Raw genomic sequence first — 144,179 nt, forward strand, 5'->3', positions numbered from 1 at the left:
TTGTGCCGCTCTGTATAGTAACTAATGAGCTTCTAGGTTTATTGTCACAGCATAACCACTTGAGCCCCAGAAGATTTTACCCCCTTCCTGACCAGGGCTTTTTTTGCGATTCGACACTGCGTGATTTTAACGGACAATTGCGCGGTCGTGCGATGCTGTACCTAAACGAATTTGACGTCCTTTTTTTCCCACAAACAGAGCTTTCTTTGGGTGGTATTTAATCACCTGTGCGATTTTTACTTTTTGTGCTATAAACAAAAAAAGAGCGTAAATTTTGCAAAAATAATATTTTTCTCATTTTTTTTATATGAAATTACCAAAAAAAATGTAAAAATCTAAATTTTTTAACATTTTTGGCCAATTTGTTTTCTGCTACATATGTTTGGTAAAAAAAAAAAAAAAAAAAAATATCGCAAAAAGCATATTTTGATTGGTTTGCGCAAAAGTTATTGCGTTTACTAACTAAGGGAAAGATTTCTGTCATTTTTGGTGTTTTTTTTTTTAACACGTAACGGTGGCGATCTGCAATTTTTTTTGCGGTAGTGCGACATTGCGGCGGACAGATCGGACCCTTGACTGACATTTTTGACACTTTTGGGGTTACCAGTGACATTACTGCAGTAATCAGTGCTATATATATGCACTGTTACTGTAAAAATGACACTGGCAGGGAAGGAGTTAACTTTATTGGAGAAGGAGGGGTTAAGTGTGTCCCTAGGGGCGTGCTTCTTACTGTGATTGGACATGGCTACTGGTGTAGGAACAGAGATCAACGGTCCTACATAGTAGAACCGTATGATCACCATTCCTACACAGGGGAGAATGACAGGTGGCTTGTTTACATCAACCGCCTGCCTTTCTCCCTTCACGGCGGACGATCGCGAGTGACCAGCGGACATCGGGTCCGCAGGTCACACGCACGGACTTCCCAGGGAACAAGCCGGGGTGGGCGCGCGCTCGCCCGCTATTGGCTCACAAGGAAGTGACAGGCTAGTGACGTACCGGTACGTCACTTTGCCTGGCCGGGGCTGACCGCCGCAGTATATATACTTGCAGCGGTCGGCAACCGGTTAAAGCGGAGTTTCACCCATTTTTGTGTTTCTTATGTAGCAGGTTTTCCAGGCCTGTGGCCTGATGTGGGTCTGCCATTGTTACCGGTTACCTCTCCAGCCCATGTGAGCTGCGACCCTGGGTGTGAGAACTGAGACATGGATGACTCCGGCATCTTGGTTTTGTGGTTTTTATTGTAGAAAAGGGGATGGGAGAAGGGAATGAGTGGGATACTCCTTTAGGCTTAACTAGCTACACTTGGGACTTAATCCTAGAAAAATACCCGTTGGCGCTTCCTTGACACCAGCCAACGCTCACTAACACTGAGAACACACTCTAGCTTGACAGAGGTGCTGAATCCTCGACAATAAGTCCAGAAGACCCAAGACTGTGACTTGTAGAATTACTGACACTGCTGTACTGCAAAGTCACTGAATACTCCCCTCCCGCCTTGCACTGGCTTGAGGTAATATGCTGTAGGGTTCTGTAAAGCTGCAACTGTTAACTGACACACTCTGTCCAATTTAGGGCCCAGATGCAGGTGCCCCCTTTAACCTTGAATTCTTCGGGGTTCACCGACTATTAAACTTTAACCACTTGCCGACCGCCGCACAACTATTTACGTCGGCGGTCAGCCCCTCACAGGCAGAGTGATATAGGTCTACGTCGCTAGCCTGTGAGGGTCTAGGGAGCGAGCACGTGCTGCCAGAGGCGTGGTCACGGACCCCCCCCCCCCCGCGCGTGACCGGCGGACCCGATGTCCGTCAGTCACTCACGATCGTCGGTGGAGAGGGAGAAAGGCAGGCGGCTGATGTAGACAAGGCGCCTGTCATTCTCCCCTGTGTAGAAACAGTGATCATATGGTTCTACTATGTAGGACCGTTGATCACTGTTCCTACACCTCAAGCCACAGCCAATCAGAGTTAGAATCACGCCCCTAGGGATACACCTAACCCCTCCCTCTCAAAAAAGTTAACCCCTTCACTGCCAGTGTAATTTTAAAGTAACAGTGCATATGTATAGCACTGATTACTGCAGAAATGTCACTGGTAACCCCAAAAGTGTCAAAAATGTCAGTCAAGGGTGCGATCTGTCCGCCGCAATGTCGCAGTCCCGCAAAAAAAAAAAAAAATCGCAGATCGCCGCCATAACGCGTTAAAAAACAACAAAAATGGCAAAAATCTTTCCCTTTGTTAGTAAACACAATAACTTTTGCGCAAACCAATCAAAATATGCTTTTTGCAATTTTTTTTTTAACCAAAAATATGGTAAAAAAAAATTGGCCCAAAATGTTAAACAATTTAGTTTTTTGCTTTTTTTTTGGGGGGGGGGGGGATTTCATATAATAAAATGTGAAAAATCTTGTTATTTTTGCAAAATTGACGCTGTTTTTTTGTTTATAGCGCAAAAAAAAAAAATAAAAAAAAAAATAAAAAATCAATCGCGCAGGTGATCAAATACCACCAAAAGAAAGCTCTGTTTGTGGGAAAAAAAGGACGTCAAATTCGTTTAGGTACAGCGTCGCACGACCGCGCAATTGTCCGTTAAAGTCACTCAGTGCCGAATCGCAAAATAGGCCCTGGTCAGGAAGGGGGTAAAATCTTCCGGGGCTTAAGTGGTTAATTAACTTTTTAGCGCTCACCTACCCATATTTATTGTTCTGTTTCATCACTCATTTATCAGTCTTGCACTTTGGACTACCTCTTTTGCACACCCCCTCTATTAATCACCGCACCATATTTTTAAACACGTTTTTTCAGTTCAATATCTCATGACCATTTTAGTTAAATTTTTTTCTGATTTTTAGAGGCTTGGACACATATTCCCTGTCCTCTTTGTGGGATATTACACACCTGCTGTTGGCCTCAGTCCGGTCCAGTACTTACCAAATGTTGGAGGCATGTGGTTCTATGTCATTATGTGACCTAGGCCGGTTCACCCTGTGTGGTTGTCCCTTATTTCAGGACCGTTGTCAATGGACATATCTATTATTTTAATTATTGGTAAGCAAAATGTTATATACATCTGTTTGTATATGGGAGCTTTCTGCCACTATACATATGTTATGTTTGTGGCTATTGACCCCCATAACATTCTATTAATTAACTCTGCTTGTCTTGTTGTTCAGAACCATAAAATAGGTAAAAAATGTCACTGGTCCCTGAAGAAGCCAATCATATCGGCGAAACATGTAGGACCCTGTTGCCCTTCATCTCTGCGGTTTTTGGTTCTTATGTATTTTTGTATTCCTTGTGTGTTCACAACTTGTTTTTGATGTATTTGTTACATCAATATTTTTAACATTTTTTCATGTGATTGTCAAATAAAGTTGATGTTTTATCTAATATTGGTCCATATTTCATATGTGTTTCCACCATATGTCTCTGCCTTCAAAGTCCCAATTTCTTGGTGGGTTTATGCATACACACCTCCCTCTCAGCCTCTGAGCATGATGGAAGGTGTTGGCATTCCCACATCCAATTAGGGATGTGGCAGTGACAGGTGGCCCTATGTGAGCCAGTGTTTGCTGTATTTTGGCATACAATAAGACTTGTGTTGCAATTGTATATTACATTTTTTTTTTTTAATTGCCTTTTTTTCTCCCCATGAAAGTGGAGTTACCCTTTACACAATCCACTCAATTAGTAATAAGCCAGGCAGGCCTTGAACTACATAGTTGATTGTGGATCTGAAGGCAGTTGTACAATCAAATTGTAAAGTGTATGGTCAGTCAGAACAGTTTCCAATAGTCTCTAATAAGCATGGATGGCCCTGTACATTAATGGTGGACAGGTCCAGAGTTTACACAGCAGGTTCTCCTTTCTTATAGGCCCAGGTAGGGTAGCACAGTGGCTTAGTGGTTAGCATTTCTACTTTGCAGCACTGGAGTCTGTGGTTTGAATTTTGGCCAAGACACTATTTGCATGTTCTCCTTGTGTTTGTGTGGGTTACCTCCAAAACTTCAAAGACAGGCTGGGTTTCATTGGTTCCCATCCATATTGGACCTAATATGTATGTACAGATTGGCTCTGCATGAATTATTACATTCTGGTCCCAAGCCAAGCAATTGGTGAGGGTTGAGGAAAGACCTGGCGACCTACCTGGTAAGAGATTTTCCTAAAGTGTGTCAGATATGGCCTACAGAATTACTGAAAGTCAGATAAAACTGATCAATATATACATATGCCTAAGCCAGATCATTTGTTATATTCCAACCAAGAAAACATTTTTGTAGCATTCAGCTGGTCATTCCATACAAGACAACACAGCAAATGTCATCAACAAGCTTTTACTGTATTTTTATAATAAAAATAAAACATGTTTCTGCAATTTGGAGTATCAGATGTCTATTACAACCATTATTTACAGTAGAACTCCAGTTATTTAGTACATTGCACACAGACACAGCCCAAGTCTGATGTATTCCTACATTACACTGTCATATGATGCTCCAAAACAATCCACCTTCCTTATTTGAACACATTTAGGACTTTTAAAGCCCAATTCTTTTAGGGGACATCTGAACAATATACTGCAGGGCACAGCTCTGTATTGAAGGAGAGTAGCGCAGCCGAAGGTACTTTTTTTATCATTTGTTTTTTATTTTGTACTCTGCCTGGGCCCATTTTAATTAAAAGCAAATTATTAAAAAAAAGGTGCCTGCAGCTGAGCTTTACATTAGTCTGGATTTGCAGTAATCGCATTAGATGCAGCATATAATAAGTCAGAACGCCCTTTAACTTGTATCACTTTCAATTACAATGGCCCCAGGGCCGGACTTTTTCTGTGGGAGGTTTCAGTGCGTTTTCCAAGTTGCTTACAAGATGTATTTATTTTTCCCCCACCTGCTTCTGAAGGCTAATCCATCCCAAACGGACATTTCAGTGCTGTGTGGATGTCGGCACGTCATGGCATGCTGGCTGTGCCTACGAAGATCTCACTGTTGGTTACAAACGTTCCTGATCAGAAACCTTCCTCCTCTCCCTGGAGGGAGTCAAGGGATGTCTTTGGATGTGAATACCTTGATGACTGGAGCAATTTGTGAAACAATAGAAATATAGGTAGTGTAAAAGTACTTGTTTCAGACCAAGGATATATAAATATCATTAGGCCACCATACTGTAGCTCCAGTAGAGTTTTGTAAACTCTGCACCTTCTGTAGAAGTGTTTTTCCTACTGTTAAGGTGAGGATTGAGGTAAAGGTTCATTTTAAAAATGTGAGGCTTATTTAGCCCCCTTTACACTGGATGCAAGCCATCCAAGGCCTGGCAGGAAGGGCTCTCAATCTTTCTGTACTGGGATTGGCTGCACAGTGCTGACACCATCAGAAGCCCACCCTTCCGACTCCTGATCATTAGCATGGGACCATGAGTTATTAGTCACTCCTAGGGGAGGTGACAGAACGCACCCCAGAATTACACAGCCAGGCAAAGATGCAGCAGCTGGGTGTTGGGGCCCACCTGCCCCATAGATGTGTATAGCGGTCGTAAACAGGGTTAATAAGAACATTAATAAGAACATAATGCAATAAGTAGTGCAGTAGCCCACAGTTCCACTTTTCCTACCCCCCCCCCCCCCAGCATTCTCCTCTACCACTATTAAAAGTTTTTTTCCCCCTTGCTGCAGCTACCTATTTCGGACGGGTACACGGCCGCTTCACTTTTGCCCTCGCCCCTGCACTGCAAGCATTAAATGCTTGTTAACTGTAGGCATTAGGCTGTATTACCTACCATATTCAGATCCAGCAGGCTCTGGCACACTCTTCTTCTCCCTGACACTCCAAGGCTTAAAAACGGTCCCTCTGCATGATCACGTACAATGTAGGACTAATAGTCTAGCAGAGGGGGTAGGTAAGTGCTTTAGAGGCTGCGGGGGGACTGGTTTCACAGATGGAGAATATCTGCAAGAGTGAGGAAAAAGGTGTGACATCTTGTTTCTCCAGCCCTAGATCTAACAGGTATTTGACCCTTGCACTTTGGCAGCACTTTTATTCTTGTGATTTGAACCATTTATGGCCAGCAGAATTTTCTTTTCCTTCTCCAGTGCCAGGACTCACGGTTTGCTCATTTTACAATTATCTAAAATAAAGACTAGGTATAATAGTAATAAGTAATAGGTACTTCCAAATCTTTTTCCTCCGTAGTATTGGCCAACAATGTACCCCCACTAGCAGAGGATTCCTTTTTTCCTAGGTGCATTTTTTTTGCATTTAAATATGTTGAACTGCAACTTCACTTTAAGCAATCTTCCTCCAATGCCAAATCATGTTCCAGACCCCTCTAGGATAACAACCCTATTGCACACATTTGTGTCATCGCCAAAAGACATACCTTAGCCACCAAAAATTTAGGTAGATCATTTACATGTAGAATAAATAGAACAAGACCTAGTACAGAGCCTTGTGGTACACCACTAGTGGTTGGTCTCTAAGGCTTCTTTCAGACATGGTACAGCGGTATAGCAGTAGCTGACTAGCCTTTAGGAGGCACTACTGCCACCTCCTGAACTGGTTTATTGTTCATTTGGCTCGCAAATGAGATGCCACCCTCATTGAACTTAATAGGCGAGTTTGACAAGCAGTGCCAGCTGTCAAATTCTGCATCCATAGTTAGTGGCGTATTTAGGTTTTGTGCTGCCCTAGGCCTGACTAAACTTGTGCACCCCCCCCAATTTAAATATGACCCACCCCTTGTTGTATAGGCCACACCCCTTCCTGTTTATGACCCGCCCTGTCATCTTTAAACCACAGACCACAGCCACAGTCTATCAGTGCAGCCTCATCAGTTCCCATAAGTTCAGCCTCATCAGTGCCCATCAGTACAGCATATCAGTGCTGCCTCATTAGTGCCCATCAGTGCAGTTTATCAGTACCCACCATTGCCGTCTCCTCAGTGGCCATTAGAGCAGCATATTAGTGCCCATCAGTACACCCTATTAGCGCTCATCAGTGCAGCATATGAGTGCCCATCAGTGCCTGGGGGCAGAAGGGAGTAGGCGGAGCATTTGGCTGCAGTGCCACACTTATTAGCATTGGCGGCCATCAGGCCTGTTGTGTTAAGTGTGGTTGGTGGCCTGCGGTCTGTCCGAATGTCCTGACCGGCCAGTATTATCATACTGGTAGGTAGCAGTGTGACTTGCCTCCTGGACCCTGCCCTCCGGCCCAACTCACCACATAAGACTGGCACTATACAAAAAGTGTAGTGCAAGCCAGCGGGGACCCTTTTCGTGCCGGGAGGAGGCTGTTTTTTTTTTTTTTTTTCGTGCAGGGTGCAGCTTTTTGCTGCCCCCCCTACAAAGTGCCGCCCTAGGCCTGGGCCTTGTTGGCCTAGGCCAAGATACAGCACTGCCCATAGTTAAAAATGCAGCAGCTGTGAAGCAAAGCATCATGATATATTTACAGCCATGTCGGGCTGTATTGTCAAAATTTGGGTTGGCGGCTCAGGCACCAGTTTTTACTGCCCCTCGTCTGAAAGAGCCCTTAGACGACTGTTTACCCACTTAAGACCCTGTGAGTAAATCCTAGTGTGCAAAATAAAAGAAAAACACAGTATTAGCAGCACTGATGGAGTTGTAAAAAAGAAAAGAACTGTCTAAGGACAGCATAGAAGTAAACAGAACTGAAACAGACAGTTACTAGTTATCAAGTACAAGTTCACAGTAGGTTACTATAGGAGACAGTTACAACCCTGTCAATTATTTCCTTCCAAATAATGCATACACATTACAGTTCAAGTTCACAGGAGATCCAAAAGAACAATTAACGCCAATATTGTAGCTGTGCAGGACTTGCAGGTCTCAATAGTCATTATACCAGTTGGAGCATCTCTGCAGTGCCAGCTCCCATTCAGTCATAGTATTCTCATAGTCTTTAAGTTTACGCTGTGGTTCAAAAAGAAGCTCAGGTTGTCTCAGTTTCTTCAGTTCCTCCTTGTTAGACCAAATACCTTAAAGAAAGAAAGAAAAAAAAAAAGTGCCAAAATTAAGTATTTAACCATTTCCAGACTGCCTTCCGCATATTTACTGCGGCAAGGTGGCCCAGCTGCCTAAAACGACGTACCTGTACGTCGCTTGGTGCAGTAGCTCTGCAGGGCATGATCGCAGGCTGATTGGTCAGAGGGGGAGCCAGTCAGTGGGTCTGCCGGCCACCCACAATTGTTCCTGGTAGAGGCAGAGCTGCGATCTGCCTATGTAAACAAGGCAGATCGCTGTTGTGTCAGAGGGAATCAATATACACTTATTGGGATTTTTTTTTTTTTACCAAAAATATGTAGCCGAGTACATATTGGCTTAAATTGATGAAGAAATTAGATTTTTTACATTTTTTATTGGATATGTATTATGGCAGAAAGTAAAAAATATTGATTTTTTTTCAAAATGGTTTGTCTTTTTTTGTTTACCCTCCTTGGCGGTATTCCCGGGTGTGGCTCGGGGTTAATTTTCAGTACCAAAAGCGGTAACCCCAAGCTACACTCGGGATTACCCAGCAATGTTACTCACCTTCCCTGTGATCCCCCGCCGTCCTCGCACTCTCTCCCCGCTCTGTGCACGGCCGATTGCCAGCACTTACCTTCCGGTTCCCTCCTGTGAGCGTTGCAACGCAGGGGGGAGGAACCGGGGGCACATTCAAAAGTATAAATACACTAAATGACATGATACAAAGCTGTGATCCTAACGGATCATGCCATTTCAGCACAGGATTGCACCTGGATGCTTTTCCAGTGCTTTGTGCCTGGAAAATTTCGAACGATCATGGCGTCCAAAAAGCGTTTTTTTTGCGCAAAAGAGCTTTTTAGACAAACTGGAAAACGTCGACAGCGAAACTGAGTTACTTGAAGAACTGCACGATAGCGATTCGTGGGAAAATTCGTCATCAGGTACGGAAAGTGACGAGAGCGACGATTCTGATGTCTCTTTCTGGCACATAGCTTGTGGAATTTGGGAAGTATATAAAATGATTTTTCACAATTTCCAACGGAGCGATGTGCCAGAAAGAGACATCAGAATCGTCACTGTTGTCACTCTCCGTACCTGATGACGAATTTCCCCATGAATCGATATCGCTCAGTTCTTCAAGTAACTCCGTTTCACTGTCGCTGTTTTCCAGTTCGGTACTTGTATAATGAGAGAGAGGGAATCCAAATATGGTGTAATACATTCCTCTGTTAATCACAGTAAATAATTCACTTCCATTTTAGTAGACATCAAATCGCCTATTATGTTTCCTGACAAGGCTGGTGTATCTCGCTGATGGGGAGCAAACGCCGGTATCAGGCACTGTATCCAGCGTGCGTTCCATCCCTGCCGGGAATGACGTGCCGAGAGACCGGATACTACGTCGACACGTTTCGCCTCTCCCACAGGGTGTTCTCACAGACAGAAATTACAGCAGTGCTGAGTCACAATTGACCACTTGTTGCACAAACTTTTCAGCACTTTGTTTTTGGAAGAACACTCATGAACTTTCACTGTTCACATGCTCATTTATGAAATGAAGTTGCACGAATAGCACTTTATTTCTGAAATATTGGTGTGTTTTAACTGGCCATATGATATATTCACAGTTTCACTGGCCATTTGCTTATTTATTTACACTGTATTTTTAAATATTAGAATTATTTGCACGAGGGTTATATTATATTTTAATAATTATTTAGTCCCAATAATGTGAAGCACTTTGAGGTTGTTTTATTAATGTAGAGTGCAGCCATCTCATTTTCTCAAGTGTTGGTATTTATTCATTGTTTAATACTGTGATGACCAACAGCGTACTTCTGATTGGTGTTTACATGTCGTATTAGCGTAGGCTTTTCTATACTTGCTTATTGAATCCACATTGTATAATTTTTAGGGTGCATACAAATAATATAATTGTGGCACGCCATTTCATTTATTTTTACATATTTATTCATTCACATATAATTTATTCAATTATATCACGATTTGCACTCTAGCACCTTCTAATTGTTATCAGCTTGGGGTTTGCGCTGTAGGGGTTACTTTTTATTCAAATACCACCAAAAGAAAGCTCTATTTGTGGGGGGAAAAAAAAGGACATCCATATTATTCGGGTCATGCGTTGCACGACCGTGCAATTGTCCGGTAAAGCAACGCAGTGCCGCATTGCAAAAAATTACCTGGTCATGAAGGGGATAAAACCTTTCGAGGCTGAAGTGGTTAAACAAAGTCAGTATTTTATTCAATACTGTGGCTGGATTATAAAAATATGCCTTTTCATATGGTCATTCCTAGATCTAATGCATGATTCTGGTACTTATTATTTTAGCAGTGTTTGTGAAATACTCACCTACAGCTAGTCCGGCTAGAAACGCTGCTCCAAGGGAGGACATGTCTGTGTGTTTTGGTTTATCAATAACTTGGCCAAGCAAATCTGCTGTCATCTGCATGACAAAACTGTTGTTGCTTACTCCTCCATCAGCCCTGTGGGGAGAGAAATAAATCAAGTCATCGTGATGCGAGAAGCAATGCCAGATACTATGGTCCTCATATACAAGTGATGGCGAACATTGGCACCCCAGATGTTTTTAAACTACATTTCCCATAATGCTCATGCACTCTGCAGTGTAATTGAGCATCATGGGAAATACAGTTCCAAAACATCTGGGGTGCCAAGGTTCTTCATCACTGTCATATACTGTATGTCTCACAACCCGAACTTCATGTTGCCCATTCACTGTACAAATTTTGACTGATTTCTGAGGAACTGGCCAAAATATGCTCAAAGGGTGGCCCCATTCCACTCGACATTCCTCGACTGACAAGTCAAAGGAGGCGGGCATAAAAGCAGTAGCCAATCAGATGCAACCGCTGTTTAGGTATTTTGATACCTGGCGGGGGGCCAGCTGTCACAATTTAATAGCCGCAGTTGAAGTTTCATTCATCCATGCCCCATAGCATGGATGGAGGGACGTGTTCAACCTGTATGTCCAGTGTTACCACAGAACAGTTCCAACACAGGCTGACATAAGTTAAGGAAAACCTTCCGTAACAGAAGCGAAGGGCTCTTTCACACATGCGTTAAATCTGAAAGCACATCAAAGCACCTAAAGGGTTAATGAGCATTTGGGAGGTGTTGTACAGGCGTTCATATTGCATCAGGCAACACTTCTCACACCCATAGTAGAAAACACGCTGGCAGATATAGAACTCTAGCTGCTAGCAATAATAAGAAGTTAGACAAACTTTAGACCAAAAATAATAAATAGCTTGCTGTGGTGAAGGGGATACTGTGCAAACAAATGATAAATCTGTTATATAAAGTCCAAAAATAAAATCATAAAGACCAACAGTGTGCATGATAAAAAAAAAATACATGATGAAAATCCCAAATCACCACTGCGTCAAACAAAAATGTGTATTTTAGCAAATCTTGCAATCCCCACATGGACCATCACCCGCCCCCCCCCCCGTGAGAGAATAACTCTTACTGGAACACAGATAGACCTCACTACAGAGTCAAATAAGCATATGAATGACAATCCCATCATAAGGGGGTCCAACCCCCGCTGCTTGTTAAGGTTCTGCAGTGTATCCCACTCTCCAATATGTGCTAATATCAATGGTAACCATATACCTGTAGTTGACGAGGTTCACCAGGAAAAAAAAAATGGATTTTTGTAAGAACTTACCGTCAAATCCTTTTCTCTGAAGTTCATTGACAGACGCAGCACCATCTAGTCAGAGACTATAGGGTTATGACCCTCCTATCAGGAATAGGCACTAGGCAGGAAAAAAGCTTAACCAGACCTATGGGGGCTGTCCCTGCAGGCATAACCCCACACACACTGCTATCAAACAGTTTAGTTGCAAGAGGTGTTTAGAATAGAAGAAACCCCATTCACTCAGAAGTAGAGCTGCGTCTGTCGATTAACTTCAGAGAAAAGGATTTTACGATTCTTACAAAAATCCAGTTTTCTCTATTTTTCATCAACAGACACAGCTCCATCTAGTCAGAGACTATAGGAATGTCCCAAAGCAGAATATTAATAAGGGGTGGGAAGACCACGCAAACGGAACTGTAACTCTGCAAAGGCTAAACTTAGCCAGGTAACATGAAGCTCAACCGGGAACAACTGGAGCTCACCCTGAAAACACAATACACCCTCAAAGAGAAACAAAAAAATCATTCTCTTTAAACAGCAGCCTGCAAAACCTTACGACCAAAGGAAGCATCCGAAGATGCCAACACATCTACTTTGCAGATTTTTGTAAACGTATGCACAGACGACCAAGTTGCCACCTTGCAAACTTACAGCACCGACACTTGATGGAGAAAAGCCCAGGAAGGACTCAGCGCTCTTGTAGAAGGCGCCTTCAATGGGAAAGGAGGAACCTGACCCTTCAGTGAATAGGCCTGAACTACCATCTGCCTGATCCATCTGGACATGGTCGCCGCAGACACAGCCAATGCCTTACAAGATCCTTTGGTAAGGATAAAAACAGCATCTGATTTTCTAAAATACTCAGTGATCTCCAGATAGACCCTGATCGCCCGAACCACATCCAAAGAGTGCAACGCAAATTCCTTAGAATGTTTGGGCTTAGGGCAGAGTGAAGGCAACACAATATCTTCATTCAGATGAAAATCAGAAACAACCTTAGGAAGAAATGACTGATTAGGTCAGAGTACCACTTTATCTCTGTATCACCAGATAAGGTGAGCGGCAAGACAACGCCGCCAGTTCAGATACTCTGCGAGCGGAAGGGATAGCCACCAAGAAGGCCACCTTCTGGGACAACAAAAGCAGAGAAATCTTCCGAATGTTCTCAAAAGGAGGCTTTTGAAGAACAGATAATACCAGATTGAGGTCCCGAATCAAAGCATGCGTAGCTAACGGTTGGTTATCTGTTCCGGTAAGAGATTGTCTCAAGGGGTGCGATGGTCTACGTGGTGATTTGGAAAAGCATTAATTTGGCATTTTCATCATGCATTTTTTATTATACACACTATTGGACTTTATGATTTCATTTTTGGACTTTATAGAATTGATTCACAATTTGTGTTTGTGCAGTATCACATTCAGCGAGGCAAGCTATTTATTTTTAATACTTCTCAAAAACACCCTGGGTGTGTGTGTGTGTGTGTGTTTTTTTTTTTTTACAAGGCTAAAATGGGAGATACAGTAATCACTTTTGATGGTTTGCATTTAAGGTGCGGTTGTGGCACATTTCAATAGAAGTGCATGGAGGCAGTTGAACGCATCAACGCTTGCTAAAGTCTGCAGGCAGTGTTATTTTTGCCTCGTAGCAATTCAAAGCAACGCTAACACTGCAGTGTGAACACCTCTTTATGCTCCCCATTGTAACAATATTGAGTGCCATTGATAGGCGTTTGGGAAGCATTAAAAACGTGACCCAACCGCCGATTTTCAATGCCTGTGTGAAAGAGCCCTAAGGGGAGGGAAAAGACCCGTAAGTGTTAACTTACTTAACTGAAACAAAGAAAAAGGAGTTCTCCTGTCTTTCCAGACATGGCTGTTTGTGGCAGAGCATAAATCTCAGAACTGGATGGACAGAAATACAATTTTGCAGGTAACCGCTCCCATAAATGCATTTAGCGGTTTACCAAAAGCTTAAATGGCAACTCCACTTTTGTTGAAGAAAAAAAAAAAAACATTCCCCTCTGGGTGATCTATGTACATTGCAGGGATTTTACCAAACTTTGTTGCAGATTCCTACCTTTTGTTATTCTGAAGAAATCACTGTTTGTCCCTCTGTGCTGAGTGGGCCTAATGGGAGTGGTTTCATAATTATCTATCAGCTGTGGCAGCTGCAGAGCTCTAATGAGGGAAAGCTGCTGGGCCTGCATCCCTTTAAACGTGTTCCTATTAGGAGTATCTCACCAAAAATTAAATTTTTGTTGCAGGGGATGCCAGAAATCTGATTTGTATCTTAGGCAGACTTCTGGGAAAATCAGTGAGCCAATTGCACAAGCAGGAAAGTATGTTTCTGGGGTGTGGTCAGTACACATTCTGTGTACAGAACACCTCAAGGTAGCCATATTGCATTGCATTTCCAGAAAATAACAGCTGCAGACTGAAAAGGAAAGGTTATTTTTTTAGAACATTCAATTACAATAGGATTTGTGTCGCAATTGTATACGCTATATTGTTTCTCTTATTTGCTGATATTTTTTTCCCTCACGAAAGTAGTTCCCCTTTAAAGTAGAATTGCTGTCAAATCCTAAAAATGCTCCATTCACCCCCCCTCCTAACACCTATTCTGACTAACTTGTATAAGAAAAGATGTGTATACTTCCCTATTTTCAGGCCGCTCCAGTCCAGTCACGTAATCTCCCATGTCCACCAGTGCCAACTGAAGGAGAGAGCGCTGAACAACGGCTGGGAATAGTGATCACCCATAGGCTTCCAATGGCTCATCTGCGGTCTGTGTTTTCTCCTCTCCCCTGCAGCTGGTTGATACAGAGGAGATTGATCATATGATGAGACCAGTGCGGCCTTAAAATAGGTATGTATCTTTTCTTACACAGGTTCAGTGTTGGGATGGCGGAGGGAGAATTTTTAAAAAGGATTTGACCAGAATTCTACCTTAAGTTAAAAATGGAATACATATGCAGAAGGCCTTCTTGCCAGCCAATCTACTCTTTCCATAGGTACTAAAAGCTCCCCAAAAGAACACAAGTTGACCAAATTATGAATTTACCTGATCTTTGAGATTTTAATGGAAGTCTCTCTGCGCATTGTATCATAGAGCTGCTTGTTCCTAAAAGTAGAATTTGAAAAAAAATAAAAGATGGTTTTGTCAGCCAAAGAAAATATGTACACCAATGTTTTTTAGTTACCCAGCAGCCCCCCTGACATGCAGAGTCCTCTAACGATCCAGCGCTGTGCCCGGCTTCAGTTCTTCTAACCCCTCTCCCTGCTCTCAAAAGCTTGGCTGAGAGCAGCAGGAGCCATTGGCTCCTGCTGCTGTCAATCAAATGTGAGGAGGGAGCAGGTGGGGCCAAGCCACGCTGTGTGTGTGTGTGTGTGTGTGTCAATAGACACACAGCTCGGCTCCAAAATTGAGCCCAAACATCCCCCCTATAGCAAGTGGTTGGCTATGGGGGCAGATGGCAAAGAGGAGGAGCAGACAGTGCTGGTGGGGACTCCAGAATAGGAGGTAAGGGGTTGCTTTGCACAGAGCAGGTAGGTGAAATATGTTTGTGACCAAAAAAGTCAGATTTGCTGATTTAAAGTAGAAGTAAAAGGCAAAACCTTTTAGTTTTGCATAGTCAAGAGGGATTAGAATCACTGTCAGTTTTTATTGCTGTCTGTGCCCCCATTGGGGAGATGCCTTCTCTCTATTTGTCCTGTTCGCTGTGATCACCAACAGTTAAAGAAAATCTCCAAATTTAGGTTGTCATCTGAACAGGAGTAGATGGGAAACCTTCCAATGGGAACATTAGTTCTTAGGACACTGCTGATAACCAGGGATTCCCTCACACTTTGTTTTGGCTGAGGGACAGGACGTGAAGGGAAATCTCCCCAATGACAAAACAAAAAAAATTGACATTGATTATATACCCCTCCCTTACTCTATGCAAAATGAAAAATCAATCATTCAGAAAGACGTATGCAATACAATTTTGTAATTCCAGATGCAGTACAATGATCACAGTGGGTTGCTTGCTCTGCAAATCCTCCAATCAGAAAAGCCCTTGCCTTCTATTTACAGAAGGTATTCTGTGAATGGAGGAGGTTCAGATAAACATGCTCTTCTCCCCTCCTTCAATCATTTTACTCCATACAAGGCTTTTTCCAAGTGAAGGATGTGCTGAGCAAGCGACCCACTGTGACATCTGTATTCCAGTCGGAACTGCAAGTCTCAGGACCGGGCACTCACCACTGACAGGAGACGTGGGTGAAATAAAAGTAAGAAACGCTGCAGCAGCCACAGATGAGGCACACCTCATTAAAGGCACATTACTTTTCCTGTGCAAATGTACAAACCCTGTTTTTGGCCATACTTTGGCTTTAAGGCTTTTACATAGTGTCCATGCCTGAATGCCATTAACCATTCATTTAATGATTTAATTTGTTACCTTAAGCAGTTTTTAACAGTACTTCATAGTAAGAAGTAGTAAAAATAACTACCGAAAGAGGTGTGTCTGATGTAGCTGAAGTTCCTATGCATTTTTCAGATTCCTCTATTGCTGACATATCACCCTATAACATATTCCATTTACTCATAAATCATCCAGTCTTCAATATGGTCAGAATATGTTTGTATACATCTATAGTTGTATTCGGTTGTACTGGAATGGACATTGGGATTTTGTAGAGTTGCAGTTAATGCTGGTTTTTAATAAAGTGAGCTGTTAAAGCTGGAGATTCTACATGGTGCTAGATTTTTCTGGCAGAGATGACAATAGACTTGCAGATATCATTGATGTCACATCTGCTAGTGCATGATAATGTATGCTAAATGTATCCTCCGCTCATATACTGATCTTCTCCTAGTCTTTCCATAAAAACAATTCAATGCAATGAATCCATCACTCTGTTGAAATGCACTGCTCTGTAATAGAAAAAAACAAAAACTATTTGTTTTTACCAGTATGAAAACAGTAATACTTTAATGCCCCTTTCACACATGGTAGTCCATCAGCAGACTCAGTTTCTCTCAGTGGGGTATCGATCCGCCGATCCCCCGCTGAGCAGGCGGATGGCAGCTCTGTCTCCGTGCTGTGTGCGGAGACAGAGCTGTTAGGTCCCCGCTGTTCTCTATGGAGGAATTGGATGGGATCGGATCATCTGTCCGTTCTCATCCGATCCACAGGACGAATGGAAAATAGGGTTTCCACCCATCCAGATTTGACGGACCAGATCGGACATCAGTGGACATGTCTCCGCTGAAATCCGATGCCCCATAGAGATGCACGTGGCATCTGTTCAGATCCGCATGAAAAACCGACAGGCGGATCTGAACGGTCTGCTAGTGTGAAAAAGGCCTAAAAGATGTATGGGTTTTTTTTTTTTTATTATTCATACTTCCCTAGGTAGATCGGTCCGATACCGCATCTGTCCCCTGGCACCTGTAACACAGATAACGGAGCGATCGAACACTGCAGATTGCTCGGTAGTCACAGCTCCCCAAGCAGAGAGCTGCTGACTGTCAGTCGCCACTCTCTGCTCTGCCCCCCCTCGCTCACTGGAGCACTGGGCTGTGGAGGGGTGGGAAGTGGCCAGATCAAGCTCTCAAGCGGCTCGCTAGGAGGATGTTAGTCCAGGCATGTGGGCGGATCCCAACTCCATGGTCGTGATGACGCCCAAGCCTGGACAGGCTCTGATGTCAGCAGAGAGCGGACTTCAACCCGCTTTCTGCTGAAAATGGGTCACCAGAGTACAAAACGAACTGTACTCCTGTGATCCAAAGGAGAAGTACAACCAAACAAGCTTTGGCTGTACTTCTCCTTTAAGGCATCCTCCAAATATAGACAGAAAAACAATCCAAACAAATGTAAGCTGGGTATGCCCACTTAAATTTGACATGGTTTGGAACTCACTTGCATAGGGGATCCTTGAGCAACTTTGCTTGATTAGGTATAAGCAATATATTTAACATTAATGGGTTCTCTAATCTTATTAAAAAGGGGAGATGGAGATGCATTCTGACTGCCCGTCAGATGACACAGAATCAATCTTTCGTAGACTAAGGTGCATAATGACAGTGGAACTCTAACAATGCATCAAAGAAAACAAAAGCTGGGCACCATCTGTGCCAATATATATATATTATACATACACCCTAGCTAGCCTTTCTGAAAAACTGGACCATATTGGTACAGCATACAAGACCACTCAAGTTAGAGAGAAAAAAAAAAGCAAACATAATATTTATTGTACAATTATAAATCGAGATAAAAACAGCATCAAGCTCCTCATAAGGAGAAAAAGCCCTCAATATGTGTATGTATAACTAAATAGCTCTGGAAGCTAAATCAACCACATATACAAAATTTAAAAAAAAAGGTACAAGTCCAACATGGTAGGATGTATGTTTCCGATGCCTAAAGGTCAACGCGTTTCGCCAGATATTTGGTTTCTTCAGGACCCAGACAAGTGATGAAGGTGAGCTATAGCATGGCTTTTACCAGTATCTGAATCCTAAAATCACAGTATGTGGTACCAGTGAGACCAACACATTCTAGAAATGGTACTTCTTGTAATCCACAGGATTAGAGGCAGATCAGAATCTATAAAATTCAACTATAAATATACATAGTTTAACATGCAAGAAACCACAGCAAGAGGGAATTTTGTTGCTTCCAAATTGCTGCTTGAAGCACTATATTTAAAAGTGCATCTACAGCCAAATTTTTTCTTTTTTTTTTTTTTAGCTTGAGATAAAGCAGGGTCAGATTTTTATATCTAGGGTCAGACTGAATCTATTTTTCCCGATGACCATAGTCACCTCGAATGGCAGTGACGAACAAACCAAAATTCTGAAATGTCATCAGAACAAGAATGGAAGGGAAATAAATCTTCCAATAACTACACTTATCTGGAGACCACTGACTAGGATGGCATTTCCCTCACTTTCGAGAGTTTTTCTATAATCGGCCTATTCTGCACTATTAGAGGTGAAGGGAAATCACTTGAATAGGACCCCTCTATTTTCGATCCAAAATGAACCAAAAAAAGTTCTGGCTTGAGGTACACTATATAACATTTGCTAAAATAACACCCTCTAGCACCAACATTCATGCCCTTATTTCATTTATTTAGCAGGCACCCATCTTATCTCTGTAGAGGAGATCTTCGGTACTTTTGACTTTTTTTCCCCAGACATTTTTAGAATAATAATTTGCTACATATTTTATCACAAAAGTTTAGATGTTTCATTATATGGGTGGGCCCTATTCAAAAACCTCATGGTGGATGTAATAGATTATACTACTAGTTACTTATAACTAGAATTTAGTTGTTTCTACAACAGCCCTGCATCTTAAATCAAGACTCCACATTTCATTGAACATCATGATCACATTCCTACATACAACTGCCACCATCAAGCCAAATAAAATCGATGTATGTTTTCTAAGTATGTTGCCCACTTACTTGCACTAAAACAAGCTCTTTAGGTGTGAACTTTTCTTGGGCACTGCATACATTTCCAACATACATGACCAGTAGGGATGCTCCGATATCAGTTTAAGACTGAGTAGGAGTACTGAGACTTTTTTTCAAGTACTCGCTGATACCAATTACCGATACCTATTTTTAGACTAATGAAAAACTATTACCGTTTCTTTATAGTTATGAAGAACAAAGCCCCAGTACACACCAGCGCGGCTTTAAAATCACTCTACTTCAGTGTGATTTCAAAGCTGCAGATCAGTGCAATTTGGTCCTCTAATTTCATTGCGGCTTGCTAGTTAATTTAACAGAACTCAATGCAAGTCGCAATGAAATTGCAAAAATAGAATTTTTGTAAGAACCTCCCATAAAATTATTTTCTCTGAGTCCTCTGACAGTCGCCGACAGTCGCCGCCCACTCATACAATCTGCACGTCTGGGTATTGGCCTTCTCCTCAGGAATAAGCTAGACAGAAGATTTTGTTAGAATATCCACAAAACTTTGCACCTACAGGGGGCTGTCCCACTGGTCAATACCCCCAGCTAGCTTAATTCCCAATTCAGTTTGGTAGCAAGTAGTATAGAGATCCATGAACCCCAAAAGAGGTGTGGGGGCGGCGACTGTCAGAGGACTCAGAGAAAAGAATTTTACGGAAAGTTCTTACAAAAATTCTATTTTCTCATACGTCCTCTGACCGTCACCGCCCACTCATACAGTCTGCACTTCGCTCTAAACGTAACCGCCAAAAAAGGCAACGCAGCACCCAGGAAAGAAAAGGAATCACTGGACAACAAGAAAGCTCAACAGGAGCGAAAACCCAGGAAAACAAAAAAGGGAAACCCCAACAGGAGGAGACAGGCAAAAAACTACTGTGTCTCCTCTAAGGCACTGCCGCACTCAAATCTTTGCGGCCAAAGGAGGCATCCGCTGATGCCAAGACATCAAGTTTGTAAAATCTTGTAAAGGTATGCACGGACGACCAGGTCGTCGCTTTGCACACCTGAGTCACCGACGCCTGATGGCAGAAGGCCCAAGGCGCACTAATCGCTCTGGTAGAGTGCGCTGTGACAGGGAAAGGTGGAACCTGATCCCTAATTGAATAGGCCTGAACAATCGTCTGTCTGATCCATTTAGAAATGGTTGCTGCAGATGCAGCCGTGCCCTTCCGAGGCCCCTCAGGAAGGACAAAGACAATCCAACTTTCTGAAGGATTCAGTAGAAGACAGGTAAACCCTGATCGCCCGGACCACATCCAAGGAATGCAAGGCAAACTCCTTAGGATGCTGAAGCTTCGCACACAGCGAAGGCAAGATAATGTCCTCGTTGAGATGGAAGTCTGAAACCACCTTCGGAAGGAAGGACTGATGAGGTCGCAAGACCACTTTATCCCTATGAACAACCAGATAGGGAAGTGGCAAGACAGGGCCGCCAACTCCGACACTCTGCGAGCAGATGTTATCGCCACCAGAAAAGCAACTTTCCGTGACAGCACCGGCAGAGGAATCTCTCGGATGTTCTCAAAGGGAGGACGTTGCAAAACGGACAGAACCAAAATTCAGGTCCCAAGGGGGCAAGGGTGCCCTCCTAGGGGGAGCCAGATGCCGCACCCCCTGAATAAAGGTGCGGATCAAGGAATTTGACGCCAGAGGGCGCTGAAAGAGAATGGCCAGCGCAGACAACTGGCCCTTAACAGTGGTCAGTGCAAGACACTGCTCCACACCAGTTTGCAGGAAAGCCAACACCCTCGTCACTGAAAAGGAGCGTGGATGGAACTCCTGCGACTCACCCTAGGCAAAATAAGCCTTCCAGGTACGATAATAAATCTTACCCGAGGAGGCTTTCTTGGCCTTGAGCAAGGTAGGAATGACCGCCGACGAGAGACCTCTGTCTCTCAAGACCTGGCTTTCAACAGCCACGCCGTCAAAGCCAGCGACTGTAAAGCAGGATGGAAGACCGGCCCTTGAGACAGAACATCGTTTCTTAGCGGGAGCTGTCAGGGAGGCTCGACGACCAGTTGCATGATGTCCGCGTACCAAGACCAATGCGGCCATTCTGGGGTCACCAGAAGCACCAACCTCGTTTCCAAGACCAACCTGCGAAGGAATCTGGACAACAACTGAATCGGGGGAAAGGCATAAATCAGCCGATACGGATGCAAAGGCACCACCAACGCGCCAGAGGGTCGCGCGTTTGTGCCACGAACCTTCCTACCTTGTTGTTGAGACGACACGCGAACAGATCTACGTCCGGGGATCCCCACCGCGCACACAGCATTTGAAACACCTCCGGGTGGAGGGACCATTCCCCTTGGTCCAGGGTCTGGCGACTCAGATAGTCCGCCTGCCAGTTCTCCACACCTGGAATGTGAACTGCGAAATCGCCAGGACTTGCGTCTCGGCCCAGGACAGAATCTCGGCCACTTCCTTGGCCGCCTGGGAACTCCTGGTGCCCCCTTGGTGATTGATGTAAGCCACCGCAGTTGCGTTGTCCGTCTGGACACGCACTGGGCAGCCCTGAAGTTGATCCGACCCACGGAGCAAACAGAGCCTGATTGCCCGCAGTTACAAGACATTTATCGGCAGGGAGGATTCCCCCTCCGACCAAGTGCCCTGGGCACATAACTTGCCCAGAACTCCACCCCAGCCCGACAGGCTGGCGTCCGCGGTGACCACAGTCCACAGCAACGGGTGAAAGGACTTGCCTTCCGTCAGAGCCGGAGACTGGAGCCACCACAGGAGATCAGATCTTACTTAGGGGCTCAAGGAAATCCTCCTTTCCAAAGACTGAGGACGTCTGTCCCACCTGACCAGAATCTCTACTTGAAGAGATCTCGTGTGAAACTGTGCAAATGGGATCGCCTCGAAAGCCGACACCATCAAGCCCAGGGACCGCATACAGGTCTGAAGCGAGGAGAGCTCGTTGTCCCTGGAGGGATCTGACCCCGTCCTGCAGGATTCGGAGCTTGTCCTCCGGAAGAAAGACCTTCGCCTGGGCGGAGTCCAGAATCATCCAGAATCATCCCCAGTTAAGGGAGACGAACAGAAGGGGACAATTGATGAAAATTGATGGCCCACCCGAACTCCTAGAGCGTCTGAACCGTGATCGACAGATCGCGCAACAGAGTGGCACTGAAGCTCGACCTCAATAGGAGATCGTCCAGGTAACCGAGGATAGCAATCCTCTGTACCCGTAACAAGGCTAGAACAGGAGCCAACACTTTGGTAAACACCGTTGGAGCCGAAGCGAGGCCGAAAGGCAACGCCACAAACTGACAGTGCTCCTCCGCTATTGCGAATCGGAGGTACCTCTGATGACCCTCATAAATAGGGATGTGTAGATACGAATCCTTGAGGTCGATGGAAGCCAGGAAATCCCCTGGACTCAGAGATGCCACCACCGACCGGAGGGACTCCATTCGGAACTTCTGAACTCACACAAAGCGGTTTAGATACTTTAAGATCAGAATCGGACACACCTTGCCCTCCTTCTGGGCACTGTGAACAGATTTGAGTAAAAACCCCAAAACCTGTCAAGCTGTGGAACCCGGGACAACCACCCCTTGGGCGAGGAGATCCTGAACCGCCCGATGGAGATCTCGGAAACGAACGGGGGTTAAATGAAGATTTGAGGGGAAGAATCCGTCTGCTGGGCGAGATTGAAACTCGATCTTGTACCCTGAACGAATGAATTCTTGAACCCACCTGTCCTGAATCTTGGCCAGCCAAGGTTCGGGAAACCAGTGCAGACGTCCCCCCACCCCTGAAATGGGTGAGGGCGCCCCTTCAGGCTGAGGCGGACTGAGCCACTGTGCCAGCCTGGGCGGCTTGACTTGCCCGCCCAGAGCTTCTTCTGGCCACTAGAGGCCTTGAAGGACTTACCTTTATCTTGTGCCTTGAAGGCACAAAAGGACCCCTGGTTAGGTTTAAAGGAGGGACCCCGCTTGCCGCGGAATGATTTTCCCCCGGACACCTGGGGCAGCAGAGTGCTCTTGCCTCCAGTGATCCCCTTGACAAGTTAATCCAGAGAGTCCCCAAAAAGACGACTCCCCGCATAAGGGATGTCAGACACTCTTCTTGGAAGACTGGTCAGCCGACCAGCTTTTTAACCAAACGATGCGACGAATCGCAACCGCTGAAAGGCCGCGTCACACAGGTATAAAAATAGCCTGACCCATTTGATCCACCATCTCCAGAGCAGCAGGAGAGGCGGAGTCAGCAATCAGAGTGCGCTTAAGCGTCTTGGCCCACTCCACAACAGCCTGAGAGACCATTACCGAAGCGAACGCGGGTTTCAGCAAGGAACCCGCTACCAGATAGATGTGGCGGGAAAGTTTCCACCCGCCTATCCGCCGGGTCTTTAAACACCGGAGAATCCTCTGCGGGCATTAAAGTGGCCTTATTTAACCTGGACACAGTGTGGTCCACCTTAGGAGCTGCAGTCCAGCAAGAATCCACCGGATCCGCAAAGGGATAACGGTACTGAAATCTCCTTGGCACCACAAAATTACGTTTTATATGGCGCCATTGTTCAATCACGGTTTCGTTAAACTCTTCGGGACAAGGAAAAACCTGACCCGATTTCTGGGCTTTGCGGGTCCCAAAGGAAGACAGCTTACCCGACAGGTGGGGCTCATCATCCAAATAAGTGCGGACACCGCAGCGCGGTCCCGTGCTGATCCAGAGGAGGAATCCTCCTCCTCCACATCCGACTGAGAGGACTGAGACCCCTCAGGGGGTACGCTGTCCGTGGCAACCAAATCTGGCTCTGAATCAGAAGACTGAGAGGGCATAGGCCTTTTCTTAGAAGCCCAGTCAGACATCAACAAATCCACTTTTGACGCTAAAGTCGCAAGTGCAGCAGTAAGTGAGACTATAGCAGAGCAGAGGATTCAGGAGTACCTGAACCCTCTACCAGATCTGGGGGGAATTTGCTATCCTGGGACTCCATAATAGCAATCTCAATTTAAATGACGCTGGCCCTTTTTCCACTTAAGCCCCGGAAGACTTCCTGACCAGGGGGTTTTTTGCAATTTTTTACTGCGTGACTTGAACGGACAATTGCGCGGTCGTGCAACGCTGTAGCTAAACAAATTTCATGTCCTTTTTTTCCCACAAACAGAGCTTTCTTTTGGTGGTATTTGATCACCTGTGCGATTTTTTGATCATGCGCTATAAACAAAAAAAGAGCGTAAATTTTGCAAAAATAACAATATTTTTCACTTTTTTTTATATGAAATTCCCCCCCAAAAAAATGTAAAAATCAAAATTTTACCAATTTGTTTTATGCTACATATGTTTGGTTAAAAAAAAAAATTGCAAAAAGCGTATTTTGATTGGTTTACGCAAAAATTATCGCGTTTACTAACAAAGGGAAAGATTTTTGTCATTTCTGGTGTTTTTTTTTTTTTTTAACGAGTAATGGCGGCGATCTGCGATTTTTTTTGCGGTACTGCGACATTGCGGCGGACAGATCGGACCCTTGACTGACATTTTTGACACTTTTGGGGTTACCAGTGACATTACTGCAGTAATCAGTGCTATACATATGCACTGGTACTGTAAAAATGACACTGGCAGGGAAGGGGTTAACTGTATTGGAGAGGGAGGGGTTAAGTGTGTCCTAGGGGCATGTTTCTAACTGTGATGGGACATGTCTCCTATTGTAAAAACAGATCAACGGTTCTACATAGTAGAACCGTCTGATCTCCATTTTTACACAGGGGAGAATGACAGGCGGCTTGTTTACATAACCCGCCCGCCTTTCTCCCGCTCTACCGACGATCGTAGTGTGACTGGCGGACATCGGGTCCACCGGTCACACGCGCGGACTCCTCTGTGAACGGGGCGGGCGCGCGCCCGCTATTGGCTCAAAAGCCGGTCCCAGGCTAGTGACGTAGACCTACGTCACTCTGCCTGGCCGGGTCTGACTGCCGCAGTAAATATACTGTGCGCAGTCGGCAAGCGGTTAAATCGACGATACCCGCAGTCCCCACCGCAAATTGAGAGCAAGTCCTGTGCTACAGAAAACTGCAAAAAATGAATGCTAGCAAGAATGCAGGCCAGGAAATACAATAAAAGCCCCCCACAGTGTGCTATATTTGCCCCACGCTGTTGAACGATCTGAAGAGAAGAAGGAGGAAGTAACCTCACGCCCCTAGAGGCAGAAACAGCCCTGAGCCACAAAAAAATGGTTGCCAATACAAGTCTATAGGAAAAGCTCTGGGAAAATGGCCGCTGTCCACACAAGGACAGTTTGCCCACACTAAAGGTGGCGCCCGATCGGCGCCCAAAGCATAATAGAAAATGACTGCTGCCCTCACTATGAGGCCAAACAGCCTGCCCACACCCAAAATGGCGGCCGCGCGGTTTTGCGCCAAAAGCGGCCCCCACACACCATGTACTGTTCCCCAAATAGTTGCACAAGCACCTCAGGGACATAGGAGACCCCCGCAACCCCCCATACAGCGGTGGAACCGCCACAGCGCCCCCGCAGGGACCAGGAAGGGACACACAGGGACCGCACCTACAGACATGAGGGGGACATCACAGAACCCATACCGAACTGCCATCCCCATAAAGCAGAGGGCCCACATACACACCCCAACAGAAAATGCCAGAGACAGAGGGGTAGCATGGTACTCACCGGTCCAGCGAAAACGTGGGTACCGCTCTGACAGGAAGCCTCCCACCCTGAGTGAGGGTGCCGTCAGCCGAAGGGGATGCTAGAAACACGCAGGCGTACCGCAGTTAAGACATCCCGGCGAAGATAGCAACTTTGCAGGCTCGACCCTGAGGTCAGGGACATAGTCGTTTGCGAGGCCTGGGCGTACCAATAACCTGCTAACACTCGATGGCAGGCTGGGATTCCCTAAGGCTCTAGAATAACCAGTGCGATTCCCAGCTCCGCAAACGCTGTAGTCTTCCGAAGTCCAACTAACTAAGCACAGGAACAAATAAAAAGCAAAAAGCTAGCTTTTAAAAGAAAAAACACTTTTCTAGAGAGAAAACATAAAAAGAAGAAAAAAGCTGAGACCGCAGCCCCAGCCAGGGAGAAGCCAGCCTACTCCTAAGCTAGGCAGCAGCAAACTGAATTGGGAATTAAGCTAGCTGGGGGTATTGACCAGCGGGACAGCCCCCTGTAGGTGTGTCTATACAAAGTTCTGTGGATATTCTAACAAAATCTTCTGCCTAGCTTACTCCTGAGGAGAAGGCCAATACCCAGACGTGCAGATTGTATGATTGGGCGGCGAGTTAAGTCGCTGCGAATAAAGTTGCTGCAACTTGAAGGCATTGGTTTTAGTATCGGAGCATTTGCACAAGTACAAATACTCATGTAAATGCTTAGTATCAGCACTGATACTTGTATTGGTGCAACGCTAATGACTGGAATTTTCTCTAGGGTCTCTGCTATAAAAAAAAAAAAAAAAAAAATCGATATATTGTTTGGGGGTTCCAAGTAATTTTCTAGCAAAAAATACTGATTTTAACTTGTAAGCAACAAGTGTCAGAAAAAGGCTTAGTCTTTAAGAGGTTAAACTGACCTCACTTAGCGCCGGTTCACATTACCGCGACGCTACTTGCAGGGGCGACCTCCGAGATCGCGGTGCGAGCAGCGCGCCGCGACCTCGGAGCGGCCGCTACGGACTTCATAACATTGAAGTCTATGGCGGTCGCCTCCTGGTCGCCCCAAAGAAGCTCCGGACCCTTTTTCTAGGTCGGAGCGACTTGTGTCGCTCCTATTAGAACGGGTCCGCAGCTTCCCTATGGGAGGCGACCTGCGGCGACCTGTATAGTTATCTAGTAGCCTTAACAATATTGATAAACATTTGCCAGAGGCTTTTTTTTTTTTTTTACTGCAGTGAGTGAGCAGAGAACAGCTCTGTAAGAATCGAGAACATGCTGTTTTAAGATCGTGAGGGGGGTGAATCGAGATCGCAATTTTTTTAATGATTAAATCGTGCAGCTGTAGCGGGAGCCAATGGCGTTCTGCTGCTGCCTCAGCCAATGAGGAGGAGAGTCCAGGGCAGCAGAGTCTCTCCTGCAACAAAGCTGGATGGAGATGGGACTCCGGTAAGCATTAGGGGGGCTGCTGCCACAAAAAGGTTTTTTATCTTATCTTATCTTAATGCATTCTAAAAACCTTCTGCCTTTACAACCCCTTTAAGGTTGTCATTTGTTAGAATACATAAACATTTCAACTTCTTGCAGATTAAGCCCCGGTTCGCACATATGCAATGCGGGAACCAGCGTGATTCCAGTGCCAGTTCCCACATTGCATCTTCCCCGCAGGTAGTTCACACTGCCCTCTGAACCTCTGCGGGTGTTAACACTCATGCAATCCGATTCCAGTGCGGGGGGGAAAAAGAAAAAAAAAAAGGCTCCTGCACTATTTTTGTGCGAATCCAATGCAAATTCAGCCATAGAACTGATAGAACTGTATGGCTGAATTCGCAATGCACAGACATCGCATGTGATCTGCACAGCATTGCGGTGCGAATCACATGCGATGTCTGACATCGCAGTAGTGTGAACCTGGGCTGATAGAATATTTTTTGCTTTATAGGTTAACTAAAAAACATGCAGATAATGACTTGAGCATGCCATGAATCTATACCTGAATGCCACAGATTCCAGTATAGCCCGAACAAGGTGGCTTTTGCTGGTGGAAGGCTTTAGTCCCATGAATGACGCACATGCATAGGGATCGTTCACTGGAGCCTAAAAGACAAAGTGCTGAATAAGGGAACCCACTCTCTGCCTCGGCATTTTATGTTTTATAGTAATAGATGAACACTTACATACATGTACCGGCAGCAGGAAGGGAGAAAACAGACAAGTTACAAGCAGACAACACAATCTATATGCGTAATCTCTGTCTCCTAGAGCGAGATGTACATGCATATAATACAAATTTACAAATGCAACAAATGTAGCCAGAGACATATCTCGAAAATTAAGAATGATGTTTCTGCTTGTTACAGGAAATTTGTGTTTTCCTTGTGCATTGACCCTTGCACCAGGACCTGAAAGAATTACCTCCTACAGTGTGGATACAATGCAGCCAAGCCAGATTCGTTACAGGTGTGGGTGTTAGAAAGAATATGCCACATATTTCAGCTATTTCTGCACTGCAAGAACCAGCCCACACAACAAACAGCTATGTCTAATAAATAAAGCAAAGTACAATGCAAGAAAGGTCAATATGTAGTTTGTCTCCCATGACACCGAGCTACAGCGCCACTGCTGATTAAGATTGAAAGCAAACATCTTACTGCTGCAATCACTGGACACATATTATACCTGTAAACCTGTAAATGAGGGTACAAAGTAAATTCCTCCAGAGTCTGGGACACTTCTAGCCATTTCTTCTGTGTCTGCGACATCTGTGTAGAGATCTTTAAGAGACAGGAAAGTACTGAATAAGCCATCTGTTCACAGTTATAACATCAGTCATATGGGAGTATCATTTATAAAGTTTAGTAACTCTGGTGCTACAGGGCCACCAGCTATGATGTAAATCTGTCAAGTGCATTTTACAACTTAAAAAATCCCAAGTCAACGAAACTATGCATATACCATAACTGGCCGATCCCTCTGGAAGCTGGAAATCGCCACCATAATCCAGTGATCTCCACTTGTTTCCAGGTGATGTCACTGCCCTAATGAATCCAATCAAAAAATGATTTGCATTCATTCAGAAAAACATTCTCTTAATGGCGCCCGTGTCGAGGGAGCCGACCTCCTATGTTCATAATGCAACAGGGCAGCCGCTCAGCATGGGACCCCAGACCCAAGTGGAGATTACTGAAGTAGTGGTGTCTACTTCCATCTTCCAGGGGCATTGGCCAGGTACAACATGGTATATACCTAGTTACATTGGTCCAAGCTAGACCAGTGTAACCATGAATAAAATATCCATACCCGGAATGCTTCTTAAAAGTGTATGTAAACCCTAACAAATAGCGGTTACTTGTTTTCTTTTGGCCTGTTAAGAGTCCATTCACACTGCCGCGACTTGTGAGGCGACTTGTGTGCCCTCAAGTCGCCCCAAGTTGCTTGACATAACAAAAGCAATGTTAATCATTGAGTGCCGTCTTAATTGGCACTACTGAAGTCGCTCCAACTTCAGAAAAGGGTCCGGTAATACTTTGAGGCGACTTGTATCCAACTTATCCCATATACTTCAATGGGAGTCGCCTCCTTATCTTATTTGAAGCGACTTGTTATCAGACTTTCCAGGAAGAAGGAAAATTAACCATGTATTCCCCCACATTGCAGCCATGCCTACAGTTCCTATATACCATTATCTCTGCCTGGTCTGTGTGAGTGGCACTGGTGGACACATATAAGGTGCACTGGTGGGCAGTGGCACTGGTGGACACTGATACGTGGACACTGATACGTGGCACTGGTGGACACTGATACGTGGCACTGGTGGACACCGATACGTGGCACTGGTGGACACCGATACGTGGCACTGGTGGACACTGATACGTGGCACTGGTGGACACTGATACGTGGCACTGGTGGACACTGATTCGTGGCACTGGTGAACACTTAGTGTGAGGAAAGGGATATGCAGTGTAGTTAGGGTACTATATAGCAGGGATGGGACTCCGCTCCTTTTATGCCAGGGTGACAGAACTCATCCATGTCAGGGTGACCGCCATAAGAAAAAGATCATTTTGCTTAGAATTATTAGTAGAGCAGGGATGGGGCTCCTCTCCTTTTACACCTGAGCGTTTGTTTCAGGCGTTTATTGGGCTTTTTTGTGGACGTCTTTGGAGGCAGGCATGACATCTGAACTTCTGTGTAGGGGTATATACACACACACACACACACACACACATATGTATATATACACATACACACATATAGGTGTGACAGGAGCGGAGCCCCTACCCTGCTCTAATAAAAATTCTAAGAAAAATTATCTTTTTTCTGGTTCTGCACATGCTACAGAGCTGAAACTTCACAGGTACACTTTTTAGACCCCCCAGACACTAAATCCAAAGAAATTTTTTTTCTTTTTAATTTTTTCAATAATTGGCTCTCTATCAAAAATGACAATTTAAGAACTTTTTTTTGGTGGGCAATGAGGAAATGACAACACATCATATTCTGATTGGCCAAATACAAAGTCGTACAAAGTCGTCTATCATACAAGTCGTGCTGAAGTTGCGCTAAGTCGCGCTGAAAGTCGCGCTAACAAGTCGTCCCTTATGAAGGGACTTGGAGGTCGCGGTAGTGTGAACCGGGTCTTAAACCTACTATTGAAAAATGTTTTGTTAGAACTCTTCAATAAGTGCCAAAATATACCTGTTCATCATGTCCAGAATCCAATGCTGCCCTATGTCCTGTACACTTTGAAGTGTTATCGCAGGTAGTATGATGTTCCGGCCCAGCTCATCTATGTGGACCACAGGACATCCCCTGTATGAGGAGAGTAGAAGGTGTTCTGTGGCCCCAACACTTCCTGTCCTATGGTGAAAACACTGCTCCTCTTTAGATGTGCTTTAGAGTGCTGTCACCCTATGGCAGGAAGTATGTTAATTGCAGGATCACCAAGTAAAATTGAAGGGGAGAAAGTCTGAAAAAAGAAAACTAATGTCCACATGTTTGAATGGCAATGTGCAAAGGATTGATTTTTGCACAAGGTAGATTAAAGCTAGGTTTGCAAGGGGATACAACTGTAGTAAAACATTGTATATATGGAAGATCCCCAAAAGTACTGGAGGAGGGATACTTTAGCTGTCTGCAGTATTTTCTGGAGGAAGGACACCACCTGTAAACAGATCACCTCTGAGCCATCCTCACTTTTAGGTCAGCTGACCCAATATTGCAGAATGTGGCCATATACAATGATGTCACAAGTATTTAGCGCAAAATGTCTTTATACAACTGTTAAATACTAAAATGCAGGGGTGTTACATGACCAGTTTAGATAAAGGTTATTTCCCTTTAAATCCAAGAATAACCCTGCCCATATAAAATTTGTGGAACACTCGTTATAAAATCAAAACCACAAGGGGGGGATCAGTCTGATCCTCTCTGGTCATTTGGCTTGCAATATTATGAGACTTACGACTTACTTAGCACTTACTAAGCTCTTGTGCCCACTTTATAGCAGTTCCGGTGTCTGACGCATTGCCCTCTGCTAAACATACCACTTCATTGCCGATCTTCCAGCCAACCAAGGGATACAGACCTGTCAGATGGGAAACAAATAGGATTTCTTCTTCACCCTTTGTAAGTTTGGCATACAACTTCTAAGAAAAGCCACGGTTCCCAAACCTTACTTACCTTAGATTGTCAGTATGTACAGTTGTAAGTTTCTTTATTTTTTTTTAAATAAAAATATGCCCTGAAAAACCCAGTGCAGAAAAGCTAGTTTTTGTTGTCACCACCTACCTGCTATAGAGGTGTGCAGATTGTTCCCTGTGTTGATTGTTATAAATGTTCCTGTTCCCATTGTCAGCTTTACATCTCCCACATCAAAGCAACACTGGCCAAACATGGCAGCTTGCTGGTCAGCCACCTGTCAGAAGAGAAGACGCAATTACTAGATTTTTGGGTGCATTAACCATTTCTGACAAATCAGTGGCATCTGAGTACACCGGAATATTGTTTGTTTAAGAACTAGTCATAATCACTCACCAGTGCCCGTATGGGGATTGGCGTTCCAAATATGCTGGGATTTACTACTCCAAAGCTGTGGCTGCAGACACAGAATATAAAGTCATAATTACCATGAGGGAAACTTGCAGCAGAAGCACGGCATGAAGATAAAGATGTGGAGTATGTCTGCAGTTACCTGGTGTCCTCAACAGGAGGAAATATTGAGAGGGGGATGGACAGTACAGAGCAGAGAAAAGAGCTCCAACTCATCTGTAACAGAAAAGGGAGGTAAAGCATTGAAAATACAAACTGGGGTGTACCCTCGCGCTATCACGCTCAACAGTATAAACTCAGGAGAATAGCCGCAAACACCAGAAATGACAAATTCCTTATGTCAAGTAAAGCAAATTGATAAAAAAATATACATACAAGATTTCATACAATAGGAGATTCAGCACTTGTGCACTTTATTATATATTTCTGTTTCACAAGTTTACCATTTTTATTCATCGCTCAGGCACTTTCATTCATACGGATTCAGCACTTGGGCACTTTATTATATACTAGACATTAAGCCCGTTAAATTAACGGGCGCTAGAACATATGGCTGACTGAGCGGGGGCTGCGCGCATGGTACAGGGGAATGCGGGGCTGCGCGCATGGTACAGGGGAATGCGGGGCTGCGCGCATGGTACAGGGGAATGGGGGGCTGCGGGCATACTACAGGAGATGCAGTGCTGCAGGCATGGTACAGGAGTACCATGCCTGCAGCATTGCATCTCTTGTAGTATGCCTGCAGCCCCGCATAATGGCAGGCAGTGCAGCAGTGGAGGAATCTCACTTACCTGTTCCTGATATGTGCTGGGGAGGATGTGGGAGCTCCTCTGTGTCGGAGGCCGGGTCCCGGGTGTTGGGGGTCACCCCCAATAATGGTGCGGTGTGAGGGCCGTTCTGAATTCCTATGTGCTGGGGGCGGGCACTGACCTTTTTAGGCTGGGGGAGCTCCTCTGTGTTGGAGGCCGGGTGTTGGGGGTCACCCCCGATAATGCTGCGGTGTGAGGGCCGTTGTACTGCCGATAGTTTCAGTAGTCTCCGTATGTGCTGGGGAGGCGAAGTTTCCGATCAGTTGCCTTATATTTAAAAATGGCGCCACCTGGCGCCACGCGTCACTGCGTATGCGCCGCCGCTCGGGAAAGCTCGGATACGTTCGGGTATTCCTGGAAATAGCCGAAGGTGTACGGCTTTTACTGAGCGGCGGCGCATGCGCAGTGACATGTTGGCGCCGGGTGGCGCCATTTTTAAATCTACGGCAACGGATCGGAACTCCGCCTCCCGAGCACATACGGATTCAGAACGATGGCTGCTGAAACGATCGTCAGTACAACGGCCCTCACACCGCAGCATTATCGGGGGTGACCCCCAACACCGAGGAGCTCCCTCAGCCTAAAAAGGTCAGTGCCCGCCCCCAGTCCCAACGGCTGTCCTGTGGCACATGCGCAGTAGCGCATTTCCATGGACACAGGGAATCTGGACGCAGGGACACTGGGGTTTTATTAATATAGATCTCCGTTTCACAAGTTTACCATATTTTATTCATCGCTCAGGCACTTTCATACATACAGATTCAGCAGTTGTGCACTTTATTATATATTTCTGTTTCACAAGTTTACCATATTTTATTCATCGCTCAGGCACTTTCATACTACAGGAGATTCAGTACTTGTGCACTTTATTTAATTCTTATCCACAATTTTTCCATATGCCATTAATTTTGGGATATTTCATTTGTGATTTAGTCTAAGACCTAGCGCGCCTGTCTTATAGTCCTTTTATTATTCTAGAATAGTGCAGCACTATCTTTTTTATATCAAAGCATTAAAAATGTTCCTTTTTTTTTTTAAACTACACAACAGCTATTCTTCGAAAAGACAGGAAAGAGCAAGTAATACAAAGTCTGAATACATGATTTTGCCAGGAAAATCTTCCTCCTTGGAGTGGGGGTGTACCAGTGATCTCAATATGGAAGTGACCGTAGTTTGACAACATGACCTGGAAAAAAACACCCGGGGAGGGAATGGGCATTGTGAAAATTCCTGATGATTCAGCTATAAAATTTAACGGCTTTGTGTGTTATAGGCAGGGGGTGCTGCGTAACATAGAAAGCTTAGAACCACAGGTCTGGTTTGCAGTACAAAACTTCAGTGTTTCTGTTTAGAGGCATCTTCAGGGCAAAATCTATCCTTTACTATACTTTAGAGCAGAGTGCACATAGTGACACCTTCCCATAGTTTATTTTACTGCCGAGTATGCAGAGAAACTTGTGTTCAAAGGGATAGATGCGGCCCTTTTCATTTAACTTGTGATATCATGTAACTATTGGAGGGTGTCCTAAATTGCCTTCATGATGTAAGCTGTTTAGGGCTACTGCTAGGGGGGGAAAAAAAAAATACTTTTGACCCTGCAGACTGTAAAACCTCTGCACAGTGAAGTCAGCTACAGCAAGTTCCCCCTGTGTATAGGTCATTTAACAAATGAAGATAGGCAGAGGGCTTCCCATCGCTTGTGTGCTCAGAAAGACATGTCTTCCTATGTCCACACTTTGCCCAAGAAGCACATAAAAAATATCCCTCTGTTCACTGCTGGCCCAATGCACATAATTTAATGAGCCAGCAAAAGTTTTTTTATAGTATAGCAGCTAAGTTGGTTCAAGCAAATAACTGATTTTAAAGAACTTTGATTTTAAAGGCTACCTTCACCTTTTGACAAAAAATATTAAATGCACATTTTTTTTGCAGGTGAAAAAATGCACATTTTTTTTGCAGGTGAAAAAATGCACATTTTTTTTGCAGGTGAAAAAATGCACATTTTTTTTGCAGGTGAAAAAATGTTTTTTTTTTTTATTTCTGGAGCCTGTAATGCATTGCACCAGGTTTCAGCAGATCACTGATGCCACGCAAGTCTCCTGCAGACTGTCAGTGTATCAGCTTGCTTGTACCTCACACCAGGAAGCCGATACATTCAGACAGGAAGAATGAATTAACTACCACAGCGCTCACAGCCCCATGGTAGTTAATTAAAAACTACAAGCCAACAGCCTGTAGTTTTCCCATTCACAAAGCGTTGGGAACGAGTGATGCGAGACCTTCTGGTCCTCCAATGGCACTGTGGTAAGCCAGCAAAACTGACAGCTTCAGTTCCGGGTTCTGTAGTGGGATGGAAATCCCGTTGAGGCACCGGTGGGCAGGGCAACCCCCCCCTCCTGCCTCTTGTAAAAGCAATCCAGTGGCTAATTATCCGTTCAGATGGCTTTTACTTAAAAGCCAATCGCCTCCTTTAAACAATACTGGGATGATGCCTGTAGGTGCAGGCATCATCCCGGTATACCACTTGAAAGCCACACATGTAAATATACGAATTGCGGTCTTCAAGTAGTTAAGTGCAAACCCTATTGGCTAATCACAGTCCTTGGTTCTGGGGACCAATGAAATGGCAGTAATTGCAAAAAATCTCAGTTCTGCTGTGTACATCCTGACTGCATGGAAACCAATGTAAAGCAATTATCATTTGGGTATGCATGGCAGCAAATTGGTGTTGGCCGCCTTCATGTAATTGATGGCACGCTGAACGCATAAAAAATTTGTCAACACCATACTGGTACCAAAACTGCTACCTTCCATCAGGTATCCCTTTCCCAACAACATACCTTTTCTATTTCAGCAGTATTCAGCTCCATGACACCAAGCAAAAATATGTCAATCAGTGGTTCCCAAAAAAAGTCCATTCCATTGTTCACCTGGCCAGGAAATAACCCTGACCTGAACCCAATAGAACATTTTTGGCATAGTTTGAAAGGCCTTGTATGAATGAGGCATCCATCAAATAAAAGGCAATTAATTGAGATCATAATTGCTTCCTGGCATGACATAATAATGAAGGAAGAGCTTCAAATACTTGTTGGCTCAATGAGACGTCCCTGTGATGTGGTTTCAAAGAATAAAGGCCACCCTACTAAACACGGATAGTACATTGAAACCATAGGTGCATTACAGTATATTCAGCATGATTGCAGTATTCCCTGCATAACTTTTTTGTACTGCATATAACTTGTATTCTGTTGTTTGTATTGAATTCAGCATTAAAGTAGAAGTCCACCTTAACACTAAAATCCCTGCATCTACTGACTCCCACATTCTAACACTAACATCTACCCTGTAAAGAAAGAAAAAAAAAAAAATCAGTATACATATCTTTTTTGAAGCTGATCTGACCCGATCCCATGCTGAGCTGTCAGCCGCAGCTTTGCTGTGGAGGCGGGTGCAAAGGACACATCCAACAACAAAAGCCCCATAGTAAGTCTATGGGTGATGTCACTTCCCATTAATTTCACAGCCGCTGTCGACTGTGTCCTCTGCAGAGCTTCCGCCGGATGGAGACAATAACGGATCGGCTTCAAAAAAGGTATGTATAGATATTTCTTCTTTACAGGGCTAGATAGGTAAGTGTAAGGTTGTGGATGTCTATAGATGCAGGGCTTTTAGTTTTTACATGGACTTAACACTTTAAATTGTCTTTAATGTGACATATAAACATTTGAATTTGGTGTAAAACAACATTTCCTATAAGCCTGCAAAGTTTCAAAACATTAACATGTAAAATAAAATAAAAAAAAAAAAAAAAAAAAAAGCGTCCACCATTTTTGCCACCACGATATGGTAACCGCGCTGGGCCCCGCCACAGTGTGAGTATAGGGAAATGCCATACAGCGTTCACACTCATGCAGAGTGTGAGGCACCAGAGTACTGAGGTTTCATTTTTCTCTGCATTTTGTAATCCCAGGTTAGGGTCTAGAGCTTAGAGACTTGAAAAAAAATTGGGTGGAAAGAAGTCTCCAATCCTGTGTCCAGGTCTTACTGAAGACTATGTGTGTGCAGGTGTGCCTACTTGTTAAAAGTGAGGCCCGGCCAAAGTTCAGGAGGCAACCCACTCCTGAGATTTCACTCCATGTTGGAAGAAAGAATCCTTACCTACAGGACAGAGAGTCAGGACAACAGAGTCTGGAGGACTGGGAGAGCTGAGTCCAGGGGACAGAGGAGATCCCCTATTGAGAGGCCAGGGTGTGGGCCTGTGTAGCTGGGTGCTGCAACGAAATGGCTGAGGGTGCAAGGAAGGCCCAGAGGGTAAGGAGAGCTGGGCCTGAAGAATCTTGAATATAGAAGAGTGAGCCATGTGGCTTAGTATTAGCTGTTGTGTTGCTTAAAATCCCCTGCATGGGCTTTGTGAACTTTTCATTTTAACCACATCCATACCGGCATTCCTCTCCCACATGTAAAAATCCTTTTTTTTTTTTTGCTAGAAAATTACCGTATATACTCGAGTATAAGCCGACCCGAATATAAGCTGAGGCACCTAATTTTACCTAAAAAAACTGGAAAAACGTATTGTCTCGAGAAGAAGCCTAGGGTGGGAAATGCAGCAGCTACTGGACCCAACTGGACCACCACGAGACCCAAAACAGGGGCTGTGGACATGGTACAGGAGATGCAGGGCTGTGGGCATGGCACAGGAGATGGTACACAGGCATGGCACAGGAGAATCTCCTGTACCATGCCCGCAGCACTGCATCTCCTGAGGAGATGCAGGGGCTGCTGAGGAGTCTCACTTACCTTTCCGCCTTATATTCAAAAACTGTGCCGCCCGGCGGCAACACGTCACCACGCATGTGCCGTCTGCCCGGGAATAGCCGAACATGTACGGGCTTTCCCAAGCGGCGGCGGCGCATGCGCACTGACCGGGGAAAAGGTAAGGGAGACTGTGACTCAAGTATAAGCCGAGGGGGGCTTTTTCAGCATAAAAAAAAAAAAAAAAACGTGCTGAAAAAGTCGGCTTATACTCGAGTAAATATGGAACTCAGAACTAGGGATAGACCAATATGGTTTTTTTAGGGTCGATACCGAGGGTCGATACCGATATTTTGGTCACAACATATTGGTATCGGCCGATATGTTGAACATTTAAAGTTTTGAACATTAAAGAATTTTTGACTCAAATCTGGTACTGAACATGTTCAATTTTGTTTAATGCTTAATGGCTGGCAGGCACAGGGCCTGTGGGCGGCTGGCAGGCACAGGGCCTGTGGGCGGCTGGCAGGTACAGGGCCTGTGGGCGGCTGGCAGGTACAGGGCCTGTGGGCGGTTGGCAGGTACAGGGCCCGTGGGTGGCAGGTACAGGGCCCGTGGGTGGCTCGCTGGTACAGGGCCTGTGGATGTGGGTGGCTGGCACCAGGCTGCTGTGGGTTGGTGTATGGCTGTGATACAATCCCGGGAAACTAGTCCCGACTCCAGACGAGGCTGTCCAAGGCGAGGGAGGCGGCCTAAGAAGGCAGAATGACATCACAAAAATATTGGCAATATCGTCCAGTTCCAGGGCCGATACTGATATCGGGGAAAGTGCATATCGGCCGCGCCGATAATCGGTCTAGCCCTACTTAGAACCACAAAACATACACACACACACATATATATATTATATTACACACACACACACACACACACACACATATATATATATACACACACAGTATCTCACAAATGTGAGTACACCCCTCACATTTTTGTTAATATTTTATTATATCTTTTCATGTGACAACATTGAACATTTACACTTTGCTACAATGTAAAATAGTGGGTGTACAGCTTGTATAACAGTGTAAATTTGCTGTCCCCTCAAAATAACTCAACACACAGCCATTAATGTCTAAACCGCTGGAAACAAAAGTGAGTACACCCCTAAGTTAAAATGTTCAAATTGAGACCAAAGTGTCAATATTTTGCCTTAACCCTCTTGGGCATGGAGTTCACCAGAGCTTCAAAGGGTGCCACTGGAGGCCTCTTCCACTCCTGCATGACATCACAGAGCTGGTGGATGTTAGAGACCTTAGGCTCCTCCGCCTTCTGCTTAAGGATGCCCAACAGATGCTTAATAGAGTTTATGTCTGGAGACATGCTTGGCCAGTCCATCAACTTTACCCTCAGCTTCTTTAGCAAGGCAGTGGTCATCTTGGATGTGTGTTTGGGGTCGTTATTTTGGAATGCTGCCCTGTGGCCCAGTCTCTGAAGCGCTGCTTCAGTATGTCACAGTACATGTTGGAATTCATGGTTCCCTCAATGAACTGTAGCTCCCCAGTTCCGGCAGCATTAATGCAGCCCCAGACCATGACACTCCCACCACTATGCCTGACTGTAGGCAAGACACATCGGTCTTTGTACTCCTCACCTGGTTGCCGCCACACAAGCTTGACACCATCTGAACCAAATGAGTTTATCTTGGTCTCACCAGACCACAGGACATGGTTCCAGTAATCCATGTCCTTAGTCTGCTTGTCTTCAGCAAAACTGTTTGCGAGCTTTCTTCTGCATCATCTTTAGACCAGTTTGATGCAGTGTGCGGCGTATGGTCTGAGCACTGACAGGCTGACCCCCCACCCCTTCAACCTCGGCAGCACTCATACATCCATTTCCCCAAAGACAACCTCTGGATAGGACAATGAGCACATGCACTTAACTTCTTTGGTCAACCATGGCGAGGCCTGTTCTACTTGGAACCTGTCCTGTTAAACCGCTGTATGGTCTTGGCCACTGTGCTGCAGCTCAGTTTCAGGGTCTTTGCAATCTTCCTATAGCCTAGGCTATCTTTATGTAGAGCCACAATTCTTTTTTTCAGATCCTCAGAGACTTCTTTCCCATGAGGTGCCATGTTGAACTTCCAGTGACCAGTATGAGAGAGTGAGAGCGATGACACCAAATTTAACACCTGCTCCCCATTCACACCTGAGACCTTGTAACACTAATTAGTCACATGACACTGGGGAGGGAAAATGGCTATTTGGGCCCAATTTGGACATTTTTACTTAGGGGTGTACTCACTTTTTTTGCCAGCGGTTTAGACATTAATGGCTGTGTGTTGAGTTATTTTGAGGGGACAGCAAAATTTAAACTGGTATACAAGCTGTACACTCACTACTTTACATTGTAGCAAAGTGTCATTTCTTCAGTGTTGTCACATGAAAAGATACAATAAAATATTTACAAAAATGTGAAGGGTGTACTCACTTTTGTGAAATATATTATATATATTACACACACACACACACACACACACGCGCACACACACACACACACACACACACACACACACAGAAACCCTAGGAAATAAAATGCAGTCATTGCAATGTTTTTATGTCACATGGTATTTTTTTTAAAAGCTATTTTTTTGGAAAAAATTGGGATTTTTGACTTGCTGTAAAATCTATTTCTCTGATGTTTGATGGACACAGCTCCTCAACTTTATGACCATTTGGTTATACTGCCCCCATACAGGAGTAGCACAATAGGCAGAAAAGAAAAGAAAAAAATCATCTATAGGTAGTCCCAGGGGGTATACTTCTTCTCTCTGCTATAGCAACATCAGTTTTGTTACAAGCAGTGTCAGAAGAATTACAAATCCACAGAGGGGTGGGTACTGTGTCCATCAATGAACATCAGAGAAATGGATTTTACAGTAAGTCAAAATCCCATTTTCTCTTTCGTTCATTGACGGACACAGCTCCTGGTCTTCATGACCATTGGGATATCTCAAAAGCAGTGTTAAACATGGTGTGGGAACAGCAAAAAATTCCCAAGGCTAAATAGTAGCCAACCAGGCAACAGGAGCTCAACCAAAAACAATTGGAGCCCACCTGAAAAAAACAATACACCCTCAAATATGATCAGGATCAGGTCTTCTAAACAGCAGCCTGCAAAACCTTGTGGCCAAAAGAAGCATCAACAGATGCCAACAAATCTACTCTACAGAACTTTGTGAAAGTGTGCACCTTGCAAACCTGCATCACTGATGCCTGACAGAAGGCCCAGGGGGCACTGAGTGCCCGAGTAGAGTGTGCCTTGACAGGGAAAGGAGGAACCTGACCCCTGATGAAATAGGCCTAAATAACCGACTGTCTGATCCATCTGGAAATGGTCGCAGAGGAAGTGGACAATCCTTTCGGAGGCCAATCAGTGGGCACAAAATAGTGAGTCTGACTTACTTAAAGACTCTGTAGCTGCCAGATACACCCCAAAGGCAATTTCCTTCAGATGTTTTGGCTTGGGACACAGGGAAGGCAACACAAGGTCTTCATTTAAATGAAAATCAGAGACAACCTTTGGGAGGAATGACAGACAGGAGCGAAGAACCACCTTATCTCTGTGAATCACCAAGTAAGGCGGACGGATGATGCCGCCAGTTCCGACACCCTGTGCGCAGAGGTGATAGCTGCCTTCTGAGACAGCATAAGCAAGGGAATCTCCCAAAGTTTCTCAAAGAGGCTTCTGGAGGACCGAAAGCACCAAAGTGAGGTCCCAAGGCAGCAACAGAGACTGCACTGGAGGAACCAAATGTCAGACCCTCTGAAGAAAGGTACGCACCAGGGAGTGTGTAGTCAAGGGTCATGGGAAGAAGACCGCCAAAAGCCAACACTTGGCCCTTGATGTTACTCAAGGCAAATTTCTGTTCAACCCCCCATTGAAGGAAGGTCACGATCCGAACAACTGGGAAGGAGCGAGGATGAACCTCAAGAGACTCACACCACACAATGTATGTCTTCCCATACGATGGTAGATCTAGAAGTATATTTCCTAGCTTTTAACAGCGTTGGCATCACCGACTCAGATAAAATTCTATCCATCAGCACCTGGCGTTCAGCAGCCAAGCGTTCAGCAGCCAAGCCGCCAAAGCCAGCGACTGTAAAGCAGGATGGAAGATTGGTCCTTGGGACAGCAGATCCTCCCTGAGAGGAAGCCTCAAAGGAACGTCAGCGACCAGCCGCATCAGATTGGCGTACCAAGCCTGGCGAGGGCAGTCCGGAGCCACTAAGATGACCGGAATTCGTTCTGCCTCGATCTGAGTAAAAGCTTTGGCAGAAGCTTGGAGGGGGGAAGTCGTAAATCAGACGATACTGACCCCATGGGGCCACCAGCGCGTCCGCCAAAGGATCCCATGAATGAGCCACAAACCTCTGCACCTGTTGAGCCAAGATGCCAACAGATCCACCTCAGGGGATGCCCCACCGGAGACACAATTGATGAAACCCCTCCGGATGAAGGAACCACTACACTTGGTCCAACGCCTGGCGACTGAGGTGATCCGCCTGCCAGTTTTCCACCCCGGGAATGTGTACGGCGGAGAGGGTTGGAACAAACCGTTCTGCCCACTTTAGAATGCCGGCCACCTCCAGAGCCGCCAGGACAGTTTTTGTGCCCCCTTGGTGATTGACATAAGCCATGGTTGTGGCATTGTCCGAATAATGCGCACTGGACATCCCTGAAGACAATCCGTCCAATGGTCCAGGCAAAGTCTGTTCGCTCAGAGTTCCGAGACATTGATCAGTACTCTGGACTCTTCCAGTGTCCAGATCTCCTGAGCAGAATTTTTGCAGAGGACGCCTCCCCAGCCAGACAGGCTGGCATCCGTAGTGACCACTGTCCAATACAAGGGGACAAAACATTTTCCCTGGCTCAGCCGGATCTGATTGTCCAGAGACTACGGAGTCTTGTCCCATTTGGCCAGAATCTCCCTTTGCAGGGACCTCATATGAAAACTAGGCAAACAGGACCGCCTCGAAGGTAGACACCATCATGCCCCAGCACCCGCATGCAGATCCAGAGGGATGATCATCTGCTGGCCAGCAGGGGACAAATTGCAGCCTGCAATTTCTGGAGTTTGTCCACAGGAAGGAACACTCTGGCTAAGGCCGAGTCCAGAGTCAGACCAAGATAGGGAGGAGATCTCAGGCTTTCCTGCCAAACACACAGCAGTGTTTACAACTGCCAGGGCCAGGCGTGAGGTCATAATGTCATGCCCCCCCTCAAGAGCCAGATGACCGGGGACCTCAGGGGTCCTCAGTAAGCTCTATGGTAAACTTCCGCCACTTCCCCTCCCACCGCCTGTAAAAACAATCAAATGACTGAACAGCTGCTATGATTATTTTTACGGTGCAGTGTCGCTGGCAGAAAATAAAAAAATAATATCTGAGTGATGCCTGTAGCTGCAGGCATCATTCAGATATCTCTGCTGAAAGTCCAGGACGCATATGACGTTCAGCAGTATGGAAGTGGTTAAAGAGCTGGCAACCCTTAAAAACCACATTTCGCACTGGGTACACACACTATGTTGTCAAATTAGGACGCCTGCCTTTACACGCACATGAACTTTATTGGCATCCCAGTCTTAGTCCGTAGTGTTCAATATTGAGTTGGCCCACCCTTTGCAGCTATAACAGCTTCAACTCTTCTGGAAAAGCTGTTCAGAAGGTTTAGGAGTGTGTCTATGGGAATATTTGACCATTCTTCCAGAAGCGCATTTGTGAGGTCAGGCACAGATGTTAGATGAGAAGGCCTGGCTCTCAGTCTCTGCTTTAATTCATCCCAAAGGTGTTCCATCAGGTTAAGATCAGGACTCTGCAAGTCAGTCAAGTTCCTTCCTCCCCAAACTCGCTCATCCATGTTTTTATGGACCTTTGTGCACTGGTACGCAGTCATGTTGACAAAGGAAGGGGCCACCCCCCAACTGTTCCCACAAAACTGGGAGCATGAAATTGTCCAAAATGTCTTGGTATGCAGATGCCTTAAGAGTTCCCTTCACTGGAACTAAGGGGCCAAGCCCAACCCCTGAAAAAAAAAAAACCCCACACCATAATCCCCCCCCCCCCTCCACCAAACGATTCTGACCAGTGCACAAAGCAAGGTCCATAAAGACATGAATGGGCAAGTTTGGGGTAAAGGACTGGCCTGCACAGAGTCCTGACCTCACCCGATAGAACACCTTTGGAATAAATTTGAGCAGAAGCTATAAAAAGAAAAAAAAAAAAAAAAGGAGAAAATACCGTGACAATGTCCAAAAAAGTGGCCAGCACAACACAGGACAAGTGTAGATAAAAGTAATAGCAATATGTGCAGCGCTAATAAAGATATCTTTACACTAACCAATAATAGATCCTTAAACCATGTATGGATATCATATATGAATAGTCAAATGCTAAAATCAATGTGAAAATCCATTGTGGAATTAAAAATAAAAACATTCCAATAAAAGTGATACAACAAAATAGTGACAAAAAAAACATCACCATAAGCGGGACACGACATTAAAGTGAAAAAGTGCAAAGAATTAAAGTCCATACAAGTCCAAATAAATGTGTATAAAACGGATCTTCAAAATATGCTCCAACATGGGTACTAAATGTAAAACCACAACGAAAAAATATTATTGTGAAGAGAACCACCACGACAGAGAGACTTACTGGAATGAGTGGACCCAGTTTGGCATACGCCTAATGGGTCGGCTTATGCGATGGTATCTGCACTCCAATAAGGCAAGGAGAAAACGATATGGCCGTTCCTCACACCACTCTCCAAGTAACTCTTTTTGCTGGAATATTCCTTGTCCGCCCTCAGTAGAGGATGAGCAACAATACTCTCAGGCACAGATAGATTCTTCTCCAGCAAATGTTCAGTGTATGGATCATCAAAAAAAAAAGGAAACAAAAAACCTCCACATAGTGTAAAACCATACAATGAAGGTATTTATTAAAAGTGCAGAACACTTATAATTCAGTTGTCAAAAAAGCACATTCAAATGTACCGTATATACAGCATGGGTATGAAATGGAACGGACAGAAGTCGGCCAACAGGTTTCATCTAACTAGATCCCAGATGAGGCCTAGACGAAAACGCAAAACAGGTTTCCTTTTTTGATGATCCATACACTGAGCGTTTGCTGGAGAAGAATCTCTGTGCCTGAGAGTATTGTTGCACTTGCTCATCCTCTCCTCAATCTTTCTACTGAAGGCGGACAAGGAATATTCCAGCAAAAATAAAGAGTTGCTTGGAGAGTGGTGTGAGGAAAGGCCATATTGTTTTCCCCTTACCTTAATGGAGTGCAGATACCGTTGCATTAGCCAACCCATTAGGCGTATGCCAAACTGTGTCCACTCGTTCCGGTAAGCCTGTCGGTGGTGGTTCTCTTAACATTATTTTTTTGGTCCTGGGTTTACATTTAGTACCCAGGTTATTTTTTAATTGATGAATTAAAAAAAAAAAAAAAAAAAAACATTTCATACCTTAGCACCAGGCTAAACATACTTCCTTGCATATAAAAATTACTAAAAGAATGAGAGAGCATAACGTTCCCTAATCCAATGTGTACCACCACATCAACCTGTGCAGTGTCCTAGGCTGGTCATACACAGTGAAAATTTCTTTCGCGGGTTGCAGGAAAGAAATTTGCACGATACCCCCCATCAACACAGACCATGCTGACAGGGGAATCAGCAATTGCCTTCTACCGGCGGGGGTGGGGGAAGCCGTCCCTGCTGGGTGAAGGCAGTGATTATCGCTAGCAGACACTAGCGATAATCACAAGGGAATCTGGCAGGCTTGTTGTACCCAAATTGATCGATCAACTTGGTACATTCAGCCTGGCCATTAACGGTTCGAATCTCGGCTGGTTCCTTCTGAATCGGCTGAGATACGAACAATGTATGGCCGTCCTTAGTAAGGCCCAGATTATATGTTTTCTTGTGTGTTATCCTCCTGCACCGCAACAACACTGCTTTATTTGTATTAGCCATCACTGCTCGGCTGGCAAGTATTCCCTCCCAGAGGGTCTATGTATGTAGAAAACCTAAAATCTGCTGCAGATCACCTACAGAGACCACAAGAATTATCAGTGGAACATGTTCTACATTATGGTGAAGCACAGACAGAGGTACTGACAATAGTGACATTGCTTGAATTTACCTACCAAGTAAGGATCAAAAATCGCCGTCCCACTGGCATTTGAATAGTCTGTTGCATGAACAGATCCTGTAATACATTAAAAGATTAGGTCAATTTTAACATTTTTTTTTTAGTTTTCAGTTTGCCTTTCTACAGTTCCCAACTGTATGACAAATGCAGCATAGCAATACACAGAGCAGGCTCACCCGGACACTATTCTGCCTTGGAGAGGAAAGGAGAAGTTTAACTTCGGAACAGGTTATATTTTCCACCCAGATTAAGGGTGGAACATGCAACAGGTCCTAGTAGAAAACGGTGTATATTACACCAGTGCAATTGCACATGGGTGTGAATAATAAATGATATATAAAGAATAAATAGATACAAAAAATAAATAAATCAATAAATATATTCAGTGAATCTATATCAATAATCAATTACGTAAATAAATACACAAATACAAGCAATGTGATTATTATTAATATAATTGTGCTGCGCGGCTCGTCCAAAAAGCTGAAAGCCTAAAAATGTGTCCAAAGGCGATATAGACCGCGCTCAAGAAATCAATACATTGTGATAAGTGCCCATGAAAACTTGTGTCAAAAAACAGCTTTTAAGAGAAGGTATGGTGGGTCCCTTTAATGCCACTAAATTCAAACGTGGGTTTGTGCGCTCCTCCACCGACACCACATGCGCAGCCCACTTACCAGATGTCTCAAGGCTATTGGCAGTAGGTGAATCAGCCTCTACAGCAAACTCCTTATAGCCAGGTATTAAAGCATCCTTTGCTCAATCCCACATCACAGATTATAGTGGTTCACTCGGTCCCATCATATTTTGGGGAGGTATGGAAGTGCGTTCCGGTTTGAGCAACATTTCGTTTTTCCACCTCACTTGCTATTATTTATGGTAATGTAAGTTGATATTATTTTAAACAAATTAAATTATAATCTACTACACTATGGTAGCCTCCTTTCTTCCTCTCCATACCTCCCTAAAATATGATGGGACCGAGTGAACCACTATAATCTGTGATGTGGGATTGAGCAAAGGATGCTTTAATACCTGGCTATAAGGAGTTTGCTGTGGAGACTGATTCACCTACTGCCAATATCCTCGAGATATTTGGTAAGTGGGCTGTGCATGTGGTGTCGGTGGAGGGGCACACAAACCCACATTTGAATTTAGTGGCAATAAAGGGACCCACCAAATCTACTCATAAAAGCTGTTTTTTGACACAAGTTTTCATGGACACTTATCACAATGTATTGATTTCTTGAGCGCGGTCTATATCACCTTTGGACACGTTCAAGGTCCTGCCGCCTCTCCCACCAATCCTCTGCCTCCTGTGACATCGGGTGGGGGTTCTTCTCCCTGCACCTTCTGTCACTTTCACAGTCCTGTTAATGAACAAACCACAGGTACCATCTGCCACTGTGGCTTCAATGGGCTGCAAGGGCACGGATGAGTTCTCTTGTAGTCCACTGACATGTCCTCTGGCTTTCAAACAGAAAGCCCATACAGAGGTAGAGGCTAAAAGCCAGAGGGCATGTCTACAGAAGCCCACATTGCACCCAAGATGTACTGATCGCAGGTGCAATGCTTTCCAGGCCCCTTCTGGAAAAATAATAAATACACTTTTTTTCTGCAAAAATATGTGCATTTATTTTTCCATAAAGGTGAACTTTTCCTTTAAAAAGTACAACACACCGAAAGCTCAATCATCTTTGCAAAGAAGCTGAAGACATCCATGTGTCTGACCCCCCCAATCCAAAAACAGCAATAGAGGCAGCCATTCTGGTCTTTCTGGTACTAAGGTGTCCTTTTATGAACGGGTGAATTTTTTTCTCCGTTGGCTTCTCTACAGTTCTCCAGGGAAAATGATCACATCTGGCACCCCTTTTATGAATGGGAGAACTTCAGTTCGCCCAGGGTGATCAGAGGAGAACAGTTTTCTCGGAGATCTGTGTAGAAGTCAATGGGGCATCTGTAATCTCGTGAGACAAAGCGAGATTACAGTAGTATGAAAATCCCTGGCGCGCTTTAACAAGCAGAGATAAATTATCACTGCTGAGTACACCAGGTTATAAATAATAGTCCCCTTACATAAATATATATATATATATATATATATATATATATATATATATATATATATATATATATATACACACACACTGAATACACACACACATACATTATATATATATATATACACATTAAATATATATCTACGTGTATGTGTGTATATATATATATACATGTATATATATATACATAAATATGGCAGGGGGACATGATTACTGTGTTGGGGGGTCTGAACGAGGAAGAAGGAAGTCGATAATCTTCCTTTTTCCCCCTCAGTTCTCCCCCGATTCTGTCTTCACTCCCCGCTTCACAAGCTCCAGGCTGGTGAACCCGGGAGTGTGAATTCTGACCCAGATCGCCAGTGAAGTGCGGAGATCGCAGCTTCATAGCCTGGCCATTTCTGTGTCTGTCAATGACAGATTCCCGTGTGAAGAGATGATCAGCGGAGAACATGTTCTCCCCCGATCATTTCTGTTTCATAAACTGAGAATGATCGGAAATGAGCTGTGATCAGCAGGATCACTGCTCATCTCTGTTTCATAAAAGGACACCTAAGTTCTAGTGCCATCAATCCACCATGTAATGGAGAGTAAATAAGGCAGACATGTTTGAAGTCTAACCTTTCTGACAACCATGGCTACCCCATAGTACACAGTTCTCATACAATGGAGAAATGATCGATGTCACTCTAGGGCAGGAAGCGTATCACTATCAGGTAAAATGATAATAAAAATGAAAACTAATACAGCCACTAGGACTGGTAAGCTGCAATAGAATATACAAATAATAACATGTTATTTATATGTATGTATGATTTATATAAATAAAAAAAGCTTAAATATATACATTTTGTTTTTTAAAGTGCATTAACCATTTGCCAACCACCTGCAATGTACTGTAGACGGGTGGCAACTGTAGGCAAAGTGACATACCCATACGTTGCTGCCTTCCCCTGCATATGCGTGCCCCCCCCCGCCTGGCTCCCGCTGTGATTGTACATGGTGGGAGCCTGTCGGCAGGTCCCGGCCTGATCGGCTGTGTACAATCACAGCCCAGAGCTGTGTTATTAAACACAGAGCTCTCTATAGGAGGGAGCGATCTATCCGTTTCTCACCCCTGCAAAGCAAGGATAAGAAATATTATTAAAAATTAGCACATAGCACACTTTACACACAGTTAGACACACTTAACCCCCTGCTCGCCCTAGATGTTAACCCATTCCCAGCCGGTATCATTAGTACAGTGACAGTTTATAGTATTATCACTGTATTAGGCCCCTTTCACACATACGGTCCGTTCAGATCCGCTTGTCAGTTTTTTAGGCGGATCTGAACGGATGCCCAATGCATCTCTATGGGGCAGCGGATGTCAGCTGAGACATGTCCGCTGACATCTGATCCGATCTGGACTGTCAAATCTGGACGGACGGAAACCCTATTTTCCATTCGTCTGGTGGATCGGATCGGATGAGAATGGACAGGCGGTTTGTTCTCATCCAATTCCCCCATAGAGGACAGCGGGGATCTGACGGAGCGGTCATCCCCTGCTCAGCGGGGTTTGGCGGATCGATCCCCGCTGAGAAAATCGGAGTCATCTGCCTGCTGAGCGGGGATCGGCGGATCGATTCCCGCTGAGAAAAACGGAGTCTGTCGGCGGAACGGACATGTGTGAAAGGGGCCTTAAGGTCGCTGGTGAGGTCAGTGGCAGTTAGGCAGTCTCCCCATCCCCCCCTCAGTAAGTGTTAGAATGCCCGCTGCACTATGGCAGTCCCAATATATGTCACTGATGGCTGCCATAAGTAGTAAAACCAAAAAAAAAAAAAATTCCAGCATATATGCACACCATAGTTTGTAGGCGCCATAGCTTTCCCGCAAAACCAATCAATATACACTTTTTGGGATTATTTTTATTTTTTTTTTAATTAAAATTGCAGCAGAATACATTTTGGGCAACATTTAGCCCCGGTTCACATTAGTGCGATGACAGACATCGCATGTGATTCAGAGTGCACTGCTCTGAATATCACATATGATGACTGTGCAATGCGAATTCAGCCATACAGATTGTATGGCTGAATTTGCATTAGATTCGGACACAACACGCACAGGACCCTTTTTTGGGTCCGCAGCAGAATCCGATCGCATGGTGGTTCACACCTATGGGATCCGATTCATGTTTGAACTGTGATATGCAAACTGATCTTGGGGTGTTGTTAACTTTGCATTGACATCTCCAGCGATTTGCATATGGACGTGTGAACTGCCTGCGATTAGAATGCAAATCGGGAACGCGCAGTGGTTCGTAGGGTTCCTGCATTGCATATGTGGGAACCGACACTTAGATTTAGATACTTTAAGAAATGCTGTTCAATAGAGTAACTTTTTTTGATTATCGAAAGTAAACTGTGTGCTTGCCTATGCCAGTGCCCCATTTTAAGAATCAGTAAATCCTCCTTTTAACTCCCAGATGATTCTAAACAAGTAGAAGAAAAGACCGAGGGTTTACTGTAGTGTGAAGAAAGAAGACAGCTGGTTCATCCTATACGTAGTGGCTGATCTGTTCCACAGCATTATACAAAAGCTGAATGGGCCATGCAAAAGGACAGATGGCAAAGTGACCCTTCGTACAGGGAGAGGCTACTATCATTTTTTTTCCTCGTGGTCTATTTGTCTTAGTTTGGATATGAATAAAGGGGATGTGTGCTGCATCTCCAATGATTCATTATCTGTGCCCTTCCTGCACTTCCAGAAAAGAACTCAGCTGGGGTTAGCACAAGCATCACAACCATCTGGACAAGTTCAACAGCCAGATGACGCTCATTACGAATATTTAAATGCAAAAAAAAAAAATGTTTTTTTAAATAACCGTGGATTTTTATTTTGATAAAAAGGGCCACTCTTTAGGTTTTTGCCTTTGTATTATATATATTTTATTTTGAAGCAAAAAAATGTTGATGCAATTATTGCCATGATCATCTTTCATCAGAAGAATGGTCATATTAGGTGTTATATGCACACATAGGCTCACAATCTTATTATTACAATTTTTTTTACAATCAACTTCGGATTTACCATAACTATGGAATGAAAGGACCTTCCTAGTCTGTCCAATCAATTTGAATTCAATCAGGCAGGCCCTTGTAGTACATAGTTGTTGGTAAATCTAAATGAAGATTATACAATTAGATTGCAATGCTTGTGGTGAACTTCAAGTAGGCCATACACTTAAGCTGGCCATACACTATACAAGTTTTAGATTTACCTGCAACTATGTATTGCAAGGGCCTGCCTGATTGCATACAACATGAAAGTGTTGTTCCTCATATTATAAGGTTTTGGTAAATCTAAAGGAAAGTTGTGCAAGAAAATTGTACAATGTATGGTCAGACCTAAGCTGGCCAAAGATGGATCAAAACTCACTCAGTTCGCCTCTCGAACAGGACTGTTGATAAATTTTAATTCGATCAGTGCACGATTAGTGTACTCCAACAGAGTCCCGCTGCATACAATAGCACAGTGGGGAGGATTCCTCTATTGTGTGGATGGGGGGGGGGGGCGTTTTTTTTTTTTCAATCAGCTCGCTGGCGGATCAAACAAAAAAAAAAAAATGGGACTAGTCTTTGGTCAGGTTTATAGATTGAAGAAATCAAAACAGATTCCTCCATACATGAACACACTGCGAATGGAGGAATCTCCCCTGTTGGCGATTGTCTTCTGACAGAATGCTCTAAGAATACCCGAACAGTGACTGCATCTCATTGATTTATTTTGGAAGAAATACACTTACTTAAACTTTAAAAAAATAGTAAAAGTTAGCCCAATTTTTTTGTATAATGTGAAAGATGATGTTAAGCCTAGTAAAAAAAAAAAAGGATACCCAACATGTCGCGCTTTAAAATTGCGCACACATGGAATGGCGAAAAACTACAGTACTTAAAATCTCCCTAGGCTTCACTTTAAAATTTTTAACGGTTACCTGTTTAGAGTTACAGGGGTGGTCTTGTGCTAGAACTATTGCTCCTGCTCCAACAATCATGGCGATACCTCCCATGTGTGATAGGCAGTGACAGGTACTCTTTATGGAGGGATCTGGGGTTTAAAAGACCCCAAATCCCTCCTTTGCATTTAAAAGTGTTCAAAACCCTAAGTTTGGCCGTTTTGAATACTGTAATTTTATTTATTTTTTTTTAAACTGGCGCCTTCAAGGGTTTCCACATCGGAGATCCGATCAAAGCCGAAGCTGGCTTTGTTCAGGTCTTTGGCCAGCTGGCGGACGTGCCGGCCGGTCACTCCTGGGTGAGCCACGGAAGGCGACAGGAGGGGGGGGGGGGGGGATGAGTCTGCGACTTCCCCTCCCGCTCCTTGTAATAACAACCGATGCGCCTAGGCAGCCTCTCGGTTGTTGTTACAAGAAAGCCGACCTTCAGGTCTCTAAACCAGTGTTTCTCAACCTTTTTTCAGTCAAGGCACCCTTTAAATATTATGGACAGTCTCGAGGCACCCAATTATAAAATTTAAAAGCTGTTCTAATAGTTTTACATAATGCAGCAACATCCACAAGTCCAAATAGGGCACCCAAAGTTAGAGGGGATTTATTCTTACAAAGCAAATACACTTTTTCAAACTGGTTCTGACTAGTATTCCAATGTTTTTCTTCTCCCTCAGTTTTTCTCCATCACTCAGCTAATGTGACCCCCCAACGCTGATGGAGAGGGTCAAACAAGGATGCTATCCAGGAGACTGACATCCTTTTTATCAACAGATGATGTCATTGGTTGTTAGGACGCCGGCAGCTAGAAGATTGTAATGGTGCACAATGAACACCTGTGATTTAGTGTAACTAAAAAGGCAGGCTTCATCCACAAACCAGCTCGTATACAATTTTTTTGGCAATTTATAGGCATTTTTCCAAGGCACCCATGAAGAAACCTCAAGGCACGCGAGAGTGCCCGGGCACCCTAGTTGAAAAAGGCTAATCTAAACAACGGTACATGGGTGACACCTCTAGCTGCAGGCATCACCCAGGTACAACCACTTAAGGCCGAGGCTGAATATTTGCGTCACATCGGCGTGAAGGGGTTAACTATTTGCTAAATAAGCAAGTACATTTACCATAGGAATAGACGACCCCTCATTTTGTGAGTAGTCTCCTAAGTGTCTTTCATATTACAGGCGGTCCCTGGGTTACAAACATCCGATTTACAAATGGAGGGTGACAACAGGAAGTGAGAGGAAATCTCCCCCTAGGAAGGGAAATTCACTCCTGTAAGAGTTCTCATGGGAAAAAGGTGTCTCCACTGAAGCTTTATCACCAATCCTCATTTCCACAACAACCCAAATTTTTCAAAATCCAATTTTCATAAGGACAGAAAGTGAGGTGAAATCTTCTGAACAGCAAAACAAATGTTACAGGGGTGTTAACCCTTACCTATGCTATCCAAAAAAAAACGTAAAATTATTATTTTTTTTGGGCTACACCTAAAAAAAGTATCTGTTCCGACTTACAATGTAGCTTATGAACAAACCTGCAGACCCTATCTGGTTTGTAACCCAGGGACCACCTGTAGTGGTAATGCTTTCCGCCCTCTTAAAAAGTGATATAAGTAGGGTATCAAAGCCCGCCTCCCTGTTAAAATTAGGAGGGGAAAAAAGAAAAAAAAAAAAAAGTTTGCCTTGTAATAACCGGGTTCAAACATTTTTGCTTACTACTTTCATATAAACACCACTCACCATCTGTGAGTTTATAGAGGAGCCATGTATCGATGGTCCCAAAACAACAGTTCCCCTCATCTGCTGCTTGTCGTACCTGCAAGGATAACAGAGTTACATTTGTGTTTTTTGGAAATCACACATTAAAAACAGGTATTTTCAAAGTAATGCCAACAAAAAAAAAAAGACAATTTTTTGGTAGATCCTATTTATGCATATATAAAAAGAAAAAAGCCACAACTACTTACATTCAACCCCATTGCTAGGCTTTGCATAAAAAGTCCCCAGCTTGGTGCAGCTCCTATTGAACCCGTTCACCTTGGACTCCTTTCATTCCTATAGTTGGTCTGTACACCTGGCAGCCCCAGCCAATCCATTGGAGTATGGAGCCATAGGAATGAATGAAGGAAGCAGTATGCACACCTAGTACAAGTGGAACATGGCCAAGACTTCTTTTTGGTAAGTATATAGGTATGTGGCATTCGCCAAAGGGGTGGGGAAGACGACAACTTCAGTAAAAGTGGACAGATTTAAAATAAGATAATTATACTAAAATAAAATGAAAGGATAAAATTCACCTTTGGGAGCATGCTACCCGTTATACCTAGATTTAGGGTGTAACATGCTCCAGCAGTATCTGCCCCTGTGAATGAATGAACTACAACCACTATCTGCCATTGCAGCAGCAGGCTTGTAGTTCTCAATGAACAGCGAGGGCGTTGGTGAGCGCTCTCGTAGTTCATTGATCCTTCCTGCTCTTTAGTAACTGTCTGCCCATACAGGAGGGTAAGGGCAGAACGCTATACTGAGGAGTTGTCAGGAGCCTGGCATTGCACCTGTGATGCCAATCACAGGTGCATTGCTCTCTAGGCTTCTGCTGGGAAAAAAAAATAAATGCACATTTTTTTTCCTTCAGAAATGTGCATTTTTTCCCCAAAAGTTAACTTCAACCTTTGAATTTTTTTTTTTTTCCACATTGCTTGTTTTGTCAGAACTCTTGGATCCAGATTGCCCTGGAGATCTCTGACATCAATCCACTATGCTTTTCCTTATGTGAGATCAGGACCTAAAATAGAGAGCCGTGTCAAAGAGGATAAGAGGCTTACCAAGGACAACATTTTACATCAGGTACAGCGAACAGAACACAGCAGGAATTATAGAGCAGAAGCTTTCTTAGTAATCCAACCAGTACAGAGACATGAATTACAGTGCAAGTACTTAGGGCCACTCTGTGAACTTCAACAGTGACCTAAAATAATTACATAGTGGAAGCAGCATCTAAATACACAGGATCTCTCCAGATAGGTTTGAAAATTAGCCCTGGAATGCACAGGAGGAAAAAACCTTGTTGACAGCTTTCATATACTGTACCTATAGCAGCACTTTTTATTATTGGTTGTCAGGAAAACCATCTAGTGGTTGATAGGAAGGTGCCGTTTTTATTCCCAATTCAGACCTCTTCTGAGATGATTATCTATTTATGGTGTGACACAGGAATTCAACACTCAACACCTTCCACTCTCCTTTGTCATCAGGCTGGGTCACAATGATTTCCAACTGACAAATGCTTCAGTCCCAACCAGAAAAGTATGGTATATGTAAAACGTTTAACCACTTGCCGACCGCCGCATGACTAAATACAGCGGCAGTCAGTGCCTCCTGGGCAAAGCGACGCACCGCCCCCGCTCGTTACCTGACATCCCCGCGCGAGTGACCGGCGGGTTCCAATGTCCGCCGGCCACTCGCGATCTCCTGCTGGAGAGGGAGAAAGGCAGGCGGCTGATGTAAACAAAGCCGTCTGTCATTCTCCCTGGTGTAACTGCAGAGATCATACGATCCTGCTATGTAGGATCGTATGTCTCTGTGATTACATCACAAGCCACGCCCCTTGACAGTAAGAATCACGCCCCTAGGGACACACTTAACCCCTTGATCACTAATAAAGTTAACCCCTTTTAGGAGGGCACCTGGGAAAGAGAACAGTTGGTTTACACTCAACGCCATCTTTTTATGTACACCTAGATACCAAAATTATATGTTAAACACTATGGGGTAATTTACTAAAACTGAAGAGTGCAAAATCTGGTGCAGTTCTGCATTGAAACCAATCAGCTTCCAGCTTTTACTGTCAAAGCTTAATTGAACAAGCTGAAGCTAGAAGCTGATTGGCTACCATGCACAGCAGCTCCAGGATTTTGCACTCTCCAGTATTAGTAAATCAACCCCAATGCTTTAAAAAATGGCCTATATTTTAGGACAACCCTTAAAACAGTAGGCCACAGCCAGACCGACATAAGTACCACATGCCTGTGTCTGAATATGAGATGTATTGCACAGTTCCCCAATTTATTTCAAGGCAAAAAAAAATTTTTTTTTTTTTTTTTTAATACTAAAAGTGGCTTATCTCACCCTTGAGGTATTCCTGGCAGGGTAGGATGTCCTTCTATAAGAAACACCCTCACTTGCTTTTTATACATTTTCCAAACTTAACCAGTCAATATCCTCCAACAAGGTTTTCGCCCTGTGCGAATGACCCTGCTTACATATTTGTGGCCCTCGAAACCCAGCTCAAATATACCAACAACATACTAGTAAGATAGAAAACAGAGGGCAGAACAGCCTATCAGAGTTGGAATTATACTACAGGACTACTACTCCAAACTGTGGGTAAGTATTGAATGACACACCATACCATTACCACAAACGTTCCTACTTTGGATTTGCCCGGCCCAGCGGCTCTGGAGCATTTCCACATACGTCAGCCTGCTTACACTTGGTAATCCAGAATTCCCTTCTGATATGCATTACAAAAGTTTTCTATGTTGGTGGAAAATCCCTCTTGTCATACTGGCAGTAGGCCCATCTGGGATTGGATCTCTTACGGAAATTTTAACCACTGATATTCATAACCAGGGAAGATGGCTTCACTACCTGCAGTTCCGACATTTTCCTTCCAAGTCTGCAGCCTCACAGGGATCTGAAATCTTTTGAAGCCTTGTGCTTACAATACTCAGACTGCCCACATATCTCTGAGTTGCACAACATTCTCCTCTCAGGGCTTTTCTAAACCGTCCAATTTTATGTCCACGATTGGGACACCCCATTCCTGAATGGGACTGGGATACATCCTTTTTTACCTTCAAAGCAAGTATAGCTACTCAAACCCAGGAGAGAAACTTTTATTTCTGACCAGGTAGTGCGAAGTCCGGCCCTCCTGCAAATGTGGAGAATTGGGTGGCACACTCCTACATCTGTGGTCTACATCTTCTGGAATTCCATTTAGCAGCTTTGTCACCTCATTACAGGTAAAACATGGCTAGAAACTCCAGAGGTTGCTCTTCTTTCAATCATACCTGGGTCATACCGCCAAAAACAAAAAAGGGACTATTCTGCTTTCTCTTATCTACAGTCCAAGCATCAATTCCCAGGCATTGGAAAACAATACAATTCCCACCATTAGGGAGTAGGAGGCAGAACCTAACCACATCATGAGGATAGAAGAAGATTTTCCTGCCTGCCTCCACAAACATTTTTAGACTATGGTTCACCTGAATCGATTTTTCCAATTCCAGCACTTCCTTTTATGATCACAAGGGATTTTCATCTGTACTTTGTGTTGGAATAAACAGACCCATCAGCCAGGTACCGTGACCTCCCCCCCCCCCCCACCTTACTCCTCTTCATCTTTGCTTTATTTTCCCATTGTGTGGCTTTCTACCTTTGTCTTCTTACTCTATTTTCTGTGCAGGCTATACCAACCAACCAGTGGGAACCCTTGGATTAACTTAGTCCTTTGCCTTGCATTTTGAGGGAACATTATACTTATTTAGAACATATCCCTGGGTCTTAAGTAGTGCCCCGAGTTCCACATTGCTAGACTTTCTGGGCTTTCTAAGCTCGATTTGCAGTTTTCTGGCATACTGGGTTTGTGTAATGTACCTTCTTTTCATGCAAAGTGCATTGACGTTGTCTGCCCCTGTACTACAAGGGCAAAAAACCCAATAATCTTAAAAAAAAAAAAAAATGTATTTGAACAAAAGCAGACCAAAAAACTTTAACATTAATTCTGGTGTAGACTTTTGCTGGTATCTGCCTCTTACCTCTGGCATATTCTGTAATACCCAGACCAGACGCAAGGACACATGTTGAGTAGTAAAGTTGATTAAGCTGGCTGCCAGGAATCTTTTCCTTCGAGTGAAGAAGTGAAGGAACTTGCAAGATCCATGAATTGCCTACAAGAAAAAGTTACCCGGATATTTAACCAAATAAAATTGTAATATATATATATATATTTACAGTACAGTTACTGCAGGTGTCAGTACATTTGGTAAACCACTGAGGTCGTTTTCTGAAGCACTTTTATATGTCAAGTAATAAGCAAAGGCCATTTGTCAATTATCCTGGGCCAGCCTTGGATTAATCAATATTTATTAATCTGCAAATGTGGTAAAATTGTAAGGTGGCATGTGAAGTAATCGCTAAATGCAAGTACACGTAATAGAGCAGAGGGCATATCAAGTGATCTCCACGAATATGAGCCCTAAAAGCATCAATTAGTCCAGCACGATATTGCAGATATTGGTGGAGTGTTGATGTCTCCTGAACCCTCATATCTCAAATCCTTGCATTTCATAGGCCATTGCTGTTGTGTCCTTGTAGTTGTTCCTGCGGCATTCTTTTTTGTATAAAATAAAATAAAAGCCAAAAAAAAAAAAAAAGACAAACCAACCCCCCTTATATGATTTACAGCAGATGTAAAAGTCTGGGAATTCAGTTGTCTCAGGCATTCACCATTGGCGTACATGAAGGACACAAATAACCGTTGATTGGTTGAATACCAGACTGCCTCCAGCTAATATTTTCTAAACGGGGGGGGGGAGGAAATGGTACTTTATTATGTCATGCTCACGTAAATCGACTTGCTGTTTCCCTAGCAGTCCTCTCAAGTCCTTAACACATGGGAAAGAAGGTAGGGAGTATAATGTATGAAATAAATATATCATTCCTGCATGCTACTATAAAGTCAAGAGGACTAAGCAGCTGCCGGCATTGTTCACAATCTCACTCATGTGCAGACTTAATCAATATATAAAAAATGCCACGCTAACAGGTGCTAATCAAAAATATTATACAAATAGTGCATAGATTTAGGAAAATATTGTGCAATATAACAGTTAGGCTCCTTTCACACGGTCAGCTCCTTCGGCGAACTCCGTGCTGCTAAGCGGGGGATTGATACACTGATCCCCGCTGAGCAGGCAGGTGACAGCTCAGTCTCTGCTCTGAGTGTGGAGAGGGAGGTGTCAGAGCCCCGCTGCTCTCTATGGGGAATCTGATGAGAGCGGACCGCCTGCCACTCTCATCCGATCCGATCCTCTGGATGGATGGAAAATAGAGTTTCCATCCGTCCAGATTTCACAGACAGGATTAGATGCGGATGGCAGCGGGTGTCAGCGGACATGTCACCGCTGACATCCGCTGCCCCATAGGGATGCAGGGAGGATCAGATCAGATCCACCTAAAAAACTGATAGGCGGATCTGATTGGATCGTTCGTGTGAAAGGAGCCTTACGAATATATTACACGGTGTGCAATACAATCACCATGTATTACGGTAACAAATGTCCATGCAAATGTATATAGATTCTTCTGAAGTATTAATAAAAAACAAAACAAAACACAAAGTGCTTAATCCGCCATGCAATTCATTCTCAGTGCACAAAACATTAATGTGCCACCTCAGTGTGCCCCCCCCCCCACCAGGAGTAATCTCACCTGGGGTAGTGTGATCACCACAATTAAGCGTGATCTAAAACTGCTTTTTAGCCCACAATTGGCTACATCCAGCTTCTTCAACCTCCTGTAGGCTTTTTACTCATTGTGGATTATGGTATCCAGACATCATGAATAAAAAAAGATATAAGAAAGCCAATAGTGCTTATATCCTTTTTTAAAAAGTATTTATTAAAAGTATTAAAATAATTTCACGGTGTTTCCAGTGCACCAGATTAACACAAGCATTGAAAAGCTAACGATAGATCGTTACTGGGAAGATCCAGTGTTAGGCGAACAAGCAACAGCCTTAGGCCCCTTTCACAGAGGCTTTCCGATCAGGTCCGCCTGTCCGTTTTTCAGGCGGACCTGATTGGATGCTCCATGCATCTCTATGGGGCAGCGGTGACATGTCCGCTGACACCCGCTGCTTTCCAATCCGATCCTGTCCGTAAAATCCAGACAGATGGAAACCCTATTTTCCATCTGTCTGGAGGATCGGATGAAAACGGACAGGCGGTCTGTTTTCATTCGATCTCCCATAGAGGAGAGCGGGGCTCTGACAGCTCTGTCTCTGCAAAGTAAGCGGAGACGGATCTGCCATCCGCCTGCTCAGCGGGGATTGGCGGATCGATCCCCGCTGAGAAAAACTTAGTCCACCGAGCGCACCTCTCGTGTGAAAGGACCCTTAGACACTTCCTAGCCCTCAGCTCCACACTGGTTCCGTGGTGTCACCGTCCTGGCCCTTCCCCTACGCACGTCGACACAGGATCACGGGTCTTCATCAGGGGGAAATTCTATATCAAGTATAATGTAGGAGTTACAGAATATGCAACTAAGTTATACAATTAAAAAGGTTTTCACATTTGGGTGGACTGAGTTTTTAACTGGAAAAAAAAAAAAAAACATTCTACAGAATTTCCAGTAAGAAACTGTTTTATTGGGGTGGATGTGTGTGTTTAAAAATTTTTTTTTGCTATGTACTGCTGCAATATCCAAAATTCCCTGTTGATGAATAAATTTTATTTTGTTATTGCATTAGGATAATGTGTTATTTTTTTAAAAGGATGCGTTTCCTCTCTGATTATTCTTGGGAATTATTATACTTCTGCTTGTAGTTGCAGAAATGTGACAGTCTTTTTTTTTTTTTGAAAAGCCGAATGATGATTCACCAAGTTATGGCTATGAATCATTACAGGACTGTCTATGGTTTTTATTTAAAATTGAAAGAAGCAAAACCAAAAAGGCTGCCCCCGTGTACATGAATGCAAAACTATACACCAAGACCAGGCTATAACAGTATTGCATTATTCTGATCTGTTTCACATATACAGTGCCTTGAAAAAGTATTCACACCCCTTGAAATTTTACACATTTTATCATGTTACAACCAAAAACATGAATGTATTTATTGGGATTTTATGTGATAGACCAACACAAAGTGGCACATAATTGTGAAGATGAAGGAAAATGATAAATGGCTTTTAATTTTTTTTTTTTTTTACAAATAAATATGTGAAAAGTGTGGCATGCATTTGTATCCAGCCCCCCTGAGTCAATACTTTGTAGAACCCCCTTTTGCTGTAATTAAAGCTGCAAGTCTTTTTGGGTATGTCTCTACCAGCTTTGCACATTTTAGGAGATTGACAGGTGTGCCCATTTTTCTTTGCAAAATAGCTCAAGCTCTGTCAGATTGAATGGAGCGTGTCTAAAACAGAAATGTTTGATTGAATACAAATGCACGCCGCACTTTTCAGATGTTTATTTGTAAACAATTTGGAAAACCATTTATCATTTTCCTTCCACTTCATTATGTGCCACTTTGTGTTGGTCTATCGCATAAAATACATTTACGTTTTTGGAAGTAACATGATAAAATGTGGAACATTTTAAGGGGTATGGATACTTTAAGGCAATGTATATATCTAAAGAACAGAAAAAAAAGTTTTGTCTCCCTGGAAAAACTCCTTTAACACTAGAAGAAATTCACTACTTGCCGACTGCCAACAGTAATATTACTGCGGCAGTGAGACTCCACTGCGTCCAGTCACCTAGTACTAGGTGACTGGAGTGTATGCGATTCCAGCCGTGCCGCTCTCCCGCTGTGTCTAGACACAGCAGGAGCCGGGCCACGGGAGGATAGGCGGCAATTTGCCGCCTTCCTCCCCCGATCGTCCGGGAAACGGAGAGAAGACCCGCCTGTTTATGTAAACAAAGCAGGCAGATCTTCTCTCAAACAGGCAGGGACAGATCATCAGTTTCATCTAAGCTGAAACTGCGATCTGTGTGTCTGTCACAGAACCCCCCCCCCCACACACAGTTAAGTAATCATATAGGCATACATTAACCCCTTTGATCACCCACAGGGTTAACCCCTTCCCTGTAAAACAAAAATGACAAATCTTTCCCGTAGTTCGTAGACGTGATAACTTTTGCGCAAACCAATCAAAATACGCCTAATGCTAATTTTTTTTACCAAAAATATGTAGCAGAAAACAAAATTGGCCTAAAATGTTAAAAAATGTTGATTTTTAAATTTTTTTTTGGGAATGTCCTATAGCAGAATGTGAAAAATATTGTTTATTTTCACAATTGTCGCTCTTTTTTTGTTTATAGCGCAAAAAAATAAGAAATGCACAGGTGATCAAATACCACCAAAAGAAAGCTCTATTTGTGGGGGAAAAAAAAAGGACATAAATTCGGAAAATGGTGTAGAGTCCTGCAGTGGAATGGGTACATGCGGTCAGGATGCACAGATTTCCACAATGTGGAACATGTATTAGGCAGGATAAGTCAGATAAATTAGGTCACTGGTCAGTTTGTCGCAACAAAAGCACTGCAGGCCAGCAGAGATTGATTTCTACTTATTTCAAATGCAGAGCACACATGCAAGATTACCCTTACTTCAAGCAAGATAGTGACATGGCACTAGAAAAAAAAAGAAAACAAAAAAAAAAAAACAAACAGTAAAAATACATATTTTATGCATTTTTGGTGCATTTTCTGGTTGTCCGACTCCAATCATACACCTATGAAACATGGACATGCGACACAAAAAGCGCATTAAACACGCAACTGCTACAAAAAGGTAGCATGCGGGACATTATAAAACACTCCGCATGTGCAATGCATTGGTGTGAAGAGTTCCATAGCATTTTAAAGGGATAAATGGTTCATGCATTTTTTGTACTCTTTAAGGACCGATTCACATGAATTGCACAGCAATTCGCTGTGCGTTCCTGTGTGATTCACAAGTGATCTGGGTGCAGTACGATTTTAGCGCATTCATTTGCCAAAGCAAAAAATTTAAAAAAAAAACAAAAAAACAAAAATCACACTAATGCAAAAAAAGCAGTACATGCAATTCTTAAAAAAAAAAAAAAAAAAAAAAAAAAAAAAAAAAATGCACAGCAACCAGATTGCATTGGTTCTAGTGTGTGCTGGCCCTTTAAAAACTGAAAGCACAATAAAAAAATCTTGACACCTTTTTCTTGATTTGAAAGCTGCAACATGGCAGTAATAAGTAACAGTTGCAAAGGCAATGCTCAACTTCAGTTATGGGCAGAGGATGTTTGCATCATAATGGGAAATACAGGCCAGTTATACAGATTCAACATACAATTGGTTATCTGTGTGCCTTAGAAAGCACTTGCTCTACTTATATAGTGAATTCATTATGTATTGCTGGCATGTATCCTATGGAGTCATGTGATATGTGCATGTTCCTGACCAACCATAGCTATCGTAAACTTTATCAAAGTTACAAAAAAGCTACTTAATCCTCATGCATGTCATCACGCTGATCTTCTGAAGTGCTGACTGACAGCCAATTCTGCCACTAGTAGGTCTTAATGGCGTTACATATTATGGGGTACACAAAACTAGAGCAGGCCTTACAAATGGTACTCTCAGAATACACTAAAAGCATATCATCTGGTACAACCTCTGCCAACACAGCATTATACTGTATATACTACTAAAATACAGCTGTGTTTTCTGACTAAAATGGCCTAATCTCTTTGGTTGTGTAATCTCCATAAAACTGAACACAAAAAAAAAAAATGAAGGTTTACTATATTGTAGGAAACATCTAGAAATGTTAAGTCCCCATTCACACTAGCACGACTTGTCAGGCGACTTGGTCGCCTGCCATCGATTAGCACAGGACCCGTTCTAATAGGAGCGACACAAGTCGCTCTGACTTAAAAAAAGAGTCCTGTACTACTTTGGGGCGACCTGGAGGCGACCTGCATTGACTTCAATGATATGAAGTCCGTGCATGTCGTGCCGAGGTCGCGGTGCACGCACAGGTCGCCCCAGCAAGTAGCGTCGCCCCTGTGTGAACGGGGTCTTATTGTGAGCAGTAACCCTTGGGCCTCATGCAGGCTTTTTTTTTTCTTTTTTTTTTGTTTAAAGCTCAAAAATGCCTCTCTATGTTATCCTAGACCTAGTTGCCCATGCACAGACAGGCTTTTAGGAGCTGTAAGGGGCAAAGGAGAGTTTTTAAGCTGCAAGAAAAAAAAACCCAGGGCCAGCGCGTTCTGGAGCAGCAGCGTTACAGCTGTAAAAAAACCTGACAAGTCTAAATGCATGTTAACGCTGAATACAGCGTTAAGCCGCATCAAGCATTTTGAAGCTGTAGTAACTGGATTTGGGAGTGGAAAATAAAAAGAGCAGAGAAACGCTACTCTACATGCATTGATGCCAATGCAAAAGGCTTCTAAAAGCACGTTTTTACAGCCGTCGTTACTGGGCTTTGCAGCTGGTTTTTTGTAATGCCCTGTGTAGACAAAGGCCAAAAAAACTGTACCCTTTGGTGTAGAATTCCTCCTGAAAAAAAAAAGCAGTGCACTTCCTGGTATGCGAGTGTGCCTAGGCAGTGGCACCCTTCTGTATACACCCTCATAGCTGTAAATCTGCAGTGTGGGATCTAAGGTACTGCTAGTCTCAGGAGATTGGAAGTGAGATTCGGCAATATCACTATTGTGCGGCTCACGGTTCTCCTTGCTGGAGGGTGTAAAATACGGGAAGCAAAGTCCTGCCTCTACAAAGATACCTGCCTTCACACAGAGAAACAGTGCACAAGGCATGGTGAGTAAGGAAAACGGGAAACCATCAGCTTCAGGGAGACCATGGGCAATACCGGTCAATCCAATACTGGTGACTAGTTCCTTTTCCCTCTGCCTGTTTTTTCTTTTTGTAACATAATTAAAAGGGTTCAGTTCCTCTCTAAAGAGAAGATAATCTGTGGAAGCCATGACCAAAATGGACAAGCAGAAGACAATAATATTTTATATATTTTTTTTTTCCTTCATCTCACACCAGTATTGCCTGTGGTCTTCTTGCAGTTGATCTTTTTCTCATTTCTGACTTACAATGCCTCTTTCCACACAGTGTGTGTGGAGGTGGCCATCTTGGTAGAGAAAGAGGCTTTGGTTCCGGTCAAAGTTCATCCCCTGATGGCTGGTGAAAAGAATACTGAAGCAGCAGCAGGTGAGGCTCAGAAAAACAGATCTGTAAAAAGTAGGGGGGAAGATTGCACTGCAGCTATCTCTTCAGCAAGAAGAAAAATAGGCAGCTATGCAGCCAAATCTCCCACCAAACTTAATGAGACTAGCAGGTAAAGATAGGAGTGTCTTAGATAAGCCCCATTAGCTGCATATCCACAGTATTAGATCAAGACACTGGATAAGGTTACCATGCATCCCAGTTTGCTAGGGACAGTCCTGGGTCTGTTCCCAGTGGCATACCTGGAGGAAGGTGCTGCTTTCAGTCTGGAATGTCACACTATGCACAGGGTTCTGCTGAATATGAAAAGTAAAGCATCTCTTAGCAGCCCCCTATTGTACTGTAAGAAAGAACATGAAGAGATGAGTGACTTGGTCGCTTTAGTTACAGCACTGCTCACCCACCATGTACAGAACATACCACAGTCAGTAATGGTGGCTGCCCAAGGCAGGGCTTGACAAATCCCAGGCGCCAGGTCACAATTGCAACTAGAAATTGCGTCTTGGCGCCTGGCCTTCCTCAGCCCATTTACTGCTGGCACCAGGCATGAGCATGGAGTGCAAACGATTCGCCGTGACGCATGCCAATTGCCGGGAATCTCCTCTCAAGTCCCTCCTCCGACCTCATTGGCCATCTCCTTATGGTCTTTTTTTTTTTTCTTTCAAGCAAGGCCCGCTCCTGTATTCCGACGGTTGGACGGGCCGTGGGATTCCTGCCTGTGATTGGCCTCAGGGGCTGTCAGTCAGGCAATGCATCAGGTGGCTGGGCTACACACGGCTCTTGCTGCTTTCGCTTTTGGCTTGATAGGCTGGTCTGGACGGGGGCGGCTCGGTACCCTGTCAGTGGCTGACCTCAGTCGTCTTCGCCGGTGGTGAATGTGTCTTTCCGAGCCTGGGACATGGAGCTGGGTGAGGGGGCGACATCCCAGGGAGAGGTTTGGCCGGTGTAGTTCGTGTTGGCTGTATTCAATGCTCCCCTCATCTCTGCTCATCTGACCCCCCTCTCCTCATTGTTGTCAGGGTGAGAAGAGGCGCCTGGCCTGGGCAGCTGTCAGAGCGCCTCTCCGATCTACTCCATGCTACTGTAGTTTCTGCTGGCTCTCCTGTGGGAATATGTCCTTCCTGGGACCCTGGTCTGTAGCTGGTCTCTCCAAGGCTAGAGGAGGAGGTTGTGGGATGGAAGGGCTAGGTTGTCCTTTACTTGCTAAATCCTGGGTCAGAGCAGGCAGCAGTGTGTCCCTGGAAGCAGCCCATGTCCCTGGGGGAGAAGGATGGTGTTCTAGTATTGATTTAAGGTATTAGTAATCTACCCTTATAAAAGAGTGCAGTAAAGTTACAAATTCGGATCAAAAGGCTATTGAGCTATATGCAACCCTAATAGTCGAGAAGGCTTTCAAATAAGTGAAGGCAGGGAGCAACTAGCGTCCCAAAAACTACTCATCAAGCATGGAATGCTCAAGAGAAAATGATGTGGAGAAGAGAAAGAAGAGACAAAAGGGGGAAAGGAATAGAAAGGAGAGTCAAAGAGGCTATAAAAAGAGAACAGAGGAAGGAACAGACCATGATAAAGAAGGTACAATACTAGCACAGAGGAGTGAGGTCTTAGAATGAGAAAGTGAGAGGAAGAAGTTTTCCTGACAGGTCCCTAAGAACAAGAAGGATCGCACTAATGCTGCAGAGCATGTAACGGGGTTTTAGTGAACACAGTCCATGGTTCCCGCACCACCTCAAAGAGATGGTGAGTATCCAGGAGTTTGCTAGCTAACAATTCTTGCGACATGATCCAGGAAATTTTTCTTTTAGCGTGCAATATGGAAACTGATGGTCGCTTCTAAGCGCTGGCTACGGTCATTTTGGCTCCCAGAAGGATGAAGTGAATGAGACGTTTTTGATATTTGGATGCGCCCGGGGTAGTCATGTTAAGCAGAGCAATCTGTGGGGACTGCACGATAGATAGACCCATGACTTTCCTGATGATATTAAATACTTTATTCCAGAAGCCCCTTATTTTGGGGCAGTCCCACCACATATGAACAACAGAGCCTAGGAGGGAGCAACCTCTAAAGCAGAGCGGGGAAGAAGACGGGTAGAATTTGTGAAACCTCTCAGGAACCATATACCATCTAGTGAGGACTTTGACACTTGCCTAAATAAGGGAGACATTTAGCACTCCTTTATAAGCCGCAGACATGGCAGAGAACCACGACTGTTCGTCCCATGCCTGCGAGAGGTCACCCTCCCATGCTCTGGCATAACTAGGTTTCTGACGGTTATCGGTAAGTGACCCATAGATCGCAGAGATGCCACCCCTCTGCTCCATGACATTACCACACCATGCCTCATATGGTGTTACCTTGGGAGGAGTGACGTTGGATTTCCAGATGGAATAAAGGAAATGGGAGATTTGTTGAAAGCGGAAGAGTTCAGTAGCTGGCATTTTGAGTTTAGATTTACAGTACGAAAGGGAGATCGGGCCCGATGCTGTAAAGAAGTGTCCTATTCCGTACAACCCCTTATCTAGCCACCATTTAAACGAGGTAATATTCCGGCCCGGAGGGAAATTGGGGTTTTGGAACAAGAGAGCCAGAGGTCGTATGGGGGAGGTGATTTCAGGTTTACCCCGGAGCCTGTCCCAGAGAGAGAACGAGTGTGAGAGAGTAGGTGCTAGAATTGCTGGACGATACTTCTCGCCACACCACATCAGGTAGTCTAGCGTATGGAGAGGGACCGCTTGGCGTTCCATATTGACCCACTCAGGTTTTACCCCACGAGAATATATGACTGATATCTGCGCCAACTGTGCTGCTTGGTAATACCACAGCAGGTTAGGAAGTCCTAGCCCTTCCTGTGCTCTAGTTCTGAATAAGATATCCTTAGAAAATCTGTAGCCTTTCGAGCCCAAAACGAACTTGAGAATTCGAGACTGGAACTTGCGAAGATGAGTGCCATTGACGGGAATAGGGAGTGATCTAAAGTAATACAGGATACGGGGTAAAAGGGTCATTTTGACCGCATGTACCCTACCTATCCAAGAGATAGGTAAGTGTGAGGTCCGATTCCAGTTTAGAGTAGAGTGGGGGATTGTGAGCCTTATGTAGGTGGTCTGTTTTCTTTGTTAGGGTGACCCCCCAAATAAGGTATAGACTGTTCGCTCCATGCGAATGGGAAATTATCTTTCAGGTTAGCTATCACTGGGGGTGGCATTTTTATGTTCAGAGCCATTGATTTGGCCATATTCACTTGTAGTCCGGAAATAGTTCCGAACGTTGTTAAGAGCCTACAAACATTGGGAAGGGAAATCAGCGGGGACGTGATAAATAAGAGTAAATCATCTGCGAACAAGGCGCATTTGTGAGTGCCCTGGGCGCAGTGAACTCCATGAATGTTAAGTGTCATTTCTGATAGCTACGGCTAGGGTTTCAATTGCGATCGCAAACAGGAGGGGGGAGAGGGGACAGCCCTGGTGGGGTACCTCTTGATATCTGTAAAGATTCTGAGTAACAGACTTGGAATCTGACTTTAGCGTTGGGGTTGGAGTAGAACGCTTTCAAGATATTTACAAACCGTGCTCCAAAACCCCAAGTATCCAATATAGAGAACAAGTACGACCAAGAAATAGAGTCAAAGGCTTTCTGTAGATCAATAGAAAGGAGAATGCCCTCCTGGGGCGGACCCTCGTCCCATCCTGATTGCAACAACGAGATAACATCAATAGCGCGTCTAATTTGATCGGGGCCTTGCCTGCCCTGGATAAATCCTACCTGGTCTTTATGAATATATTGGGCAATGAAGGATGAAAGTCTGTTAGCCAATATCTTTGTCAGTATTTTGAGGTCATTATTAATAAGTGAAATCGGTCTATAATTACTAACCTCGCTAGAATCTTTGCCAGGCTTGGGTATTACCGTAATATATGCTGCATTAAAGGGAGCTATCTAGTTGTGGGTTAGTGCGAAGATCATTGAATAGCCTTGCTAGGTAGGGGGCCAGGATCGGACCGAGGAATTATAGTATGGGATCGAAAAGTCATCTGGACCAGGGGAGGAGCTACTACTAATGTCTTTAATGACTAGTTCAATTTCTTCCGCCGATATGGGGTCATCCAATAGTGCTCAATGGTCATCAGTTAGTTTAGGGAAAGGAATAGAGGCTAGAAATGAGTGGAGTAAGAGTGGGGCGGGTCAGGGGCATTGCTGTAAAGATCAGTGTAAAAGTATTTAAAGGCCTTCGTTATATATTCTGGGGATTGCGAGTACCAGTACCATTCGGGAGTTTCATTAGAGGGGGAGCCTGCAGCCGCGGTTTGGGAGAGAGGGTGGAAGCCAAACGGGAACCAATTCTATCCCTTTGAAAATAGAAGCGCGCTCACGTCCAACTGAGGTGTTTATCAGCTTTGGCCGTCAAGGCCAAATTAAGTGGAGTTCTAACCGAGTCCAGCTCCGCTATGGGAACTGAGGTAGGGTTGCATTTATGACGCCGTTTGAGTGCCAGGAATTCTGATTCTAGGCGCGTCAGGTCAAGGAGTCTCTCCTTGTGTATCCGAGATGAAAGGCGGATAATGGCGCCTCTAATGGTGGCCTTGTGGGCCGCCCATGGAATGTCCGGAGATGTGTCCCCCATGTCATTAATGGAGAAGTATTCCCTTATCTCTTTTCCAATCTGTGTTTTTCTGGTTGGGTTTTTAAGGAGGGATTCATGCTATTTTAGGTTTTAGTCGTATTTTAGTCATTTGAATTCTTTTAGTCCTATTTTAGTTAACTAAAATCTCCAGTACATTTTTGTCTACTAAAATCTCATACATTTTGGTCAACTACAAATCGAATAGGTTTAGGTTAATTGTAATGCATCACTTAAACATTTTCTCTAGCATTTCCAAACAAATTATATACTACTGGAGTAAAAATCAAAAATCGGTTATTATTTATGGTATTAAGGTTTGAACATGCACTAGAGACACATTGTGATATATAACGTCTTTGTATATAAAACCGAGTTTCATAAGCAAAAACAAAAATATTGCTTTTCGACAAACCGAAGTGCAACTTTAAAATACAAAAAACTGTAAACCATATTGGCTGTAATGTCATTGAACATATTACCTGAATATATTACCAACATTAAATATTAAGAAAAAATATAAGAAAAGCCTTTTTCCTAATTTTGTCCTCTTTCAGCAGCTTAGTAGATGCCCCTTACTTATGCTTCTGCGGTGGCACAATACATGTTTAAAACTTTAATGTGCTATTATTACAGATTCTGGATGGAATTGTGTTGCCGATTTAGAAATGGCCAGCAGAGGAGTGTTAATTTTAAGGTCAACTTTCAATTTAGTTTTAGTTATAGTCTTATGACTAAAATGCCATTTTAGTTTTAGTCGTATTTTATTCATCTGAATGGTTTTAGTCCTATTTTAGTCCACTAAAATTGTGTTATTTTAGTCGACAAACTTAAAGCAGTAGTATACTCTAATGAAAAAAAAAAACCCTGCAAGACAAAGGCATATTGAGCTAGTATGCATTACATACTAGCTCATTATGAATTACTTACTTTAGAACGAAGCCCTGACACGGACCCCCAGACACCGCTGTGGGAGTGGACATGATCCCACGGCGTCTCTTCCGGGTTCCACGGCTCCGGCGCTGTGAGTGGCCGGAGCCGCGATGACGTCACTCCCGCGCGGGAGTAATTTTCCGGCAATTCCTGGCAAGGAACTCTGAAGGTCCGCTGGACCTTCAGAGCGCATGCGCCGCACTCGTCAGCGGCTGCATTCAGTGGTAATATCTCCTAAACCGTGCATGTTTAGGAGATATTAATTGTACCTACAGGTAAGCCTTATTATAGGCTTACCTGTAGTTAAAAGTCAAAAAAAGCGGTATACTACCGCTTTAACAATTCTGGAGATGCCACTAAGCTAATGAGAGGTACTACACCTATTTCTCTCACAGGCATTGTTCATATTCCCGCATTGATACGTTTTTGATGGACAAATGCCTGCTCCAAAAAGGTGTCCTCAGCGCACATTCACTACATTACGTGGTCTGACCATGTTGCAATTTCCCTATCGATTGCAGAAAAGGATGTCCCCCCTTCTTCCCCTATCTGGTGCTGGAATGTTAGACTCCTACAAGACCCCAATTTCACTTCAGTCGTTTCTCAGCGTCTCAGGGACTTTTTTTTTTTTCTACAAGAACAAAGACTCAGCAGAAGACCCCTACACATTATGGAATGCACACAAAGCATTCATGAGAGGCATTCTCAAATTCGAGCCAGAGAGAAAAAAAAAAAAAAAAAAAGTTACAATGAAAAACTCAACTCTTCTTTCTGAAATTCACACTTTAGAATCTCGTAATAAAACTTCGCCCAACATACCACTCACAAATACTCTCTCCGCACTCAGAGTCAGAGACACCTTCTTTCTCAACAGTATGATCGGCATCTCAGGCGCCTACAACTGAATTCTTTTGCCAACACAAATACAGCTGGTAAACATTTAGCGAAGAGAATTAGCAGCCCGCACCAAAACTAGAATAGCTCATGTTATCCATCCATCCCTACACCACAAAATATTAACCAACAAGAAATTGCAGACCAATTTGCTGATTACTACAGAGCGCTCTCACTTACAGAACGACCCTCAACAACCCAACAGACTACTGCAATTATGCAACAAATCCTACAAAAGGTTAAATCTTCCTACTCTTTCAGAAACACACATCCATGAACTAAATGCCCCATTCACAACATCCGACCTAAAATCAATAATTCCTACACTACCAAATGGCAAGTCTCCTGGTCCTGATGGTTTCTCCAATGAGTACCTTAAAACATTCAGCAAAATATTATCCCCTTACATGCAAAAAGTCTTTACCAAAGCTGCAACATCCACTTTGCCCCAATATTTCTTACTTCTTCAATTACATGAAATCCTTTATTCTAGACTTGGGAGTACTAAAGACCACCAAGCAAAGGCTCTAACAAACACTCCCCTACACATGGAGTAAACATGACATCACATACCTAGGTATAAAACTGACAATCAACCTCCTTATTAGCTAGTACCAATTTTAAACCCTTAAATCGCGAAGATAGAAACCCAACTCAGAGATCTCAAAAAGAGAAATTTACTGGCTAGGCAGAATAGCAAAATTCAAGATGATAATCCTGCACCAAATACTCTACATATTTCGTGCATTACCTATTCCCATCCCCTTCATTCAAACCCTGTCAAGGCTCATGTGGAAATACATTTGGAGAGGTAAAAGAGCAAGATGTTCATGCTCAAACCTAGTTTTCCACAAACATGTTTGAAGTGCTGTTCTAGTAGATCTAAACGATTACATGTGGGCAGTCAGACTGGATCAAAATTAGGTGGTGGTTCAGAGATGGAGATGTACCATTGTGGATAGAGGTATAGAAATTAGGGATGCACCGAATGTTCGGCGGCCGAACATTATTCGGCCGAAAATAGAAAAAATAGCACTTTCGGTGTTCGGCCGAATAAGTCAAAAGGCCGAATAATTTTGTGCCGAACAATAGGGCTGAACGATAGTCGATATGATATCGACTATCGTTTTGTGGCCGTAGGCGATATTCATATCGCCGAGGTCACGATATTTACATAGGCAGGGGGAAGGGACTCGGAGGAGGACAGGAGGACTCACAGACTTCCGTGAAGCCGGGACACTTCAGCGGTGAGCATACATACATTACTCACTCGTGCACTGCAGCCCGCCCCACACATTCAGTGAGTCTTACTCTCCTCCCTAGTTTTTTCAATGGCACATTCAGGGAGCCAATCACGCCGTGATTAGCTGCACAGCGAACCAATCACGCGTGCCTGCACACCTGATTGGTTCCGCTGTGCCGCTACTCACGGCGTGATTGGCTTCCTGAATGTGCCATTGAAAAAACTAGGGAGGAGAGTAAGACTCACTGAATGTGTGGGGCGGGCTGCAGTGCACGAGTGAGTAATGTATGTATGCGGCTGTGCTCCTTTCCAGGCTCCTACTAGTCCACCTCCAGCCTCCTACTACCACCACTATGAGAGACTGTCTGTCACTGTATAATCTGATCGAGTCCACACTGACACTGACTGACTGTCACTGAGTAATTGATGTTACCATATTAAGCCTGACCTGCCCAGTGCCCTGTATCTGCAATTAAAATTTACAAGGCTCCCAGCATCCTTCCCAATCCCTACAGTGTCACTAACATTAACCCTATGGTACAAGGCTGCAGTGTGCACTGAATCCCATTCCCTACAGTAACATTTATGGAGAGAGAGAGACATGAGAGGACAAGAGAGAGAGAGTGAGAGGACAAGAGAGAGAGAGAGAGAGAGAGAGAGAGAGAGAGAGAGAGAGAGAGAGAGAGAGACACGAGAGGACAAGAGAGAGGACAAAAAATTGGCAAAATAAATGGAAAAAATGCGAAATACCGCGTTCGGTATTCGGCCTTCGGCCAAGCATTTCATTATTATTCGGCTTCGGCCAAGAATTTCATTTCGGTGCATCACTAATAGAAATCGATAGCCCCTACAAAAGATTTAAAAACCTACCTTATAGGTGATCTTTGGAAACCATGGGATATCCAGGATAGTTCCCCTTCTATACAAGTATCTATACCAGCCTGGAGGTTCTTACACACACACACACACACACACATTGTACATCCAATTCCTCAAAGGTGGAATACCAGTTTCCACTAGGTCTGCCAGAAGCCAAAATCCCTATGCTATCCACTAAACTGTACCCAACCTATGGTATCAATATCCTAGAAAACTTTAGTACATTCTAGGCCAAAAAGTGTAGAGCAACTCCTCACAGAGTACGACCTACCTAGAAATTTGCATTTCCCAAGCGCTCGCATACTGCATTTTCTGGGCACATACCCCATTCCAGACCTACACCTACCCCCAAAAATATGGCAATTCTATACATCCTGTGAACACAATACCAAAAGGTATCTCACTCATCTACAACCTTATGCAAGAGAAACAATCCTTTCACAAATCAACATCCCTAAAAAAGTGGGAATCGGACCTAAATTCCACCTTCACTGCAAATCAATGGAAGATTGCCTTCCAGGCAATTTCTAAAGCTTCCCGTTGCATTGCCCACTGGGAAATGATGATTAAATTATACAATAGATGGCAGCACTCCCCCGCCCCCATAGATTGGCTAAAATGTTCCCAGACACCTCGTCTTTTTGCTGCGCAACTGTGGCCTGACACTTCCTACATATCTTCTGGGGATGCCATGAGCATCATGGTAAATGTAGCTCCAAAACATCTGGGGTGCCAAGGTTCGCCATCACTGCCCTAGTATAAAAAGTTATTGGAACCAGGTCTTCCAATTGAAATCTACCCTTACTGGATATAGATCACAGCCTAATCCAGCGCTTGCAATACTCCCCATTGGTACTGAAAAATTCCACTCCCAACTTTAAACATGTTCTTTCCCACTTGTTACTGGCCACTCACACTTTAATTGTTCGCAATCGGAAGAGTGATAAATCTGCAAACAAATCAGAGGTAAAAAAGGTATTGGTTCAAAGAAACGACACCTTTGAAAGCTTATTGGCCATTAACTCTTTATCCTGTCTTGCTTTTGATAACTCTTGGAAAAACTGGATGGAAAAAATGTGCAAATACACAATAGTATGCTACCAACACGAATACTACTAACCTCAACCTGTTTAAAATGTCCATATGTTACCTATATGCAAAGACATATATGTTATTGAGGATATGCATGTAGTCACAACTGTGTGTTTATCCCCTTTTCCTGTATGTTTATCACCAGTTTGCTAGGACAGACATAATCCACAAGCGTCAGCTGTTTAAAATAAAGGTTTCCTGCGAGAAACCTGGAGGCTGCCACTTATGTCCACTTACACCAGTGCTGGAGGTTACTATTGCTTCCAACGACACCATTTGCATTTTAACGAGTGAAATAAGTATTTGATCCCCTATCAATCAGCAAGATTTCTGGCTTCCAGGTGTCTTCTATACAGGTAACGAGCTGAGATTAGGAGCACTCTTAAGAGTGCTCCTAATCTCTGCTTGTCACCTGTATAAAAGACACCTGTCCACAGAAACAATCAGATTCCAATCTTTCCCCCATAGCGAAGACCAAAAAGCTGCCCAAGGATGTCAAGGACAAGATTGTACACCTACACAAGGCTGGAATGGGCTACAAGACCATCGTCAAGGGGCTTGATGAGAGGGTGCACCAACAGTTGGTGCGATTATTTGCAAATGGAAGAAACACAAAATAACTGTCAAATCTCCCTCGGTCTGGGGCTCCATGCAAGATCTCACCTCGTGGAGTTTCAATGATCATGAGAACAATGAGGAATCAGCCCAGAACTACAAGGGAGACAACAAGAGAAAGGCGCACCAACCTTGTGCACTACCACAAACAGTTAAAAAAAAGGTAGCATACATTGTACACACAAATGCATGATAATTGCACGCATGTAAGGAAATTGGAACCAATCGCCTCCAGGACTACCAGGATTCTCCAATGGTGCTGGATGACGTGATGGTATACGCATATATCTGGCTGACGTGTTTCAAGGGAGAACCCTCTACTTCAGAGCCAAAAGAACTACTAACCCATCATCAAATTCACAAGATGTTATATAGGCAGTCTGCACCACCCACAATACTCTGCCCCGCCCCACAGGGAGCAGAGGTCAGGAGTGTGGGTCATTAAGATGGGATTTGTTTACTAAAGGTATACAGTGCCCATACAATAAGGGACCATACAGTGTAAGCAGCCATCCATATGTGCAGAAGCCAGCCACAAGCAATTGCAAATGATGATGGCGTCTGATAATGTAAAGTGATAAAATTAAGCTAAAAATTAAAACAAGCATAAAAAGTATGAATATTGTGAATCACTGACTTAGGCTAGTACATTGCATTGTAACCAAGGTTTATGCAAAGCCTCAGCATAGACTGAAATGTAAAACTGCAATAATGGCAATATATGTCTATATCCCTCCATCAGCGACCCCAGCCGCATCATAAAGGCTTGCACACTCGGAAGTGCGGGTGGCTCTGCATTCCTTTGCCCGACACGTCACTTCCGGTTGCGACACAACGCCACTTCCGGTTATGTTCGAAAACGCCCCACACCATGATTGACAGCCTCGAAGGCCAATGGGCATCTAAAAGTGTCACAGACAGCCGCCGTGCCTACCCCTGCCCAACACCACACAGGGGTGGGGCGGGTTGTATCGGGGGGGGGGGAAGTTATGATGATGTAATTTGCCAGTCTCCCCATATACCAGAATGAAAGGGGGTTCAGTGTGCCAGGCATTACACTGTTCTCCCCAAATAGTAAAAACCCAAAGAATGAGGGGAGAGACCGACAGACATAGTGCAATGGAGGACCAGGGGCCCCCCATCCATGCGTCCAGCCTCCTATTCTACATGCAGGGCAGGGCGCATGGATTCCAATGGGGTTTTTTTTTTTTTTTTTTTTTTTAAGCACATGATTAGAGCCAGAGGCTCTAATAGGCTTCAAAAAAGGGTGGGTTTGGGGCGCAGAGCCCACCCAGTTGTGTGACAATAGTGAATGAATATTCGCTATTGTCACACAGATTCTCCTTCTTGCCAATCAGGAAGCGGGTCCCGAGACCCGTTTCCCGATTGGCTGAAATGAGAAGCCATGCCATTGGCCGAGGAGGAGGAGACGCAGGAGACAGAGTGAAGGGGAAGCCGTCGCCACCGCTGCTGCTGACTGCCCTCCACCCTCCACATGGCCAGGGTGAGTGAGCCGGCGACCGGTGTGCGGGCTGGTGTGGTCCGGGGGGGGGTATGGGGGGAGGGTTGGGGTATGGTGTGGTCTGTCTGCGGGCCCCCCCCCCTTCCTGGCCCATACTAAAATCATTGCTCTAAAATATATATACACCTATTTCTTCCTCAATTGGCCCAATATTGATCTATACTATACCCACTTATCACCTGTCACTCACAGGCTAAAGTACCATGATAGCTATAAAAGGAATTACATCCAAAGTGTGTCCCCAAATGCCCACACCTAAGTGCAGGGTGAGGTGCACCCACTTGTGCGTCACTGCACACCTGTGGTCGCACCCAAACAGAAAAGCGGATGGGATCCTGAGGATGTCATGTTCCATATTTCATAGACATATAACCCCACACTATATCTACTGCTGGCACAGGGGTATTGGAGTGATGCAAGGCGGATAGAGCCAATATATTAGGAAGTACACCAATCACATGAAGTCCACCCTGTGACCACTATAGACACACATGGCCTGCAACCTACCATTAAAATTATAGACAGATAATTTCTTTGTCAGTGGGCAAACATAGTAACATAGTTAGTGAGGTTGAAAAAAGACATCAGTCCATCCAGTTCAACCTATGATGTGTGTGTGTGTGTTTGCTGTTAACCGTACATTGTATACCCCTGTATGTTGTGGTCTTTAAGGTGCCCATCTAATAGTGCTTTGAAACTATTGATGCTCCCTGCTGATACACTGTTTGCGGAAGAGAATTCCACATCCTTACTGCTCTGACAGTAAAGAACCCCCTACGTACTTTAAGGTTAAACCGCCTTTCCTTTAGTTTTAGTGAGTGGCCACGTGTCTTATTGTATTCCCTTTCTCTGAATAATTTGCTCCTTATGCTAGGTACAAAATCAGCAGAGGATCAAATACTTTCTCTCACTGTACAATGCAGACACACCCATTTTATTTAATCTTCACTTTTGGAGACCAAGTCCACTTCAAGAAACATTCTTCCTATAGGTAATGAAAGAAGGGGTTGTTTGCAACCTCTCTAAAATGTTTCTGTCTTGGATATGGACCTGCAAGGCTATCTGCAAATGCAGCCCAGCAGAAAACCTTTATAACTTGAATTACACAATATGATTTTACAGTATTCAAGTACACAATATTACCTTTAATAGCAGGGAACTGTTCCAGGAACTGACAAGGTCAGCTGCCCTTAGGTCCTGCCAGCTGATAAAATTATGGAAAGGTTTTCCTGTCGTCCTGTAAAAAAAAAAAAAAAAAAGATACATTGTGATACATCTTTTTCTAATCTCAACATTTATTTTTATTTTTTGCAAGAATGAATAAATATCAAGGAAATCTCACAATTTAGGGCAGGTTCACACTTGTGCGATGTGGGAAGGCTGCGAATACGCAGCCTGTTCCTGCATCGCATTCACACATCTGGCAGTTCACACTGCCATATGCGATACGCAGGGGGTGTATGTTAACGACACCCCCAGTTTGATCGCATATCGCAGTGCGATCTGACAGTTCGCACAGGATCGGATCGCACAAGTATGAACCACTGTGCGATCCGATCCTGATGAGGCAAAAAAAATGCCTCCTGTGCGTCTTTTGGTGCGGGTGCAGTGCGAATTTCAGCCATACAAAGTGTATGGCTGAATTTGCATCCGCACAGGAGATCGCATGTAATGAATGAGCAGTGCGCTCCGAATTACATGCGATCTCCACAGCCGCACGTATGTGAACCGGCACTTAGGGCCAATTTACACCAGAATTTGGTGCAGGAAAGGGGCATCCTATGTGCAATTCCCACACTGCGTTCAAAACACATTGTCTTTGAGATTCACTGCAGGTGCCGATAATGGGATTTTGACTTACCGTAAAATCCATTTCTCCGAGTTCACTGACGGACACAGCTTCTCCATTATTCAGAACCATAGGGTTATATTTCCCCTACAGGAGTAGGACACTATGCAGAAAAAAAGACTTAGCTATGCCTATGGGCAGTCCCAGGAGGTATACTCCCCTTCTCTGCTATAGGTCTTCAGTTTTGTAACAAGCAGTGTCAGAAGTAGTACATAGTTACATAGTTGGTGAGGTTGAATAAAGACAATAGTCCATCCAGTTCAACCTGTGTAGGTGTGTGTGGCTGTAATCATCTCACATAGCCCTGAATGTTCTCATCCTTGAGATGTACGTCTAAGAGTATTTTGAAAGCCACCATACTACCTGCAGAAACCACCTCTTGTGGTAGAGAATTCCACAATCTTGTAGCCCTAACAGTAAAGAACCCCCCCACGTTGCCTGAGGTTAAAACGCTTCTCCTCTAATCGCATTGTATGCCCTTGAGTCCTCATGCAATCCCTTCGACTGAACAGCTTTTTTTCTAACTCCATAGAGGGGCGGGTGCTGTGTCCTTCAATTAACTCAGAAATGGATTTTACAGTAAGTCAAGTGGCCGCCTTGCAAACTTGTGCCACTGGCACTAAGCGCCCTAGTAGAGTGCGCCGTTACAGGGAAAGGAGGAACCCGACCCTTGATAGAATAGGCCTGAGTCACCGTCCGTCTGATCCATCTGGAAATGTTCGCAGAAGAAACAGACAACCCTTTTTGCGGCCCATCCCATAGCAGCCAGTGCCGCCCCCCATCACAGTAAAGCACACGAGCCCCAGTCACTATCCCAACCCACCACACCACCCCATGTAGGGGTGGGGGCCTGATGACCAACAGGAACCACTAACATTCAGGGGGGGTCAGAGGGGAATCAACAGGTCCAACTGTCCTAGGGAGGGGCCTGTGTCCTCCATGAATGGGGCATGGGTTTGGAACTGAAGTATCCCTTGCTGCGCATTGTGAATGGTGGATGCAGTCTTCTGGGACCTGTCAGTGTCCCAGAAGAATGCAAAGGGGAGGAAGGAGAACTTCTGTTGCCGAGCATCGCTCGGAACGGAAGTGGGGTGCAGGTACCTGTCAAAATCAGGTACCTGTCCCCCAACTCATTAAAAGTGCCAATTGTCCAAGAGGAGTGGGGGACGAGTCCTTAAAGTGGAACTTCCTCTTTTGGGTGGAGTTCCGCTTTAATGGCAGGAGTTGAAGGGCAGGTAGAAGACTTTACAAAATAGGTAAATAAATGCCACATAAAACACAGTTTATTGACACACATGTGAACAAGCCCTTACTGTAAAGCCTAACTTTTCAACAATATATTGTAAGAGGCGGATTTTTAATTAGATGCATACTGAATACGTCAATGTGAAGTCACAGTTAGTTACTTTTAAATAAAAGCCATTACAGAAAACCACTCCTAGTTCTATAGTAATAAGTGTGAATTGGGCTTGCTAAACATTGCGAAACAGTCACAAATGACGAGTCTCTTAAGATATGTAAAACTCACTACACACTTTTACATTTCTTTTGTGTTTAGCATTCAATTTTGGAGTACATGGACTTTCCTGAATGAAGACTACACCACTGTTAGAAATTAGGTTGGAAAAAAAAAAAAATTTCCATCCTGTTCCTACTAATTTAGTAGTCCCTGTGGTTAATAAAAAGGTGAGGAAAATTAACCTATTAAAGATAAGATGTTCTAGATTAAATTTTCTTCAAATTTCTACTATTGTACAGCCAGCCTGACTGAGATTTTATTGTTTATTGTACTTAAAACAGATACAGCATTGCATCATTTTCATGAAGAGAACAAAACTGGCTATTGCCACTGATTAGTCTTGCAACAGCATGGGGACACCCCTACGTTCCAAGGACCAGGACCTAGTCAGATAGGCATTTTTTTTTATGTTACATGTGTGTCTTGTGTCACCGACTGAGACAGAGGAGCACCAGGCTGCTTCAGAAAAGAAATTAAAAAGTTAGCAGCTACAAATACTGTAGCTGCTGACCTAATATTAGGACACTTACCTGTCCAGGGATCCAGCGATGTCTTCACCCCACCCCAGCCAATTTTTCCATCGGCTCTTGGGTACTGCTGCCGCCATTGCTTGTAAGGGAGACTGGCAGTGAAGCCTTGCAGTTCACCGCCAGCCCCCTACTGTGCTGCACTTTGTGAATGGACCAGCAGCGGGGGGAAGGAGGAGGTGCCAAACTTCCGGGTGGTCTCGCCGCAGCAAGATCACCTGGAAGTAGAAACTTGTCAAAACTGGGGAGGAGGCAGATAAGCGGAGCTTCCCCTTTTGGGTGGAGCTCAGTTTTTAGCACCAAAACGAATTTGCTTGAAGTCCAATGAAGGGGCAAAATCTAAAACATTTGCAGTGTGTGAGGTGTACAGGCTCATTTAATATGGCTCGGTCTTTCCTTTCTACCACAAAACTTAAATGCTTATTCTCGCTTACTTGTCCCAAGTAATAAAGGTGGCCCTCTGCGTAGAAATTCCAATTCCAGCTACTTGATTTATGTGAATTCCGGCATCTGCAAACAAGCATTACATGTCAGCGTTAACTCAATATTGAAGTCAAATGTCAACTCTCTACAAGGGTTTACCTTTCACGGCTTCCTTTACCACAGTCACAAACTGCTCCCATAATACTTCAGGGTCAATTTCAACATGACCACGACAAGGATACAGGACCTTTATCTGTTGAGGAGAAAAGGAAGAACATGGAGAGAATTCTTAGTGACCTCTCTCTCCTGATAATGTAACATTCACCTAACTTATCACTGATGTACACGGAGGCCATTCCCCAGGAAGGAATTCATAAGGCTTCATGTACACAAGCCTACATTCACCACAGCCGCCGGAAAACGCAAAATCGGGGCCGGCGGCCAAAACATTCCTATCCTGAACACGATACGTCTGCGCTCAGGAGAGGGAGGTTGAAGCTCACCTATACGTGGCAGCTTCTAAACTCTGCTAAAAGCCTGTGTGTACATGGACACATAGGCTTTTATAGAGTTGAGTTTAGGAGCTTTGGCAAAAAACACCAAAAGCTCCCAAACTCAAGTTTAGGAGCTGCCAGTGTAGGCTAGTGTACAGGAAGCAAATTTCTTTCCTGCAACCATGGGAAAGCTGACCCCGCCGAAAGAAGACAGTGATTATTGCTAGCGGTTATAGCAGCTGTTTGCAATAATCACAAGCAAATCAAGGAGGCTGGTTAGACCCAAGTTGATCGGTCAATTTGCTTTCCCATTAATGGTTTGAATCTCGGCCAGTTCAGCAGGAACCGGCCTAGATTCGAACCGTGTATGGTCAGCCTTAGAGCTTAAAACAGAACTTCAAGATGAGGAAAATGTGTCTTATTACAAGAGAGTCATTTGTATTCTTAAACCTAGAATGCACAATGAGAATATTGGACGAATGATCGGCCATATTTTTTTTTTCTGCATGCTAGTCTCATATTGAAAACAAATAGGTTACTAGAGCTATGAAAATTCTCCTAAGACAAAAACACAACTTCCCGCAATGATGTAATGTATTGTATTTATTTATTTCCGAGCATGCAAGGTCTTAGTCACTCGATTTTTTACGAATGAACACCGTGCTGATTAACCACTTCCATACCGAGTCATAGTAATATGACGTCGGCAAAGTGGTTGTCTAGATCCGGGCCGCCGTCATATGACGTCGGCCCGTTCTAGCAGCCAGTGCGCGCCCCCGGCGGCGCGCAGCGGCGCGATCAGGGATGAGGCTCGTCCCTCGGACATAGCCCATCCCTGATCAAGGTAAACAGCCAATAGAAATTGGCTGTTTACCACGTGATCGGGTGTGTCAATCACAGCCGATCACATGAGCGGCTCCAGCACGAGCCGCTCGTTCTCTCTGCAATGCGCGCCCCCGGGGGCGCTCAGAGCAGCGATCGGGGACGAGGCTCGTCCCTCGGACAGAGTCGATCCCCGATCTAGGTAAAGAGCCAATGAAATTGGCTCTTTACCACGTGACCGGCTGTGTCCAATCACAGCCGGTCACAAATGTCAACAGAGAACACGGTAACTAGCTGTCACCGTGTTCTCCTCCTCACACACTGATCCTGTGTGAGGAAGAGAGTGTGGTAACAGCTAGTTACCAACTACAGTGCACCCTAAACACACTGATTGCCCCCCCCCCCCCCAATAAAGAGCACCTGTCACTAGCCCATCAAAGTACCCGAGTACCTGTCACCAGCCCATCAGGTACTCTGATGACAGGTACTCGAGTACTCTGATGACAGGTACTCGAGTACTCTGATGACAGGTACTCGAGTACTCTGATGACAGGTACTCGAGTACTCTGATGACAGGTACTCGAGTACTCTGATGACAGGTACTCGGGTACTCTGATGACAGGTACTCGGGTACTCTGATGACAGGTACTCGGGTACTCTGATGACAGGTACTCGGGTACTTTGAGTACCTGTCAACGGAGTACCCGTCATCAGAGTACCCGTCATCAGAGTACCTGAGTACCTGTCACCTACCCATCAGAGTACCCGAGTACCTTCCACCTGCTCATCAGAGTACCTGACGCCTGAAGTACCCGAGTACTTGCCGCCTGCTCATCAGTACCCATCACTACTCATCAGTACTCATCAGTACCTATCACGTATCAGTACTGATCATCAGTAACCATCAGTACAGTATCACCTATCAGTCAGTGAGTACTACTCATCAGTACCTATCACCTGCCTGTCACCTGCCCATCAGAGTACCCGAGTACCTGTCACCTATAAAAGGTGTAGTAGCGCCAAACACTGTAACTAAATATTAAACAATGTAGAGTGTCCACAATAAGTCCCAACAGTCCAAGAGAGATGAGAAGTAGTGGAGACCAATTCCCAATATCAGAGCCGTGCGGATGAAAAGAAGCCAACACCCAAGCGTGGAAATATGCCAACTGCTTACCAGATATTAGATGGATATGGGCGATGCAATAAACTCAAATTGGGCCATCAATGACAGACAGTGCCAACGGTATTACTCATCTATTCCCAGTGTCTCAACAGATCATGGTTAAGGGCAATGAAGGCTCAAATCGTACCGCCAGACAGAGTAATGATCTCAGCAATATTCAATACACCTCAAAAGAAAGGGGCAGGACATAGTGCAGACTGTACAAACTCAGGTTTAATGAATGCATAAAAATATACTCACATAAAGGTGAATGTATACAGGCATAGTAAATGAGTAAAAACCGCGGTATTGGTGGCGTGCTGCTCGTTCCGGATCACCTGACGCGTGTCGTCAAGGAAGTGACATCATCAGAGGTGGACCGGATGTACACGGCAGCACGCATATAAAAGGACAAACCGGAAATGACGTATGCGGATGTAAACCGCAAGTGCGTTCCACTTGGTCGTCAGCCGGAACCGGAAGTGACGCACGCGGTAAACATCCGTCAATGCGTTCCATCGGGTTCCACCGGCCGGAAATAGCCTATGACAGCTATAATAAGTTTCTGTAACCAAATTTATAAGAGTGATTGTGTGCTCAACCAACCAGACACAATCACTCTAAACAGCCGGTGCTGATAGAACAAAAAAGGGAAAAAAAGAAAGAAAAAAGACTACCAGCATAGACAAAAACAGAGATCAAGTGGAAGGCACATAAAACAGTTGCATGCTATGCAATTCTTCTATGCAAGAGAAGATCTATACCTCTCAAATAATAAAAAAATGCCATTAAACACATATAACACTGGATATGAAATTAACCCACTCAAGGTCATATAAATATCCCATAAATGATAAAACATTGTAGAGGAGGACGGAGGATATTAATGCTAACTCAGACGGATATAAAGTAACAGCATCAAATATCCACACCGTCCCAAACTTCATAAAATAACAAATACTGACTCTGAAAAAACTAATAAAATAAAATATGATAAAATACATCACTAAAAGATCCTCATAAATAATGATGTCCAAAATAATTAACTGTTATTAATGTAACAGTTCACATCCCACTCAACATTCAGCCCCCATGGAGAGTAAGTCCTCATATTGAAAATCCACCGAGTTTCGAGACGGGAAATTTCACGGTGGACATGGCTTCCTCTCCAATGGGGGGTGAATTTGTCGATCCCCCAGATCTTAGTACCCACAGGGTTTTTATCGTGGCAATTGGCGTAATGCCTTGAAACGCTATGGTTGGGAAAACCCTTTCTGATATTTTTGATATGTTCCCTCACCCTCACTGTCAATGTCCGCTTGGTGCGGCCTATATATTGTAGGCCGCACGGACATTGCAGGAGATAGACCACATTATTGGAGGAACAACCAATGAAGGGTTTGATGGGGTGTGTCTTGGAGGTAGCCGTGGATGTAACCTCGCAGAATTTTCTACCGGTAAGAGAATTTACTTTACATACCGAGCACTTCCTACATGGATAGTAGCCAGTCAAGGTATGAAAGAAAGGTAACCGTTCAGGCTTGTCGAGAACGTTCGGAGCAATCTGGAGACGCAAAGGCTCAACACCCCTGAACACAACTGGTGGAACTTCAGGTAGTTGAGGGCCCAGTACCTTGTCATTTTGGAGAACCCTCCAATGTTTTTTAAAAATACGTTTCACGTCTCCAAACTGCTTTGAATAGGTGGTGATGAAGGAAAAAGCAAAGCGATTGGAATCTGCTTGTTGTTTAGGCTGCTTATGTAATAAAGTAGACCTGTCAACGTTCTCAACATCATACAACACCTTATCCAAATTGCTCTCATCATATCCCTTATCGAGAAACTTATCCCTCAGCATTAGAGCTTGACTGTGATAACTTTCTTTGCTAGTACAATTGCGACGAAGTCGTAAAAACTGACTCCGAGGTACCGATCGCAACCATGAGGGATGGTGACAACTTCCCTGTTCGATGTAACCGTTACGGTCGGTCGGTTTGAAAAAAGTGCTTGTCACAATTGTGCTATCCTTAATCTCTATTGATAAGTCAAGGAAATTAATCTTGCTATCACTGACCTCATGCTGAAGGACAATCCCCAGAGCGTTGGAATTGAGGTCATTAATAAAATCGTCCAAAGATAATCTGTCGCCATCCCATAGGAGGAGGACGTCATCAATGTAACGCCTCCAAAAGACCAGTTCGGGTCTAGGCCGGCCATAGATGACGTCCTCCTCCCACTTGGCCATAAACAGATTAGCCATGCTCGGTGCATATTTGGCACCCATGGCGACCCCTCTCTTTTGTAAAAAGAAGGAGCCGCCAAACCAAAAGTAATTATGTTGCATGGCAAATGTGAGTAAGGACAAAATAAACTCTCTCTGTACTGAAACCAAAGAGTCGTCCCTCTCCAAAAAAGTCTGGACGGCTTGTTGCCCATGTTCATGGGAAATAATAGTATACAAGGAGGTGACATCTGCTGTGGCCAGCAGATATCCCTCCTTCCACTCTATATGCTCTAATAAATTCAGAACTTGTGTAGAATCTCTTAAATAAGAGGGGGTGTTGGTAACAATCGGTTGTAAGTACCCGTCTATATACCTCCCTATCCTACTAGTGACGGAATCTATTCCGCTCACTATGGGGCGCCCAGGTGGATTGAGGGAGTTCTTATGCACCTTAGGGAGGTAATATAGAACGGGCACTCTCGGGGCAACCGGGACCAAAAAAGACCTCTCCTTCTTATTCAGAATTTTGTCCTGAAATCCCTGTTCAACTAGGGCAGATAAATCTTTCTTGAACCTATTCGTAGGGTCATAAAGAAGTGGACTGTAGGTATCCGCATCAGAAAGCAATCTGTTCATCTCCGCATAATAAGAGGATTTGTCAAGGACAACTATCCCCCCCCCCTTATCAGCGGGCCTGACAACTATGTTGTTCCTTTTTTTGAGGGATTTGAGGCCCTCATTGAAACGGAACTCATTTCTGTCATTCCTGACTTGTAAGGCCTCAACATCCTTAAGGACCAAGTCCTTAAAGACACTAATAGATGGTGCCACAAACCCAGGAGGGTTGAAGAGTGAGGCATTGGCCAGTCCTGAATGCCTAATGCCTCCATTAACAAGCCTATTATCTCTAATAGGTTTGGACATAACATATCTTTTGATATTTATCTTACGGATGTACTTCTGTACATCCATAAAGAGACCAAACCTATCAAGGGGTTTTGTAGGAGCAAATTTCAAACCATGTCCAAGGACCAATTTCTCGTTATCGGTAAGGGTAGCAGAACTCAGATTAAAAATACCAGCATCTCTCAATGCCTTTTTCTTTTTTTGTCTGGTCCGCCTACCTGTCACCTGCCTATCGGAGTACCCGAGTACCTGCCACCTGCTCATCAGTACCAGAGTACCTGTCACCTGCCCAACAAAGTACCCGAGTACCTGTCACCCTTCATACAGCCACCATGTCCAAGTCCAAAAAGGTTTATATACGTCCTCCGTTTAAACCTAAATACCGGTGTTATGGCAGCAGATAGCTGCCATAACCCTGGTATTTTTTTAAACGGTGGACGGTTGGCTTTCCGATAAGGGTGGTCCCAGCGGCGGATTCGCCGTGGGATCACCCTTCCGGGATGGCGGAAGAGGCACCCCCCCCCTCCCGACGCGTTCCGGTCCTTTTCCCCGCTTACCGGACCCGCCGGCAGCGGGGAAAACGATCCGGTCCCGAGTCCCCACAGACAGGATGTCGAGTGAGGGCAAGCTTGCCCTCACTTGACTCTATGGTCTTGGAGGACCGGAGCTACGGAAAATGTTGTTGCCTAGCAACCGGTTTAAAGGTCCTTTTTTTTTTTTTTTCATTTTATATAATAATTTTTTTTTTTTTTTTCTATCTTTTAGTGTACTTGTGAGATCTGAGGACTTTTTGACCCCAGATCTCACAAAAAAGAGGTCTTGTCGTGCCTATTTCTATTTGGAGGAATATTTACATTTCTTTTAATAGAAATAAAAATGATCAATTTTTTTTTTTTTTTTTTAAAACGGTGTAAAAATAAAAAATAATAAATAAAATAAATAGTAAAAAAAAAAAAAAAAAAAAAAATTAAAGCGCCCTGTCCCCGTTAGCTCGCGCACAGAAGCGAACGCATACAGAAACCCCGCCCACATATGTAAACGGTGTTCAAACCCCACATGTGAGGTATCGCCTCGATCGTTAGAGCAAGGGAAATAATTTGAGCCCTAGACCTCCTCTGTAACTCAAAGATGGTAACCTGTAGAAATTTTTAAATTATCGCCTATGGGGATTTTTAAGTACCAAAGTTTGTCGCCATTCCGTGAGCGTGCGCAATTTTGAAACATGACATGTTGGGTATCTATTTACTCGGCGTAACATTATCTTTCACATTATGGAAAAAAATTGGGCTAACTTTACTGGTTTCTTATTTTTTAATTAAAAAAAGTGAATTTTTTCCAAAAAAATTGCGTTTGGAAGACCGCTGCGCAAATACGGTGTGATAAAAAATATTGCAATAATCTCCATTTTATTCTCTAGGGTCTCTGCTAAAAAAAAATATATAATGTTTGGGGGTTCTAAGCAGTTTTCTAGCAAAACAACTGATTTTAGCTTGTAAACACCAAATGTCAAAAATAGGCCTAGGCAAGTGGCTAGGATGCATGATGATGCTCCTTGGATGTTAGGCCCCTCTATATGGCTAGGCTGTGAAAAAGTCTCACACATGTGGTATTGCCATACTCAGGAGGAGTGGCAGAATGTATTTTGGGGTGTCATTTTTGCTGTGTACATGCTATGCGTTAGGAATATCCTATAAATTGACAACTTTGTGTAAAAAAAAAAAGTTTTCATTTTTTTCCCACATTTTCCAAAAACCTGTGGAAAAAAATGATATGTTCAAACGACCCATAATGCCTCATAGAATATACGTTGGAGTGTTTGCTTTCCAAAATGGGGTCATTTTGTGGACTTTTCCATTGTATTGGTGCTCTAGGGCCTTGAAAAGTGTGATAGGTAGTAAGAAAGTTTTATGTGTATTTATGCTCCTAGAACGCCTGAATGTGCTTCTTGGACGTGGAGTCTCTTTTTGTGGCCAGGCTGTGTAAAAGTCTCACACATGTGGTATCGCCATACTTGGAAGGAGTAGCAGAATGTATTTTTGGGTGTAATTTTTGCTGTGTACATGCTATGTGTTAGAAATAGCTTATAAATTGACAACTTTGTGGGAAAAAAAAAAGAAAAAAACATTTTTTTCTTCATTTTCCCAAGAATTGTGGGAAAAAATTACAACTTCAAAAAACTCATCATGCCTCTTACTAAATACCTTGGACTGTCTACTTTACAAAAAGGGGTCATTTGGTCGGTATCTGTACTGTCCTGACATTTCAGGGCCTCAAGAAAGGAGATAGGCAGTCAGTACATCTGGTGTGATCAATTTTCAGTAATTGGTACCATAGCTTCTAGACTCAATAACTTTCACACAGACTAAATAATATACACTAATTTGGGTTAATTTTACCAGAGACATGTAGCAGTATACATTTTGGTCCAAATGTATGAAGAAAAATTTATTTTTTGCAAAATTTTATAATTGAAACTAAAAAAAAGTGTTTTTTTTTTTTCAAAATTTTTGCTCTTTTTTTGCATATAGCACGAAAAAAAAAAACCCCAGTTGTGTTCAAATACCACCAAAAGAAACCTCTATTTGTGTGAAAAAAATGATAAAAATTTTGTTTGGTTACAGTGTAGCATGACTGAGCAATTGTCATTCAAAGTGTGAGAGTGCTGAAAGCTGAAAATTGGTCTGGGCAGGAAGGGTGTCTAACTGCTCTGTATGGAAGCGGTTAAATGAAAATTGTTCATTCTCTTAGCTTACAGGAAAACAAAAAAGTTTCATGCTTGCCCCTTCAGATAATGTTCGGCTCACAAAAGCTGTGTGCCAACAATCAGATTGTGGGTTGATCGCTCCAAAAGCGATATTTTTCATTCAAATGTCTCATTGTGTATACTAGGTATTAGTTGAATCTTGGTGTGCTTTGTGTATTTCCTCCAGATCTGTGCAGTCATTCAGTTTGAAACATTCCATCTGTGCAGGAGCTTCCTATAATACAGCCCGGTCATGGCTGCTCTTTCTCCTTGAGCAGGGGGAATGGTCTCCTCTCCGCCCCCTTCTGTAGGTTGCTGCAGGAAGCCTGTAATGGGTGGGGATGCTGGGCACCTCCCACAGCCCTGTAGCACAGTGATGATGTCACTGCTAGTTTTGCAAGGTAATACTTGGGTTTCCAAAGACATTTGATGAACACAAAGTGGAATTAAATCAGTTTTGGCTATTGAGGAACAACATATAAATAGAGGTTTTTGTGACGGAGTTCAGCTTTAACAAAGAGCACATCAATGTGTGGTACAGCCCCCATACACCTCTATGGTGAACGGAAACTATGCACAAGTTAGACCCACAGGGAAAACTTCTTTATATAATGTGATACTGTGTGGCTAAGTGTGGAGAGTAGCCAGCATATCACCATGGCCATAACTTATTATCTCACCTGGGGCCAGGCACTGAATAGGCTTTGTGCTCCTGATGTACAAGTACAGTTAGCTTTTCACACGAATCTCCATTTTTTTTCTCTTATTCAGAAGCTTTTGCTTAACTGCTGGCTCAAATATTCGTGCAAGAATCACTGAACTAAAAGCAATCCCATTTTATGAACATATTTACCTTCCCATGGCGCTATCTATTACAGGGGCTGATGGGAGTATAGGATGACAAGAACATAGTCCAATCTGTATCTTATCTATAAATTTACTACACCATCATCACCTTACGCTTTGCTAATCTTGTCTTGAATAACAGAATGTAGGGAAGAGATTGGATTCATACTTGTACTTAGAAACATCATGAAGCCTCAGGAACAAAGGCCAATCACTGCAAGTGACCTGAAAACTCAGAACAGCCACGTTATAATAATTGGTAGTGCCAGGAATCTCCTGATCGTGCCCATTACAGTGTTCTGAACATTTCAGCAACAGCTCCTTTTACCGAGCGTTCAAAAGTCTACCAAAAATTGCTTTTTCACTTCATGTGGCTTTGTAAATATGGCAACGAATTACTATACAAGAATACAAAAATCAGGTGCAAGGAAGATGCAAAAAAAAATACCCTTGAAGTGGGGCTCTCCAGTACTGCAAAGGTTAAATAGTCTTTAGTTTAGGGCAAGGGTCTCCAAACTCTCTGAACAAAGTGCCAGGTTAGGCTCCATTCACACTTGTGCGACTTGTCATGCATGAGACTTTGGACAGGAAGGTCTTACCCCATGTTTTTCAACAAACCATTCAATTATGTGTAACTTGGAGTCGCAAAAACTTTCAAAAAAACTTTCCTGCACTACTTTGGTCTCATTTGTATGTGACTTGAGTGCCACAGACTGCAACGTAAACCCTCAAAAGTCACATGAAAAGTGCACCTGAATGTTATACATGCAACAGTTGTGCAACAGTTGTCGATTATCATTGGTCAAAGCCAAAGTGGCAAGACTTTGGAGATATACAAGTGTGAATGGAGCCTTACTGCCCTTGAGGCTTGGGGGGGGGGGGGGGGGCACACTGTGACCAGTGGGATTAGAAAAAGCCTTGGTGTAAAGGAGAGTAAACTGTGCTCCATCATTGGTTTTAGTGGAAGGAATAGTGCCTTATTGTTGGTATCAGTCTGAGTAATGGTGCCCCATTATTGGTATTCAAGGTAATAATGGCGCTCCATCATTGGTGTCAGTGGATGGGATGATGCCCCCAAGGCCTGGACAAAGGCAAGTAAAGGGCCACATCTACCACAGGAGCCGCTGATCTGGAGGTAGAGAAATTTGTTGTAATACCTTACTCACCCAGGTGCCAGTGCTCTCCTCTTCTCTCCAACACACTGGATTGTGGTTGGACCCTCTGTGACCTCATATCCTATACAAAAGCAGGACTATTGGTTGTGTCTGCTTGTGCCTAGTGGCAACTTTTTTTAAGCAGTCCAAACACTGCAATAAGATGTGGGAGCAATTTGCATGTGTGCCTCACACCCCAAAACCTAGATATTTTAGGGGGCTCTACTTGTGATTCCGAGAGGCAGGTGGCAATGTCATGGTAAAAACCGACATTTTTTTGGTCAATCTTAGAACTATTGCTTAATAAAAAGGAACTCACACTAGCCCTGAAATTCATAAAGGCCGGCTCAGACAAATTTTTCAAAAAACTGTCTCACTCGCATTCTCAAAGTGGTGAAGAATGCACCAAATTCATGTATCGGTTGTAGCAGAACGTCCCATAGAGAGCTGGGAAATGTCCTGTTTGGGTTTTATAAATCTCCCAGGCTCCTCTCTTACACATTTAGGGATCTCTGATCCACAATCCAGTTCAGGTCTTGGTCTTCTCCCCAGGCCAATTTAGGCTCACCTGGGACAGACAGCCAATGTCATTTTTGTCCTGGTTTGTTTTTTCTGAGACACTGTACAGCACTTGTATGTAGACTTGTAAATATCACAAATAAACATTGCACTGTTTGTCACTACCTCACTGGATTTGGTATCTGTGCCTAGGAGACTGCTTATCCCAGAGAGCTTTGTACCTTCTACCTGTTCCCCAGCTTACATGTGGTGGAGGCCTGCGGGCAGCTGTAGTAAGTTACTACTTAAAGGGCTAGTACCTGGAGTGACTAAACATGGAGGAAATCCTCAAACAGTTGGTGTTGTCAAATGCTGCAAAGCAACAAGCAAATGCTGCACAGCAGCAAGCAAAGGAGCTTTGCCAACAGATTGATGCTGTACAAGAGCAAAACGCAGAACAGCTAGCCACTGCTGCAAAAGCAGATAGAAAAACCCTGACTGAGGTTGTGGAGACACTGGCACAGTGGTCATCTGCTAAAATTGAAGGTGTTGGAGACAAGCCCTCAGCAATCCATGTGGGTCGCTTCCTCTCCAAGAGGACGGCAGATGACCAGGAGCCCTTCCTGCTGATGTTTGAAAGGACTGCTGAGATGGAAGGTTGGCCTAAAACCCAGTGGGCCGGATTGGTCGCTCCCTTACTTGAAAATCGCAGAAGGCCTACTATGATCTGGAGGCGGCAGAAGCAAGGGAGTATGAGAAGGTCAAGCAGGAAATCCTGGCGAGACATGGTGTCACCTTGGCAGTTTGAGCACAGCGGGTCTACAGCTGGTCCTTCTAAGATGAGAGGCCACCAAGATCACAGCTGTTTGACCCAATCCACCTGGTGCTTACAGCCAGAGTCCCTGTCTGGGCCACAAATAGTGAAGCGTGTGGTCATAGACCGATTCCTGAGGTCACTACCAATTTCCCTGCAGAAGTAGGTGTGAGTCAAGGGGACTCCAAGTTGGCAGATAACCGGGTGGAGCTTGTTGAAAGGTACTTTAATGCAGAGAGCCTGGTCACCACCCTTTCAGCCACATGGATTTTCCACCCAAAGCCACGGTCCCCCCAAGCAACTGGTAATACTGTTCCAGGGGAAGTGGGTGGTAAGCATGGCAAGGAGACAGGGGGAGCTTTATTGGTGCCAGGTCTGAAGATTGGGGTCCCAAACAAGGAAAGCCAGGGCCTGTTCGCAAACCTAACTGGATAAATGTTAAGTGTTTTCGTTGTCAGGAACTGGGGCATGTTGCAGCAAATTGTCCATTGACAGATGAACCTATGTAACATGACTTATCTTTCAGGCGGCAGTCTGGGTTTACTGCTGTTTCATAGTCTGCAGCTCCAAGTCTGGGTAAACACGTGTGTCAAATGACTGCTAATAATAAGCCTATTATGCCCTAGCTGGACTCAGGAAGTTTGATTACTTTGATTAAACGCCAATATGGATAAGCCTGTGAATTCGCATGCTGAAAGTTTGTGTTTTTTGTACGTGGGAATATCCGGGAGTATCCTATAGTTATGGTCACGTTTCAATCTGGCATAGGTACTGTGACTCGTCTGGTCGGAGTTGTACCCCACTTAGTGTATGGGGCCATAACCAGCAGGGATTTCCCCAAATATTTGGGAACTGTGGGATCATCCAGACTCCAGTCACAGTAGCTGAATCAGAGACGGAGCCAGTTTCCCTGGCCAGCACAGAAAGGGTGGGTCCAGGTGACTCCTCTGAGGAATCCCCAGGTTTTCCTTGCTCTGTTATGGTGGGAAACTGAGGAAGGCCTATAAAAACGATGAAATTGTTCAGCAGTTGGTGGTCCCTAAATCGTACAGAAGGGTGGTACTAGAATTTGCCCATGGACACTTGCTGGGAGGTCATTTGGGTGTGGAGAAAACCACTAAAAAAGTGTGTGAAAATTGTCAAACCTGCCCTGTATATAAAATGTCTGCACCCCTGCCCCACTTTCGAAGTCCTTTAGTGCAATTACCCATTATTGAAGTCCCCTGAGAGGATTGCCATGGTCCTTGTGGGTCCACTGCCCAAGTCTGCCCGATGCCATCAGCACATTCTTGTGATTATGGACTATGCTACCCGTTATCTCGAGGCAGTCCCTTTACGTAACACATTTGCTAAAAACATTGCCAAGGAGTGGTTTATGATGTTCAGTCACATTGGGGTCCCTAAAGGAGACCCTTACAGAGCAAGGCACCCCATTCATGTTACGAGTAACTAGAGTTGTGCAAATTGTTTTCGGGGACACAGTTGCGAACCTCCGTGTACCACCCTAAAACTAATGGCTTGGAGGAACGCTTTAATAAAACATTAAAGAGTATGTTGAAAAAGGTTGTTGACAAGGATGTAAAAAAACTGGGACTTCTTCCTTCCATACTTGATGTTTGCCAACAGGGAGGTTCCCCAGTCCTCTATGGGGTACTCTCCATTTGAGTTGCTCTATGGGAAGACACCCGTGGGGACTCTTAGACATTGCCAAGGAAACCTGGGAGGGGGAGCAGACACCTCACAAAAGTGTAATTTAGCATATTGCTCAGATACAGGACAGAATTGCAACGATAATGCCCATGGTAAAGGAACACTTAGTTCAGGCCCAAGAAGCCCAACAAAGTATACCTGGTGAAAGGGTCCTGGTCTTAGTTCCCCCACTGTTGAAACTTGAAAGCAAGTTCTTGGCTAAGTGGCAGGGTCCCTTTAAATTAGTTGGGGAGGTGAATTACAATGTATATTAACCAGGAAAAAGAAAGCCTAAGCAGATATATCATCTGAACCCGTTAAAGCCCTGGAAGGATAGGCTGGCATTAGCTGCAAACTTTGCGCCTGTAACTCCAGGGAGTACTTAGTCCGTTCTGGTACCTGAAGTTACAATTCCAGACACACTGTCTCGTTCCCAATGGCAGGAAGCTACAGAGTTCCTGATAAGGAACAGAGAGTTACCAGGCTCAACCTCAGTGGTTTAGCAGGATATTGTTACTGAAACTGGAATACGTGTCAAACTCAAGCCATACCCAATTCCTGACGCTAGGAGAAAGGACATCAGTGACGAAGTCAAAAGAATGCTGGAGCTAGATGTTATTGAGGAGTCCAAAAGTGACTGTCTAGTCCCATTGTGTTAGTCCCAAAACCGGACGGTACTTGGATGTTTTGCAATGACTTCAGGAAACTTAATTCAGTGACAATATTTGACACGTACCCAATGCCCAGAGTAGACAAACTTATAGACCAACTTGGCAAAGCCAATCTGACCACTTTGAACTTGACCAAAGGATATTGGAAAATTCCCCTGACTGATAGCACCAAAGAAAAGACTGCATTTTTGACCCCTGAGGGTTTGTTTCAGTACAAAAAATATGCCTTTTGGGTTGCAAACTGCCCATGGGACATTTCAGAGGGCCATGGACAGGACCCTAAGACCTCACCACCAATATGCAGCAGCCTATCACCGACGACCTTGTGATACATAGCACTGACTGGGAGTCTCACTTGTCCCGGGTCCAGGCAGTCTTGGATTCCCTTTTCAAGGAAGGTTTTACGGCGAATCCAAAAAAAAGTGCACAATTGGTTTAGAGGAAGCCAGGTATTTGGCCAACACTATTGGTTGAGGAGTCCTAAAACCCCAATTGAAGAAGAAGCCATCCAAGAGTGGCCACATCTGGTAAACAAGAAGCAGGTCAGAGTATTTCTGGATATCACAGGATACTATAGAACGTTCATCCCGAATTTTGCCACTTTAGCGGCTCCACTGACTGACCTTACAAAAGGGAAAGACTCCATAATGGTAAAACGGTCCCCAGAAGCAGAAGAGTCTTTCCAAACCTTGAAGAAGGCCCCTTGTGCACAACCAGTGTTGTAGTCCCCTGATTTTTCCAAGGATTTTTTGGTTCAGACGGATGTGCCTGATGTTGGCATTGGGGCAGTATTGTCACAGGTACACAATGGGGAAGAACACCCTGTGGTGTACCTAAGCAGAGAGCCTAATTAGCTTGAGAGAAAAGTATGCCATCATAGAAAAGGAATGTTTAGCTATAAAATGGGCCTTAGCTGTACATGTGGAAGCTGGAAAGTTGTAGGCTTGCTCAGCCTGGTAGTTCGGACCTGTATATTTTGTAGTTCATGCCGAGACATAGCTAGGTTTTTGTTTTGCTATTTATGCTCCTGTTTGTTTTTCCTGAGACACTGTACAGCACTTGTATATATCACAAACATTGCACTGTTTGTCACTACCTTCTTGGATTTGGTATCTGTGCCTAAGAGACTGCTTACCCCAGGGAGTTTTGTACCTGCTACCAGTTCCCCAGCTCACACTGTCTGGAACTTGTACTTGAATTTGGCTCATGCTGCGCCATCTTTAGGATGTACAAGAGAGACTTTTCTCTCTGTATGCCAAAAGAGAGTTGGCCTTAATTAGCTCCATTTTTACATTTGATGCATTCAATGCGACACAATGTAAAAGTGGCACATTTTAGAACTACCTAAATTTGGTTCACAAGTCACTGTCAAAACCAAAAGTGTCACAAAGGCTTCATGAATTTGGCACAATACTTTAACAAGAGCGGCAAACGCCAGAAAAATGGCACAGCAGCTTTTTTGAATTCCCTACTAGGCATTTTACCAGTGTCGAGCATGGTTCCTCCCTTTATTTCGGCTTCATTTGCACAGTGTGAGCACTCCAGACCATGCCAAGGACCCATAGAAAGAGGTGGCCTGGGGGATGGTTCACTTCGCCTCAGTTCAGTGCGGATCGCTGCAGTGCACATTTGTAATACCACATTCTTACTTGCAAACTTGTTTCAGCTACGAGACACAAATTATTGAAGCCAGAAAGTAAACATAACAGCCTGCATAGTTTGGAGATGAAGTAGTAGAAGTGGCATCCTCCATTTCTCTCCTAACAAAGGACAACTGAAGCTTTGGTACAAGTTGTCCTTTACTAGTAGGCCTCTACCTCCAAACGCAGTCCACTTGGTCCAAAACTTATCTTTATCCCAGTTTTACTGACCTATACTGTGTCGCTCCACCAAGATCTGCACAGCCTATTTTCCAAAAGCATCCCTGCCAGTCCTGTTCATCCTGCGCATGCATGTCACGGCCCTCTTTATGCTAGGCGAAGCCATACTCATGATGGCCCCCAGCAGTCATAACGCTGTGCTGTGTTGACTAAAGCTGGCCATAGACCTTTAGAAATTTGTTCAGAATTTGCAGATTTGGGAACATGCGTTCAGTTTTATGGCAATAAATGGGTACAAATAATAATCTATAACCGTGTTCCTCAACCTTTTTACAGTCAAGGGACCCTTTAAAATGCTGCAGAATCTGGAGGCACCCCATTGTAAAGATTCCCTCACTCAGCTGGGACCCCAGAGCTGATGGAAAGGGACAGGGTTGCTATGACACCAGCGACTAGAAGGTTGTAATGGTGCACAATGAAACCTGTGGCTTTGTGTAACTAAAAAGCAGGCTTGATCCACCCACTGTCTTGTATACACATTTTAGGCATTTTCCATGGCACCCCTGAAGATATGTGAAGGCAACCTGGTTGGAAAAGGCTGATAATTTCTGAGTTTAGAGAGAAGGGGTTAAAAAGCTTTTTTTCTCAAAATAACTTTTGAATCCTGAGGGGAGATATGTGGCGGTTATCCTTAAAATTGAGGCTCACACGATAGCGGTAATTAAGGTCTATGTGCCTCCTCCATTTTGCAAAGATGTCCTCTACAAAATTTTGGATAAGTTGACCTTCTTTCTTCCCATTACATTTTTGATAGCTGGTGATTTCAATAATATCTTCGATGGGTCATAGATACATCTAACCCCAACAGGGTACCAAACCAAGATCTCCGACACTGGGCTGACTCAGCTGCGCTTACTGAGACCTGGAGATCGAGACACCCCGCGCAGAGATCGTATTCTTATTTATCAGGTACCTTTCACTCCTCGTCAAGGATTGATATGGCCTTTGCTAGCTCATCTCCGTTACCCTGGGTAAAGGATGCCATGTATCTCACCGCAGGTATATCAGATCACACTCCTCTTCACGTTATCTGGTCATTACCTTGTCCCTGGGCCGCTCGCACCTGGCGCCTTCAACCTGGCTTTGTGAAGGAGTCTGAGGTTGAACCAGTAGTGACGGCACGTTTTGCTATGTACTGGCCAGTCAATGATGACTCCTCCACTTCCCAGATTTTCTGGGACGCATTTAAAGCAGTTATTAGGGGAGAATATATTTTGGCCATTAACCACTTGCCGACTGCCTAACGCCGATCTACGTCGGCAGTCAGCCCCTCACAGGCAAAGTGACGTAGGGCTACGTCACTAGCTTGTGAGGGTCTAGGGAGCGAGCGCGCGCCCCCGGAGGCGCGCTCCCGCGTGGTCACGGACCCCCCCGCGCGTGTGACCAGCGGACCCGATGTCCGCCGATCACTTGGCGATCGGCGGGGGAGAGGGAGAATGTCAGGCAGCTTGTGTAAACAAGCCACCTGTCATTCTCCTCGCTGTAAAGACACTGATCACACGGATCTAGTATGTAGATCCGTTGATCAGTGTCCTTACAGCTCAAGCCACAGCCAATCACAGTAGAAAGCACGCCCCTAGGGACACACACAGCGCCTCCCTCCCAAATAAACTTAACCCCTTCACTACCAGTGTATTTTTACAGTAACAGTGCATATGTATAGCACTGATCACTGTAGAAATGTCACTGGTAACCCCAAAAGTGTCACAAATGTCAGTCAAGGGTCCGATCTGTCCGCTCCAATGTCGCAGTACCGCAAAAAAAAAAAAAAAAAAAAAAAAAAAAAAAAAAAAAAAAAATCGCAGATCGCCGCCATTACGCGTTAAAAAAATAACAACAAAAATGACAAAAATCTTTCCCTTTGTTAGTAAACGCGATAACTTTTGCGCAAACCAATCAAAATACGCTTTTTGCGATTTTTTTTACCAAACATAGGTAGCATAAAACAAATTGGCCGAAAATGTTAGAAAAATTTAGATTTTTACATTTTTTTTTGGGGGAATTTCATATAAAAAAAAAATGTGAAAAATATTGCTATTTTTGCAAAATTGACGCTCTTTTTTTGTTTATAGCGCGTGATCAAAAAAAAAAAAAAAAAAAAAAAAAATCGCACAGGTGATCAAATACCACCAAAAGAAAGCTCCGTTTGTGGGAAAAAAAGGACGCCAAATTTGTTTAGGTACAGCGTCGCACGACTGCGCAATTGTCCGTTAAAGTCACGCAGTGCCGAATCGCAAAATACCCCCTGGTCGGAATGGGGGTAAAATCTTCCGGGGCTTAAGTGGTTAAGGCTGCTAGAGTCAGTCAGCAGACTGCCATTAAACTATTGCAGGAGAGAGAGGTGGCATGTGCTCAAGCTCATGTTGATGACCCCTCAGTGGAGTCATTGGCATCTTTGCGACAGGCTAGGAGGGAGGTCTCTCTGCAGTTCTCTAACTTGACACAATGTATTGCCCAAAAACGGATGGAAAGCCTTTTTGAGAAGGGTGACAAAAATGGCAAGTTGTTGGCTCTGTTGACAGCAGATGATAGAGCTCCTACGGTTATTCCTACTGTATACTCCCTTGGGGGGACCCTTCAATCCTCAGCCGAGGGGGTCCTTTGGGCATTTGTGGAATTTTACCGCACTTTATATGCTCCTCTGCCTGATGTGGACCATTCTGATCTGGCAAATTTTTTGGATGATATATCCCTCCAGGTTCTGTCGGATCAATCCAGAGCTATGATGGATGCTCCGTTTACCTCTGAGGAAGTGCTTGCGGCAATTGGTTCATTCCATAATAATAATGCCCCAGGTCCCGATGGGCTTCCGGCGGAGTGGTACAAGCATTATGCAGAGGAGATGGCCCCTAAGCTTCTACATCTATATCAGGAATGTTTTCGTGCGAAGAGCATTCCACAGTCTTTATGAAGCTCACATAGTTCTTTTAGCAAAATTAGGTAAGGACCTACTGCACTGTGCCTCATACAGACCCATCTCCCTCCTCAATATGGACCTAAAGATTTTGACTAAAATTTTAGCCACCAGATTGTCAAAAATTCTTCATCTCCTGGTGTCCCCAGATCAAACTGGCTTTATGCCCATGAAAGCGACGGGTACTCGAACGTACGTTAGACATTGGTGCCAAAGGGATTATTTTAACCCAGCCATTGCACTGCTCTAGTGCTGCTTTGTCTTCAGCCTTGGATACCTGTTAACCTGCATCTTGTTCCCAAGTTCCAGACCCGGCTTGTCCGGACGATTCTCTGATCTCCACCTGCACCGACCTTGGCTTGCCCCGTGACCTCTCTTCCTGTCTACTCCTACTGGCTTCTACGTTACCGATTGGCTCCTGACCCGGCTTGTCTTACCACGCTTCTGTCATTTCCAGATCCATCCATCCTGCATAGGAAGCTCCTCCTGTTACCCAGGAACCCCTGCTTCCAGCACCTGCTGCCTGCTCAACACCCTGCTCATCGGACTTCTCTGGCAACCTTCACCAGTAGCCATCGTCCACTCCAAGCAAGTCTCCAGTCGCTCGTGCTACTCTACACTCAGGTGTCCCCTGTCTGCACTATCAGGGGTCCTGAGTCAGAGGCGCAAGGGAGGCCTTCCTCACAGTGTCAGGCTCATCTCCAGGTACGTGATAGTGGGTGACGCAGGATAAATATTTTGGACTTCTTATCACTAATTCCGTTATGGATTTCATTAGATTAAATATTTCCCCACTTTTATTGCATCTTAAGCAGCGCCTTGGTGCCTGGAAGAGTATTCCCCTCTTGTTGCTTGGGAGAATTAATCTGATAAAAATGAAATTCTTGCCTCTGCTCCTTTACTTGACCCGGAATTCTCCAGTTTGGATCCCCAAGGCCCTTTAACTCCTTTCATAGTGCAATCTCAAAACTTCTTATGGTGGGGGGGGGGGGGGTATTCCTAGGATTAAATTGCAGATACAACAGCCATGGAGGGAGGGGGGTCTGGCAGTCCCTGACTTCTATAAATACTTCTTGGCAGGGCTGTTGGAATTTTGCACACAGATAGCTAAGGGGTCCTCTAGATGATGCGGCTATTGCGCTGGAAACTGCTGTAGTTGGTTCCTACGAGGCTTTGGCGCATATGGTACATAGGGGGAGCAGATCTCTCATACCCAGACAGCATTTATGAGGTCGGTGCTACGTGCCTGGCAAATATTCCATAGTACTACCTTTGATGGGCCCTTTCCTATCTCTCCAAGTGCCCCCTTATGGAAGAACCCATCTCTCCCTCATTTCTATTCCTACCCTGACCCAGTGGTTTGGATGAGATATGGGATTAAAATCTTAGCGGATATTATCAATCACGGGGACTTAAAACTTTTGATGATCTGAAGTCACTCTTTCATCTTCCGAATAGTCAGTTCTTTAGATTTTTATAATTGAGACACGCTTATCGGGCGCATGTGCATAAAACAAGTTTTCATATAATTGTTGTCACTTAAAGACAAACTAATTATCGTTTCTTTTCAATGAATGATCAAGTAAATTTATACAGGTCTATGGCCAGATTAAGTGCTGTGTTGATGAACATACCTTTTTCAGTAGATACTGGGTCTCATTTCATACACATGCACTTAACACACAACCAACCGCAAAACCCCAGCCCTATCTATCATGATCTTGTAGCAGTAAAATACTACCTTGCCACATCATATCTAGACTAGAGGAATGTCTTCAAGGTAATGTGCAGATGTACATATAGAACTACCGCTGGGAAAAAAAAAAAAAAAAAATAGAACTACCGCTGTATAATATGCAAACAATAAAGTCATTATTCGTTAAGACAATAAATTCAAAAGCCAACTTCAGCCAAATGGATATTTCAGGTTTCGTTTCAGTGGTTTCTTGCAAATGTAATCACGTGCTGGCTTCTTTTTCTAATCTCTGGGACCCTGGCGATGAGTGATTTCAACCAGAGGTCCAAGATACACCTGCTGCCACAGCCATTATATAGGCAAATGTCACATCCATCTCTCCATAATGTAGAAGAGCCTTCCTCAGACAGGGTTCCTCCAGAGGTTGCCTGGGGTTCCTTGAGCAATGAGTAATTCCCACCTCTCAGACAAGCAACCACTGACACCATTCATCTTTGTAGCTATCAGTAAGGGAGCATTCTTCCCATGGACCACTAATTTAAGTATACTTGCTGACCGCCAGTGCAAAAGGGGCCCTTCTCCCGCTGAAGGCCAGGGTGAGGGAGCACTACAATTTTTAATGTATCCATCTTTTCTGGCCATCACAAGGATCATGTCATTTCATTTTTATTACTGGGTGTCACATACGCCAAGTGTGCCACAGTATCTTTTGTTTTATTTATTCTTACAATTGGTAATAGGCAGTGGGACTCCATCAGTTAAGGAGGTCACCGTGACCAGAGACTGCAAAAGTTTCCTTTATGGTACAAGATTGCGAAAGGATGACCGATGGGGCATGATAGGGCAGTATGTTATGGATGAACCTGACTTGTGTGAATCTATTTGAGTAGCACCTAAAAGGTCAATTTGCCATTAGCAAAGGTTTGAACTACATGTAGGGAAGTGGTGCAGCTGACATATGATAGTCAGTTCATAAACAATTTACTAAGTTTTATGCATTTCAATATAATCGACTTACTGTTCACACAAATGTACAGTGAGCGGTAGATATGGTTATTATTAACAGGGGTTGCCTGAAACCTAAATGTTATTTTAAGGGTTTCTCAATATTACAAAATTGTTCAGAAAAACGTATGTAAAAAGTACAAACTATTTTTCCATCCATCTAACAGTGAGACCTTTGTTATGGTATTTAAGGGCACAATCTACTGGGAGCTAGTAGAGTTTGTGTACAGTGGCATTAGTAGGCCTTAAGTCTCCTATCCTTAGTCTTGGAATTACAACCAGCAAAGAAGTGGATTTGACCAATTGTCAACTGCCTTCTTCAAGTCAGTCCCACCAGGCCCAGCTTGGAGCCTGCTTGGTGGTGATATAGTGTGAAAACTTTACTACAGCTCAAAGCAGGACTTCCTGTACAAACCTCTTTTCGTATATATATATATATATATATATATATATATATATATATATATATATATATATATATATATCTTTGTACCCTGAAAATGACATCACAGGTGACTGAACCGTAAAGGACGCACAGGGCTGGTCTCTGCAACCAGCTTGATCTGGCAAAGAACAGGTCCTTTAGCTACAAGGCTCACCAATAACTGAACAGGACTGGCAGAGTGCAGACCAGAATCTCAGAAATAAAATCATATCTGTGATAGGAATGTGGGGGGGGGGGGGGTAAAGCCTACTGACCCCACAAAAAGATGGGAATAAACACTCTCAGTAACATTATACAAGATTGCAAAACATGACACAAAGCCCACTGACCACACAAAAAGATGGGAATAAACACTCAGTAACATTATACAAGATTGCAAAAACATGACGACACAAAGCCGGCTTTAGATTCCATTGATCAATAAAGCTTCTAAAGCTCTGTGAGAAATTCAGGCGAGAACAAAACTTCTTATTTCTTACCAGCATTCTGTATTGTGGTCACAAATATATAATTAAGTTGGAAGGCAATGTGGATGAAACTGGTATTTAGGTCTACATCAGTGTGTATAGATTATGTGTTTCTCCATCTAAACCAATCGTTTACATTTCATAGAACAGCCAGATTAAGTCGGCCAATGAGCAGTAAATGTGCAGCACAACTACTCATAAGAAGGATTACAAGGACACACAAAGTGCCCGATTTACGAAGAGTAAGTTCGCATCAGCTCTGCTGGGTCGGCGTCCACCCCGCTGGTTATAAGGTTCACTGAACCCATCAAAAACAGTCCTCAGAACCTTAAAACTCCCAGTATATACACTATACAGGTCCGTCTCAAAAAATTAGCATATTGTGATAAAGTTCATTATTTTCTGTAATGTACTGATAAACGTTAGACTTTCATATATTTTAGATTCATTACACACAACTGAAGTAGTGCAAACCTTTTATTGTTTTAATATTGATGATTTTGGCATACAGCTCATGAAAAACCAAAATTCCTATCTCAAAAAATTAGCATATTTCATCCGACCAATAAAAAAAAAGTGTTTTTAATACAAAAAAAGTCAACCTTCAAATAATTATGTTCAGTTATGAACTCAATACTTGGTCGGGAATCCTTTTGCAGAAATGACTGCTTCAATGCGGCGTGGCATGGAGGCAATCAGCCTGTGGCACTGCTGAGGTGTTATGGAGGCCCAGGATGCTTCGATAGCGGCCTTGAGCTCATCCAGAGTGTTGGGTCTTGTGTCTCTAAACTTTCTCTTCACAACATCCCACAGATTCTCTATGGGGTTCAGGTCAGGAGAGTTGGCAGGCCAATTGGGCACAGTAATACCATGGTCAGTAAACCATTTACTAGTGGTTTTGGCACTGTGAGCAGGTGCCAGGTCGTACTGAAAAATGAAATCTTCATCTCCATAAAGCTTTTCAGCAGATGGAAGCATGAAGTGCTCCAAAATCTGATAGCTAGCTGCATTGACCCTGCCCTTGATAAAACACAGTGGACCAACACCAGCAGCTGACATGGCACCCCAGACCATCACTGACTGTGGGTACTTGACACTGGACTTCAGGCATCTTGGCATTTCCCTCTCTCCAGTCTTCCTCCAGACTCTGGCACCTTGATTTCCGAATGACATGCAAAATTTGCTTTCACCCGAAAAAAGTACTTTGGACCACTGAGCAACAGTCCAGTGCTGCTTCTCTGTAGCCCAGGTCAGGCGCTTCTGCCGCTGTTTCTGGTTCAAAAGTGGCTTGACCTAGGGAATGCGGCACCTGTAGCCCATTTCCTGCACACGGTGGCTCTAGATGTTTCTACTCCAGACTCAGTCCCACTGCTTCCGCAGGTCCCCCAAGGTTTGGAATCGGTCCTTCTCCACAATCTTCCTCAGGGTCCGGTCACCTCTTCTCGTTGTGCAGCGTTTTCTGCCACACTTTTTCCTTCCCACAGACTTCCCACTGAGGTGCCTTGATACAGCACTCTGGGAACAGCCTATTCGTTCAGAAATTTCTTTCTGTGTCTTACCCTCTTGCTTGAGGGTGTCAATGATGGCCTTCTGGACAGCAGTCAGGTCGGCAGTCTTACCCATGATTGCGGTTTTGAGTAATGAACCAGGCTGGGAGTTTTTAAAAGCCTCAGGAATCTTTTGCAGGTGTTTAGAGTTAATTAGTTGATCCAGATGATTAGATTAATAGCTTGTTTGGAGAACCTTTTCATGATATGCTAATTTTTTGAGATAGGAATTTTGGTTTTTCATGAGCTGTATGCCAAAATCATCAATATTAAAACTATAAAAGGCTTGCGCTACTTCAGTTGTGTGTAATGAATCTAAAATATATGAAAGTCTAATGTTTATCAGTACATTACAGAAAATAATGAACTTTATCACAATATGCTAATTTTTTTAGAGGGACCTGTATAGTGTATATACTGGGAGTTTTAAAGTTCTGAGGACTGTTTTTGATGGGTTCAGTGAACCTTGTCTTTGATCAAGATCTGCAAATACGATTATAAATCGTCTATAGTAGGGATGCACCGAAATGAAATTCTTGGCCGAAGCCGAATAATAATGAAATGCTTGGCCGAAGGCCGAATACCGAACGCGGTGTTTCGCATTTCTCTCTCTCTTGTCCTCTCACTCTCTCTTGTCCTCTCATGTCTCTCGCTCTCTTGTCCTCATGTCTCTCTCTCTCTTGTCCTCATGTCTCTCTCTCTCTTGTCCTCATGTCTCTCTCTCTCTCTCTCTTGTCCTCATGTCTCTCTCTCTCTCTCTCTCTTGTCCTCATGTCTCTCTCTCTCTCTCTCTTGTCCTCATGTCTCTCTCTCTCTCTCGTCCTCATGTCTCTCTCTCTCTCGTCCTCATGTCTCTCTCTCTCTCGTCCTCATGTCTCTCTCTCTCTCGTCCTCATATCTCTCTCTCTCTCTCTCTCATGTCTTTCTCTCTCTCTCTTGTCCTCTCATGTCTTTCTCTCTCTCTCTTGTCCTCTCATGTCTTTCTCTCTCTCTCTTGTCCTCTCATGTATTTCTCTCTCTCTCTTGTCCTCTCATGTCTTTCTCTCTCTCTCTTGTCCTCACGTGTCTCTCTCTCTCTCTCTTGTCCTCACGTGTCTCTCTCTCTCTCTCTCTTGTCCTCACGTGTCTCTCTCTCTCTCTCTTGTCCTCACGTGTCTCTCTCTCTCTTGTCCTCACGTGTCTCTCTCTCTCTTGTCCTCACGTGTCTCTCTCTCTCTTGTCCTCACGTGTCTCTCTCTCTCTTGTCCTCACGTGTCTCTCTCTCTCTTGTCCTCACGTGTCTCTCTCTCTCTTGTCCTCACGTGTCTCTCTCTCTTGTCCTCACGTGTCTCTCTCTCTCTTGTCCTCACGTGTCTCTCTCTCTCTTGTCCTCACGTGTCTCTCTCTCTTGTCCTTACGTGTCTCTCTCTCTTGTCCTCACGTGTCTCTCTCTCTTGTCCTCACGTGTCTCTCTCTCTTGTCCTCACATGTCTCTGTCCTCTCATGTCTCTCCTTACCTCCCTCCCTCCCATCTGCAGAGTCGATGTTTGCTGTATGGCTCCTGTGCCGTGTCACAGGCGGAGGCGGAGTACATTTGGTATCACTCCGCCTGTGACAGACCCCGGCGCTAAGCGGCTATACAGGAAGCATCCGCTCTGCTTCCTGTAGTGCCTCCGGCTACGTTTACAGTGATGCTTGGGGATGGCGGGTCGCCGGTCGGGGACCCGCAATCTGGGCTTACCGACCCACCATCCGCATCATTAAAAACGTCATTGTTCGGCACAAATTTATTCGGCCTTTTTACTTATTCGGCCGAACACCGAAAGTGCTTTTTTTGCTATTTTTGGCCGAATAATTTCGGTTGTCGAACATTCGGTGCATCCCTAGTCTATAGAGAGACATTTTTAATATTCTTATGTAGAATAAACCTTTTATCTAAACATTTTGTATTTTTGATGTGTGTCAGAAAAAAAATCCCATGGGCCCCTGAAATTATTTGTTTGCAGTAAATGTAGGTGGTCCGTGTGCTGAGTGCAGGTGGGGACACAGTCCTGGTAATTTGGGCGATTTTCCAGAAGCGCATTTGTGAGGTCAAGCACTGATGTTGACGAGATGGCCTCCACTCTAAATCATCCCAAAGACACACTCCTAAACCTTGTGGACAGCCTTCCCAGAAGAGATGAAGCTGTTATAGCTGCAAAGGGTGGGCAAACTCAATATTGAACCCTACAGACTAAGATTGGAATGCCATTAAAGTTCATGTGCATGTAAAGGCAGGCGTCCCAATACTTTTGGTAATATAGTGTATCTCCAGTTGTGCTAATGGGTTCACTGCACCTGACAAATAACTCTCACTGTGTGGGCGTGCACTGGATTGTACAAGGCAAATTACCAAGACTGTGTCCCCACCTGCACTCCGCACACGGACCACCTACATTTACTGCAAACAAATCATTTCAGGGGCCCATGGGATTTTTTTCTGACACACATCAAAAATACAAAATGTATAGATAAAAGGTTTATTCTACATAAGAATATTAAAAATGTCTCTCTATAGACGATTTATAATCGTATTTGCAGATCTTGATCAAAGACAAATTTGTAGAGTTTTCACAAAGTGCCAATTGGATATACAAAATAAAAAGCGCATCAAAGGAGCTCTACGCATTTTGCGAACATTCATTTACTTCATCAGGTGTCTGCCCCTTGAATTGTGGGAGGGACTAATGGCACGCCAACAGGACAACAAACGAATGGCAGCAGATAACGCACAGCCCATGATCAGACCAAGATTAGGCAGGAAATTCCCAGTACTGCCAAGCAGGTGCCCCAAAGACACACATTTGTCTGATCAAGATCCGCAAATACAGTTATACATTGCCTGTAGTGAATCAGCTTGTGTTTTTAAAGGTCGTTTGATACAATATTAACATATTGTTATGTAGAATAAAAAAGCTTGTCTTCACACTTTGATTTTAATGCACCTCTAAAAGAAAAATCCCATGGACACCTGAAATGATTTGTTTGAACTATATTAGGGATCATTTCATTGTACCAGATCACTATATAGCATGTTTATTGACCACCTACGTTTTGTCCTTCATTAATAATGAAGTAAGGTGATATGTACCCACGTGTCCCAGGCATGTGAAGGATGTTCATATAACCAGATCATGTAAATACAGACTCTCTCACACTTTAAATAGCTGCTCTGCTCAGACTTCACTGGCCAATTCTTTATTTATTTCTTTTTCTGGGAGACTAATACAGAAGGACATGATGGACCTAAAAAAAAACACTACAGCCACCATCCCTGTGCCTTAGTTTACTTTCAGCTGAGGACCAGAGAATCTCCTGGCTGGCAGCTGAATGCAGCTAGGCATTAGCCATCCGTTGCTATGACGCCAGTGGCTACAAGCTTCATAGCAACAGTGGAGCCCTATGCAAGAAGCTGCTATATTCATATCTTCCCAGCACAAAAATGCACCTCGTCAGACAGCTTGGATATAAGAACAAAAACAGGAGATGTGTCTGTCCCAGCCGGAGAACACACAAAAAAATGAGGACCTGAGGGGGTGCAGAGACCATTCTTGAAAAATGCATCATGTGTTTCCTGGTGGGAGGAGCCCACCTACCATGTTAGGCCGTCCTAGAAGACGACTTGGGAAAAATGCCCCACTCTGGACATGGACAAATTGTTTGCAAACTGGTGGTAATGCACAGCAACAGATTCTATAGGTGGCTGTAATAGGAAATACCTGAATCTAGCAAAAAGCTTGATGAAACTTTTGCAAGGCTTTTCTGAATTAAGTGCAGGCTGTTTTAAAGGAGCCATACCGCCAAAAAACGTTGTGACTACTTTACTGAATCCCCCCTTCCCAATTGTCTCATAGGTTACTTTTTCACATTTATACTGCAAAGAAATCTACATATGATGAAAGGTGAACGTGATTGTAAAGGTTTATTATTTTAATAATGAACGTTATGTTATACTTACCTGCTTTGTGCAATGATTTTGCACAGAGCGGACCCGAACCCCCTCTTTTGGGGGGTCCCCGGCTGGCACACTGTTCCTCCTCCCTTCCCAGTGCCCCCATAGCAAGCCACCTGCCAATGGGGCACTCATGCAGGCTCGATCCTGAGCTGCACTGTATGTGTCTAATGACACACATGGTGGGGCTGAGCCCCACCAACTCCTCACTGAATTTGATGTACAGCAGCAGGAGCCAATTGACTGCATCTGAGTCCCGTGAGGAGCAAGAGTGCACTATTGCTCTCGAGCAGAGCACATGATGGAGATGGGGATTAAGCTTAAGAGGGCTGGGGGAGGCGCCCATGGAAGGTGTTTTTTTTTTAAATTTATTTTTATTAAAGATCACAGTAGTAGCACCGACTACTACACTGACTGTCACCTCCAGCAACCAATCCGGTATAGTCAGCTCCAGGCTGGAACAATGTAACTCTACAACACAAATCAGTGAGAAATATGGCATGGCCATCCTCTCTGCATCCCAGGATTGTCCCTGGGGAGGTGGGAGCATGTCGTCCTCTCTGCATCCCAGGATTGTCCCTGGGAGGTGGGAGCATGGCCTCCTCTCTGCATCCCGGGATTGTCCCTGGGGAGGTGGGAGCATGGCCTCCTCTCTGCATCCCGGGATTGTCCCTGGGGAGGTGGGAGCATGTCGTCCTCTCTGCATCCCGGGATTGTCCCTGGGAGGTGGAAGCATGTCCTCCTCTCTGCATCCCGGGATTGTCCCTGGGAGGTGGGAGCATGGCCTCCTCTCTGCATCCCAGGATTGTCCCTGGGAGGTGAGAGCATGGCCTCCTCTCTGCATCCCGGGATTGTCCCTGGGGAGGTGGGAGCATGTCGTCCTCTCTGCATCCCGGGATTGTCCCTGGGAGGTGGAAGCATGTCCTCCTCTCTGCATCCCGGGATTGTCCCTGGGAGGTGGGAGCATGGCCTCCTCTCTGCATCCCGGGATTGACCCTGGGAGGTGGGAGCATGGCCTCCTCTCTGCATCCCGGGATTGTCCCTGGGAGGTGGGAGCATGGCCTCCTCTCTGCATCCCGGGATTGACCCTGGGAGGTGGGAGCATGGCCTCCTCTCTGCATCCCGGGATTGTCCCTGGGAGGTGGGAGCATGGCCTCCTCTCTGCATCCCGGGATTGACCCTGGGAGGTGGAAGCATGTCCTCCTCTCTGCATCCCGGGATTGTCCCTGGGAGGTGGGAGCATGGCCTCCTCTCTGCATCCCGGGATTGACCCTGGGAGGTGGGAGCATGGCCTCCTCTCTGCATCCCGGGATTGTCCCTGGGAGGTGGGAGCATGGCCTCCTCTCTGCATCCCAGGATTGTCCTTGGAAAGGTGGAAGCATGGCCTCCTCTCTGCATCCCAGGAATTTTCCCTGGGGAGGTGGAAGCATGTCCTCTCTGCATCCCGGGATTGTCCCTGGGAGGTGGGAGCATGGCCTCCTCTCTGCATCCCAGGATTGTCCCTGGAGAGGTGGAAGCATGGCCTCCTCTCTGCATCCCGGGATTGTCCCTGGGGAGGTGGGAGCATGTCCTCCTCGCTGCATCCCAGGATTGTCCCTGGGGAGGTGGGAGCATGTCCTCCTCGCTGCATCCCAGCATTGCCCCTGGGCATGTCCTCCCCGCTGCATCCCAGCATTGCCCCTGGGCATGTCCTCCCCTCTGCATCCCAGCATTGCCCCTGGGCATGTCCTCCCCTCTGCATCCCAGCATTGCCCCTGGGCATGTCCTCCCCTCTGCATCCCAGCATTGCCCCTGGGCATGTCCTCCTCGCTGCATCCCAGCATTGCCCCTGGGCACGTCCTCCCCTCTGCATCCCAGCATTGCCCCTGGGCATGTCCTCTCCGCTGCATCCCAGCATTGCCCCTGGGCATTGCCCCTGAGCACGTCCTCCCCTCTGCATCCCAGGATTGTCCCTGGGCATGTCCTCCTCGCTGCATCCCAGGATTGCCCCTGGGCATGTCCTCCTCGCTGCATCCCAGGATTGCCCCTGGGCATGTCCTCCTCGCTGCATCCCAGGATTGCCCCTGGGCATGTTCTCCCCTCTGCATCCCAGCATTGCCCCTGGGCATGTCCTCCCCTCTGCATCCCAGCATTGCCCCTGGGCATGTCCTCCCCTCTGCATCCCAGCATTGCCCCTGGGCATGTCCTCCCCTCTGCATCCCAGCATTGCCCCTGGGCATGTCCTCCCCTCTGCATCTCAGCATTGCCCCTGGGCATGTCCTCCCCTCTGCATCCCAGCATTGCCCCTGGGCATGTCCTCCTCGCTGCATCCCAGCATTGCCCCTGGGCACATCCTCCCCTCTGCATCCCAGCATTGCCCCTGGGCATGTCCTCTCCGCTGCATCCCAGCATTGCCCCTGGGCATTGCCCCTGAGCACGTCCTCCCCTCTGCATCCCAGGATTGTCCCTGGGCATGTCCTCCTCGCTGCATCCCAGGATTGCCCCTGGGCATGTCGTCCTCGCTGCATCCCAGGATTGCCCCTGGGCATGTCGTCCTCGCTGCATCCCAGGATTGCCCCTGGGCATGTCCTCCCCTCTGCATCCCAGCATTGCCCCTGGGCATGTCCTCCCCTCTGCATCCCAGCATTGCCCCTGGGCATGTCCTCCCCTCTGCATCCCAGCATTGCCCCTGGGCATGTCCTCCCCTCTGCATCCCAGCATTGCCCCTGGGCATGTCCTCCCCTCTGCATCCCAGCATTGCCCCTGGGCATGTCCTCCTCGCTGCATCCCAGCATTGCCCCTGGGCACGTCCTCCCCTCTGCATCCCAGCATTGCCCCTGGGCATGTCCTCTCCGCTGCATCCCAGCATTGCCCCTGGGCATTGCCCCTGAGCACGTCCTCCCCTCTGCATCCCAGCATTGCCCCTGGGCATGTCCTCCTCGCTGCATCCCAGGATTGCCCCTGGGCATGTCCTCCTCGCTGCATCCCAGGATTGCCCCTGGGCATGTCCTCCTCGCTGCATCCCAGGATTGCCCCTAGGCATGTCCTCCCCTCTGCATCCCAGCATTGCCCCTAGGCATGTCCTCCCCTCTGCATCCCAGCATTGCCCCTGGGCATGTCCTCCCCTCTGCATCCCAGCATTGCCCCTGGGCATGTCCTCCCCTCTGCATCCCAGCATTGCCCCTGGGCATGTCCTCCCCTCTGCATCCCAGCATTGCCCCTGGGCATGTCCTCCCCTCTGCATCCCAGCATTGCCCCTGGACACGTCCTCCTCCTCTGCATCCCAGCATTGCCCCTGGGCATGTCCTTCCCTCTGCATCCCAGGATTGCCCCTGGGCATGTCCTTCCCTCTGCATCCCAGGATTGCCCCTGGGCATGTCCTTCCCTCTGCATCCCAGGATTGCCCCTGGGCATGTCCTCCTCTCTGCATCCCAGCATTGCCCCTGGGCATGTCCTCCCCGCTGCCTCCCAGCATTGCCCCTGGGCATGTCCTCCCCGCTGCATCCCAGCATTGCCCCTGGGCATGTCCTCCCCGCTGCATCCCAGCATTGCCCCTGGGCATGTCCTCCCCTCTGCATCCCAGCATTGCCCCTGGGCATGTCCTCCCCTCTGCATCCCAGCATTGCCCCTGGGCATGTCCTCCCCTCTGCATCCCAGCATTGCCCCTGGGCATGTCCTCCCCTCTGCATCCCAGCATTGTCCCTGGGCATGTCCTCCCCGCTGCATCCCAGCATTGCCCCTGGGCATGTCCTCCCCTCTGCATCCCAGCATTGCCCCTGGGCATGTCCTCCCCTCTGCATCCCAGCATTGCCCCTGGGCATGTCCTCCCCTCTGCATCCCAGCATTGCCCCTGGGCATGTCCTCCCCTCTGCATCCCAGCATTGCCCCTGGGCATGTCCTCCCCTCTGCATCCCAGCATTGCCCCTGGGCATGTCCTCCCCTCTGCATCCCAGCATTGCCCCTGGGCATGTCCTCCCCTCTGCATCCCAGCATTGCCCCTGGGCATGTCCTCCTCGCTGCATCCCAGCATTGCCCCTGGGCACGTCCTCCCCTCTGCATCCCAGCATTGCCCCTGGGCATGTCCTCTCCGCTGCATCCCAGCATTGCCCCTGGGCATTGCCCCTGAGCACGTCCTCCCCTCTGCATCCCAGGATTGTCCCTGGGCATGTCCTCCTCGCTGCATCCCAGGATTGCCCCTGGGCATGTCCTCCTCGCTGCATCCCAGGATTGCCCCTGGGCATGTCGTCCTCGCTGCATCCCAGGATTGCCCCTGGGCATGTCCTCCCCTCTGCATCCCAGCATTGCCCCTGGGCATGTCCTCCCCTCTGCATCCCAGCATTGCCCCTGGGCATGTCCTCCCCTCTGCATCCCAGGATTGCCCCTGGGCATGTCCTCCCCTCTGCATCCCAGGATTGCCCCTGGGCATGTCCTCCCCTCTGCATCCCAGCATTGCCCTTGGGCATGTCCTCCCCTCTGCATCCCAGCATTGCCCCTGGGCATGTCCTCCCCTCTGCATCCCAGCATTGCCCCTGGGCATGTCCTCCCCTCTGCATCCCAGCATTGCCCCTGGGCATGTCCTCCCCTCTGCATCCCAGCATTGCCCCTGGGCATGTCCTCCCCTCTGCATCCCAGCATTGCCCCTGGGCATGTCCTTCTCGCTGCATCCCAGCATTGCCCCTGGGCACGTCCTCCCCTCTGCATCCCAGCATTGCCCCTGGGCATGTCCTCTCCGCTGCATCCCAGCATTGCCCCTGGGCATTGCCCCTGAGCACGTCCTCCCCTCTGCATCCCAGGATTGTCCCTGGGCATGTCCTCCTCGCTGCATCCCAGCATTGCCCCTGGGCATGTCCTCCCCGCTGCATCCCAGCATTGCCCCTGGGCATGTCCTCCCCGCTGCATCCCAGCATTGCCCCTGGGCATGTCCTCCCCGCTGCATCCCAGCATTGCCCCTGGGCATGTCCTCCCCGCTGCATCCCAGCATTGCCCCTGGGCATGTCCTCCCCTCTGCATCCCAGCATTGCCCCTGGGCATGTCCTCCCCTCTGCATCCCAGCATTGCCCCTGGGCATGTCCTCCCCTCTGCATCCCAGCATTGCCCCTGGGCATGTCCTCCCCTCTGCATCCCAGCATTGCCCCTGGGCATGTCCTACCCTCTGCATCCCAGCATTGCCCCTGGGCATGTCCTCCCCTCTGCATCCCAGCATTGCCCCTGGGCATGTCCTCCCCTCTGCATCCCAGCATTGCCCCTGGGCATGTCCTCCTCGCTGCATCCCAGCATTGCCCCTGGGCACGTCCTCCCCTCTGCATCCCAGCATTGCCCCTGGGCATGTCCTCTCCGCTGCATCCCAGCATTGCCCCTGGGCATTGCCCCTGAGCACGTCCTCCCCTCTGCATCCCAGGATTGTCCCTGGGCATGTCCTCCTCGCTGCATCCCAGGATTGCCCCTGGGCATGTCGTCCTCGCTGCATCCCAGGATTGCCCCTGGGCATGTCCTCCCCTCTGCATCCCAGCATTGCCCCTGGGCATGTCCTCCCCTCTGCATCCCAGGATTGCCCCTGGGCATGTCCTCCCCTCTGCATCCCAGGATTGCCCCTGGGCATGTCCTCCCCTCTGCATCCCAGGATTGCCCCTGGGCATGTCCTCCCCTCTGCATCCCAGGATTGCCCCTGGGCATGTCCACCCCTCTGCATCCCAGCATTGCCCTTGGGCATGTCCTCCCCTCTGCATCCCAGCATTGCCCCTGGGCATGTCCTCCCCTCTGCATCCCAGCATTGCCCCTGGGCATGTCCTCCCCTCTGCATCCCAGCATTGCCCCTGGGCATGTCCTCCCCTCTGCATCCCAGCATTGCCCCTGGGCATGTCCTTCTCGCTGCATCCCAGCATTGCCCCTGGGCACGTCCTCCCCTCTGCATCCCAGCATTGCCCCTGGGCATGTCCTCTCCGCTGCATCCCAGCATTGCCCCTGGGCATGTCCTCCCCTCTGCATCCCAGCATTGCCCCTGGGCATGTCCTCCCCTCTGCATCCCAGCATTGCCCCTGGGCATGTCCTCCCCTCTGCATCCCAGCATTGCCCCTGGGCATGTCCTCCCCTCTGCATCCCAGCATTGCCCCTGGGCATGTCCTCCCCTCTGCATCCCAGCATTGCCCCTGGGCATGTCCTCCCCTCTGCATCCCAGCATTGCCCCTGGGCATGTCCTCCTCGCTGCATCCCAGCATTGCCCCTGGGCACGTCCTCCCCTCTGCATCCCAGCATTGCCCCTGGGCATGTCCTCTCCGCTGCATCCCAGCATTGCCCCTGGGCATTGCCCCTGAGCACGTCCTCCCCTCTGCATCCCAGGATTGTCCCTGGGCATGTCCTCCTCGCTGCATCCCAGGATTGCCCCTGGGCATGTCGTCCTCGCTGCATCCCAGGATTGCCCCTGGGCATGTCCTCCCCTCTGCATCCCAGCATTGCCCCTGGGCATGTCCTCCCCTCTGCATCCCAGGATTGCCCCTGGGCATGTCCTCCCCTCTGCATCCCAGGATTGCCCCTGGGCATGTCCTCCCCTCTGCATCCCAGGATTGCCCCTGGGCATGTCCTCCCCTCTGCATCCCAGGATTGCCCCTGGGCATGTCCTCCCCTCTGCATCCCAGGATTGCCCCTGGGCATGTCCTCCCCTCTGCATCCCAGGATTGCCCCTGGGCATGTCCTCCCCTCTGCATCCCAGCATTGCCCCTGGGCATGTCCTCCCCTCTGCATCCCAGCATTGCCCCTGGGCATGTCCTCCCCTCTGCATCCCAGCATTGCCCCTGGGCATGTCCTCCCCTCTGCATCCCAGCATTGCCCCTGGGCATGTCCTTCTCGCTGCATCCCAGCATTGCCCCTGGGCACGTCCTCCCCTCTGCATCCCAGCATTGCCCCTGGGCATGTCCTCTCTGCTGCATCCCAGCATTGCCCCTGGGCATTGCCCCTGAGCACGTCCTCCCCTCTGCATCCCAGGATTGTCCCTGGGCATGTCCTCCTCGCTGCATCCCAGCATTGCCCCTGGGCATGTCCTCCCCGCTGCATCCCAGCATTGCCCCTGGGCATGTCCTCCCCGCTGCATCCCAGCATTGCCCCTGGGCATGTCCTCCCCGCTGCATCCCAGCATTGCCCCTGGGCATGTCCTCCCCTCTGCATCCCAGCATTGCCCCTGGGCATGTCCTCCCCTCTGCATCCCAGCATTGCCCCTGGGCATGTCCTCCCCTCTGCATCCCAGCATTGCCCCTGGGCATGTCCTCCCCTCTGCATCCCAGCATTGCCCCTGGGCATGTCCTCCCCTCTGCATCCCAGCATTGCCCCTGGGCATGTCCTCCCCTCTGCATCCCAGCATTGCCCCTGGGCATGTCCTCCCCTCTGCATCCCAGCATTGCCCCTGGGCATGTCCTCCCCTCTGCATCCCAGCATTGCCCCTGGGCATGTCCTCCTCGCTGCATCCCAGCATTGCCCCTGGGCATGTCCTCTCCGCTGCATCCCAGCATTGCCCCTGGGCATTGCCCCTGAGCACGTCCTCCCCTCTGCATCCCAGGATTGTCCCTGGGCATGTCCTCCTCGCTGCATCCCAGGATTGCCCCTGGGCATGTCCTCCCCTCTGCATCCCAGCATTGCCCCTGGGCATGTCCTCCCCTCTGCATCCCAGCATTGCCCCTAGGCATGTCCTCCCCTCTGCATCCCAGCATTGCCCCTAGGCATGTCCTCCCCTCTGCATCCCAGCATTGCCCCTGGGCATGTCCTCCCCTCTGCATCCCAGCATTGCCCCTGGGCATGTCCTCCCCTCTGCATCCCAGCATTGCCCCTGGGCATGTCCTCCCCTCTGCATCCCAGCATTGCCCCTGGGCATGTCCTCCCCTCTGCATCCCAGCATTGCCCCTGGGCACGTCCTCCTCCTCTGCATCCCAGGATTGCCCCTGGGCATGTCCTTCCCTCTGCATCCCAGGATTGCCCCTGGGCATGTCCTTCCCTCTGCATCCCAGGATTGCCCCTGGGCATGTCCTTCCCTCTGCATCCCAGGATTGCCCCTGGGCATGTCCTTCCCTCTGCATCCCAGGATTGCCCCTGGGCATGTCCTCCTCTCTGCATCCCAGGATTGCCCCTGGGCATGTCCTCCTCTCTGCATCCCAGGATTGCCCCTGGGCATGTCCTCCTCTCTGCATCCCAGGATTGCCCCTGGGCATGTCCTCCTCTCTGCATCCCAGGATTGCCCCTGGGCATGTCCTCCTCGCTGCATCCCAGCATTGCCCCTGGGCATGTCCTCCTCGCTGCATCCCAGCATTGCCCCTGGGCATGTCCTCCCCGCTGCATCCCAGCATTGCCCCTGGGCATGTCCTCTCCGCTGCATCCCAGCATTGCCCCTGGGCATTGCCCCTGAGCACGTCCTCCCCTCTGCATCCCAGGATTGTCCCTGGGCATGTCCTCCTCGCTGCATCCCAGGATTGCCCCTGGGCATGTCCTCCCCTCTGCATCCCAGGATTGCCCCTGGGCATGTCCTCCCCTCTGCATCCCAGCATTGCCCCTGGGCATGTCCTCCCCTCTGCATCCCAGCATTGCCCCTGGGCACGTCCTCCTCCTCTGCATCCCAGGATTGCCCCTGGGCATGTCCTTCCCTCTGCATCCCAGGATTGCCCCTGGGCATGTCCCTTCCTCTGCATCCCAGGATTGCCCCTGGGCATGTCCTCCTCTCTGCATCCCAGCATTGCCCCTGGGCATGTCCTCCTCGCTGCATCCCAGCATTGCCCCTGGGCATGTCCTCCTCGCTGCACCCCAGCATTGCCCCTGGGCATGTCCTCCTCGCTGCATCCCAGCATTGCCCCTGGGCATGTCCTCCTCGCTGCATCCCAGCATTGCCCCTGGGCATGTCCTCCCCTCTGCATCCCAGCATTGCCCCTGGGCATGTCCTCTCCGCTGCATCCCAGCATTGCCCCTGGGCATTGCCCCTGAGCACGTCCTCCTCGCTGCATCCCAGGATTGCCCCTGGGCATGTCCTCCCCTCTGCATCCCAGCATTGCCCCTGGGCATGTCCTCCCCTCTGCATCCCAGCATTGCCCCTGGGCATGTCCTCCCCTCTGCATCCCAGCATTGCCCCTGGGCACGTCCTCCTCCTCTGCATCCCAGGATTGCCCCTGGGCATGTCCTCCCCTCTGCATCCCAGGATTGCCCCTGGACATGTCCTCCTCCTCTGCATCCCAGGATTGCCCCTGGGCATGTCCTCCCCTCTGCATCCCAGCATTGCCCCTGGGCATGTCCTCCTCCTCTGCATCCCAGGATTGCCCCTGGGCATGTCCTCCTCCTCTGCATCCCAGGATTGCCCCTGGGCATGTCCTCCTCTCTGCATCCCAGGATTGTCCCTGGACATGTCCTCCTCTCTGCAACCCAGGATTGTCCCTGGGCATGTCCTCCTCCTCTGCATCCCAGGATTGTCCTTGGAAAGGTGGGAGTATGTCTGCCATGGCTTCTCTTCCAGACCAATGATGGGACTGTCCCTGGAAATGGTGTGGGGACAGATTGTGTGATCCACGCCTGCACTGCTATCTATGACACACACAGTGCTGCGCTCCCTGCACTTACCTTGTCCTCAGCTCTTCCACAGATCTGGGCGGCGGAGTTATACACATGACACCGAATAATCGTGCTGCCCACATCCACCGCCACCACCAGCCGCTCCCGGTAACCGTTCCGGACCGATCCCATCCTCAGGATGACAGAATGCTCTTCAGGAGAGGCTGGGGAGTTCTCCTAGGCGGAGCCATCCTGAACGGAGCCATGTTTACAGTGGGCGGAGCTCAGCAAAGGAAACTTTTCAATTAGGGCGGCCATGTTTACTACTGGCAGGCTTGCTAGTTTTCGCCATATTTACTAAAGGCACTTTTATTTTCAGGTGTTGCTGGCTAATTTACCCAGAAAGACCTGCTCCAAACTACTGGCAAAGTGGCAACTAGGGTTGCCACCTCATCCCTTTAATCCAGGGACACATATGATTTCACAGGTTCTGAGGCTAATGTAATGCATTTAAAAGCGGAGTTCCACTCAAAAGTGGAACTTCCGCTTATCTGTCTCCCCCCCCCCCCCTCCAGTGCCACATTTGGCACCTTTCGGGGGGAGTGGGTACCTGTTTTTGACAGGTACCCTCTCCCTACTTCCGTCGGACCTCGCCGCGGTGAGGTACATCAGAGGTTCGGCCCCCTCCTCCTCCCTCTGCTTCCAGGCCAATCACCGAGCGCAGCGCAATAGGGACCCGACCATGAAGGCTTTACTGTCCGGTTTCCTTCCCGGTGTTCCGTGAAAAAACCATACCCGTGAGAAAACCATACCCTCGTCACTTCCGGTGCAGCTACGGAGGGTATGGATTTCTCACGGTGCTTACACTTGCGTCCGTTACATTAAAACAGCTCCACTGCAACATCAGTCATCTCCGCTCCTTCCCGTCACTTCCCTCATCTCGCCTAATAAATATAAAAGCGGATCAAGGAGCCGAGATAGGCGTCATTTACATCTCATACACCCGCCGCCGCTTATATATTTATTAGGGGAGATCAGGGAAGTGACAGGGATAGGAGAGCAGATGTTTGATGTTGCAGCCGAACTGTTTTAATGATACCGCCGCAAGTATAACATTTCACACAGTGCCGTGATTATTTCCTACCCTCTGAGCATGCGCACTTGTGATCTTCTTTGCTGTTCAGTTACGTCTCCGGGGCTCTGAGCATGCGCACTGCTGCGCTGCTCAGCTGTTTCACACAGGAAGTGACGAGGGTATGGTTTCTTCACGGGGTATGGTTTTTTAACGTTACACCGGCAATGGCGGTGGCATCACCGGACAGACGGCGGAAACATTGGCTGCGGTGCTGACATCGCTGGATTCCAGGACAGGTAAGTGTCCTAATAATAAAAGTCAGCAGCTATAGTATGTGTAGTATGTGTAGCTGCTGACTTTTAATTTTTGGAGGGTGGGGGGACACCGCTTTAAGGCACTAAGTGAGTTTAACCACTTCTGGACCGGTAGGTTTTACCCCCTTAACGACCAGGCCATTTTTTGCGATACAGCACTGCGTTACTTTAACCACTTAAGCCCCGGAAGATTTTACCCCCTTCCTGACCAGGGGGTATTTTGCGATTCGGCACTGAGTGACTTTAACGGACAATTGCGCGGTCGTGCGATGCTGTATCTAAACGAATTTGGCGTCCTTTTTTTTCCCACAAAAAGCGTATTTTGATTGGTTTGCGCAAAAGTTATCGCGTTTACTAACAAAGGGAAAGATTTTTGTCATTTTTGTTGTTTTTTTTTAACGCGTAATGGCGGCGATCTGCGATTTTTTTTGCGGTACTGCGACATTGCGGCGGACAGATCGGACCCTTGACTGACATTTTTGACACTTTTGGGGTTACCAGTGACATTTCTACAGTAATCAGTGCTATACATATGCACTGTTACTGTAAAAATACACTGGTAGTGAAGGGGTTAACTTTTTTTGAAAGGGAGGGGCTATGTGTGTGTCCCTAGGGGCGTGCTTTCTACTGTGATTGGCTGTGGCTTCAGATGTATGAAGAGTGATCAACGGTTCTACATAGTAGAACCGTATGATCATCCTTCATACACAGGGGAGAATGACAGGCAGCTTGTTTACACAAGCCGCCTGACTTTCTCCCTCTCCCCCGCCGATCGCAGAGTGACCGGCGGACATCGGGTCCGCCGGTCACACGCGCGGGGGGGGTCTGTGACCACGCAGGAGCGCGCCTCCGGGGGCGCGCGCTCGCTCCCTAGACCCTCACAAGCTAGTGACGTAGCCCTACGTCACTTTGCCTGTGAGGGGCTGACTGCCGACGTAGATCGGCGTTAGGCAGTCGGCAAGTGGTTAACCACTTCAGCCCTGGAAGGTTTTACCCCCTAGGGACCAGGCCATTTTTGCAATACAGCACTGCGGTACTTTAACCACTTCAGCTCCGGAAAGGTTTTACCCCCTAATGACCAGGCCATTTTTTGCAATTCAGCACTACGTTGCTTTAACTGACAATTGCGCGGTTGTGCAGCGCTGTACCCAAATACAATTGATGTCCTTTTTTTCCCCACAAATAGAGCTTTCTTTTCGTGGTATTTGATCACCTCTGCAGTTTTTAGATTTTGCGCTTTAAACAAAAAAATAGTTACAACTTTGAAAAAAACGCCATATTTATTACTTTCTGCTATAAAACATTCTCAATAAAAAATTTAAAAAATCAAATTTTTTTATCAGTTTAGGCCAATTTGTATTCTGCTACATATTGTTGGTAAATAAAATCCCTGAAAGTGTATTTTAATTGGTTTGTGCAAAAGTTATAGCGTTTACAAACTACAGGATAGCTTTTCGGACTTTTTATTTATTTTTATTTTTTTATTAGTAATGGCGGCGATCAGTGATTTTTAGCGGGTCTGCGACATTGCTGCGGACAGATCGGACACCTAACTGACATTTTTGACACTTTTTGGGAACCAGTGATATTATTACAGTAATCAGTGCTAAATAATATGCACTGTTACTGTATACATGACAGTGGTAGGAAAGGGGTTAATAATGGGGGTGATCAAGGGGTTAAGTGTATGCCTAATAGTGCTTACTGACTGTGTGGGGGGATGGGTTGGACAGAGGCAGGGAGAGATCGATGATTCAGCTTAGCAAAAGCTGATCTTTGGCCCCTTTAAATGATGTTATTGCCGATACAACCGACACTTGCAACCTCAATGAGTATGGGTTAAAGCCCATGTCTAATCCAGCCTTGAGGCAGTCTAGAACAGCTATTACCTGGAGGCACAGTAGGATCAAAGTCTCGCCCTGCCAAGAAAAATGCTAATTTGTTCCTGATTTTGGCAGAGATGTTGTTAGTAGAGTGTCTTCTAGCACGCAACAAAGTAGAGACCACTCTGGAGCAACTCTGAAGCAACCTAGGTTCTCCAGCCTCCCCTTTCAGTCGCCATGCTTGCAGCTCCAGTCTGCCTATGTGCTGAGTGGAATTGGCTTCTGTATCCTGAAGGGAATGTCCAGGAAAAACCAATACCTCCGTGGAGAGATGTTAGGGGAAATATATAGGCTAGATTGCAGTTCCAGGAGCGACCGGAGCATTTGTCCCCTCTCCCTGGGGGTTTCGAAAAGGTCTGTTTGTGGTAGGTCCCATCTGTGGACCAGCTCAGAGAAGACCTGGGGCATAGGGCCCACTCGTGATCTTGGAAACTTGCATGATAGTCCTTCTGCCTGCGTGTTCAGATTCCCTAGGAGGTAAACTGCTCTACTGCTCTTGGAATTTGTAGGTGATTTTCTGTCCTGGACATTATGGGTTTCACCTCTCTCAATAGCATATTGCTGCAAGTTCCTCCCTAGTGTTGAATATAAGCAACTGCTGCCCTGCTGACCAACTGCATAGGGACTGGTCTATCCTTAATTCTGTGTAGCAAGGAGCTAAAAAGGCTGCTTAAACTTCCAACGCATTGAAGATCATCCCTCTTGGTTGGGAATCTCCAATTGCCTTGACCGATAGTCCCTCGCGGTGCGCCTTCCAGGCTGTCTTGCTGACATGATTCATAACAGTGATCCAGTCTAAGGGATCTAATGGAACGTTACTTCCTCAAGGTCACTCTCTTTGGCCACCACCGCAGGCTCCTTCTCATACTGAGTGACACGTATTAACTGTGCTAGATTCTGTTCCCTCCATTGAGCTAAGAATTGTAGCTGGAACTGGCACAAGTGCCAGTGCGCCCAAGGGATTACGACATTGTGCCCAAAAGATTGAGGCACTGAGAAGCTGTCAAAAAAGCGGAAGCTACTGTCCTAACAATTCCCTTCCTGACTGTTCCTGTTTTCGCTGGAGGAGGCAAAACAGAGGAATTGGCAGAGCGCCCCTAGGTACACCAACTGTTGAGTCGGAGAGAGTTGGCTTTTTTTTTTGAGTTAATGAGCTGGCCATATCTCTGCAGGGTGTGTGAGGATCTCTTTTCCAGACTTTTGGTTAGAAGAAAAATGTCGTCCAGGTAGTGGCGAAGCCAGAGACCCTTTTCTCCAAGTGAAGCTTATACGCCACTGAGAACTTTTCCAATATTCTCGGAGACATGCACAAGCCAAAGGGCAGTCTGTTAAACTGAAGATGCGTCTCACAGATCGCAACACTAACATATTTTGGAATGAAGGAGAAAACTTGAGATGTGAAGATAGGATCCTGAACATAGGCTTGGGCACACCCTAATCATCCTATGTGGTACAGATTCCCCCTGTTTAGGACCTAAAAATATTGTATAAAAATAATAAAAATAAATAAAACTAAAAAATAATTTAAAAAACTACAATCACCATCCACTGCCCTACTGACACCAATCTCTGCCCGACTGACACTGTCAGTATATATACACATGTACACACACATATGTGTTTGATCTTTGGGGTGCACACCCTAATGCAATAGGCTGCGCACACCTATGATCCCGAAGATCCAGTAATAGCATCTAGCCATCTGGCTGCACTGTTTGAATGAACTCTTGAAGTTCCCTAAAAGGATAAAACAGTTAAACCTCTTCAGATCTGTAATTGGACACAAGCCACCATCCTTTGCAAACCACAAACAGTGTCAATAGCAACCTGTATATTTTTCTGTGAATGGAACCAGGACAACGCCCTCCTGGGTCTTAAGTGTCTGTATGTATTGTAGCCGCCCACCTGGTTTAGTGGTGAATCTGACCACCTGGAGGGAGAGAACTGGTCTTCAGAAGGAGCAGTGAGGAATCTCCCATAAGATAGGGCCAGGGACTATTCATAGGATTCAGATATATTGGGCAGACTAGATGGGCCAAATGGTTCTTATCTGCCGACACATTCTATGTTTCCCAAAATTACCATAACTGACTGATGCCTTCACCCAAAAATTTGCACAACTTGATGTCTAGGTAGCCGTGCAGCGCACCAGTCTTGCTCCTACTGAAAGAGTCAGGGAGTGCGCTCATCAAAGGGCTTAGTGGGTTCCTACAGCATATTCAGAGTTTTTGACTTATGGGCCTTGACAAAGGTTGTCTTTTTCCTTCCATCCTCTACCTGGGACCCTGGTCTGACAACAGGCTGTAAGCTCCCTGGACCTAGAGGAGTGGAACCTGCTGGGAGAAAAAAATTATCATCCCTTTTGCTTCCCCGTCTTGTAGGAGCAGACGGGACTTGCCACCTGTCACTTTTGATATGGCTGTCTCCAGTTACTACTGAACAGAGATTTCCTGTCATACGGAATTTCACACTAATTTTGCTTTGAAGAAGCAAACACTGTTCGAGGTTTCAACCATAGGGCCCTCTAAGCCATGACCGAGTAAAGCATTGCCCTCGCTGAGCACCTGATTGAGTCTATTGCTGCCTCTCCAATAGAGTTCTTCGACACATTCATTTCAGCTAGGGCCCGAATTATATCAGCTTTAGCGATTACCCCTATTCAAATGCTGCCTCCATGTCCTGGGTCCAGAAACCTTGACCACTAGCCGCCGAAGTAGGGGCCACTGCCGGACAGCTGCCCCCCCCACCCGGTCACCTCTTTACTAGACTACTTGCACATCTACTGTAGGCAGAGATTCAAGCGATGCTATATCCGATTCCTGACAAGGATAACATTGAATAGACTGTTGTCCCTTTTGCAACTCCTGCTTTATTATCTGTTGTCATTTTTTTTTTTTCATGAACCAAAAAATAATTGTCTTTTAATCCCTGTAATGGCTTGCCTGACTGCCTGGGTATATGGTTCCCCAAGGGAACAACTGAAACTAAGCAACTCCGGGTCTTTCTCTGATGAAGAGGATCTACTGTTGTCTGCAGGCTGCCCACTCGGCAGGGTAGCAGAACTAAGTGGAACAGGGCTACCTGCCTAGGTGCCAGGTTGCTTTTCCACTGGCCTGACTGGCAACTTGAGGGACTGCCTGGTCGGGATTATTGATGTGTTCAACATTCACTTTGCTAAGTGAATAGCAGTGTCAGGAACTGAATGCCGGGGTCTTGAACTTGGGTTTCCTACAGACTGGATCATGACTTACCAGGTCTGCCACTGCACCCTCTTTAATAATGATGACAATTTGGGCGTTGCATGTCGACCGCAAACTCATCCAGGCAGCCGTTACACATCAATCTGTTGGGCATATGTACTACGCCACAAGCCCTGCAGGACTTTTGCAGGATTCAGACTCACATTCGCTTGAAATATGCATTTGTCCACTCAGGGATAGCCAGAGCTGCTTCTACTGGGGCTCTGGTGTTGCTCTGGGGAAGAGGAGGTAAGGCGTCTTCCTTGGAATTTTTCCCTGGAGTAGGAGTGGCATCTAGGGCTACGCTCCACTGAAGAACATCTGTCCTCTCTGGCTCTTGATCTTTCAGAGCAGGGGTGTCAAACTCAATTTAATCGCGGGCCGCATCAGCATTATGATTGCCCTCAAAAGAGCCGGTTGTATCTGTAAGACTAGATGTCAAGAGCCTCTCCACCATCAAAAGTTGAGTCCCCCCACCCTCCCTTACATCACAGTGCACCTCCCTTACCTTGTGGTGCTGCTGGGAAGAAGCTGGAGGCATTGCTGGAAAGCAGAAAGTATAAGGTCTGGAGGAGGACTGGAGCTCTCCTGCAGCTACAGAGGTGCGAGGGCCACATAAAATGGCCTGGAGGGCCGGATTCGGCCCGCGGGCCTTGTGTTTGACACCTGTGTTTTAGAGCATGAGCATGATGGGCTGAAACAAATCAAAGCAATCTGCATAAGGAGGCACTCTTTTTCCTGAAAACTTGCCAGGTCCCCTACCTTTGAATTTGAGGGTCTTTTTGCGTAAGTGGTGACTGACTCATGGTTGAGAAAATAGGAGGGCTAGCTGAAATGAGGATAGCTGAAAGGAAAACAGGAACAGAAAGTGTTTTTTTTTTTTTTTTGGGTGCTATACTTGAAAATACAAGCAGAGGACGGCAGAGGGAAGTCGGCTGATTCAGACCAGGAAGTAGTCACAGCCAGGAGCTAACTCTAGGGAGCTGTGCATTACCCAACAAAGGCAGCCTGAGCCTTTTGAATTGTCCAGGGAGAGCAAGAGACCCCCCAGGACTCTCCTATTCACTGATGGCAAGAAAGCATCCCGTGCCCCAAACCAAGATGGTGCCCGGCCTTCCCTACCAGTCAGCGCGCATGTGCAGACCAGCAGGGAAAAATTACATCATCAAGAGCGTCCTTGGTAAAGAAAAGCAGCACTTTACAGCTCTCTCCCAACAGCAGTCATGGCGAACCTTGGCACCCCAGATGTTTTGGAACTACATTTCCCATGATGCTCCTGCACTCTGCAGTTTAGCTGAGCAACATGGGAAATGTAGTTCCAAAACATCTGGGGTGCCAAGGTTCGCCGTCACTGCCCTATAGGGACGTCGTGGATGCCCCAGGCAGTGCAGCATGGATCCCGCCCAGGAAAGCGAGAGGGTGACAAAAAAACAAAAACTATCTAAAAATGGAGACAAAAGGAACCAAGAAAGATTGAACAAAGGACTGCCGTCAAAAGAAAACACCCTATAGGGAGACAGAAATAAAAAGAAAGGAAACCTTGTGTGGTAAAAGAGACCTAAAGTGGGAAGGCATGAAATAGCTAACACCCCCCCCCCCCAGACTGCAGACACTTACATGGCTGCAGATTTCGTTCCTAAAGAGGAAACACTGCAGGGCCCCATCAAGACCCACAGAAGGGACTCCCAGGCTATTTAGCACATTTAGCAGCTCAAGTGCTGGGACTGCATTCTGGGAGAGGCTGAACCCAGACGGATACTGCAGGTATGGCAGTATGCTGGAGGCAGAGGTGGGTACACAATACTGCTTACTCTTCACTGGTGCATGGAGGTATGAGGAAAAAAAGGACAACGGGGGGGGGGGGGGGGGGGATAGCAGCTACTACGCCTTTGTTTTTTATGCTATTCACTGGTCCTGAGGGAGTGGTCAAGAGGCGGAGCTCTATTACTAGTATGCTGCCATGTTGGCATCAGGAAAAAAGTTTTGCCCATATATCTACTTTAACTTCTTAACGGCCGCCCGCCGCAGTTTTACTGTGACAGGCAGCCCCTCCTGCGTGAACCGACGTATAGCTACGGTCGCACGCCTGCAGCTAGGGGGCGAACGCGCACCGCCGGTGGAGCGCCGCTTCCGCCCCACTCGGCAGCGGGGACTCCAATGCACAGGTGCCGGCGGCTCTGATTGCCGCTCTCCACCCGCGATTGCTCCCCGCTGAGAGAGAAGTACGGTTGGCTGTTGTAAACACATCTGACCGTTCTTCTCTCTGGAGTGATCACGGTCCTCTGTAGTCATTTCAAAAGCCCAACCCCCCCACAGTTAGAAACACGCCTCTAGGCTTACATTGAACCCCTTGAACACCCACTGTGTTAACCCCTTCCCTGCCAGTGCCATTATTACAGTAACAGTGTATATTTTTAGCACTGATTACTGTAGTAATGTCACTGGTCCCCCCCAAAAGTGTCAAAAATGTCCTTCCGGTCCAGTGGTTAAAACCTTCAAACGTGATATGTTAAGTTATGTATTAAAATATATATTAATTAAGTATATATAAATAAATAAATAAAATATAAATACGGTACTTGTCCGTATTTACTTGTTGACCATGTATGTAGCAATAAACTTGCATTTTATATCTCATCTCATCGCACCTTATTTAAAGTCCCAAGGGCATACTGTTGCAACTCTCTATGCTTGTTTCAAACAAACAGAAGTGAGGGGGGGAGGGAAATGTTTGGGAGCTTACAGATGATGTTACATGGAGGCAAAAAACAGTAAGAAACTATTTAATAAAAAAAAAGTGTACAGGGTCATTAAGGAGTAAATGTGTATGGATTATTTCTCAAAAATATAGATAATGTTTTCGTGTAACCAAAAAAAAAAAAAAAATCCGGACTCCTCCTCCGCTTATAGTCGGCCAAAAATGATCTTTTTTGAAAGATAGATTTTTAAAAAATACTAAACATGCCGTACAATCGTTTGGCGCAGAGCAGCCCCAATCCTCCTCCTCTTCTGCGGTCCCCCGCCAGCGCTTTAGGCCCCTCCTCTTCATCGGGTGTCCCCACGGAAAGCCGTTTTCTACTGGGGGCACCTGTGTGGGCTCGCTCCCGAGTCCCGCTGCTACATCCATTGACACACACAGCAGGACTCGGACCCGTCCCCGCTCCTGTGTCACTGGATTCGATTGACAGTAACGGGAGCCAATGGCTCCCCCTGCAATCAACCTATCCAATGAGGAGAGAGACAGTGGCTGGAGCCGCTGCGCTCATGCGCATTGCTGCATTGGATCGGGCTCAGATTAGAAAAAGGAGGGTTTTGCACACAGAATATTTTTTACCTTAATGCATAGAATGAAGGTGAAAAACCTTGAGGCTTTACAACCACATTAAAGCAGAGTTTCACCCAAAAGGGGAAGCCTCGCCTATTTGCCTCCTCCCCTCTCCGTTTGCCACCTTTCGGGGGGGAGGGGGGACTGGGAGCGAGTACCTGGTTTTGACGTTTGACTGCAAGGCTTCACTGCCGGTTTTGCCTTACCCGAAATGATGGTGGCAGTACTACTAGAGCCAATTGAAAAATCGGCTGGGGTGAAGACTGCTGGATTAGAGGACAGGTAAGTGTCCTAATATTAAAAGTCCGAAGCTACAGTATTTTTCTGACGGAGGCTGGAACTCCTCTTTAAGGTGACACTAAACGTTGGTGTAAAAAAATATATTCTATTCATGTATGTATTCTTAACCCCAAAAAAGCACTTGTTACTTCTCTCAGCCTCCTACAAGTCTCCAAATTCCTTTTTAATGTTTATGCTGCTGTGAGCTGACATCCTGGTAGAGGGTGGCTATATTCATTCTCCAAGGTCCCACTGCATAGCATAGCCTCTCTCTTTCTCACCACTGAGATGGGCTTTGGGCTCGTAGAGGGCAGGCAGTGCACATGACCTCAATTAGTGTTCACTGCTCTTTTCAAAACAGAAGTGAGAGGGAAAAGGAGAGGTTTTGCAGCTCACATAGGATGCTACAAGGGGTGCAGAAAAATAGATTACAGGGAAATTAAGTAGTAGATTTGTATGGATTCCCTTTGAAAAATAAAAATATTGTTTAGTGTCACAAAAAAATCTGTCCTCCTCCTCCCCTTACAGGCGGACAACCACGCTTCTTTTTCTGTTTTGCAAGATATTTTGAATAAAATTCAGGATGCCTCCTCCCCTTACAGATGGGCAATCTTACAGAAAGGAGATGGGGTTTCATCTGACTGGCATTTGTTCAAAGAAAGTTAGAGGGTGATATAGTTGCTGCTGTCCAGTCAGAGCCTAGGCAAAGTGCAAAAGATGATATTGTAAAGCCAGACAACCCCTAGGTGGGCAGGGTGAAACCGAAGTTAAAGTGTTGCTCTGGTGCCGCTGTGTTGACATTGTACCAAATAACTGTGCTGGTGAACAGGCAGGGTTGGCCAAAACTGGAATAAGTGGGCCATAATGAGGTCTTATGAAACATAGTCATGCCCAGACCTTGAGCAACGTTGGTATAAAAAGGGCAGTTTAAGGTTATTTGCAAGAGAGGTAGGGAGTGACTAAGGAAGAGTGTTCAATGGGTAGTATCACATTCTATGACACAGGTGTCAAACACAAGGCCCGGACCCTCCAGGCCATTTCATGTTGCCCTTGCACCTCTCTAGCAGCTGCAGCAATCCCACCTGTTTCTGCCCCAACCTTGTCCCAGCAGTCAGCAGCCGAAAGAAGGACAGAACTCCTCCTCCAGGTCCTGTGCTTCTTCGTGCAGGTGCAGAGAGTCTTGTCTCTGCCCTCCCCATCTCTGAAGTCAGAGGAGGACATAAATCCTCCTGCAGATCCTTCACCTCTCTGCACAGCCACAGCATTCCCTTGATCCCATCTTCCCCTGGTCTCACCATTCAGCAGACCCCAGCAGCTCACTCCAGTCAGTCTGGTCCTCCTCCAGACCCTGCACCTTCTGCACCCCAGCTCCACCCCTAGCTTCTTCCAGATAGCAGCACAAGATAAGGGGGTTGCACTGTAATGTAAGGGAGGGTATAGGACTCCTGACTTCTGATAGTGGGGGGACATCACATCTGATATAATGGTGAGGGGGGGGGGATGCTCTGGACATCTAGTTTTACAGATAGAACTGGCCCTTTGAGGGAAATCATAATGCTGATGCGGCCCGCAATGAAATTGATTTTGACACCCCTGTTCTACGAGGACCCATAATTTCAGGTTATGTGGCAGATGAGTGGCCTGATAATACACCTCAACATTTGTTAAAGCAGACTCCATGTTCTTTCAGTGTAGTAAGGATTTGGATTTTAAACTAGAAAAAAATGTCAAGAAAGAACCATCTGAAAGTGGTAGAGGCCGCATGGGAGGAGGTTAATTTTGAAAAGGGCTATTACCCAAGTCACATATAGCCAAGAGATGCAAAGTTCGGTTTATATAGACCTGATAACTTAGAAGAAACTCCCAAGAAAGTGATAAAGTAGGAGCTTTATTTACCTAGAAACAAGACTTTTGTCTATAGGTACTCAGATATGGGTCGTTTGATGTTTAAGGCATCAGGTTTTGTACAAGCTTTGTATCTAATCGGTATAGTAGGACCTTACTCTGCGATCCTCTGTTCAGTTGATGTAGTCCAGGTCCTGCACTTGCATCTCGGTTCTTTTCTGCTGGCTGCCACTTCCAGGTTTAGACAGCCGGCTCCCAATGACGCACCCAGCCCACTCTCCAGCCACTCTGGGTGTCTGGTCCTGTAGCCTCATGTGTGATGGAATGTGAGTATTTTAGGAGGCTGCAGAACCAGAATCATGTCATTCTGGCCTATTATTAAAATGAATAATTTAGCTAAAAAACCTAAATAAACACAGCTGAAAAAAACATTTGGGATTGTGGAAGGTGGTGGGGTTAAACAGAACAAACTCCATTTTGAGAGTCCAAATCCGCTTTAATGTTCTTTGTGCCTCATCATTAATTGCAGCTTTTGCCAAAGTAATACCTAGTTGTTCCTTCTATAAAGGTTGTTTATTTTCGTACATCACGGAACACAGAGCCATAAATCATAACATATGGGTTATATAGCCACCTATAGGTGAAGGACACTGGCAACCAATCAGAATTGATGACCCCCTATATAACCCTTCCCATACAGGAAGTACCTCAGTTTTTTCGCCAGTGTCTAAAAGGAAGAAGAAAGAAGATTATGTTATCATATCCCAAACAAAGATCACTGGATCTATCGGATCAATCTAAAACAGTAAATGGACTAAAAAGATGGTAACCGAGCCTTGGGAAGCAGATACAAGGTTTTGCCTGTAACGCTGACCTTTTTAGGCGCTGAACCCTGGGATCTGGACCCTTGGAATACCAAACCCCAAAGGCGCTCTGTGCAGGGGGCTCTACAGTTCCAAGGCCATGGCCCCTCTTATATAGGGGACCCAGTCCTTGAAGGTCTCTAAGACCATGCTCACCGTGAAGAGTGAAGATTGGATTCTTGCTTATAGCAGTTTCCTGCAGGCAGGACTGGTGAGTCCATTTTAAATATTTACACAGCAAACAAAAACCTTAAAAGGTTAAAAATTGCAAAATTGTAAATATTTTATGCACTGTTCCCTTTAATAAGATTACAGAGACTTGTGCCAAGTGTATTTCTGCTTGTAATTACATTGTAGCAGGTTTATGCAAAGTATTTTTAAGTGTCGGTTCACACTAGGGCGACACGACTTCGGGCGAGTTATGCCGTCGCCCGTGCACCGCGACTTCGGCGCGGCTTGCAACGACTTCACATAATGGAAGTCAATGCAAGTCGCTCCAATGTAGCTCCGAAGTAGTGTAGGAATCTTTTTCTAAGTCGGAGCGACTTGAGTCGCTCCTATTAGAACGGTTCCAATTGCACAGCACGGTCCACTACTTGTCAGGCAACCAAGTCGCCTGACAAGTCGGAACAGTGTGAACCGGCACTAAAGTCTGTTTAAAGCATATTGTTACACTGTTTCTTACCCTGAGCTGATTTCCTGAAAGGTTTCAGCTGTGACAAACAAGATTCAGCCTAAACTGCTCTATCCCCCATTTGTTTGTTGTGTTAGCCCTGGTGCATAATGCTGGATCGCGTGTCGCGTGTCTATGGCGTACGCCTATTCGCGCACACGCACGCGGGAATCTTCACATTTAAGTACAGGCATACGCCGTGTGATCTAACACAATTGGCGTGGACATGGACGCAGCGCACCACGCCACACATGCATAAAAGGGCACGTTCTGCAAGGAGCTGTTTCCAACACACTAGCCTCTGTCACAAGCTGAAAGGGACACAAAGCAGCAGCAGCTGGGTTACGTGAGTCACTGTGGGTGTATGTTACTGGCACCAATAGGTCCTGTATCTTAGCTAATCAGTGTTATGTGCATTAGGCTGTATAACCTTGGCACAGACCTTGAGTACACTTTAATGGTAGTACCTCAAGTTTGTCTTGCTATAAAGCAATGTCTGCCCGAAAGAGGGCTGGAGGGAGCACAGTTGGAAAGGGCACTATGATGCCACCGTCAGGCCCTGAAGGCCCTAGTCGTGCTTCCACTGTGTCTACTCCTCCTGATAAGCCAGAGGCAATCAGCCAATCTGAGACATTACGGTTGTCAGGCATGGTAGCTACTCTTTGTATTTCTGCCACAGCCTATGTTACCAAGGACGATTTGGCATCGGCATTAGCCAGCCTAGAGGGTAGGATTGCTGACATGATTGCAACACCACATGGAGGAAAGAAGCGGGTTAGATCCCCTTCTCTTGAGCCACCCCCTGAATCCTTCAGGATTGGGCAGAGGATGTGGAAGATGTAGCTGAGGGTGACCCCATAGAATGTCAAGCTGAAATTTCTTCTTGTGGGGAGTCAGAGGAATCTCTATCAGCCTCTCAATCCCAGAGATTGTTTATCCGGTCTCTTGCTGAGATGGTCCAGCCTGAGTTGAAACTCCCGCCCTTAGAAACTACTGAAACCTCTTTTTCCTCCCTAGGCTCATTGCCCCCTCCTCAGAGTCCTCGGTCATTTCCCATGCATCCACTCTTGGAGCAAGAAGTGTATAATGACTGGGATCATCCGGATAGGATGTTTGTTCCTCCTAAAAGGTTTTCATTGTTATATCCTATGGAGGATAAGTTTTCTAAGAGATGGAAAATTTCCGCTGTGGATGCAGCCATTTCTTCGGTTAACAAGAATTTAACCTGTCCTGTGGATAATGCCCAGGTTTTTAAAGATCCAGCGGATAAAAAGTTGGAATTTTTATTGAAAGCCTCCTTTTGCGGTTGCAGGTTATGTGGTACAATCAGCATTAGCAGCCACTGGAGTGTTTCAGTCTTTGAAAGACCGCATAAAGCGAGTGTGCAAGACAGTTCCTTCTCAAGGAGAGTCTGTGGAAGATCTGTCAGATCTACCTCGCACTTTGTGTTTCGCAGTAGATGCTCTTACAGACTTGTCATGGTTTGCTTTGATGACAGTGCATATTCGCAGGATCCTTTGGTTAAAGAGCTGGTCTGCGGAGTTACCATGTAAAAAATTACTGGCTAGTTTCCCATTTCAGGGAGAATGCCTTTTTGGTGATGATCTGGATAAGTATATCCAAAAGATCTCGGGGGGGGGGGGAGCACGAGTACGTTGCTACCTGTAAAGAGGAAGAGCAGGCGTCCTTACTTTAATATCCCCAGCACACATAATACCAGTGCTTCCAGTTCCAAGCAGTGGTGACAGCCTCAACCGCCTGCATCCAAACCCAAGCCTTTGGGGCAAGGTCAGAAAAAGCCCTGAGCCCAGAGACCAGCCAAGTCTTCCTCTAAGCCCTCTCACTCGCCTGGGCGGGGGGAAGGCTCCTGCAGTTCTCAGGGGCATGGGTGGAGTTAATTCAAGACAATTGGGTTGTCTCCACCATTTCACAGGGATACAAGCTGTAATTTCGGGTGTTCCCGCATCCTTGGATTTGTGAGGTCAAGTATACCAACAGATCTCCTAAAAGAAAGCTCTCTCTTTCAGGCATTGGACCAGCTGAGAGCACAGAGGGTGATAACCAAGGTTCCAGAAAACGAAAGGTTCAAGGGTTTTTACTCAAACCTATTCATAATCCCCAAACGGGGATGTGAGACCTATTTTGGTTCTCAAGGCGCTGAATCAGTTTCTGAACATTCGTTCTTTCCGCATGGAATCAGTTCGTTCAGTTGTAGCCTCCATGCAGGGAGAGGAGTTTCTAGCATCCATAGACATCAAGGATGCATATCTTCATGTGCCTATATTTCAGACCCATCAAAGGTTCCTTCATTTTGCGTTTGGAAACCATAATTTCCAGTTTGTGGCCCTGCCCCTCAGGTTGACCACAGCACCAAGAGTGCTCACAAAGATCCTAGCTCCAGTATTGGCTGTTCTAAGGTCCTGAGGGACATCGATAATAGGATATCTGGACGATCTATTACCAATCGATCAATCGGCGCCGGATCTAAGCCAAAATATCCTTCAGACTGTACATTTTTTGAAACATCTGGGTTGGATACTGAACTTAGCAAAGTCAGCATTACTGCTACCCCCTTTCACCTGACACCCCCTGACACGCTGCTACCCCCTCTCACCTGACACCCCCTGACACCCTGCTACCCCCTCTCACCTGACACACCCTGCTACCCCCCTCACCTGACCCCCTGCTACCCCCTCACCTGACACACTGTCCCCCCACCTGACACCCTGCTACCCCCCACTTGACACCCTGCTACCCCCTCTCACCTGACACCCCCTGACACCCTGCTACCCCCCCTCACCTGACACCCTGCTACCCCCCGTCACCTGACACCCTGTCCCCCACCTGACACCCTGCTACCCCCCACCTGACATCCTGCTACTCCCTCTCACCTGACACCCCCTGACACCCTGCTACCCCCCCCCCCCCCACCTGACACCCAGCTACCCCCCTCACCTGACACACTATCCCCCCACCTAACACCCTGCTACCCCCCCTCACCTGACACCCTGCTACCCCCCTCACCTGACACCCTGCTACTCCCCCACCTGACACCCTGCTACTCCCCCACCTGACACCCTGCTACCCCCCAACCTGACACACTGTCCCCCTCACCTGACACACTGTCCCCCACCTGACACCCTGCTACACCTCCACCTGACATCCTGCTACCCCCCTCCTGACACACTGTCCCCTCACCTGACACCCTGCTAACCCCCCCCCCTCACCTGACACACTGTTCCCCCACCGGACACCCTGCTACCCTCCCGCACCTGACACCCTGCTACCCCCCCACCTGACACACTGCTACTCCCCCTAACCTGACACACTGCTAACCCCCCCTCACCTGACACACTGCTCTCCCCCCACCCTGACATACTTTTCTATCCCCGCTCCCACCCTGACACACTGCTCTCCCCCCCTCCGTGACACTATGAGTAATGCAAGTATAGGGGGGAGTATGGAGAATGCATTGATGCAAGTGCTGCGAATATAGGAAAATAGGGACATTTTGACGTTTTTTTTAATTTATTTATGGGGGAGGGGGGCGCAAGTAGCTGGTCTTGCCTAGGGTGCAGAATAGTCTAGCACCGGCCCTGGGCCCGATATTCCACCCTGCTGTACAGTCTCTAAATTTGACGGCTTGGCTATTAAAGCCTTAATCTTGGAAGAGCAGGGTGTGTCTGGCCCCGCAGTTCATACACTGATCAACATCAAAAAGCCAGTCTCTAGAAATATTTATTACAGGGTCTGGAAATCCTACAATGCCTGGTGTGAAGCCTAGAAATAGCATCCCCGCACATAAATTATTGGGATAATTCTATCCTTCCTACAAGCAGGGGTAGATATGAAATTAGCCCTGAGCACGATTAAAGGGCAGATTGCAGCTTTATCGTTTTTTTTTCTTCCAGGAACCAATCGCTTCCCATTCGTTGGTTCAAACCTTCATCTAGGGAATATTGTGTTTGCTTCCACCAGTGAAACCACCGTTGTGTCCTTGGGTCTTAAATTTGGTGTTAGCAGTTTTGCAAAAACAGCCTTTGGAACCTCTGGATTTTTGACCAAGAAACTGGTCTTTTGATTGCGATAACTTCGGCTAGAAGGGTATCGGAACTAGCAGCTCTTTCTTGTAAAGAGCCATTCATGATATTTTATCAAGATCGGGTGATTTTACGTCCCCACCCAGATTTTTTGCCCAAGGTAGTGTCCGCCTTTCATTTGAATCAGGACATTATACTACCTTCTTTTTCTCAGATCCTCACTCAGAGGAGGAAAGGTTATTGCATTCTCTTGATGCAATGTGTGCGCTTAAATTTTATTTACAGGAAACAGCTCAGATTCATAAGACAGAGAGCTTGTTTGTGCTGCGGGAAGGCCCCAGAAAGGGGTTGGTAGCATCTAAATATACGATTTCCTGTTGGATTCGCCAGGTTGTTACCCAGGCATATGGTCTAGTAGGAAAGGTTCCACTTTTTCCTGTAAAGGCCCATTCTACCAGAGGAGTAGGTGCCTCTTGGGCAGGGGCAGACTGGCAACTTTCAGCCTAGGGGGCAAGTACAAACCAGAGGTCCATGGTGCAGTGACTCCGCCTCCCTCCCACTCCCGCTCTTCCTGTGTTCCCCTTGACCCCCATTTCAGGCTGAAGTCTGCTCGAAGGAATACTCTCTATTCACTGGCTGAATCTGGCCAGGGGGCGGTCGGGGGGAGCTGGGACAGCTTGGTTGGGGCTGGCAGAGTCTCCAGTGGGGCATGGAACCAGCCTCTGCTCAGACACAGTTTACACCATCCATGTTAGGGGGGGGGGGGGGCTGCTCTCTGTCCTTGTCTCAGCACTCAGTAGGTCAGCGGTGGGGGTTTACTTCTCTTCACCAGGAATCCTTTAGGCATGTCTGTGGCAGAAGCGGTGCAGCCTTTTACGGGGCATCAGAGCGGCCCGGGAGGCAGTTGCCCCCTTGCCCCCTGGCCCAGTCCTCCCCTGCTCTTGGGCACATCGCCATCAAGCCTCTATGGGTCAGATTTGCAAGGCCGCAACCTGGGCGTCAGTACATATGTTCACTCGTTTCTATAGAGTGGATGTTGGGACCGAGGAGGAGTTTGCTTTTGGCCGCAGTGTACTGCAGGCGGCGGTATAATCCTTCTGTTAAGGGTCAGATGGTGGTATTTTTTGGTGTCCCCCTCCCCTCAGTTGCATTGCTTTGGGATGTCCCATATGTTACGATTTATGGCTCTGTGTCCTGTGATGTACGAAAAGAAAAATAGATTTTTAATTCATACTTACCTGTAAAATCCATTTATTGAAGTACATCACGGGACACAGAGGTCCCTCCCCTCTTCTATGGGGTCTTTTATTGCTTGCTACAAAACTGAGGTACTTCCTGTGTGGGAGGGGTTATATAGGTGGTCATCATTTCTGATTGGTTGCTAGTGTCCTTCACCTATAGGTGGCTATATAACCCATATGTTATGATTTATGGCTTTTATATGATGTATTTCATGAAATGTATTTTACAGGTAAGTAAGAATTAAAATCTGTTTTTTTTTTTCTGGCACTTCCTGTTATAGGATGACTGTACCCTTCCCCTGTATCCCAATTAGCCTCCTGTGTTGTTTTAACCACTTGCCAACCGGCCCACAGCAGATTAACTGCTACAGCGCGGCCACGCTGTGCAAAATCACGTGTATAAATATATATGTGATTCTGCACTTCTGGGTTTTGGTATGAGTGCGCACTGCCAGTGGGACCCGCAGATCATTCAGTACACTGCCTGAATGGCAGTCTGCCCCTGTAAACAAGACAGATTGTCATTCTGTCAGCACAGAAGACATAGATCCTGTGTTTCTGTAAAGTAGGAACACTGATCCATGTCTTCCACTAGTAAAAGCAGCCCCTCCACTACACTGAAACACCAGCTAGGCACACAGTTAACCATTTGATTGCCCCATGGTGTTAACCCCTTCCCTGCCAGTGTCATTAGTACAGTGACAGTGCATATTTTTAGCACTGATTACTGTAATAATGTCACTGGTCTCCAAAAGTGTCAGGTGTCTGATTTGTCTGCCGCAATATTGCAATCCCACTATAAGTCGCTGATTGCTGCCATTACTAGTAAAAAATAAATAAAATATATCCCATAATTTGTAGACACTATAACTTTTGAGCAAACCAATCACTATACGCTTATTGGGATTTTTTTTTTTTTTTACCAAAAATATGTAGCAAGAATACATATTAGCCTAAATTGATGAAATTCGTTTTTTTTTTTTTTTTTTTTTGATTTTATTGGATGTGTTTTAGAGCAGAAAGAGAAAAATATTATTTTTTTTTTTTTTTCCCAAATTGTCGGTCGTTCTTTATTTCTAAAAAAAAAACACAGAGGTAATCAAATACCACAGAAAGAAAGCTCTATTTGTGGGAAAAAAGGACATTAATTTTATTTGGGTACAGTGTCACACGACTGCGCAATTTTCAGTGTAAGTAACGCAGTGTTGTATCGCACAAAATGGCCTGGTCAGGAAGGGGGGTAAACCTTCCTTGGGTCAAGTCATTAACTTAGTTTTAAATTGTCACTAAAATGCAAAGGCATAGCTGATACTTGAAATAAAAGGATAGTTCATGTGTACGGTACATAAGAGTAGAGTTATGGTGCGTTGCATTATTCTTTTTTGTGTAGCAATATTTACATATGTAGCAACGGGTGACATTACCAGAGCATGTCCACTCATTGGGTGGCATGCCTTCCATTGAAAAAGCTGTGCCTTGACTCCTGCGTGGGAGTGACCTCACGGTTCGGCCTTTCAAACAGCCTCAAACCCGGAAAGATGACCTGGTGAAGATGGAATCCCTGTCAGCAGTGACATCACATTGCAGGAGGGATCTGTTTTTTGGTAAGTCTGACATAATGTGCTAGTAGGTGGTGCATATTACCTCATTATAACATGAGTGTAAAGGGAGAACATTTTTTTTTCCCACACTGTTTACTACTGCTTCAAAGTCAGTGGACCTGCTGGTATTACCAAGTTGTTAGAATCGGACCTAATTCTACTACAAGAACTATCACTGTGGAATGGACAGCGGAGGATAATGTAGGAGAACATGTGCATGTTTGCTTTGTAGCAGAAACTGCTAGTGGGGTCAGTATTGTGTAGTTTAATTTTATGTTGTCTTGGGGTTAGTGTATACACACCTTTCAGATGTTTTCCATGCAATTCCTATGTGTTTACACACGTATGCCATGAATTCACACTGACTTCCATGGAGGCATAAAAGAAAACCATAAATACATCCTAAAGCAAGTCTAAGGACAAAATAAAAATATTTATAATGCAGTCTCTCACTACCATAGCCCAGTATTTTGTTTTGTTTTTCTGAGCTCCCCGTATAAAATTTTTATTACCTTTTGATTCTGCCAATAGATGCATTACTTTTTACCGTTTTTAGCAGGCAAAGCTATCCAGCAGTTGTGACAGTTATAGGGGTTGGAACCAACAAATTATCACTGACTGATCTTTTGAATTATTTTCTTTGAATTATTTGAGAAAAATGTACCAGATCCCCCAAAGAGAGTCAGCACCTTCTTGGAGAGGAATGGGTTTTATAGATGCGGAAGGTGCAAAGCATGTAGGACTATTAGGGACAATAGGAGGAAGATAGAAACCTTCACTTCAGAGGGGAAGGAGTATAGAATAAACCAATTCATTACATGCGGTACCAGGTGTGTCACTTATTTGCTGATTTGTCCACGTGGCTTAAGATATGTAGGCCGTACTACTAGGTGAGCACAGCCATACCACACATGCGAAATGAAGCAAGGTTGAAACACTGCAGCAAGGAGATATCCCAGAAGGAACTGGTAGTGAGAAGTGACAGAACTAACCATCCAATAAAAAGGAGGATCCAGGACCACCCGGACACGGGCAGCTGGGACCCCGCTGGATACTTACCTTACAAGCCTTATTGACCCACTTGTCGTAAGACATTGGGGGTCAACACCATCTGCACCATTCACCACCACCCTGCTCTAGGACATGCGCTGTGAGTAATATCTAATATTACACATAAATTCCAGTTTCACCCTAGAATGTTGTCTAAACACATCAGTGAACAGATCAGCAATATTGTCAAGGGGTATAGACAGCATAGTGTTTCAAATCATTACAGGTTAAAACATAATGGGGATCCCACATCACTATGGTTTTGTGGTATTGATAGAGTGTATAAACATTGGAGAGGGAGTGATTTGCGGAAACAAATATCGCAGAATGAGATCCAATGGATTCACCGTTTAAATACACTGAGTCCAGGGGGGGGTTAAAAATGGATTTTTGTAAAATCTTACCGTAAAATCCTTTTCTCTTAGCTCATCGACAGACGTAGTCCTCGGTGATACACCACCTTCGGGTTATGTTACCTCCGCAGGAGCAGGACTAGACAGGAAATTAAAAAGCTCTGGCCACACCCTAGTGGCAGTCCCAGAGGGTATATCCTCTCTCTCTCTGCCTCAGCAAATCAGTTATGTGAAAAAGCAGTGCTTAGAGAATTTAACCCAACCCAACTCCAAAACAGAGGGGCGGGGACTACGTCTGTCGATGAGCTAAGAGAAAAGGATTTTACGGTAAGATTTTACAAAAATCCATTTTTCTCTAGCGCTCATCGACAGACGTAGTCCTCGGTGATACACCACCTTCGGGACGTCCCAGAGCAGTATCACAACTGAGGGGTGGGAAAATGGAAATCAAATCCCAATCTAGAAGGCCCAACCGGTGCCAACTAGAAGTTTACAATGCTCATCCTTAATGATGAGACTCAACAAAAAAAAATTTTTCAAACAGAAAAAAACCCTCGAGGTAGACCACCGGTCTCCTCAAATTGCGGCCTGCAAAACCTTGCGGCCAAATGAGGCATCCGCCGATGCCGTCACATCAATTTTATAGAATTTAGTAAAGGTATGTACCGACGACCAAGTGGCCGCCTTACATACCTGGACCACTGACGCCTGATGGCGAAAGGCCCAGGAAGTACTGAGCGCTCGAGTGGAGTGCGCCCTAACAGGGAACGGAGGACTCTGACCCTTAATAGAATAAGCCTGTACCACCGTTTGTCTAATCCATTTGGCAATGGTCGCGGCAGATGCAGGCAAACCCTTTCTGGGGCCATCCGTGATCACAAAAAGTGAATCCGTCTTACGGAATGATTCCGTAGCTTTCAGGTATACCCTGATTGCCCGAACCACATCCAAGGAATGCAACGCATGTTCCCGATGATGCTTGGGCTGAGGACACAAGGAAGGTAGTACAATATCTTCATTCAGATGAAAATCTGAAACCACCTTAGGAAGAAAAGATGGCTTAGGATGAAGTACTACCTTATCCCTATGAATCACTAGGTATGGGGACTGGCATGATAATGCAGCCAGTTCTGACACCCTGCGAGCAGAAGTAATAGCCACCAAGAAGACCACCTTCTGGGATAAAGTAAGCAAGGGAATCTCCCTGATGTTTTCAAAGGGAGGTTTCTGTAGAACCGACAAAACCAAATTAAGATCCCAGGGTGGTAAGGGCGCGCGGACTGGAGGAGCCAGGTGCCGCACCCCCTGGATGAAATTCCGCACCAAGGATTTGGTAGCTAAAGGTTTCTGAAAGAAGATTGCTAATGCTGAAACTTGACCCTTGATGGTGCTCAAGGCTAGCTTCTGCTCAACCCCTTGTTGCAAAAAGGCCAATATTCGAGACACCGAATAGGTACGTGGAGGAAATCCTAAAGATTCGCACCACGCAATATAAGTCTTCCATGTGTGATAATAGACTTTGCTGGAAGTCGCTTTCCTTGCTTTAATAAGGGTAGGAATGACTGAAGTAGACAAACCTCTGTCCTTCAGTACTTGGGTCTGAATGGCCAGGCCATTAAAACCAGCGACTGTAAAGCACGAAGGTAAATAGGTCCTTGAGACTACAGACACTCCCTGAGACGAAGTTCCCACGGAACGTCTGCGACTAACATGTCCAAGTCGGCCAGGCCGGCTTGAAGAGGCCAGCCTAGAATTTCTAGGACCACTGGCGCTGATTGGATCTGAACCAGGCGTCCCTAGAGCTATCTGGCCCCGACCATCCGAGAAAGTCTGGTCGTTTTCTGTTCCCACACATTTATCAGATACCTGATAGTTATCAGGAAAGGTGATCTTTTCTGGTTGAACCTCAGGGACCGAAGTCACCCGACTAGAGGCTACTTGGCCTATCTGGTCAATCAGATCCGATTCCTGTGAGGTATCGGGACTAATCTTAGGAAAAGGTAAAGGAAAAGATCTATACAGGGAACGGTAACTACCGCTTCCTGTACTTAAATGTTGGAAGGGAAGAATCGCACCGGTAGTAGTGGTTGATGCTCGATCTAATGTCCTGAATACCGGTGAAAACGTCCCCCCACCCTGAAATCGGGTGGGGGCGCACCTTCAGGCTGTGTACTCCTTTACTTCGGGTTTGGCTGGGTTGGTCCTCTGCTTGTCCGACCAGCCCTTCTTGAACCCTCCTGGAGGAGTCTTGCCTTTCCCGGGAGTACCAGCCGGGCGCCCTTTATGGGCGGTAAAGAAAGGTCCTCGCTTGTTGCGAGGTCCCTTAGCTTTTGCAGCCTGTGGCAAAAAAGTACTCTTGCCCCCGGTGGCATCCTTAATGATTTCATCTAGGTTGGCTCCAAATAGACGATTCCCCTGGAAAGGGAGATTGGTCAAAGTCTTTTTGGAACCTAGGTCAGCTGACCAGCATTTTAACCACAGCACACGTCTGAGGATCACTGCTAACTTAGATGCATGCCCTAACAAGGGAGTAGTGTCCAAGGCTGCGTCACAGATAAACCGTAGCCCTTGTATGATCTGTTCTATCAAATCAGATGTCTCCTGGGGAATATCTTTTCCCCTAAGATCTTGGCGTACCATTTTCGCCCATTCTGTAAGTGTCTGGGAAACTAGACCAATAACAATTACTGGTCTAAATGCTGACCCTATCAGAGAAAAGATAGTGCGGGACTCCGCTTCTATCTTTCGATCCACCAGATCCTTAAAGGACGAAGTGTCCTCCACTGGAATGACCGTGGCTTTATTCAGCCTGGAAATAGGCGGATCCACGACTGGTGGTACCGTCCATTTCTTAATGATGGATTCCTCAAACGGATAGCGTCTAGCAATACGCTTGGAAATAGTAAAGGTACGTTTAGAATGCTCCCATTCTCCTTTAATCTGATTACCAAAACATTTAGGTACAGGAAAAGCCTTCGCCGTCTTGATGGGCTTATTAGTACCAAAAGGCCTTTCTGTTTCAGTTGCCTCTGCCGGTAAAGCCTCAAGTTTTAAGGTTTCTTGCACTGCAACAACTAGTGCGTCCACCAATGCTTCTTCCTGAATTATAGCAGGAGAAGAAGCGTCCTCCTCACTGTCTGAGGGGGCTTTACCTGGGATAGCAGCCCTTGCAGAGGAACCTGCAACTGCAGTGACCATCTCTGAATCAGAGTCAGAGGTGTCAGATAGTATAGGGGTAGGCGGGGGTCGCTTCCTTGACCCCCGTCCCTGACAGGCCGCCTCCACCCGAGCCACCATAGACTCCAAAATTGCTGTAAATGACTCTATACTCTGTGCACCGGCGGGTCCCGAGGCCCCCTCGAGGGAAACAGGTGGGGGAATATGTGTGGCAGGGTCCATAATAACTCCAGTTACTTCCTGGATGATATAATTCAAAGTAAAGAAAAAACTTTTTTTTTTTTTTTTTTTTGACCCTCAGCGCCACAAAAAAAAACCCCTTAGTGTTACCTGCTAGGGATCCCTATCGATCGAGAGAGAGAGAGAGAGATAGACCCCCAGGCTCACCACTTGATGTACAGAGTTGAACTGCAACAGCTTACAGCGCTGTCTTAGACAAACAGGAAGTCTTTTGGCTGGCTGCCCAGGAAGAAAGGAGGCGGCTCCGCCCCTCTGCACGCCTTCCGGCGCCTCCCCCAAGCTCCACGAGGTGTAGAATCACCTCAAACATGGCCGCCCCCATGCTGGAGACACGAGGCTACGCCAAAATGGCGGCTCGTGCGATCCAGCAAAAAAAATGGCGGCGGCCTGTGCTGACTAGCGGTGTGCTGCAGGCACACAACACTCTCTCTGCATGGGGATATGGCGTGGTTGGCGGTACCGGCCCTGGCGGACCGCATGGCCGTTCGGGAGGCCTGCTGTTAGCTGGAGATCTGACTTGGAAGGCAGTCTACATGTCCATGGCTTCTGACTGGTAGGTAGCTTATACTTAACCCATAAGATTCCCAGAATGCCACAGATTACATCTTTAAAACATGTATACAATAGATTGTTAGCTCCCAAACCAAGCCTCCTGGCTTTTTGCACACATAAAATCACACTCAAAGTAGGAGGATTTGTGACATGTTATAGGATAGAAAGAAACTCTTTCTTACCATACAGAGAGGGGCCCGCGTTCACCACAAAACCCGTCA

The 144,179-nt window shown here is 45.9% G+C and overlaps 1 protein-coding gene across 1 annotated transcript; it reads right to left on the minus strand.

Moving 5' to 3' along the window:
- Positions 1–7,656: 7,656 nt before the first annotated feature.
- Positions 7,657–118,516, minus strand: GK5 (glycerol kinase 5). The gene is made up of 16 exons (XM_082248902.1): positions 118,278–118,516; positions 80,926–81,019; positions 80,778–80,853; positions 77,592–77,685; positions 57,475–57,606; positions 53,396–53,471; positions 45,604–45,665; positions 31,963–32,036; positions 31,806–31,866; positions 31,560–31,686; positions 31,252–31,356; positions 28,449–28,543; positions 27,763–27,866; positions 14,731–14,790; positions 10,355–10,488; positions 7,657–7,994 (listed from the first exon to the last, which is right to left on the minus strand). The coding sequence occupies exons 1-16, from the start codon at positions 118,398–118,400 to the stop codon at positions 7,846–7,848; spliced, it is 1,566 nt and encodes a 521-aa protein (XP_082105028.1). The 5' UTR covers positions 118,401–118,516; the 3' UTR covers positions 7,657–7,845.
- Between the last annotated feature and the right edge of the window lie 25,663 nt (positions 118,517–144,179).

This window comes from Pelophylax lessonae, assembly GCF_965119305.1.
Source record: "Pelophylax lessonae genome assembly, chromosome: 3".
NCBI lineage: Eukaryota > Metazoa > Chordata > Amphibia > Anura > Ranidae > Pelophylax > Pelophylax lessonae.

Excerpts from the sequence above, each read along its gene's own strand:
- GK5 (XM_082248902.1), bottom strand. The coding sequence starts at position 118,400 with ATGGGATCGGTCCGGAACGGTTACCGGGAGCGGCTGGTGGTGGCGGTG. Across the intron at positions 31,687-31,805 it reads CAATCCCCATACGGGCACTG|GTGGCTGACCAGCAAGCTGC; the intron begins GTGAGTGATTAT and ends CTCTTCTGACAG. Across the intron at positions 28,544-31,251 it reads AAAGTGGGCACAAGAGCTTA|ATCTCTACACAGATGTCGCA; the intron begins GTAAGTGCTAAG and ends TGTCTCTTAAAG.